At 46.3% G+C, this 144,179-nt stretch overlaps 2 protein-coding genes, 1 long non-coding RNA gene and 1 pseudogene across 8 annotated transcripts; 3 read left to right on the forward strand and 1 right to left on the reverse strand.

Moving 5' to 3' along the window:
* Positions 1-5,700: 5,700 nt before the first annotated feature.
* Positions 5,701-37,579, forward strand: URGCP (upregulator of cell proliferation). 3 transcript variants are annotated; one of them, XM_055414838.2, is made up of 5 exons: positions 5,701-5,999; positions 20,806-20,876; positions 27,168-27,218; positions 27,435-27,473; positions 32,061-37,579. In XM_055414838.2, the coding sequence occupies exons 1-5, from the start codon at positions 5,986-5,988 to the stop codon at positions 34,652-34,654; spliced, it is 2,769 nt and encodes a 922-aa protein (XP_055270813.1). In that variant the 5' UTR covers positions 5,701-5,985; the 3' UTR covers positions 34,655-37,579. The 3 variants fall into 3 exon arrangements, with proteins under 3 accessions (XP_055270813.1, XP_088687739.1, XP_055270815.1); XM_088831613.1 differs by lacking the exon at positions 27,435-27,473 and having other exon boundaries at positions 5,765-5,999; XM_055414840.2 differs by lacking the exons at positions 5,701-5,999; positions 20,806-20,876 and adding an exon at positions 30,111-31,168 and having other exon boundaries at positions 27,195-27,218.
* Positions 15,448-42,836, reverse strand: LOC129548217 (uncharacterized). Of its 4 annotated transcripts, none has more exons than XR_016036143.1 (3): positions 42,639-42,836; positions 32,114-39,919; positions 15,448-28,198 (listed from the first exon to the last, which is right to left on the reverse strand). It is a non-coding gene; the product is annotated as an uncharacterized LOC129548217 (long non-coding RNA). The 4 variants fall into 4 exon arrangements; XR_016036142.1 differs by having other exon boundaries at positions 32,114-41,236; XR_016036141.1 differs by having other exon boundaries at positions 32,114-41,267.
* A 110-nt stretch (positions 42,837-42,946) lies between these two features.
* Positions 42,947-70,430, forward strand: MRPS24 (mitochondrial ribosomal protein S24). The gene is made up of 4 exons (XM_055414841.2): positions 42,947-43,095; positions 43,173-43,241; positions 43,359-43,470; positions 69,995-70,430. Exons 1-4 carry the CDS (start codon positions 43,057-43,059, stop codon positions 70,276-70,278), a joined length of 504 nt encoding a protein of 167 aa, XP_055270816.1. The 5' UTR covers positions 42,947-43,056; the 3' UTR covers positions 70,279-70,430.
* A 25,481-nt stretch (positions 70,431-95,911) lies between these two features.
* Positions 95,912-98,957, forward strand: LOC148774078 (ubiquitin-like protein ATG12 pseudogene; annotated as a pseudogene).
* Positions 98,958-144,179: the final 45,222 nt, after the last annotated feature.

Genomic DNA, 144,179 nt, shown 5'->3' on the forward strand with positions numbered 1-144,179 from the left:
TTTGCATTTCTTTTCCATGGGGATGGTCTTGGTCCCTGTCTCCTATACAATGTCACGAACCTCCATCCAGAGTTCATCAGGCACTCTATCTATCAGATCTAGACCCTTAATTCTATTTCTTACTTCCACTGTATAATCATAAGGGATTTGATTTAGGTCATATCTAAAGGGTCTAGTGGTTTTCCCTAGACCCTTTCTTCAATTTAAGTCTGAATTTGGCAATAAGGAGTTCACGATCTGAGCCACAGTCAGCTCCTGGTCTTGTTTTTGCTAACTGTATAGCACTTCTCCATCTTTGGCTGCAAAGAATATAATCAATCTGATTTCGGTGTTGACCATCTGGTGATGTCCATGTGTAGAGTCTTCTCTTGTGTTGTTGGAAGAGGGTGTTTGCTATGACCAGTGCGTTCTCTTGGCAAAACTCTATTAGCCTTTGCCCTGCTTCATTCCGTGGTCCAAGGCCAAATTTGCCTGTTACTCCAGGTGCTTCTTGACTTCCTATTTTTGAATTCCAGTCCCCTATAATGAAAAGGACATCTTTTTTGGGTGTTAGTTCTAAAAGGTCTTGTAGGTCTTCATATAACTGTTCAACTTCGGCTTCTTCAGCATTACTGGTTGGGGCATAGACTTGGATTACTGTAATATTGAATGGTTTGCCTTGGAAATGAACAGAAATCGTTCTGTCTTTTTAAAGATTGCATCCAAGTACTGCATTTCGGACTCTTGTTGACCATGATGGCTACTTCATTTCCTCTAAGGGATTCCTGCCCACAATAGTAGATATAATGGTCACCTGAGTTAAATTCACCCATTCCAGTCCATTAAGTCGATTGTGATGTACCCATGAATCAATTCCTGGCACTTTGACAGCTGTGGGAGAAGAAAGAATAACCTGATAAGGGCTTTCCCAGAGGGGCTCAAGGGATGGGCCCCAAGACCCCAATGTTTTTATGAGGACCTCGGTTCCTGGCTCAAATAGAGGCTTGCTTGACTCAGAGACTGGGTCAGAAGTTGTCTCCCGAAGTTCCCCTAATGCCTGTTGAAAAGCTGAGAGCTGAGTTACATAGTTAATTCCAAGGCTTCAGGGTCTATAACAATGTCTGTGCCTAAGAAAGGCCTTCCATAAATACATTCAAAGGGAGACAGTCCCTCCTTTTTTGGGGTACTTTGAGCCCTCATTAAAGCTATGGGTAGGACTTTAATCCAATTATCCTGCGTCTCTTGAGTTAATTTGCGCAGATGTCTTTTGATAATGTCATTAGCGTTTTCAACCTTTCCTGAGGATTGGGGTCTCCAGGAACAGTGTAATTGATACTCTATTCCTAGAGCTTTAGATACCCACTGTATGCTGCAGTCCATGGGGTCGCAAAGTCGGACACGACTGAGCGACTGAACTGAAATGAGTTATAGCAGCTTTAAAGGTGGAGCCATTATCACTTGGGACCGCCTGATTACCAGTGGGGAGGGCAGCTATCTCGACCTCCCTCTTCCCTACTGATTCATTACTAAGTCATTCATCTCGATAAGCAACCACTTTTCCCAAAACTCGACTTTTTGAGTCGAGAATCAGCGTTTGTCCCAAGCTATACATCACATCCTTCCAAGTAAGGTCATACAAGCAGAGTAACATCTTTAAAAGCTTTATTTTCTGGGTCCTCTAAATATTCTCCCAGATCCTCCTTGATTCTTTGTATTTCTTGATAAGAAAAAGGCTTATTAACTCTCATAGACTGATTATTTCTCCTGGTGGGTGCTTCATGAAGAGGCAACAGCTTGTGTGGCTGTTCCTCAGTTTCTCTGGCTGCTCTGCACATATGATCCCAGGGATAGATTGGAGAAACCTGCCTTTCTTTATCTCTTTGTCTCCTGTCCTCCTAGCAAAGTAGGAGGACAGGAGGGAGCTAAAGGAGTCACATCCAAATCTATACGCTTAGGATATAAGTCTGGCATATTTCGCAGAGAGAAAAAGGGCAATGCTACTTGTACCCAATTCCCTTGTTTTCTACAGAACCGGTCTAATTATAAAATAGTATTATACTTAAGAGACCCTCCAAGCAGCCACCGTTCTCCATCCTCCAATGGATACCATGGCCATGCAGTATCACATAGGAAGACCAGGTGTGTCTTCTTTAAGCCCTAGGGATCAAATCTCTCTCTTGGGCCGGACTGGTATTCTAACAGTGCCTCCCACTCTAATAAACTTTATCCTCCTCTCATTCTGCCTCACATATGAAAATTCTTTTCCAATCCATGCATGGACCACAATAGGGGTTGGTTAAAACATATGATGGTCCACCATGCAGTGAAATGCTACATACCTAGTATAACTCATATTGAAGAAGAATATTTACTTTCACTGAACTAACACTACTCATAATTTCAAAACATATTTTAAAACCAACAGCTTTTTTTTTTTTTTTTAATTGGACCTCCTCCGCTCCAATGGTAACCACCACTGCCTGGAATCAGGCCACTTTATCAGTTGCCCATTCCCCAAACTCTTACCTAACCCTTTAAGATTCACACCTACTTTGGGTCTCACAAACCCCTGTAGCTTTACTTTTCAGCTCACACTTACAGAGCATTATCTTCTGAACTCAAGGCATCAATTATGACTTTCCATTTTACTGAAGGAAAGAAGGGTTCTCAAAACATTGAATGGGTTCTCTAGAGGTTAATAGGCTGAGAAATGGAATATTTTCTCCCATATCATTAAACAAGGATGTCACAGTCACCAGTGATTACAGCTATCATGGATGGTAAGCTTGTGAGCCACAACGGAACTCACGAAGGAAAGAATACCTGCCATCCCAATGTTCACAGCAGTACTATTTATAATAGTTAGGACATGGAAGCAGCCTAGATGTCCATCAACAGAAGAATGGATAAAGAAGCTGTGGTACATATGTATAATGGAATATTACTCAGTCATAGAAACGAATGCATTTGAGTCTGTTCTAATGAGGTGGATGAACTTAGAGCCATAATAGAGTGAAGTGAGTCAGAAAGAGAAAAACAAATATTGTATATTAACGCATATATATGGAATCTAGAAAGATGGTGCTGATGGACCTACTCGCAGGGCAGCAATGGAGACATGGACAGAGAAAACAGACTAATGGACATGGTGCAGGGGGTGGGGGGAGGGAGAGAATGGGACAAATGGAGAGAGTAACATGGAAACATGTACTTGTTATTCAGTCACCAAGTTGTATCCAACTCTTTGTGATCCCATGGGCTGTAGCACGCCAGGCTTCCCTGTCCCTCATCATCTCCCAGAGTTTGCCCAAGTTCATGTCCATTGAATTGGTGATGCCATCCAACCATCTCATCCTCTGTACACTACTGTATGTAACATAGACGCCAATGGGAATTTGCTGCATGGCTCAGGGAACTCAAATGGGGACCCTGTAACAACCTAGAGGGGTGGGATGGGGTGGGAGGTGGGAGAGAGGTTCATGAGGGAGGGGATGTAGGTATACCTATGGCTGATTCACGATGATGTGTGGCAGAAACCAACAATATCATAAAGCAATTATCCTTCAATTAAAAATAAAATTTTTAAAAAGAGAGAGAATATATGCCATCTAGCAGCTGTCAGACTGCAGTCACTATCTACAGTGAGCCCCCAGGAAGTTTAGGATGTAAAAACAGAATACTGGCCCCAGAAAGCTGGAGTACATATCAAAGGAATGGTTTCAGGAAGCCCAGCCTCTTACATCTCTCCATACATTAGAAAAGTGCTAAATTCCTTAACTTGGGTTATCTAGTTTTCTTTAATGATAACCTTTTGATACTCAGACTACCTGTCCTTTGTTACAAAACTTCTATATAAGTTGGCTCCTCCCTTCACCTTCTCCAAGCAGTTCTCTCAGGGTCACTTGAGATTCTGTCTCCAGGCTTAAAGTCCTAAAAATTCCCACTGAATAAAACATAACTCTCAGCTTTTAGGTTGTTAATCTTTAAGTCAACAAGGCCATCTACCAGGAAACGTATTAATCACTTTACAAATATTAACTCATTCAATCCTCATAGAGAGGAGTGAGTGAGTGAAGTGAAGTCGCTCAGTCGTGTCTGACTCTTTGCGACCCTGTGGACTGTAGCCCACTAGGCTCCTCCGTCCATGGGATTCTCCAGGCAAGAATACTGGAGTGGGTTGCCATTTTCTTCTCCCGGGGAACTTCCCGACCCAGGGATCAAACCCAGGTCTCCCGCATTGCAGGCAGACGCTTTAACTTCTAAGCCACAGGGAATCCAGGGACCTATTATTATCCTCGTTTTTCAACTGAAAAAAACTGTGGCCCTGGGAAGGTTCTGTCTTAAGGTTCCACAGATGGTAATTAGTAGAGGTGAGATTTCAATCCAGGTATTTTGGCTCCAGAGCCAAGGCACAACTTTATTGTCTCTTAACTCTTATTATTAGTAAAAATAATGATAATAATATTTAATATAACACAGAAGTGTAATCAACGATGATTTTCATTGTCCAGAGCTTTTTACTAAGTGTTCTTCCTTACAAGAGCTCATTTACCTCTGAAAACTCATTTTGCTGAGACAAGAACTGAGGTTCAAGTACCCATCATTGATGCTGTGAAACCCACTGCAGGAATTCCAGAGCCATTTACTATTTACAAATAGTGGAGAAGGCAATGGCAAGCCACTTGCCTAGAAAATCCCATGGATGGAGGAGCCTGGTAGGCTGCAGTCCGTGGGGTCGCTAAGGGTTGGACACGACTGAGCGACTTCACTTTCACTTTTCACTTTCACACACTGGAGAAGGAAATGGCAATCCACTCCAGTGTTCTTGCCTGGAGAATCCCAGGGAAGGGGGAGCCTGGTGGGCTTCCGTCTATGGGGTCACACAGAGTCGGACACGACTGAAGTGACTTAGCAGCAGCAGCAGCATGAATAAATAGTATAATGTAAAGAATAATTGATGCTTTTGAACCGTGGTGCTGGAGAAGACTCTTGAGAGTCCCTGGGACTGCAAGGAGATCCAACCAGTCATTCTAAAGGAGATCAATCCTGGGTGTTCATTGGAAGGACTGATGCTAAAGCTGAAACTCCAATACTTTGGCCACCTCATGCGAAGAGTTGACTCACTGGAAAAGATCCTGATGCTGGGAGGGACTGGGGGCAGGAGGAAAAGGGGACGGCAGAAAATGAGATGGCTGGATGGCATCACCGACTCGATGGACATGAGTTTGAGTGAACTCCGGGAGTTGGTGATGGACAGGGAGGCCTGGCGTGCTGTGATTCATGGGGTCGCAAAGAGTCGGACACTACTGAGCGACTGAACTGAAAGAATAATAAAAAGTGCCCCCACAGTCCTCAAGCCTTCACAATGTGATTTTACACATCTTTTTACAATGGGTAACTGACTCCGAGGCCAACATTTGTGCAACACGGTATACCAGGTAAGAAATAGCAAAGTTACTGTTTTGCTTAATAACAAAACACATCTTCACACACCAGCGCTAAAGAAAGTATTTTCTTAAGGAAATCAAACTCAAATCTGGGAGGTTCTGACTTCACCTGGGTCCTGCAGCTGTTCAGCAGCCCCAGGGCAGGTTCTCCCGCTGGTTTGGCACCGCAGGCGTCTTCCAGCGGCCGCTGACCTCTATGTAGCGGAGCACCTGAGCAGGTGGGAGGATCAGGCCTGCGGGTCGCGCACCGCCCTCGTCCTCGGTGCCACCCAGCGCTGTCCGCGCGCCCACTGCCGCCCGCCCCCAACTCTGGGCCGCTCGGAGCGGGCCCTGGACCCCCTCCCGAGGCCGCAGCGCCCTAGACGCTCAGGACCGATGCCCGGCTTCAGCCTCATCTGGCCGCCGGCGCACCCACACCCTTCGCCGGCTGACCCCGGGCCCTCCCAGCCTTCCCCGCCGCCTGCTGGCGGAGTCGGGCCGGCGAGAGGCCCCTCCCCGGCGGAGCGGCTCAGCGCGGAGGAAGCACAGGCGGCGACAGCGCCGAGGCCTCGTCGCCCTCATGGCGTCGTCCGGGTGAGTGCGGCGCTGGCGGCCACGCCGCTGCGGGCTGCGCGGTGGGCGCTCCGGCCCCCCGCCGGCGGCCTGCCCCTGCCCGCGGCTCCGGACCCCCGCCCGCCCGGCCCTCGGCCGTCTGCTGCCGACCTTGGCCGCGGGCGGCCCAGGCGGGGGCAGGGGCGGGCTGGGGGCGCGGGCGGAGGCTCTGAGCTTGGGGGGCGGGATCGGGGTCCGGGGCCGCGGAGGCGGGTAGCGCGGGGGACGAGGGCTTGGGGCGCGGGCGCGACGACTCCCCACCCCCACTGGCGCCCGGGGCCTGGAGCCGCAGCGCCCGGAGCTCGGCTGGGCTCTGCCACCCTGCCTTCCGCATCTGTTTTCTCCGCTTGTTCTCGTTAGAGTTGATGCTGGGCTCTCATCACAGTCAGGACGCAGCCTGAATGTCCCCGAATGTCAGGGGTAAGGGCAGGGTCAGCCCTCCACTTGGCCAGGTCGGGGCCTCCTTCCTGGTCTGGGCCGTGGGCCTGGTTACAGTGGCTACCGCGATTCCGACTTCACCTTCATTCTACCGTCTTGGTGTTGAAATGTTCTTTTAGGAAGTGATGGTGACACACAGAGTTTGTAATTTAAAAACATTTTTTATTGCAAAGTAAAACCTCAGCAATTCATTATGATCATGAAAGCTAGGATTGACAGAATTAATCAAACAGCTATGCTTAACAGAGGAGGAAAATCAGTCTCAAGGTCATTGCTTTAGTTGTTACTAGTATTCATTTGACTGTTGTCCACTGTTGAAGAGTGTTGTAGACCTAGTGGCTCTGATAGCAATTCAAATTGTACATCCTTTCACATCTCACAGGGCTTTTACCGGTTCGTGGTGTGGGGGTGGGGTTGCTGCGAGGTAGAAATAATGGATATTACGACGCTTACAGGTGATGGGAGTTCACTCATGCCATGGCTTAGCGAACTGACTCAGTGCAGTGGGCCTTAATGGAGCAAGCTGGATTTGACTCCACCAAGTCATAGGCATTTTCCATCTACTGCCCTCTTTCTAGGTTTGGGGAGGAGCAGTCAGAAGTACCCAGTACTTTGAGGTTGTAAATATAATAAAGAGTCATTCCTCAGAAGGCCATGTTGATTCACCCAGAGGTTCAAGGTCCCACTGTGTTGCTGGCCCTCTTGTCAGGAAAGGGTGAGGCAGGGCAGACTGGAAGCAGCAAGGGCTGGCTGAGGCTGTGTGGGACTTCCGTGAGGCCTTTTAGCAAGTGATGGTGCATTTGGTGTCCACTACTTTGTAGTCATGGGTCAGAGGTGGACTTAATGCTTGGCTGGCATGCCCTTCTGTGAGCCAGTAGTCCCTAAACTGTGTCCCTGTGGTGGATTATGTAAGTGCAGATTTGATATTTGCGGTTGGAAGTATTTTTGAGTGATCTCATAAGTCTGCAGTTGGTACTTATTTCTTAGAGGTACCCATTTGAAAACTGAGGTCACATTTTTAGTATACTTTATTTTCATTTCATGGAAAGAACTATGTATGTACAAATTTGGGAACAGTCTGCATCTCCAGATGTCTGAGGGCTTTGCTGATAGACCAGTGTCTAGCCAGGGAGACCTGGTTTCCTAAGATCCTTTGGCCTTTCCAAGTCAGTCTACTAGACGGGGCGCTACAGCAGTAAGTCCAGAGATTCAGGGCAGGGATGGGATTGGAGCCATGATTTCTGCTGGGCTGTTTATGGAACAGCCTCCAAATCTAGTGTTCTTTTCTAAGTGACAATTTCCATAAGAGAGTTTGTAAGGAAAGAAGAAATTCTGACAGTTTTTGAGGACCTTACCAATGTGCTAGACATTATAGAAAAGAAAATGGCAAAATGAAATCATGAAAGGGAAAAGATATATTTGAGATGCCTCACAGCTCAGTGTGTTTGGAACTATGTAGAGATAAGGCCGGAGATGGAGGCAGGGTCAAACTGCAGGACCTAGCCTCCTTTTGTGGGTTTACTACCCACTGTTCATGGAAGGATGTTTGTCATTCAGCTCTTGGGCAGTGCATGTGACAGCAGTTTGGAGATGGCAGAGGGGACAGGAGAGATGGAGCTCATTAGCCTGCTACCGTCTGCCCTCTTTTGCAGGCCTTCCTCCGTTCCTTACAGCCTGCATCTCTTCTTTACTCTGTCTGCTCCTTCATTGTTGGGGGTTCTTTGGGTTCTACAGTCTGTCTCTGTTAATTCCTACGTAGCATATGTTCTTTGCATGATTGCATCCATTTCTGCAACTTTAAATGTTCAAATCAAAGGTTCTTAACCTGGGGTTCATAACTTATGGGTGGGCTTCCAAGGTCCTGCATTCCTTGAAATTGTGTAAAGTATTTGGATATACTTGAATTTGTATAAAACGCTAAAAGAATAATAAAGAATTAATATTGTTTATTATATAAAGAAGTTGTACAAAATGTGTATTTTCCTGGGACCAAAGTCTGTGGCCTTCATCATCTGCAGCCTATCTTGAAGGGACTCCTACCCAGAGCAACTTTACAACCATCCATCCATACCCATCTAGAGGGATAGCAAACCTAGTTAACTGTATAATATATGTATATGTATGTATACATATATATCCTTTCCGTTCCGTCGCTCAGTCGTGTCCGACTCTTTGCGACCCTGTGGACTGTAGCCTACCAGGCTTCTCCGTCCATGGGATTCTCCAGGCAAGAATACTGGAGTGGGTTACCGTTTCCTTCTCCAGGGGATCTTCCCGACCCAGGGATCGAACCTGGGTCTCCCGCATTGGAGGCAGACGCTTTAAACCTCTGAGCCACCAGGGAAGCCCATACGTATATATATAACATTGTTAATGGTAGATAATTTAAAAAACAAAAGTAAAAAATTTTAAAACAAAAAAGTATAAAACAGAAAATAAAAATCAAGTGTAGTCTGAGTTTCTGTAGACCATCAGTTTAAAAATTTTGGTACTTTTTAAATCAGGCCATTATTTTATCAGAGAGACATGCTCCGCTCCCCCGCCAACCTCCGCCCCGCCACCATCTTAGTTAGGCAGGTATCCTGACAGACATTTGCTATTGCATTTACATGTTATATCCTCCCCCCCATTTTTTGATTTATTATTTTACACATAACATAAAATTGCTGTCTTAAACATTTGCTCTCTCTTTTATGTAAGTGGTCTCATACTGTTCTACAGCTTGCTTTATTCACCCAGCAGTATGCTTTGAAATACTTTCCATGTGAAAACAAAGAACAGATCTACCTAAAATTTGACATTTATATAATATTCTGTCATGCTTATATTATCTAGTTAAGAATGCTTTCAGTTTTCTTTGTAAGATAATGCTGTACAATTGGTGTCTCCCTAAGGACATGCACAAGTGTTTTTCTAAAATAGATACAATGAATTGTGGTCAGAGGACCTGTCTGATTTTTAGCTGATGCTACCAAATATCCTTATAAATGGTTGTACCGCATTCCCCTTCCACCACCACATTGTAAGGGTCCTGTACACCTTCCAACATGTGATGACATCAAACTTTAAAAGTTTTGCCTGTCTGATGGAATTTTTGAATCAAGAAATAGTAAACTAATGGCATCTTCATTCACCATGTCTTCAGAATAGAAACTTCATCCCTGACTCCTTATATCCCCTTGGTGCTTAGTAGCTCAGTTATGTCCAGCTGTTTGTGACCCCATGGACTGTAGCCCCCCAGGTGCCTCTGTCCATGAGGATTCTCCAGGCAAGAATACTGGAGTGGGTTACCATGCCGTCCTCCAGGGGATCTTCTCAACCTAGGGGTCATACCCAGGTCTCCCACATTGCAGATGGATTCTTTACCATCTGAGCCACCAGGAAAGCCCTTGGAAATAGTCCTAATTTCTTTGATCTGGTTGATAACATTGAACTCTAACCACCCATAATATCCTGTAAGTAAACTTATACCCTCAGGTTTTTGTTTTAGAAAATGTGGTCATTGTAACACTTAAGTAGTCTTTATGCAGGGCCTGGAGTAATGACGAGACCTGTCCTGGACTGAAAGTAGGGGAAGCAAGGAGAGCCACCAAACACCTCACCTGCCCTCCTGGTCACTCCCCCAGGAGTCATATCCCTTGGCAGCTGAAAGCAGCTCCCATTAACATCGATTGGACGTTTAAAAGTACCCCAGACTTAACTGCAACCTTTTGTCTTTCCTGTCCAGGAAGATTCTCTCCAACACCAACATTTTGTGGGAAAGGAAAGGATCCTGGTCTTCCCCTCCTGGGAAGGACTCAGCTTTCCCACTGAAGCCTGTTCTGGTCCAAATGACCACAAGAGCTTCAAGCTCTTCACACTGGGTGGAGGATGGGTCTTCTGGCCTGGCCATGGGGAAGAAGGAAAGGGCCCATAGATCACACCATGGGGATGAGACACTGAGGAACTCATGTGAGGTATTTCCGTCTGCTCCTGGGTGAAGTCCAAAACAGCCCTGAGCCTCTGCTCAGGAGCTGCTGTGGCTTCCAAAGAATGCATGCATGTGGCTTTGGCAGCAGCATGCAGACTTCGCTCTTCCTCTGTAGATCTGGGGTTGCCCAGTGAACCAGCAGCCACCCCAGTGGGTCCCCACTGGAGAAAACTAGAGAACTGGGAGGGTTGTTATAGCTGATGCATCCCTGGCTCTGCAAGTGCTCTCACCAGTCTCCACTTACTTGCTCATGGGTGTCAGATGTGCCAGTGCTTCGTCAGATGGAATGCCATGTGGTGACTTCTCTCTCAACTTAAAGGAGAGCCTCTTCTTACCCATAACCATGAGTGGCAGGAGTTTTCCAGCCCAAGGGAATGTTCTTTTAAATTTAGATCCGGCCTGCTTCTAAGGAGTGTGTTGTTAGGCCCTCTTGAAGTGTTTTTGTATATATTATGTTATTTTATCTTCATAGCAACCCTATAGTAAGTACTATTATTACCTGTATTGGAAGGATAAGGAAATTGAGGCCCAGTTAAGCAGTTTAAGTTAAAACTTTATGCCTAACAGCCCCATTATGGATAACTGGTTTAAATTTATTTACTGAGGCACAACAAACATGTTCGATTTAGTATTTTGTTCTGATCACAAAGCACATGCAGCATCTCTGGCATGCTCGGAATGAAAATGAAGTGAGGATGTGTTCACTTGGTTTACTGGAGCAAGAAGCTGTTTTATCAGAGTGGTTATACCCTCAATTTTGCTTGTATGAAATATGGCTGAATGTAGAATAACTTAGACACAGCTCTTTCTTTTAAAGAAGAATTTCCTCTAGGAGGGAATTCTCCTTACATTCCTAGTGAGATGACCTGCATGTCAGGAAGGCCTTTTTTCTGTTGCAGTTCAGACGTGGTTCTGTCTTAGATTTTCTGCATTGTAACTTTTTATAAAACTGTTAGTTGTTTAATAACAATGCACATGGTAAAATTTTCAAAATGAACATAAATGAAAACTCAGGCACCTTGCCTTCTGCTCCTGTCTGAGAAGCTGGCATCCTCATTAGAGAAGCATCTCCCTGGGAGGCAGGGCACAGTTGTTCTGTTTTAAACCCAGAATGCCTTTTGGAGATATCTTTGTTACTTTGTTTCTATTTAGCTTGGTTCTTTCTCATGGATTTGTAGATCTTTGTACATTGAGAAAACTAACTTTCATCCTTTGTGTTACACGTGCTTTTCCACTGTCTGGCCTTTTGACTTTATGAAACCTTTCCTACTCTTTTAAAGTCTTAAATACTTATTTCAGTGCATTTTTGTTTCATTTTCTAATTTAACTCTTTGATCCAGGTTGTTTTCATTTTGGTGAAAGGAGTAGTAAGAATTTACCTTTATTTTTTTCCAAGTTGTTATAATTGAATAATCACCAGATACTTAGAGCTACCTGGATCAGGGACAATATTCCCAACCATATTTGGGCCTACTCTGGGCTCCTCTTTTACTGAACTCTTCGTCTATTTGTGAACTGGTGCTACAGCTTTAATTTATTGTGGCTTATACTATGTTTTACTGTCTGGCAGGTTTTGTCCTACTTCATTACTGTTCTTTTTCAGAATTTCCCTGATTATTATTGTACAGATATTCCTGAATAGAGTCAGCTTATCTGTTTTTGAACCTAAATTCACTTATAGGTCAGTTTAGGGAGAATTGACTTTAAAATTATGGTAAGCCTTTCTTTCTCCAAAAAGGATGACTTTTCATTTGTTCAAGTTTTTTATATTCTTTAGTATTTAGAAATTCTTTTCATTTAAAGGTTGCACATTTTTATGTATATTTAAATTTTTTTTTATTTTTGATACTCTACATGGGAGTCCTCCTTTCATATTGTTAAACTTGTTTGTATATAGGAAGGCAGTTGGGTTATTACAATTTTTTTTGTATGTCCCCAGCTTACTGAGTTCTCTCATTGCTCACAGCAATTTTTCAGTTATCTCTTCTATTTTCTTTCTGTTATCACGGATAAATAACAAGTTGATTCTTCTTTTGCTATGGGCAGACTGTGTGTCTTTTGGGTCCATGGTGGAATGTTGCTTTCCCTAGGTGCCCCTAGCCCCTGTGCTGCTCCGCATCTCCAAGGAGGTTGTTTGTGGGTCCTGGGCAAGAACATAAGCGTTGGCTTGCTCATGGTACCCTCCAGCCAGGCTCATCTGTAGCATTCCCCTTTGAGACAGTAGCTGCTCTACGGAGTCTTAACCAGACTCTTCCTCACATGCTTTCCAGTCCTTCACAGAGTTCAGAGCCCAACCCTGTGTTGTTGCCTCCGGTGCTGCCACCCAGATCTGAGCTTCCTCATCTCTAGTCTGTTCTCAACATAACACAGGCTTAGTGACTTGCACTCAGACCGTCCTCCAGAGTAACAGCCGGAGTCTTTTCTACGGCCGGGAAAGTTTGGTCCTACCTGACCTCTGCCATGCCTTCCACCTACTCACTCCGCACCAGTTGCACCGTCTTCCCACTGGATGCTGAGCACCTTCTGGCCTGTGTGGTGCCTGGAACTCTCTCCTCATGGAGCCAGCCATATGCCCCCACTTGCCAAGCTTGCACTTGATGTCCCCTTCTCCAGGAGGCCCACCCTGACCTAATTACTGCAGTCTGTGCTGCCCTTTCACCACATGTCTGGTACCCTGATCCTAGTCTACACTTTGTTTCTTTCTTCCACAGCCTTTTAACACCTCCCAGTGTATCTTCTATTTAAACTTTCCCAAATAGTTTATTGTCAGTTTCCCCTACCTCCTTGAATGTAAGCTAGGAGCAGAGGTATTTATGTCCTTCACAGATATATCCTGAACTCCTAGAAAAGTTCCTAGCAGTAAATAAATATGTGGATAAATGCAAGAGAACACTGCCTTATATAAACTTGCTTCACGTATGTAAATCTCTGAATCCTTATCTGTTCCGTTCCGTTCCGTCGCTCAGTCGTGTCCGACTCTTTGCGACCCCGTGGACTGTAGCCTACCAGGCTTCTCCGTCCATGGGATTCTCCAGGCAAGAATACTGGAGTGGGTTACCGTTTCCCTCTCCAGGGGATCTTCCCGACCTGAATCCTTATAGCAACCTCATTAGGTGTGCAGGGCAGAGATGGCCAGCTTTGTTTTAAAGATTAACATACATGTATTCTGTAGGGTTTATATAATGAGTGTTCATAGTATCTCTCCAACCCAACCCTAGTAGAAGCTCCTGGAGGACTGGGGCAGAATGTTAGAGCTATTTCCTCGTGTATGGTGATCCTACATGGCATGAACCTGGGACGAAGACCTGTTGCTCATTACACCATTCTCTCCTTGGGAGCCTCTTAGGTTGGGCTGTTGCGGTGATTTTTGCCCTAGGGCTCTGCTGGAAGGGCATCGGCGGAAGTCAGGACACATTTGCCTGACACATGACAGGCATGCTCTTTCTCAGTGCTGCCTCTGCTGCCCTCAGGAAAGTCTAGGTGTATAATAGCAGGACAGCAGCGGGCTCCTCTGCCATGATCCCTGAACATTCTAGTGTGTTTCAGGGACTAAACTGCCAGGCTGCAGAGTGCTTTACATTACCCGTTTTATAATAACTTGTCCTCGTGCGCTGTTTGATGGAACTTTCACGTATGTTTTCTCAGCCAGTCCTCACAGCTGCACAATGAGTTTTAAACTTTTCAGTGTCTGGTCACCTTGCAAAGGTGGGATGACCCCTAGTTTTGGCTGAATATTGTGGATCAGTTGTGTCCCCTCTGAAACATATGTTGAAGTCCTAACCCCTAGTACTTGTGAATGTGATCATTTTTGAAAATAGGCTCTTTTCAGACAAATGTGATTAGTTAATCTGAGGTTGCACTGAGTTAGGGTGGGCCCTAATATAGTGACTGGTGCCCTTATAAGAAGCGGAGAAGAGACACAGACACATACAGGGGAGAACCTATGTCAAGGCACAGGCAGAAGATGATACAGCTGTCAGGAGCTATGTGTATATTGTCTTAGTTTGGTAGTGATGCTGTAACAAAGTACCACAAACTGGTTTAAAGAAAACAGAATATTTTTTCCACAGTTCTGGATGTCTAAAACTTAGGTGTCAGCAGGGTTGGTACCTTCTGGAGACTCTTTCTGTCCCAAGCTTCTCTCCTACCCTTTGGTGGCTGCTGGCAGTCCTAGGTGTTTCTTGGATTGTAGACACGTCACTCCAATCTCCACTTCTGTCGTCAAATGTTTTTCCCGCTGTGTATTCAAATTTTCCTCTTATAAGGATACTAGTTTATTGCCGCTAGGGGCTCACCGTACTCCAGTATGACACTGTCTTAATTTAACTAATTAGATCAGCTAAGACTCTATTTCCAAATAAGGTCAAATTCATAGTAGGGAGTTAGGATCAGAACATAGGTATGGGAGACACAGTTCAATCCACCAAGAGGGTTTCAAAAGTTATTACTAATTTAGTGATGCTTTCTGGGTAGAGCACAACTGGCCTCAGGTTAGGTTTTGTTTTGGGGGCTGTAATGGAGTGAGGGTCCCCAGCCAGCACCAAAGGAGGGAGACCTCAGACTCTCTTGTTTGCTGGCCCAGATGTTGGGCAGGGAGGAAAGTGGAAGATCTCGAAAGCTATTAGCATCAAACAGCAAAAAAAAAAAAAAAAACAGGGTCAAACTCTTTATTATCCAAAGTTATCAATAATATACTGTTAACTGCATTATGGTAAGCAACACCTTTTATTGGAACCACTCAGTGAAGGAGTCAGGTTTGTTGCTAGTAATTAGCCCTGCTCACAAGGTTTGGACAGTTTACTTTTGGCATTAAGGGACACTGTCCAAGGAATGCTTGACTCTGAGGTGGTAGCAGGCATCTCCATTTCAGAGGTGGGTCTGCTGAATCAGAATCTTTAGGTGTATATAGAAAAGTTCCTCAAGTAATTTTGCTGTCCAATGTAAAATGAGAGAATGAAGGACAAGCAAGTGTACCTTGTCCTATTTCCTAGGACAAACAGCCAGTGAGGCAGACAGCTTGGGGTTGTCAGAGTCTTGATTCTGCCTGCCAGACTTGAAGGGAGCCCGGTGTACAGACCAGAATGTCTGCTTCCTAAACTTAGAATTGTTGGACACACTTGGTCCTCAGGATGGCATTCAGAGCTCCTCTTGTCCCGGAGAGTAGCTTGTATGGGAGGTGCCCCCAGAAGGGAAGTTGATTCATGGTGCCATGGTCCCGAGGACACCGGCCTGGGATGCACAGACCAGGAGCCAGGGTCTGAGCTGAGTTCCTCTCATGGTGCTATGCTCTGGGGTCCTGAAAGGACCAGTGTGGGTCTCAGGAGAAGACCAAAACCTAAATAACCCTTAAAGGAAGCCAAACAGGACACATAGAATGTATCCCTATATATTCATTAATGCAATAAACTGCAGCAGCATGAATAGGTCAAAAGTGAGAGGCAGGTGTAGGGAGAATTGGTTAATTAATATATTGAGTAATTTTTCAAAAGAGCAAAGACATTTTCTTGGTATTTTTCTGTATTATATGTTTGTCTTATTTTTGGAGTCAGAGAGATTTAGTACTTTTCAAAAATTGCTTTGTAGAAAGCCCCCTTGCCCATGTCTGAGACCAGTGGAAAAACTGTTTTTACCCTCTTGGTCTGATCTACCTGTGCACACGCAGCAGTAGGCTTGGCAAGAACTGGAATTGGCAGATGGGCTGGTTTTTATAATTTTTATAATTGCTAGCTGTAATTATTAGTTACCTAAAACCTATCTGAGCCTTAAAAATTAATGAGCCAAAAGGGAACCGGAAGATGCATGTTTGGGTTCTGGCTTTGTGCTCCCTAGCTTGGTGATGTTAGTCAGCTTAGGCTGCCACAACAATGTACCACAGGTTGGGTGACTTAACATTTGTTAATATGTATTCCTTGCAATTCTGGAGGTTGAAAGTCCCAGAGTACAGTAAAGGCAGATTCAGTTTCTCCTAAGGCATCTCTTCCTGGCCTGTGGATAACACTGTCTTACTTCCCTACTTGGCCTTTTTCTGCACACCTTCAGAGAAAGAACAAGCTCTTGGGGGTATCCTCCTCTCATAGGACACCAATCCCGTCAGATCAGTGCCTTACCCTGGTGACTTCATTCAACAGTAATTACTCCTCTAAAGGTCATATATCCAAATATAGTCTCGTTGGGGGTTAGGGTTTCACTATAGAAATTTGGGGGAATATAATTCAGGCCGTGCAAGTATTGAAAGCAGAGTTGTAAATTAAAATGCATGGCACAAAGGTGAGATTCTGCTGCTGCTCTCTCTTTCAGGACTTGGCTCTGCTTCCAGTTGACAACACAGACTCAATTAGATGTGAAGTTCTTTGATGAGAAAAAAGAAGAGATTTATATGTATTTTTTAGAAATGAGCACAAATTCAGGGCTGTCTCTGAATTTTCAGGGAAACACTCTTGTTTTCTACCTCTTGCATGGAAAAGAAAGGGCTGAAGTTAAGTTCCTGTCCTGGGAGCTTCTGACGAGTGTGTCCTGAGAGCCTGTGTGCAGGGGGAAGAGGCCAGGGGACACCCTGGGTGGAACTACCTGCCCTCTGCCCTTGTCCTTCCTGCACAGGGCTCCATGTCACCGCCAGGACAGGCCTGCTTCTTCCCCTCTAGAAAATTATTTTTAACCAGTCATGGTTAATTTTTTATTCTTTTTACAAAAGCAGTATATGTTCTTTTCAGAAAAATGAAGAGAAGACAATGAAAGCTTCCATTTTTATCAACAACAGGATCAGATTTAGTCAGAGAGTTGCCTGCTGCTGCTGCTAAGTCACTTCAGTCGTGTCCGACTCTGTGACTCCATAGACGGCAGCCCACCAGGCTCCCCCATCCCTGGGATTCTCCAGGCAAGAACACTGGAGTGGGTTGCCATTTCCTTCTTCAAGGCATGAAAGTGAAAAGGGAAAGTGAAGTTGCTCAGTCTTGTCCGACTCTTCGCAACCCCATGGACTGCAGCCCACCGGGCTCCTCTGTCCATGGGATTTTCCAGGCAAGAGTATGGGGGTGGGTTGCTATTGCCTTCTTGGCAGAGAGTTGCCTAGTACTCTGCAATTATAATCTGGAGTAGGAAATGGCAACCACTCCAGTATTCTTGCCTGAAAATTCCATCGACAGAAGAGCCTGGTGGACTATATAGTCCATGGGGTCGCAAACAGCTGGACACACCTGAGCACACACACACTGCACTGTTAAAATGGCTAAAACAGCTGTGAACACAGTAACCACTGAGGTTACTGGAACTCTTTTCAGAGAGGGCTGAGGATGAGACCTTCAAGGAACATGCTGGAATAATAACCAATGGTCCTGAAATCCTTCTTTCCTCTAGGAGGATGAATTTTATTAACACAAAACATTTGTTTTGCTGATGAATTAAATGGAGCTAGATTGCTTGTCTCTAAGGGGGCCTGCCACAATGTTTTACACTCTCGGAAAACCATTGGTTTGAAGGGGCAGCAGATTACAAGTTTTCTTGGGGCAGACACACGTCCAGTTCTCACCCTGACCCTGACTAATAGCATTACTTTAATAGCTCATTTAGCTTTATTATATCAATATATGCCTCTTCTATTTAAAAAATTCAAATAAGACAAAATAAACTGATATCATACTACCCAGAAATAACTAACACTATTAACTTTAAAGCATTTTGTTTGGGAATAACTTCTGCTTAGAGATAAGTTACAAAATTAAAAAGGCACCTCATACAGAGTATCCTATTCTTAACCTTTTAGCTCATTTACCATTCCCATTTATCATTCTATGGGTATGCATATGTTTACACACACACATAAATACATACATATATACTTTTTTTCTTAACTAGAGGTTAAGAAAAAGTTAGAAACTAACTTGCATACATCATTACCCTTTATCCCTAAATTCTTCAGTACTTTATTTCCTAAGAGTAGAGGTATTCTCTTACATAACCACAGTACCAGTTATCAACATCAGTAAATGTGACATGGATAGCACCTATGTTTCAATTTAGTCAGTAGATCACAAAATGTCTCCTTCTGATTTAAGATCCAGTCTAGGGGTAGTTAGTACATTTTTTCCTTGTCTCTTTAGCACCCTTAATCTGGAAAGTTCCTCAATCTTTTTTTTTTTTTTTTCTTTTGAGACATTCATTGTTGTTGTTTAGTCACTAGGTCATGTCCAACTCTTTGTGACCCTATGGACTGGAGAGGAGCCCCATTCTCCAGGGTCCTCTGTCCATGGAATTCTCTGGGCAAGAATACTGGAGTGGGTTGCTATTCCCTTCTGCAGGGGCTCTTCCCAACCCAGGGATCAAACCCGGGTCTCCTGCATCACAGGCGGGTTCTTTACTGCTGAGCCACCAGGGAAGCACAAGACATTCATACTTTGTGATAATACTGTTTTCCCCTGTCACATTTCATCTTGGGTTTGTCCTTATGATTACATCAAGGTTCTACAGTCTCAGCCAGAGTGCTGCATAGGTGATGATGTGTACTTCCTCAAGGTACCACAGCTGGAGGCACATACAGCTCTCTGTCCCCATGTTCACTGGCTTTGCTAACCTAGCCAAGTATAATTGCAAGTTTTTTTCTGTTTTCCTCCTGGTACCCAATAAGCAATCTGTGAGGAAACATTTTGGGCCTGGGCAAATATCTTGCTCCCTGTCAACATTCTCTTGCCAGAACTGGCATTCATTGGTGTTTCTAGCTTGAACCATTCTTTATTAGGATAATTCTAAAAGTGATGCTGTGCTACCTGCAGCACCCTCCACATTAGCATTCTGTTATAAGCAAGAGCCCTCATTTCCTCCCCCTGCCATTTGTTTATCTGTTTGTTATCTATACGGATTCACTAATACCTGTTTTTCAAAGGTTTTAAATTGATTACTGTATTTAATTATATTCATGCTCAAACTGACTAACACTTGGTAGTGGGAGCCCCTTCAAGGTGGCTTCTGTGTCCTGTGACGTACCCCAGCATTTTGTTTTTTCGAGTACTTCCTAGTTTTCAGAGGGATTCCCTGGTAGCTCAGCTGGTAAAGAATTAGCCTGCAATGCAGGAGACCCTGGTTCAATTCCTGGGTGGGGAAGATCCGCTGGAGAAGGGAATGGCTACCCACTCCAGTATTCTGACCTAGAGAACTCCATAGTACATGGGGTCACAAAGAGTCAGACATGACTCAGTGACTTTCACTTTCACTCTTCAGAAATAAAATGCTCAGGCTCATCTTGTTCTTTGGCTGCTCCAGCCCTGGACTCTGTAATTTCTCCAAGGAGACCTGATACCTTTTAGTGTGGTGTGATATTGAAGGGTACTTGCTATGCTCACTGATACTATAGTGTGTTTGCTTCGGGCCTTTTCAATGGACAGAGCTAGGAAATGTGTGCACGTGTGCACAGATACATAAACATGCGTGTAGAAATCACGAGTCCATGCCAGTACCCCCAGTCCCAGCATGCCTCTGTGAATTCTGTTTCTGACGTCCTCCGCTGCTTATTTGTGTGCCTTTTCTTCAACAGTGGAATCCTGACTTCTGACAAAATGAACACATTTAATCATTCCTATGAAAGTGAAAAGTGAAGTCACTCAGTCGTCTCCAACTATTTGTGATCCCATGGCCATGGGATTCTCCAGGCAGGAATACTGGAGTGGGTTCCAATCATTCCTATAATATACCTTAAATAGTTTATTCTTAAATAGATTATACTTATCAAGGCTACTTAGATTAATTCAGGATCATCCCTCCCTGCCTACACTATTAACTTTTGATGAACAGCCTTCTAGATCTCCCTGTATACACCTTTAGATAAAAAGACATAGTTTTATTAAATAGTAATCACACTCTACATACTCTTCTGTAACCTGGCTTTTCCCCCACCAATGAAAACATCATTAACATCATTCCATATCATTCAACATCTTTTTTTTCCCACAAAATGAGATCCATAGAATATTTTTTAATGATTGCACAATAAGACTGTACTATAATTCCAATTATTGGACTTTGATTTAAAAGATGTCCAATTTTTCACATAATAGTGTAAAACAATGAAAATCTATCTTTTATCCACTTGGCATCAACATATTTGTAACTAAATTTTGTTTCAGTAGGATAGAAGTGGAATTACTGGTCAAAGGATATATATTGTTTTATGCTTTTCTGGATGGCTGTTTGCTCTGTTCCACAGTTTTTGAGTGCTGGTTTTTCTAGACACGTGTGGGCCTGGCTTTGAGATTCTAGTTTTGAGGATCTGGAGTGTGACCAGGATTTGTAGTTTTTAAAGGCTTCTTAAGAGATTTTGATATGCATCCAATTTGATAGGTGAAAGTGGTATTTCATTAATTAAATAATAATTTTCTTCTGAAATTGTTTCAGACACTCAGATTTGGGAGAAGTGACTTCAGAAATAAAAGCTTCTGAGAGACGAACAGCTGTGGCCATTGCAGGTAAAGTTGGGCTTGGGCCCACCCTGGAGCAAATCCATTTCTTCTGTCCCATTGGGATTCTGGATTCCAGCACCATACTGGGCTGACATTTTGAGGTCCTCAAAATTAAATAAGCGTAAGGTTTTTTATTTTTCCTTTTACAAGAAGATACATTTAAGGGTCTTTTAAGTTTCCCTCATGTATTTAAAATAGGGTTCACTTTTAAAAAGGTATTTACCACAGTTTTACCAGGAACACTGGTAAATCACTCCAATTTGAGCATATTGTTATTCCTGCATCCTGAGCTATGTTGAGGGTGACTGTCTAGTTTCTAAACTGGGCACACATGAGAGTGAAAGGTGTGTTTTTTTGGGACAAGAGGAATAGGTTGGGACTGTCTTAGTAGACTGGGGCTTATAGTCTTTCTGAATATGGTCCATATTAGCTAGTTTTTATTTCTCTGGGAATTTGGGGTATGGGGTGGGGCTGTAGCTGCCCCTCATGACTTCAACCAAAGTCTAGACATCTTAACTTCTTTTAATAACTTCATTTTGGATCTGAAAGTAAAGTGAAAGTGTTAGTCGCTCAGTCATGTCCGAGTTTTTGTGACCCCATGGATTGTAGCCTGCTAGGCTCCTCTGTTCATGGAATTCTCCAGGCAAGAATATTGGAGTGGGTAGCTATTCCCTTTTCCAGGAGGTTTCCCCAACTCAGGGAAGCAAGCACCTCCTTCTCCAGCTGAAGGGCCTTACAGGGGGAATCAAAAGATCAACACCTTCCCATATATCATTATTTGCTTATTTCTATTTTGTAAGCCACACATTAAAGAGTAGAACATTCAAAAACAACTGCATATATGGGAAAAATTAGAAAATAACTGTGCATTCCCAGGAAAATGCTCAAAAAAGATCAGAGAAGACTTTAAGTTTATATCTTAAGCTGAATCTCAGCATAGCAACAGCCAACAGCAATAAAAAACAAACAATAAAAAAAATAACAGTAGCAAACCCTGAGTAAGGGGAAATAATCTGACTTCCATAGTTAGCACGTTATTGGATTCAAAGGTGTTCAACAAAAACATCACAAAGCATAGAAAGAAACAGAAATATGTGGTCCATTCAAAAGGAAAAATATATCAACAAAATCTGTCCCTCAAAAGACTTTGTGGCAGATATATTAGACAGACTTTAAAACAACAATCCTAAAGATGCTAGAAGAACTAAGGGAGGATATGGAGAAAGTCAAGAGAATGGTGAATGAACAAAAGGTGAATATCAATAAAGAAATAGAAAACCTAAAAATAAGCCAAAACAAATTCAGAGCTGAAGAGTACAACAACTGAAATGAAAAATTCACTAGCAGGATTCAAAGGCAGACTTGGTAGGCAGAAGAATGAGTTAGTGAACTTGTACACAGTACAGTGGAAATTATCAAAGCTGAGGAACAGAAAGAGAAAAGATTGAAGAAAAGCAGATAAAGCCTGTTGGACACCATCAAAGGACCAAGATACTCATTGTAGGAGACCCAGAAGGAGAAGAGAACGAAGCAGAGAGAATATTTGAAGAAATAATGGCTGAAAACTTCCTGAATCTAAAGAAAGATGTTTATGTAATCATCCAAAAAGCTCAATGAACTCCAAGTAAAACGAATTCAGAGAGACCTACACCAAGACACATACTACAAAGGAAAAGAAGAAATCTTGAAAGCAGCAAGTGATAAGTCACTGCAAGTGATTTTCAAAGAGATAATCTGCAGATTTCTCATTAGAAACTTTGGAGGCCAGAAGATGTAGTCAAAGTGGTTTACAAAATTGTCAACCAGGATTCAAATATATCCCGCAAAACTGTGCTTCAGAAATGAGGGAGAAATCAAGACATTCCCAGATGAACAAAAGCTGAGGGAGTTTGTGACCACTAGTTATCCCTAGGAGTGCTTAAGGGAGTGCTGCAAAGAGAAAGGACATTAGACAGTAACCTTATGCTGTATGAGAAATAAAGATCTCAGTAAGGTGGATACATGGGCAGTTATATAGCTAGTATTATTGTAACAGTTGTTTGTACTTTTTGTAATGACATTTATGTAATGTCAGACCATCAAAATATAAAAAGCAAAACCCAAGAGAACTGAAGGAGAAAATAGACGGTTCTATATTCTGAAAGAGATGGGAATCCCAGACCACCTGACCTGCCTCTTGAGAAACCTGTATGCAGGTCAGGAAGCAACAGTCAGAACTGTACATGGAACAACAGACTGGTTCCAAATAGGAAAATGAGTACGTCAAGGCTGTATACTGTCACCTTGCTTATTTAACTTATATGCAGAGTACATCATGAGGAACGCTGGGCTGGAAGAAGCACAAGCTGGAATCAAGATTGCTGGGAGAAATGTCAATAACCTCAGATATGCAGATGACACTACCCTTATGGCAGAAAGTGAAGAGGAACTCAAAAGCCTCTTGATGAAAGTGAAAGAGGAGAGTGAAAAGGTTGGCTTGAAGCTCAACATTCAGAAAACAAAGATCATGTCATCTGGTCCCATCACTTCATGGGAAATAGATGGAAAAACAGTGGAAACAGTGTCAGACTTTATTTTTTTGGGCTCCAAAATCACTGCAGATGCTGATTGCAGCCATGAAATTAAAAGACACTTACTCCTTGGAAGGAAAGTTATGACCAACCTTGATAGTATGTTAAAAAGCAGAGACATTACTTTGCCAACCAAGGTCCGTCTAGTCAAGGCTATGGTTTTTCCTATGGTCATGTATGGATGTGAGAGTTGGACTGTGAAGAAAGCTGATCGCCAAAGAATTGATTCTTTTGAACTGTGGTGTTGGAGAAGACTCTTGAGAGTCCCTTGGACTGCAAGGAGATCCAACCAGTCCATTCTAAAGGAGATCAATCCTGGGTGTTCATTGGAAGGACTGATGCTAAAGCTGAAACTGCAATACTTTGGCCACCTCATGCGACGAGTTGACTCACTGGAAAAGACTCTGATGCTGGGAAAGTTTGGGGGTGGGAGGAGAAGGGGACAACCGAGAATGAGATGGCTGGATGGCATCACCGACTCTATGGACATGAGTTTGAGTGAACTCCTGGAGTTGGTGATGGACAGGGAGGCCTGGTGTGCTGTGATTTATGGGGTCGCGGAGAGTTGGACACGACTGAGCGACTGAACTGAACTGAACTGAACCGAACTGAACTGAACAGTAATAGTTGTGGATTCCAATACCCCATTCAGAATAATGGATGGAAAAACCAGACAGAAGATAAGTGAGGAAATAGAGGCCTTCAACAACACGATAAACCTACTAGATCTAAGACACATATGCAGAACACCTCCCCTCCCCCGGCCAGCAACAGCAACAACATACACATTCTTCTCAACTGGACATAGGATATTTTCCTGAGTAGACCATATATAGGGCCACAAAGTAAGTGTCAGTGGTTTCTAAAAGATAGATATCATACAAAGTATCTTCTTTGACCATGGTGAGATAAAGTTAGAAATCAAAAACATAACCTGGAGAATTCACAAAATTTTGGAGACCTAACAATGTCCTTTCAAACAACCAATGGATCAAAGACAAAATCACAAAGAAATTTAAAAAATAGTTAAGAAGACATGAATGAAAATATAAACACATCATATTAACACTTATGGACTGCATCCAAAGTGGTACTAAGGGGAAATTTATAAATGCTCATGTTAAAAACAAGAAACATCCCATATAAACAGACTTAACTTTACAACTTTAAGTTGTAACAGGAAAAGAAAAACAAGCTAAATGCAAAGCTCACATAAAGAAAGAAATAATAAAAGATTAGAGCAGAGAATAATGAAATAGAGAATAGAAAATTAAAGGTTCCAGTTCAAGATGGTGGAGTGGAAGGATGTGCATGTATCTCCTCCCATGAGAGCACCAAAATTGCAATTAGCTGTTGAACAACCATCAACAGAAGGATGCTGGAAACCACCAAAAAAAGATACCGCATGTCCAAAGACAAACAAGAAGCTGCAGTGAGACAGTAAGAGGGGCACGAAGAGAAAGAGAAAGGACCTGGGAAAATATGTGAAGAGATAATAGCTGAAAACGTCCCAGACATGGGAAAGGAAATAGTCAACCAAGTCCAGGAAGCACAGAATCCTAGGAAGTAAAAACCCAAGGAGGAACACACCAAGACACAGACTAATCAAACTGACAAAAATTAAAGACAAGACAAAATATTAAAAGCAACAAGGGAAAACCAACAAATAACATACAGGGAACTCACATCAGGCTATCAGCTGATTTCTAAACAGAAACTCTATGAGCCAGAAGGGAATGGCATGATTTATTTAAACTGATGAAAGGGAAGTACCTACAACCAAGAATACGCTACCCAGAAAGACTCTCCTTCAGATTTGATGGAGAAATCAAAAGCTTTCCAGACAAGCAAAAGTTAAGAGAATTCAGCATCACCAAACCAGCTTGACAACAAATGCTAAAGGCACTTCTCTAGGCAGGAAACACAAGAGTAGGAAAAGACCTACAGAAAACAAACCCCAAACAATTAAGATAACAGTAATAGGATTATACATATCTATCAGTTCAGTTCACTCAGTCCTGTCCAACTATTTGCGACCCCATGAACCGCAGCACACCAGGCCTCCCTGTCCATCACCAGCTCCCGGAGTTCACCCAAACCCATGTGCATTGAGTCGGTAATGCCATCCAACCATCTCATTCTCTGTTATCCCCTTCTCCTCCTGCCCTCAATTTTTCCCAGCATCAGGGTCTTTTCAAATGAGTCAGCTCTTCGCATCAGGTGGCCAAAGTATTGGAGTTTCAGCTTCAACATCAGTCCTACCAATGAACACCTAGGACTGATCTCCTTTAGGATGGACTGGTTGGATCTCCTTGTGGTTCAAGGGGCCCTCAAGAGTCCCCGGTGGTCCAGTGGTTAGGACTTTGCGCTTTCACTCCCAGGGCCTGGGTTCACTCCATGGTCCGGAAACTAAGATCCTGTAAGCTGTGTGGTATGGCCCCCCTCAAAAAAGATAGTAAACTTTATGTTATGTGTATTTTAACACAATTTTTACAAACAGAAAAATACTGAAGGAAAAATGTATTTTATGGTGAGCAATTCTATGACATTTAGTACATCATAAACTTATGAAATCACCACTTCTTATCTATTGATTTCCAAAACATTTCCATAACTTGAAAGTAAAACTCTCTACCATTTAAGCAGTTTCTCCCATCTCTCCTCCCAATTTCCAGACTGGACGACCAATTTGTGTTGTCTTTGTTTATATTTAAGTATTTTCCTATAAATGAAGTCATATAATATGTGCCCTTTTGTGTTTCTTTTTTTTCACCTAGCATAGTGTTTTGGAGTTCCTCCATGTTGTTCCTTTTTAGGGTTGAGTTATATTCTATTGTATGGATAGACCACATTTTGTTTATCTATTCATCTGTCAGTGGACATTTGGCTATTTGATTTCCACCTTTTGGCTATTGTGAATAATCATGCTATGAACGTGCATTTACATATACTTGTTTGAGTCCCTGTTTTAAGTTCTTCTAGGCATATACCTCAGAGTGGAATTACTGAGTCAAATGGTAATTCTGTGTTTAACTGTTTGAGGAACAGCCAAATTGTTTTCCCAACAGCTGCACTGCTTAAAGTCCTACCAGAAATGTACAGGGGTTCCGACTTCCCCCCATCCTGTCAATGCTTGCTATTTTCCATCCTTTTTTAAAATCACCATCCTAACAGGTGTGCAGTGCTATCTCACTGGTTTTGATTTGATTTCCCTAGTGACTGATGATGTTGAGCATCATTTTATGTGCTTGTGACCATTTGTATATATTTTTTGAGAAATGTCTATTCAAGTTCTTTGTATATTCCACTTTTCAATTGAGATTTTTGGTCTTTTTTGTTGTGAAGTTGTACTTGTTTACATATTCCAGATACTAGATCCAATCACATATGGTTTGCACATATTTTCCATGTTCATAAGTTGTCTTTCACTTTCTTGAGTATGTTCTTTGATGCATACAGAATTTTACATTGATGAAGTCCAGTTTATGTATTTTTTTGTGGCCTGTGCTTTTGAACTGATATTCCTAGAGCAAATCATTATCTTGTGTGTGTGGTTATTACTACTTTGTGTCATATTTGGGGTTATAAGCAAATGAAATTTACATAGAAAAAACTGAAACCAATAATAGTACTCAAAATAAACACTGTATCTTCACTTGAATTTTCTGGTAGAGAGGTCCTAACTTGCTGATGAAACTAAATGTGTATATATGTTTTTTTCTTCCAGATTTGGAATGGAGAGAAATGGAAGGAGATGACTGCGAGTTTCATTATGGAGGTAGAAATTATAGGATTTGGCAACAGATTGGATTAGGGAAAGAGATAAGGAATGGGCAAAGTGAAAAAAATAACTGGGATTTTAGATTTTGAACAAGTGGGAGAAGTTACTACCTTAGTAAGAAAGAATGGGGGTTCTGAGTCTAGCCTAAATTAATTTGTGTCAATTCAAGCCCCCTGATTTGATTGATATTTTATTTTCCTTTGCTTTTTTTAGAGGGTCCGAATGAGGCTCAGGATAGTGACTTCCCAATAGGTATGTTTCTTCTCTCTGCTCTGTCTGTCTTATTGATGGAAAACGTCATCTGGGCTGGTAGTTTCAACCCCTGACTGCATCAAAAGCACTGCTAGTCCATTAATCCTTTATGTGCCATTAATAATACTGCCGGGAAAACAACCCCTGGGGAGCTGTTACCATATAGAGTAACATAATGAATTTGCATATTTGGACATAAAGCTCAAAAATCTTATTTTTAACAAGTTCCCAAAGTAATTCTAAAGCTTATCCAAGTTTGGGAGCCATTCATCTGATCCAGTGGTTTCATTTATAGATCTGCCAAGGGTCATGGGCTGGGCATGGCTGTACACATTAATAGGTTTGTTTGCTCTGGCTTTCACATTTAAAAGTTATTCTATTTCTAGTTAAGAAAAACAATGTCCCTGGTTTCATTCAGGCAACAATCAGAAAACTAAGTTACTTATATGATGGGTCTCTACTAAGGTGTCTCTCCCCATGTGGTTCTTTTGTTTCTGCAAGTTTGCCAGCTCTTGATTCTCTGGGATGGTAGCATTGCCAGTTAGCCTCTGTGGAGGGCTGAGCTTCTGAAGAGAGACATTAGGCAGCAAGTGGATCCCTACAGGGGAATGAGTGCGTTGAGTCCTGCTCTTCACCCAGGCATGGTCCTGATCCCATCATATAACTTACTGGGAACAAGAAGAAGGCTGATCACCTGCACTTCCTCCTGTGGTTTCTGTCAGCACCTAAGGTAGAATCATAGGCATCAGTTCAGTTCGGTTCAGTCGCTCAGTCGTGTCCGACTCTTTGTGACCCCATGAATCATAGCACACCAGGCCTCCCTGTCCATCACCAACTCCAGGAGTTCACTCAAACTCATGTCCATCGAGTCGGTGATGCCATCCAGCCATCTCGTTCTCTGTCGTCCCCTTCTCCTGCCCCAATCCCTCCCAGCATCAGAGTCTTTTCCAGTGAATCAACTTGTCGCATGAGGTGGCCAAAGTATTGGAATTTCAGCTTTAGCATTGGTCCTTCCAATGAACACCCAGGATTGATCTCCTTTAGAATGGACTGGTTGGATCTCCTTGCAGTCCAAGGGACTCTCAAGAGTCTTCTCCAACACCACAGTTCAAAAGAATCAATTCTTCGGCACTCCGCTTTCTTCCCAGTCCAACGCTCACATCCATACATGACCACTGGAAAAACCATAGCCTTGACTAAGATGGACCTTTGTTGACAAAGTAATGTCTCTGCTTTTGAATATGCTATCTAGGTTGGTCATAACTTTCCTTCCAAGGAGTAAGCATTTTTTAATTTCATGGTTGCAGTCAGCATCCGCAGTGATTTTGGAGCCCAAAAAAATAAAGTCTGACACTGTTTCCACTGTTTTTCCATCTATTTCCCATGAAGTGATGGGACCAGATGCCATGATCTTAGTTTTCTGAATGTTGAGCTTTAAGGAAACTTTTTCCACTCTCCTCTTTCACTTTCATCAAGAGGCTTTTTAGTTCCTCCTCACTTTCTACCATAAGGGTGGTGTCATCTGCATATCTAAGGTTATTGATATTTCTCCCGGCAATCTTGATTCCAGGTTGTGCTTCTTCCAGCCCAGCATTCCTCATGATGTACTCTGCATATAAGTTAAATAAGCAGGGCAACAATATACAGCCTTAAGGTACTCCTTTTCCTATTTGTAACCAGTCTGTTGTTCCATGTCCAGTTCTAACTGTTGCTTCCTGACCTGCATACAGGTTTTTCAAGAGGCAGGTCAGGTTGTCTGGTACTCCCATCTCTTTCAGAATTTTCCACAGTTTATTGTGATCTACAGAGTCAAAGGCTTTGGCATAGTCAATAAAGCATAAATATATGTTTTTCTGGAACTCTCTTGCTTTTTTGATGATCCAGTGGATGTTGGCAATTTGATCTCTGGTTCCTCTGCCTTTTCTAAAACCAGCTTGAACATCTGGAAGTTCACGGTTCACTTCACGTATTATTGAAGCCTGGCTTGCTTCCTCTTTTAAGAAAAGAATGGAGAGACTCCTAGAGCTCAGCAGGATTTGTGTTTATTTGTTTTGTTAATATAATTAACATTTAAAGTTTTCTAATTATATGCAGTGCTATCAAAGTGCTGCACTCAATATGTCAGCAAATTTGGAAAACCCAGCAATGGCCATAGTACTGGAAAAGGGAAATCCTCATCCCAATCCCCAAGAAGGCAATACTAAAGAATGTTCAAGCCACTGGACAATTGCACTCATGTCCCCTGCTAGTAAGGTTATGTTCCAAATCTTGCATGCTAGACTTCAGCATTACATGAACAGAGAACTTCTAGATGTCCAAGCTGGGTTTAGAAAAGGCAGGAACCAGAGATCAAATTGCCAACATTCACTGGATCATAGAGAAAGCAAGGGAATTTCCAGAAAAACATCTACCTCTGTTTCACTGACTATGCCAAAGCTTTGACTGTGTAGATCATAACAAACTCTGGAAAACTCTTAAAGAGATGGGAATACCAGACCATCTTACCTGTCTCCTGAGAAACCTGTATGTGTCAAGAAGCAACAGTTAGAACCAGACGTGGAACAACTGACTGGTTCAAGATTGAGAAAGGAGTACAAGGCTGTTTATTGTCACCTTGTTTATTTAACTTATACACAGGGCACATCATGTGAAATGCTGGGCTGGATGAATTACAAGTGGGAACCAAGATTGCCAGGAGACACATGAACAACCTCAGATATGCAGATAACAATGGCAGAAAGTGCTGCTGCTGCTGCTAAGTCACTTCAGTCGTGTTCGACTCTGTGTGACCCCATAGACGGAGGCCCACCAGGCTCCCCTGTCCCTGGGATTCTCCAGGCAAGAACACTGGAGTGGGTTGCCATTTCCTTCTCCAATGTGTGAAAGTGAAAAATGAAAGTGAAGTCGCTCAGTCATGTCTGACCCTTAGCGACCGCATAGACTGCAGCCTACCAGGCTCCTCCATCCATGGGATTTTCCAGGCAAGAGTACTGGAGTGGCTTGCGATTGCCTTCTCTGGCAGAAAGTGAAGAGGTATTAAATAGCCTCTTGATGAGGGTGAAGGAGGAGAGTAAAACATTTAGCTTAAAACTCAATGTTAAAGAAACTAAGATCCTGACACTGGCCCCATAACTTCATGGCAAATAGAAGGGGAAAAGGTGGAAGCAGTGACAGATTTCCTCTTCTTGGCTCTAAAATCACTGCGGATGGTGACTGCAGCCATAAAATTAGAAGACGACTGCTTCTTGGCAGGAAAGCTATGACAAACCTAGGCAGTGTGTTAAAAAGCAAAAACGTCACTTTGCCAACAAAGGTCCGTATAGTCAAGGCTGTGGTCTTTCCAGTCGTCATGAATGGTTGTGAGAGCTGGACCATAAAGAAGGCAGAACACCGAAGAATTGATGCTTTTGAACTGTGGTGCTGGAGAAGACTCTTGAGAGTCCCCTGGACTCTCAAGCAAAGAGATCAAACCAGTCAATCTTATAGGAAATCAACCACGAATACTCATTGGAAGGACTGATGTTGAAGCTGAAGCTCCAGTACTTTGGCCACCGATGCAGACAGCCAACTCATTAGAAAAGACCCTGATCCTGGGAAAGATTGAGGGCAGGAGGAGAAGAGGGTGACAGAGGATGAGATGGTTGTATGACATCATTGATGCAATGGACATGAAGTTTGGCAAACTGTAGGAGATGGTGAGTGACATGTAAGCCTGGTGTGTTACAGTCCATGGGGTTGCGAAGGGTTGGACATGACTTGGAAACTGAACAAATTATATGCAATGAAAATTGGTAAGATGCTGTGGCCAAGAACAGAGATGGTGGAGGAAACCTTTGCAGGTGGCATTACTGTTCTGAGCATCTAGTGCTTGTAAGAATTCATACTCTATTGGATGTTATGGCTGAAAATCTGAACAAATAAGTACAGATTTATGATCTCTACCAAATATTTTAATACGGTGAAAATTTAGAACCATACTATTGGCTTCAGGTTTGGAGAAATGTTATTTAAAAGTGATTGCTATTACTCTGTACCAAGAGTAACTCCCTGTTTCCTTTACAAAATTTCCAACTTGTTTGTAGACAGAAAAGAACATCAACCAGAAACCCACAGTGAATTAGTGATTGTGTTCACTGTGGAAAATTCCTGGTAACAGTGTGAGGGAACCCACTGCTGGGCCAGAAGCACAGGAGTATGTTGAAGGGATGGGGGTGTGGCCAGAGAATGAGGCCCGTGTTCCACATCTAAAGTGCATAGCTGCTCACTCTAGCCAATTAAATTTGGGCTTGGCATTGCTAAATCTTGGAGGCTTCAAGAGAAACAAGACATTTTTTACATAAAATTTCCCAATTCTTAAATGTAGCCCGTGGATGTCCCTTTCTTTTTCATCTCTAATGTCACATGTATCTGGCCACACTTGGGTCTGGGGTGAGTGATGTTACCTTTTTCTTGTTCTCAGGTGGCCTAGGGGTGCCTGCATTTTGCTCTGAAGGAGGCCATCTCCTACCTGCTGAGTTGGGCTCTCCCTCCCCACCTGGGTCCCCTGACATGCAGAGTAAGCAATTATATCTTCATTTCTCTCCACAGAGGAGAGGAGCAGACTACAAGAAATGCTGTTCCTTTTGGGACTAGAAGCATACCAAACACAGAAACTCAGCCTCCAGGACGCCTTACAGATCAGCAGTGACAGCATGAAGAACTGGGCTCCTCAGACTCCCAAAGACTTGCCCTGGAATTTCCTCAGGAAGCTGCAGGCCCTCAATGCTGAAGCCAGGAATACCACCATGGTCCTGGACCTTCCCCTGGACACCAGGCCTGTGGAGAAGGAGAGCCAAATGGAAGAGGAGATCATCTACTGGGACACGGCTGAGGACATCTCAGCAGACATCTATTCCTTCTCCGAGCTGCCAACACCCGACACACCTGTGAATCCCTTGGACCTTCTCTGTGCCCTTCTGCTTTCCTCTGATAGTTTCCTGCAACAAGAAATTGTGTCAAAAATGTCTCTCTGCCAGTTTGCACTCCCTCTCATTTTGCCTGACCCAGAAAACCACTACCACACATTTCTGCTGTGGGCCATGAGGGGGGCTGTGCGGACATGGGGGTCACAGCCCCCAAGGGTGGTGGGCAGCTTCAGAGAAGACAGCATGGTCCTGTCCCGAGCACCTGCCTTCGCCTTTGTGCGCATGGAGGTCAGCAGCAATTCCAAATCCCAGCTTCTCAACGACGTGCTCAGCCCCGGCCACAGGCAGCAGGACTGTTTCTGGCATCGGGATCTGAACTTGGGCACCAACCCTCGGGAGATAGCAGACGGGCTGGTAGAAATTTCCTGGTTTCTTCCCAGTGGCAGGGAGGACTTGGACATTTTCCCAGAGCCCATGGCTTTCCTAAACTTGAGAGGTGACATTGGGTCTCACTGGCTGCAGTTCAAGCTCTTGACAGAAATCTCCTCGGCTATATTCATCTTGACTGACAACATCAGTAAGAAGGAATACAAATTGCTATCTTCCATGAAGGGGTCAGCCACAAAATACTACTTCATCTTGAGTCCCTACCGTGGGAAACGAAACACAAACTTGAGATTTCTGAACAGGTTAATTCCTGTGTTGAAGATGGACCACTCACACGTCCTCGTGAAGGTCAGCAGCACAGACAGTGTGGGCTTCGTGCGTAGGGTCCGTGCCATCGTCGCACATGTGACCCGGTCCCCCTGCAGGAGGGTATCCGTGGAGGACATGGCGAATGCGGCCCGCAAGCTGGGGGTAAAGGTCGATGAGGACTGCGAGGAGTGTCAGTGGGCAAAGGACCGGATGGAGCGGATCACCAGGAAAATCAAGGACTTGGATGCCTACCGCAGGGATGAGCTGAGGCTACAGGGGGAACCTTGGAGAAAGGTGGCCCAGGTGGAGAAGGAGCTCTGCCAGATCCAGTGGGCCAGCGACCCTCCTGAGAAGTACAGGGCTGAGCTGAGGCATCGGTTACTGGAACTTCGAATGCAGCAGAATGACCATGACCCTTCCTGGGGGGTCCAGGAGTTCATCTCGGGCATCAGCAGTCCCTCCCTGGGGGAGAAGCAGTACTTCCTGAAGTGGATGGAGTGGGGACTGGGTCGGGTGGCCCAGCCAAGGCCAAGACCATCTCCAGAGATGATTTTTACCCTGAGACCAAAGCACTGTGGGGCCGTGGACTTCAGTGAACCATTCTGGCCTGAGCCCCTGGGGGTGGAGCATTTCCTGCGGGAAATGGGACAGTTTTACGAGGCCGAAAGCTGCCTTGTGGAGGCAGGGAAGCTGCCAGCAGGGCAGAGGCGGTTTGCCCACTTCCCAGGCTTGGCCTTGGAGCTGCTGCTGAAGGGGTTCCCCCTGGAGCTGATCGATGGGAACACCCTGAGCCCTGCCTCACGCTGGGTCACAGGGCTACTGAAGGAGCTACATGCCCGCTTGGAGAGGAGGTCGCGCCTGGTAGTCCTGTCAGCACTTGGTATGCCAGGCACGGGCAAGTCCACCCTTCTCAATACCATGTTCGGGCTGCGGTTTGTCCCAGGAAGGGGCCGTGGTCCTCGAGGGGCCTTCATGCAGCTCATTAAGGTGGCTGAGAGCTTTAGCCAGGACCTGGGCTGTGATCACATCCTGGTAATAGACTCTGGGGGCTTGATAGCTGGAGTCCGGACCGAGGCAGGGGAGAGGTTTGAGCGGGAGGCTTCCCTGGCCACTCTGATTATGGGGCTGAGCAATGTCACTGTGGTCAGTTTAGCTGAAACAAGGAACATTCCACCAGCTATTCTGCATGCATTTCTGAGGCTGGAAAAAACAGGGCACATGCCCAACTATCAGTTTGTATACCAGAACCTTCATGATGTGTCTGCCCTTGGCTCCAAGCCAAGAGAGCGGAGGCACCTCCTGGACCAGCCCAGTGATGTGGGCAGAGCCACAGTGCAGATGGAGAAGCAGGGTGACGGGATCCAGACGCTGGCTGACCTGGCCTTTTGGGACCCTGAGAAGCAGCACATTTGGCACATCCCTGGTCTATGGCATGGAGTGCCTCCCATGGCCGCTGTGAACTTGGCGTACAGTGAAGCCATTTTTGAACTGAAGAGATGCCTGCTAGAAAACATCAGGAATGGCCTGTCCAACCAAAATAAAAACATTCAGCAGCTCATTGAGCTGGTAAGACGGCTGTGAGTCATCAAAAGAAAAGTTCAGCTGCCAGAGGCCTCCTCTGGGCAATCTGTTCTGATGGGCGTGTCCATGTGGGGCTGTGCCCAGCTTCTGAGGGGAGAAAAGTGAAAATGGGGCTAGGTCTGGAGTTGCCTGCACAGTGTTAAGAAAGGAAGTTACCTCACAGACCAGCTCAGAGAGGCTTTCAGGAGTGTTAACAACCTGGGGCAGGAGCTATTGACACAAGCAGTAAAATATTCTTCCTCTCTGAACTTTGAAGTCCTGGTGGTTTGCCTTTTGTACAGCTACTCTGTATCATTAGCCTCTGAAGCAAAGAGTGGCTCCTGACAACTGCAGCCCAGGCAGACAGTCATCAGGATAGGGCTGGGAAGGTGCCCTGAGGAAGCAGGTAGGCCTTGCCACTAGCAAACTTCAGCATCAGTATGGGTGACCCTGTCCTGCCCGCTGTGGGCACGCGAGGTATGGACTGCCCCTGCCTCAGGAGGGCTCCTGCTGGTTCTGTTGCACCCACAGCACTTTGTTTACACCTCTGCCACAACACTCAACATGTGCAGTGTCTTACCTGTGCATATGTTTGCCTCTCGCCCAGACCTGTGAGCTCCCTGAGAGCACATGACCCACATTTGTACCCCCAGAGCCTGACACACTGTAGGCACTTAATAAATGTGTGTTGAATGAATGAAATTAGTGACTGCACAAACGGTAAGTAATGGGCAGGTTACTCTGTGCCTTGATTTTTCTTTTTCTTCAAAGAGGATCAAAGTGTCTGTCTTAGGGGGATGCTTACTAGAACATCTGAAATAGTAGACTCCTGGGGAAATATCTTTAAAAATGCCATCATGTCCCCTTCTTTAAGCAGAGATACAGTCTTCAGGCTATTAATAGAAAACTGAACTAAATATCTTCATGGGAACTCTGTGATGGTGATGATAGCTCCATCATTACCCATTTTAGGAAAGGAGTCCTGGAGCAGTTCAGTAGCTCATCCAGCCCGCAAACCTGCATTGGTGGTGAGGAGCTGATGAGGAAGCGGGTGCCCTCCGCCCTGCGCCTCTGCTTGTGACCACTTATTGTCCCCAAACTTCCACAGCTTCTAGGCTGAACCCCAGCCTGGCCCCTGGGTGTCCCCTTCATCTCAGTTTCATGACTCCAGGGCCAGACCACTGACATCATCCAAGGCCCACTTGACACCATGAGCCAGAACATGGAGTTTCTCCTCTGGTGAGTCTCCAGCCAGAATCTGTCTGTGCTGGAACAGCTTGAATCAATTTTTAAAGGAACTGGTTGATATTCAACAGTTGTAAGAGATTTCTAGTGCTTGAATTTCGGACCCAGGAATATCCTGGGTGAAATTTCTATAGTGCTAGAGAGACAACTGGGTAGTTTTCATGACTCTAAGAGGGAAAAAGGAAGGACAGGTTTTGGTATTTCCAGGTAAACCAACATCTTACTATTTATGTATATAATGATCCAGGAGGAAATGATTTTTTAGTGCCTGAGCACTAGAAACTCTTGAGTCTCAGAAGTGATATGTGAAAGTCGTCTCTGACTCTTTGTGACCCCACCTACTGTAGAGTTCATGTAATTCTCCAGGCCAGAATACTGGAGTGGGTAGCCTATCCCTTCTCCAGGGGATCTTCCCAACCCAGGGATTGAACCCTGGTCTCCCATATTGCAGGTGGATTCTTTACCGTCTGAGCCACCAGAGAAGCCCTCAGAAGTGATAAGGTTTTCCTAAATTTGTTAGCAAAAGACTAGGTTCCCCGAGTTCCAGCACTTCCTCCAACCTGTTTCACATATCCAGAGCCAGGCTCCCAGAGCAGAGGGACCACATTCTGAACATCAGCGGCAGCAGGCGGAGCATCCTGGGACTCTGGAACAGGGGCTGAGGAGCCTGCTATTAAAGAAAGGGTTCCAGTCTGGAGGGCTCCCTTTCCAAGTCTGGTAGAAGGAGTTCAGGGAACAGACAGGAGTCCCTGGTCACCACCTAGAGGTCTCATTTTCCTGAAATTGCAAAGTACAGAGGAGAGGAGGCCCTAGGGCCCAAGCAAGAGATTTCCAGAACTAGTGACACAGCTGGGGTTGGGGTCTGCGGCTCAGACAGGTGACCCTGGCCCTGGAGCTCAGAACACTAAGCATCAGCCTACTGCAGCCATTCATGGGTTCACCACAGTCAGAAGGCCTCCCTACTTCAGACCTGAAGACATCTTTAGGGTCTGAGAGGTCAGGAACTTGCTGTGGGGCTACTGGGCAGTACTGGAGCCCAGCTTGGTGATGTGAGAGCCTCTCAGAGGAATGGGTAGGTGGACAGCTCACAGGGTATCAGGTGCTTTGGTGAAAGCATAAACCACGTCAATGATCTTGGAGTAAATGGGCCTAGGAGTCTTAAGACTGGGCACAAGAGTGCCTGCCCCATTTCCTGGAGACAGAACGTAGGATATGGAACTCAAGGCCTGGTTTTAACTTGGCCTTGCATTCTTCTAATTACATGGCCCTTGAACAGAGTCATTCAACGTCTCTCAGCCATATCTGTCACTACTAGCACCTCCTCTGTGGTGAGTGCACAAAAGCTGGTTTTGGAGGAGCCAGTTTGTGTGCACAAACAAGTAAGGCACCAGAAGATGTGTCTACACCAGTCTGCCTACCTGTGAGGCTCACGCAAAGGAAGCTGCCTGCCTTTTCCATCAACTTCATTTTAACAGGCCAAAAACGATTTATCTTGTAATTGACCAGTGATATCTTAATTTGCAGCCTTTTCTCCTCCTAAATGGTAATGTCTTCTAAACGATGTGATCTTAGATTTACTGAAACATATTGTCCAGCAGGGCTACTGTTGAGAAATCTGTACCAGTGTAAACCTGATCTGGTAGCTTTCCCCAGCTCCTCAGATGTGAATTAGCCCAATAAAGAGAAATCCTTTCTTTTGGAGTCAGTAGTAAAAAAATGATTTTCACTACAAACCTATCCTGAGTTCCTAAAATTTCAACAAAATTACATCAGAATGCAGCCTTACAAGCACCAGTAAGTCAGAGCCATAGAAGGGAGCTCCACGGTGGTCTTGCTCTGGCTTCTCTGACTTTACAGCCCGCATCCACAGCACCCACACTCTGGGCTCCATGGCTGCATCTACGCTGTCTGCCTGGAGCCTCTGTCCACCTGTCCTTGGTCCTGGCTGGCCCTTCTTCAGGATGGCTTTGACGGTAGCCCCACCTCCACTCTACCACCTAAGGGGGTCACGGTCCTTATATAAACCCCTTCTACTTGTCTCCTTCTCTGCCCTCCCCATCAGAAGAAAGGATATCAAGCCCATTTTTTGTGTCCAGGTCTAGCACAGTACCTAAGAACCAGAGAGTGATATCTCAATGCCTTTCATACATGAGGCCCACTCCTATCCATCTACGTCAAGGGGTCTTGAAGCAGGACCCCTTTTAGCTTAGGCTACCAGTGTAGCAAAGGGTGTTTCTAGTTGGTTCCACCATCAGGAGACTGGACTTCCTCAGCTTGCCAATGCTGGTCAGTAATGATAGTTTTGGATGTAACCCCTCTTCCTGTGCCTCAACAAAAGGAGAGTTGAGGGGTAGGAGTAGGAGTTCATGGGGAAACATGGGATTAGGGCCCTGTTAGCTTCCTATGCAAGAGAGAAGACAATTCAAGACTCTGCTTTAATTTGGTTTCAGTGGTTGTTTGGCTTAGTTCACAGAAGAGAGGTCGTGAGAACCTCTGGGATTCTCTTAAGTGAATGGGTTGGTTATTAGCAGAAAATGAATTACCAAGAGTGACACAAAAATTATAGGGTTACAAAATTTAAAGTATCAGCAGTTCTGAATTAGAACAAGTCCACCTTGTGAGGAGAACCAACATGAGTGGAGCTGTCTCCATGAACCCACAGCCAACAGGATTGCAGACGTCTCTGCCTGAGACACCTCTACCAGAGGCTGCATTCTTGTGAGTTCTAGGAAACAAACACTGTTCTAGGCTGGGCTGTGCTATGCAGAGTCTCCTCACACAGTGCCACCCCACAGCCTAGCCACTTCTCTATCCTTTGATACAAGTCAGCCTTTGGGATACGCTGGACCAGACCATCTTCAAAAAAACGTCCAGACCACACAGCAGCCCCCTCCTTTTTCTAGTCCCCTCAGAATAAGAGCTGTGATGGTCTCACAAGACTGGTGGTAGGAAAGGGCTGTAAGGATCACCTAATATTCTTCTCCTGCAAAGGCATCTCTACAGATCAGGTTCTGAGGGTCTTTCACATAAACCTGGAGTTGAGAATGCTGCTTCCCAACCTTGGCTGTAAATTGGGATTATCTAAGGAGCGCTGCAGGAGGACAGGTGCCACTCCTCTGCCCAGTACTGTCCTTATGGTTTGGGGTCCAATGGACTCTAATATGCAGTCAGGGTGGAGAATCGCTGCTCTGAGAGTAAAAAGGGGAATCTGGATTCTCCTGGCTACCATGAGGAGAGCAAAGGAGCTCACCTGTGAGAATAAACAGCTGGACAGCCTTGTCTCCCCAGGGTTTTGGTCTGGACTCCCAGCAAGGGAGTCCCCCAGGGCTAGTCCTGAGCACTCTGTGCCCAACCACAGACACATGGGCCATCCGTCCCTCACGGTTCTGAACACTTACCCCGACTCAGTGCACAGTGGAGCCTCAGATACGGGATGAGCACACGCTTTGGAACAAGAAGACTGCTGCCCTCTGCTAGTTCTGTAATCTCAGGGGAGTCTCCAAGCTTCCACCTTCTGATCTGCAAAACCTGGACAATACTGCCTTCTTTCTAGGATTGATGGGGGAAGCAAAGTACATAAAAACACCGTTAGTGTTTTGTTAAATGGAAATTACAGAAAAATAAATAGTCTACTAAATTTTTTCTCTTGGTAATCTAAAACAATGTAAGTTCATGCTGATGTATTAAAATGTACTTTTAAGTTGTTTAAATCATGCAAACACATTTATGTGATCCCCCCTCCCCCACCACCCCCTTTCAAGGAACCAGCTGAATCCTTTTTTGCAACAAGCCATAGTATAAAATAAAGATAATAAACAAAAGGTGATCTGGATCAGTTTGGAATTCCTGGGAAACTCTCAGGCATAAGGAAGAGGGGCAAAACTTGAACCCCAAGCACAACAGCTCCTCCTCGGCTGGACAGCACTGCTTTCTGCTGTGAAGTCCAGGTCACTGTCACCTTGATGGAAAACCAGGCCTTTCCTCGGGTGAAGGTGGTATTCCAGTGAATTCTCATGAACCCTCAATGGCTGGTTCATTTCTCTAAGGGGATACAGATATCAGGGACTTTATTATTTAAACAACAACAACAAAAGATTTATTAGCTGCTCACTCCATCAGGCATTTTACAATGTGAGTTTCACAACAACCATCATTGTCCTCATTTTATAGATAAGAGAAACTGAGACTCAGGAAGGTCAAGTCACTTGCCTAAATTGACAAGCCAAGAAGTTGTAGTTCTACCTGATCTGTATCTACCAGAAACCACGTTCCTCACCACTTTGGAGATTTAAAAATGCTTCTCTTGTAGCTCATCTGGTAAATAATCCGCCTACAATGCGGGAGACCCGGGTTTGATCCCTGGGTTGGGAAGGTCTCCTGGAGAAGGGAAAGTCTACCCACTCCAGTATTATGGCCTGGAGAATTCCATGGACTGCAGTTCATGGGGTTGCAAAGAGTCAGACAACACTGAGCAACTTTCACTTTTCAAAAATTTACCAAAATATAAATGACCAAACTTTATGGAAACTTTTAAAAGAAAAAAATATTATCAGCTTAAAAAAGTCCTTCAGTTAAAGTTGAAAGTTCTTATATTTGAAAAATATTGTGATTGAAGAACATCTCAGTCCTATTCTGTCCCCGTATTCAATATGCAGAACAGCTGGAGGCCACAGTTAAAAATTTTAGAAATAAAACGTTCCTAGTAAAGTGGGCATGAAAGACACTGTCCCTTTTTGGAGAAGCCAGCTCTCAATGGTCAGAGGAAATGTGATCATGGAAAATGTACTGCCCTGAAGCCAAAAGTCCCTTCCAAACCTCCCCGTGTCATTTGAGGCAGCTCACTGTTTGCCCTTGCCTCTGTTTCCCTTCCACACACATGATAATCTAGTCCTCCCTCCCATGAGAAACCACAGCAGTTGTAAGCAGCATTCAGTTCAGTTCAGTCACTCAGTCGTGTCCGACTCTTTGTGACCCCATGAATCACAGCACGCCAGGCCTCCCTGTCCATCACCAACTCCCAGAGTTCACTCAAATTCATGTCCATCGAGTCGGTGATGCCATCCAGCCATCTCATTCTCTGTAGTCCCCTTCTCCTCCTGCCCCCAATCCCTCCCAGCATCAGACTCTTTGCCAGTGAGTCAACTCATCGCATGAGGTGGCCAAAGTATTGGAGTTTCAGCTTTAGCTTCAGTCCTTCCAATGAACACCCAGGGCTGATCTCCTTTAGAATGGACTGGTTGGATCTCCTTGCAGTCCAAGGGACTCTCAAGAGTCTTCTCCAACACCACAGTTCAAAAGCATCAATTCTTCGGCGCTCAGCTTTCTTCACAGTCCAACTCTCACATCTGCACATGACCACTGGAAAAACCATATCCTTGACTAGATGGACCTTTGTTGGCAAAGTGAGCAGCATTAGGGATTTAAGTCAAAATGGTCAAATGGTGGCAACTTCACATGATTCAACCTAACACTACCAATAACACTACCTCATAATATGAGGTGGTATTATTAACAAAATCAATTATATAGATTATAGAACTGAGGCTCAATTGTACAAAGATTATTATACCTGAATCCAGAGTCTGTGTTTTTTCCATTACTATGTTGAATTCTGAACTAAGATATCCAGTGTTGATATTTTCCCCTCTGACAACAATTTCTGGATACAATTACAGTGGCAATGCTTTGGTTTGACTACAGCAGGTTCTATAACACCTGCAAGAATTTTCTGACCATCAGCCCTTTCTCCCTTAAAACTTCCCTTCTCAAGGACCAGATCCTAGGGTATGGTCAGATGTGAAAACCTACCCTCTGCATAAACCATCCTTGAAGACTTGGATGATTTTTAAGTTACAGCTAATTTATTAATACTAGTGTACAATATTATATTAGGAGTACAACAATATTATTAATTCAATACTTTTTTAGATTATACTTCATTTAAAGTTATAAAATTTAAAAAAATTTTATATTCCCTGTATTGAACAATATTTCTTTTACCCTATTCATTTTTACATTGCAATCTTTGTCCCTTAACCCTGTCAACTAAAAAATATTAGTTACAACCTGAAAATACAGTTATTTTATTTGGTTGGAATGTTTAGGATCCTGAGCCTGGGAGATAGCAGCTCAGTAGCTCTGAGAACACTGCTCCAAGGAGGCGAGAAAAGGAGCCAGGTGTGCAGTCAAGTTTGCAACAAAGGCAGAGGTGGGGGCAGGCAATCTAAACATCGAAGATTATTGTTAAGTAAACAAACCCAGCTATCAAGTTTTGGAATTTAGTATCCTTTTATGTATGGGAAGAGACTGGGATTATTGAAGTCATTCCTTTCATAAGCTTCTCAGCTTGGGGCCACCATCCCGCATATTTACAGAGATAATTTCTCTTTCCTGAGTTCCCTTAGGGCCTTCTGGCTCACAGTGGAGGCTGTAACTGTGGCTTTGGTCAATCACTGGTGACTGTGACATCTTTAAGCTCCTTATGTAGGGAGTGGTGCCGAGTGTCAGCATGGCTCAGGAATTCACATTTGGAAGGCTGGAATCACGCAGAAAGCTGTGACATCGCTTTCCCACTAATATGGCAGGAAATATTTCATTTCACAGTTTCGTACCCCTATCGTGCCCCTCCCAAGAACTGTATAAAGTTTTAACTAAAAGATATTTCTTCTTGTGGAGAAGTCAGTCCCTACACCACCCCCCCACCCCGCCTTTTAAAAAGGATGTTATTTGAAGACAGAGCTAGCAGCCTAATCTCTCAGACCTGGTAAAACGCTGTTTCCTTAGAGACCCTGGCCAGACGGTAGGGTTAGCACCAACCCTCCAAAACTCTCGTCACCCGGCCTGCGAGAACTCCCAGACAGCGAATCCTCGCGTTCAGCATCCTTCAGTTTCCGGATCGATGACGCAAACCATGACTGTGGCACGGCGGAGGGGTGAGGGACGTGCACAGGGCTGCGGGGGAGGCGCAGAGTCAGCTCCCCGCACCTCCCGGCCCCACACAGCCCGGCTGCTGAGCCCGGAGCCCGGGCCTCCACCGCCCACAGCAGGTCGGGGCCGATGGCGCGCAGCCCCGCCAGGCCGAGAGACTCGCGCTCCCGCGCCGGCCAGCCGGTGGTCTCGCCCTGCTGGAAGCCTCGCGAGGTTTGCTTTACCCGGCCCGCCCCGCCCCCTCGCCCAAGATGGTGGCGCTCCACTGCGGGCGGGGGCTCAGGCCCGTGGTGAGTGGGCCGTGCGGCGGACGGCCGGGTGGAGGTGAGGGCCCCTGTCTGCGTCTCACGCCTCACTGTCCCTACAGATACTGTCCTGGAGCCGGGATCTGCCGTGCATCTGGCGCGCCCTGCATACCTCCGCCGTCTGCTCCAAGGTGAGCGCAGCATGGGGACTCGCGGCCTTGGGGTCAGGGACCTGGGGGTTGGGGCATGACCTAGGACTCGCCCTTGGTTAGTGGTCGCGGAAAATCACGGCCTCTCTTTCTTTTCAGAACCGGGCGGCCCGAGTCCGAGTGGGCAAGGGGGACAAGCCAGTGACCTACGAGGAGGCGCATGCGCCTCACTACATCGCCCACCGCAAGGGCTGGCTGTCACTGCACACAGGTGAGGGGACGGTGCGGGACCGGAGACGACGTGCTGTGTCGTGACTGTCACATAAAACACGAATTGAACACGTGTCAGAGGTTTTATTTCATTCAGTAATAAATGGGTGGATCAGAAATCAGTTAAAGTAAAGGAGAATTAACATAAATGGGAGGTACGTGATAGGGAATGTCCAAATGTATTTAAAGGGATGCAGAATTGTTTTTTTCCATGGGGGGCGGGCAAGGACTTTGTTGAACTTACACAGAAATAACTTGCATGACTAAAGATAATTGTTTTGCATTGCTGTCAGTTATTTGGGGCTTCCTGCATGGTTCAGCAGTGAAGAATCTGTCTGCAGTGCAGGAAACCTGGAGACACTGGTTTGATCCCTGGGATGGGATGGCAACCCACTCCATTAGTCTTGCCTGGAAAATCCCATGGACAGAGGAGCCTGGCGGATGACACAGCTCATGGGGTTGCAAAAAAAGTCAGACATGACTAAATGACTGAAACAATAAAAACCTGTTATAATTTAGAGATATAAAATAGCTCACAGGCAGTGAAAAAAGTGAAACGAAAGTGAAAGTGAAAAAGAATTTGAACGACCCAGGAAACTGTTCTAAATACTGCAGTTTTCCACCGTAGCACAAATCTCCATACAGTTTACACCATTATTTGCAGATTCCATGTTTGTGAATTTGCCTGCTCTAGTGCTTTTTGATTTCGGATTTGTGTAACAGTAGGCAGTAGCTTGCAGAAAGTAGCAGAAAGTGGTAGCTGAAAAGAGGGCCTTAGTTTCCTAGACAGGGAGTCCTCACCACTGTACCACGGGAGCCAGCAGTTACGGCCATGTTCCCTAATTTTGCCTGCCTAGTCAAGAACAAATTCAGATAGGAGGCAGAAGAAGAAAAAGAATAAAGTAGAAAGTTTGTTGAAAGGAAAAATACATGCAGAAAGGCACATAGGCAAGCTCAGAGAGAGCCGCCCCTTTGGGAAGTTTAAATCCTTTGTAAAGGGGCAAGTTTTCCAAGTCTGTGTCTTCCATCAGGCCAGTCACCTTGCTTTGTTTCCTTTGGTTAATTTGTCTCAGAACCCTTCCCTAGGGTGCCCAGGCACACCCTAGCCAAGATGGATCTTGAAATGAAGGCTTCTGGGAGGAACAAGACTCATTGTGGCCTGGAATTGTCCTCTGACTTGACTCCAAGGAGCCCTTCTGTGCATGTGTAGTGTTCCCCTTATCAGATAGGGTTTTTTCCTTTCTTTGTCCTTGCCATGATTATTCCCTTGAAGTGTTAGCAAGAGACAAAGACTGGCTATATGCCCTGTTTTTGTTGGCTGTAAATTCCTCAACTGAAGCCCACCTATTTCTTTTCTCAGGAAATGCAAGGAGAAGAGTGGCTGATTATAAATGTCCAACCTAATTCCATCTATCTCCTACCTCACTTTAACGTTCATCCTCAAATGTGGGCAGAGCAACAACTCCACATGTACCTTCCCAGCCAAGGTTGAATAAGGCTCTCTGTCTTCTTCTTTCATCTTTCATGCTGTAAACGAGTACTCTTTTTGAGATCTGTTAGAAGGCAATGGCAACCCACTCCAATACTCTTGCCTGGAAAATCCCATGGAAGGAGAAGCCTGGTAGGCCGCGGTCCATGGGGTCGCTAAGAGTCGGACACGACTGAGCATCTTCACTTTCATTTTCACTTTCATGCATTGGAGAAGGAAATGGCAACCCACTCTAGTGTTCTTGCCTGGAGAATCCCAGGGACAGGGGAGCCTGGTGTGCTGCCATCTATGGGATCGCATGGAGTCGGACACGACTAAGCGACTTAGCAGCAGCAGTGCCATGTTTTCAAGTTTTGTGCTTTTTGTTGTTGATTCCCCTGACATGCTCTTGTTACCAGAAAAATCTTGCCTTTTTCTGCCCACTGATGCTGAATAAAAAAATACAGGCAGAGTTTCGAGGGAATAGAAAGATGGCTTTAATCTTCAGCCAGCTGAGGGGAGAACACAGCAGGCTAGTGTCTGAAGAGCTGTGCCACACTTCTAGGCGAAACGAGACTTTATATAGCCTGGGTCTTGTGCTCTTAGGGTAAATGATAATGCTTAAAGTAATGAAGATCTTGAATTTTTCTTGAATTCTTTCAAAACAGTCATAATTGGCATCAGGTAGCCTGGTAATCCTGGATGTTCATTGGAGGGACTGATGCTAAAGCTGAAACTGCAATACTTTGGCCACCTCATGCGACGAGTTGACTCACTGGAAAAGACTCTGATGCTGGGAAAGGTTGGGGGCGGGAGGAGAAGGGGACGACGGAGAATGAGATGGCTGGATGGCATCACCGAGTCTGTGGACATGAGTTTGAGTGTACTCCGGGAGTTGGTGATGGACAGGGAGGCCTGGCGTGCTGTGATTCATGGGGTCGCGGAGAGTCGGACACGACTGAGCGACTGAACTGAACTGAACTGAACTGAGCCTGGTAATTGGGTCTTGCAATCTGGCAGCCCAGTAACTGGGTCCATTTGTCTCTGGTTTATTGTACTGTGGCCTTCTTTTTGAAATGCCAAAAGCTACAAGGGTGGTCTGCAAAGGGAGTGCAATGAGGGTAAGTAAGCACTGGTCCAGGATGTAATTAGCATAGAGTTAAAGGGTAGCAGGTGCAGGATGTAACTCATGCAGAGTTAGGGGGCAATAGGTGCAGGATGTAGTCTACCTAAAGTCAGGTTAGTTTTGGGAAAAGCAACCCTAGTTGCAGACTAAGATTAGGAATAGGTAAGGTAAAACTAGGTAAGAAACTAGTAAAACTAAAATTAGCTCTTTCAGGCCCATTTATATTTCTTCTCCAGCCTGTTCAGTGTTCTCTTTATTTTCTTTATTCTCAGAAAAGGGAAAGGAAAATAGAAACTCATTCCTCTTTTTTCCTTTTCACTGCAGCAAATTCCCCAGTGTTAATTTATTTACTTCATATCTTTGGAAGAAGGGAAATAAGTGTCATTCTTGTCTGCTGCTGCTGCTAAGTCGCTTCAGTCGTGTCTGACTCTGTGCCACCCCTTAGATGGCAGCCCACCAGGCTCCCCTGTCCTTGGGATTCTCTAGGCAAGAATACTGCTGGCTGAGGAGAAAACCTCAGTTTTGTTACAGTTGACAGTCAACAGCTGTCCAACCCAGGGGCTCATTTATGTCCTATTTCAAATCCCCTTTGAGAGACGTGAACCCCAAGAAATCTTTATTGGGAAGATGAGGGACTATGGTCTGTCTTCTGTAGCTTGTTCAGGCTGACAAGGGACTCGTCGACCCTACTTGATTGGGGTCGTGGAGTTCTTGCTCTGTTTCATTATGTTTTATTAAGGGGCCCTCGGGTGACTTCTCTTGTTATTCCTCTAGGATCTGTTCTCAAGAGTGCTGTAATCTCTGTATCATCATTACCTTGATGTGAATCTGTTGTAATCTGGAGGAGGCAAAATTTAACAAGTAGTTTTTTGTTTTTCTTAAAAAAGCAGAGGCCAAAGATCAGTGAAAGAATTACTGTAACTGGGAGTCAAAGCAGAAATAAGAACCAAGGTACATTTGATAACAAATTTGAATGTGGTCCAGATAATGGTCAGTGCTTGGGTTATCCTGTCCAAAGAAATGGAGCCATTTGCACTCAGTTAGAACTGAAATCAAGATTGCCGGGAGAAATATCAGTAACCTCAGATATGCAAATGACACTACCCTTAGGGCAGAAACTGAAAAACTAAAGAGCCTCTTGATGAAAGTGAAAGGAGGAGAGTGAAAAAGTTGGCTTAAAGCTCAACATTCAGAAAACTAAGACCATGGCATCCGGTCCCATCACTTCATGGGAAATAGATGGACAAACAGTGGAAACAGTGACTGACTTTATTTTTTGGGGGCTCCAAAATCATTGCGGATGCTGATTGTAGCCATGAAATTAAAAAGACGCTTACTCCTTGGAAGGAAAGTTATGACCAGCCTAGATAGCATATTCAAAAGCAGAGACATTACTTTGTCAACCAAGGTCCGTCTAGTCAAGGCTATGGTTTTTCCAATGGTCATGTATGGGTGTGAGAGTTGGACTGTGAAGAAAGCTGAGTGCCGAAGAATTGATTCTTTTGAACTGTGGTATTGGAGAAGACTCTTGGGGGTCCCTTGGACTGCAAGGAGATCCAACCAGTCCATTCTAAAGGAGATCAGTCCTGGGTGTTCATTGGAAGGACTGATGCTAAAGCTGAAATTCCAATACTTTGGCCACCTCATGTGAAGAGTTGACTCACTGGAAAAGGCTCTGATGCTGGGAGGGATTAGGGGCAGGAGGAGAAGTGGACGACAGAGAATGAGATGGCTGGATGGCATCACTGACTCGATGGAGGTGAGTTTGAGTGAACTCCGGGAGTTGGTGATGGACAGGGAGGCCTGGCGTGCTGCGATTCATGGGGTCGAGGAGAGTCGGACACGACTGAGAGACTGAACTGATAGGTCTTTTAACTGCCGAACAAGGAGGAACATGTGCCATCCTGAATGAGACTTGCTTTTTTGGGTAAACACCTCAAACCAAGTTGAAGAAAGTCTTTCCGTTCTCAAAAAGAACATACAGGTTATCTAAGATCTCAAACCTCTTGTAGAGGTAGATGGCAAGTGCCAGTATCTAGTTGGTAGATTCCCTTCAGGGTCATAAATCTGACCATGGTTTGGGGGCATTTCATGGCCATTTTGTCCCATTGTGCTGTTTGGTTGGTGAAAAAGTAATTGAGGTTCAAAAGTAATTGTGGCTGATGCAAAAGTAAGAGTAATTACAGTTGGTGCAAAATTCAACTGCAGTTACTTTTGAACCTCAATTACTTTTGCCCCAACTGCAATTACTTTGCACAATCCAAACAGGAATGCTTATTCCCAGGTCTGGTGAAGATTTCATTGACTGGCCTCTCAATGTGCTGTTACTGGGCTAGGCCATAAAACAATATCCAGAATTCTCTGATTTACGTGCCTTTACTAGTCTCTTGTGGAACCAGGAAGATATCCTCTCCTGTTGCTTTTTCACATATCTAGAGTTGCACTGTTAGAATCAGTGCTCTCATATGGAACTACATATCATCATTTTATCAGAGGCTTAATCACACATTTGGTAATGTAAGAAACAATTTTCTGAAGCAGGCAGTACAGAAAAATAACTAACAGTATTAGTAGGGTTATGTTAGAATTTAAGTCAAGAACTTCCATTAGGTGTAACCTAGTATATCCCCAGGTTATCTTAGTCTGTTCTGTTACAATCCCTATCACTGAGAGAAATTACATATTGTCACCGTTTATAAGACACCCAGCTTAATTTCCTAATGTTACTAGACTGATTATCCTTAAGTTCAGTTCAGTTCAGTTGCTCAGTCATGTCTGACTCCTTGCGACCCCATGAATCGCAGCACGCCAGGACTCCCTGTCCATCACCAACTCCCGGAGTTCACTCAAACTCAGTCCATCGAGTCGGTGATGCCATCCAGCCATCTCATTCTCTGTTGTCCTCTTCTCCTCCTGCTCCCAATCCCTCCCAGCATCAGAGTCTTTTCCAATGAGTCAACTCTTAGCAGGAAGTGGCCAAAGTATTGGAGTTTCAGCTTTAGTATCAGTCCTTCCAATGAACACCCAGGACTGATCTCTTTTAGGATGGACTGGTTGGACCTCCTTGCAGTCCAAGGGACTCTCAAGAGTCTTCTCCAGCACCACAGTTCAAACGCATCAGTTCTTTGGCGTTCAGCTTTCTTCACAGTCCACCTCTCACATCCATACATGACCACTGGAAAAACCATAGCCTTGACTAGACGAACCTTTGTTGGCAAAGTAATATCTCTGCTTTTTAATATACTATCTAGGTTGGTCATAACTTTCCTTCCAAGGAGTAAGCGACTTTTAATTTCATGGCTGCAATCACCATCTGCAGTGATTTTAGAGCCCAAAAAAATAAAGTCTGACACTGTTCCCACTGTTGTCCATCTATTTCCCATGAAGTGATGGGACCAGATGCCATGATCTTAGTTTTCTGAATGTTGAGCTTTAAGCCAGCTTTTTCACTCTCCTCTTTCACTTTCATCAAGAGGCTTTTTAGTTCCTCTTCACTTTCTGCCATAAGAGTGGTGTCATCTGCATATCTGAGGTTATTTATATTTCTCCCGGCAATCTTGATTCCAACTTGTGCTTCCTCCAGCCCAGCGTTTCTCATGATGTACTCTGCATATAAGTTAAATAAGCAGGGTGACAATATACAGCCTTGACGTACTCCTTTTCCTGTTGGAACCAGTCTGTTGTTCCATGTCCAGTTCTAACTGTTGCTTTCTGACCTGCATACAGGTTTCTCAAGAGGCAGGTCAGGTGGTCTGGTATTCCCATCTCTTTCAGAATTTTCCACAGTTTATTGTGATCCACAGAGTCAAAGGTTTTGGCATAGTCAATAAAGCAGAAATAGATGTTTTTCTGGAACTCTCTTGCTTTTTTGATGACCCAACGGATGTTGGCAATTTGATCTCTGGTTTCTCTGCCTTTGCTAAAACCAGCTTGAACATCTGGAAGTTCACGGTTCACATATTGCTGAAGCCTGGCTTGGAGAATTTTGAGCATTACTTTACTAGCATGTGAGATGAATGCCATTATGCGGTAGTTTGAGCATTCTTTGGCATTGCCTTTCTTTGGATTAGAATGAAGACTGACCTTTTCCAGTCCTGTGGCCACTGCTGAGTTTTCCAAATTTGCTGGCATATTGAGGGCAGCACTTTCACAGCACCATCTTTCAGGATTTGTAATAGCTCAACTGGAATTCCATCACCTCCACTAGCTTTGTTCGTAGTGATGCTTTCTAAGGCCCACTTGACTTCACATTCCAGGATATCTGGCTCTAGGTGAGTGATCACACCATTGTGATCATCTGGGTCGTGAAGCTCTTTTTTGTACAATTCTCCTTTGTATTCTTGCCACCTCTTCTTAATATCTTCTGCTTCTGTTAGCTCCGTACCATTTCTGTCCTTTATTGAGCCCATCTTTGCATGAAATGTTCCCTTGGTATCTCTAATTTTCTTGAAGAGATCTCTTGTCTTTTCTATTCTGTTTTGCTCTGTTTCTTTGCGTTGATCCCTGAGGAAGGCTTTCTTATCTCTCCTTGCTATTCTTTGCAGCTCTGCATTCAGATGCTTATATCTTTCCTTTCCTCCTTTGCTTTTCGCTTCTCTTCTTTTCACAGCTATTTGTAAGGCCTCCTCAGACAGGCATTTTGCTTTTTTGCATTTCTTTTCCATGGGATTGGTCTTGATCCCTGTCTCCTGTACAGTGTCATGAACCTCCGTCTATAGTTCATCAGGCGCTCTATCCATCAGATCTAGTCCCTTAAATCTATTTCTCACTTCCACTGTATAATCATAAGAGATTTGATTTAGGTCATACCTGAATAGTCTAGTGGTTTTTTCCACTTTCTTCAATTTAAGTCTGAATTTGGCAATAAGGAGTTCATGATCTGAGCCACAGTCAGCTCCCGGTCTTGTTTTTTTTTTTGACTGTATAGAGCTTCTCCATCTTTGGCTGCAAAGAATATAATCAATCTGATTTCAGTGTTGACCATCTGGTGATGTCCATGTGTAGAGTCTCCTCTTGTGTTGTTGGAAGAGGGTGTTTGCTATGACCAGTGCATTTTCTTAGGAAAACTGTTAGCCTTTGCCCTGCTTCTTTCCATACTCCAAGGCCAAATTTGCCTGTTACTCCAGGTGTTTCTTGACTTCCTACGTTTGCCTTCCAGTCCGCTATAATGAAAAGGACATCTTTTTTAGGTGTTAGTTCTTAAAGGTCTTGTAGGTCTTCATAGAACCATTCAACTTCCGCTTCTTTAACGTTACTGGTTGGGGCATAGGCTTGGATTACCGTGATATTGAATGGTTTGCCTTGGAAACAGAGATCATTCTGTCGTTTTTGAGATTGCATCCAAGTACTGCATTTCAGACTCTTTTGTTGACCGTGATGGCTACTCCATTTCTTCTAAGGGATTCCTGCCCACGGTAGTAGATATAATGGTCATCTGAGTTAAATTCACCCATTCCAGTCCATTTTAGTTCACTGATTCCTAGAATGTTGACGTTCACTCTTGCCATCTCCCGTTTGACCACTTCCAATTTGCCTTGTTGATGGACCTAACATTCCAGGTTCCTATGCAATATTGCTCTTTACAGCATCAGACCTTGCTTCTATCACCAGTCACATCCACAACTGGGTGTTATTTTTGCTTTGGCTCCATACTTTCTTTCTTTCTCGAGTTATTTCTCCACTGATCTCCAGTAGCATATTGGGCACCTACTGACCCGGGGAGTTTCTCTTTCAGTATCCTATCATTTTGCTTTTTCATACTGTTCATACAATTGTTTCTAACATAGAGGATCATTAAAACTTAATTTACTGAAGCCTGGTGTTAACTGCATAAATCTCATACTTGTGAGAAACTTTTAATCCTTTGCTGAAATTTTGCTTGTTGCTGTGACTGAACTTGAGTGATAAGGAAATTTTATGTTTATGGCCAAATTCAGAGCAGGTATTATTAATTGATCAGTTGAGGGGATATCATCTATTAATATCAGTAGTGGCCTGGACATGACTGTAATTTTTCTTTAAAATAAATTCCCTAACAGTTAGCCAGTTATATTCTTGGAGTGGAGAAATCCACCAAAGTAACCCAGAAGTACTAGACAGTTAATCGGCCACAAACCCAACAATTGGATTGATGTTTAAAACTAGCATAGGATCATATCTATGATAGAAAAACATTTGATTCATATGCAGAGGTCCAAGAAGTCAAGAAAATAAAGAATCATAAGTCAGGTCTAGGATCTTGAGCAAGCTGTCTACTTCTGATGTCTTCTTCTTTTCCTGCTATGAATGTAGTTTCTCCTCTGAGCATTGTTTTAAGGTAATTTTGAGATCAGCAGTCTTCACTGTAAGCCAGTCCAATGCAGAGACCCTTTGTGAGTGAAAATTAATCCAAGATATAATTCCTGTCATTTTCACTGTGCTTGAGCTAGTTAAGAGTACCTGATCCTTCCATCTAGGTTTGTGATTATCCTTTGAATTAGATCTTTTCCAGTATGCACAATACCCTGGTTTCAGGTCATCTGATCTCCATTCAAAGATAGATTACTGAGATAAGCTTCAGAAATGAACTTAAAAGTACTCCTTAATTAAACTTTTTAGCATTATAACGTAACAGCAAGAAACTGGGAAATGTGTCTTGGTAAATGAAGACCTTAGTTAACAAAAAAAAGCTAGGTGGCCATCTTGGGTTTTCCATAGTGCTGAGGCTGATGTACAGCTATTGTTTACCCATTTCAGTCCCCTGATGTAGAAGTAGATTGTTGCCATGTCTTAAGGACATCAAGATAACAATTTTTGTAGAAGCAGAATGAGCTTTATCTACACGTGCTATAACCTTTGTAGATAGATCATTGTGAGATAATACTTGTTTATCTTACCAAAATAACAGAAGATTTTAACAACAAATATGTCACTTAAAGGCAAATAAGTTTACAGAGACTAATTAAAAGCACCCTGTCAAGAAAACTTTGTTCTCTTAACAGAAAGAACCAATTTCAGTCTAGTTTCAATGAACTTGGCCTGATGATTTATATAATTACAGTTGATCATAGAGGCTTTTTGCTTGCTGAAACTTTTTAAAGAGTCTCAGACTGAACTTTTAAAAAACTTCTCAGGGCTAAGAAAATCACACCAAGGGCTTGTCACAGATTTTACTTATCAGATCTAGTAACTTCCTTCCTTTATAGAGTCCCCAAAATCTTGAGATTTTTGTACCTGTTAGTGATGTAGGCTTCCTGATTTACCTAATAAACTTCTGGAAATCTAAGAGTTTCTAATGTCTAGAAAGCAGTCAAAGGGGAAAAGATAAATGTTTCCATTCTGCTTACAAAGAAAATTTACCAAATTACTTTAGGTCATAATCAGTTTGAGAGGAAGGTTTTCTTTACACCGGAAAACACAAATTCAAATCTGTTATTTTTCATATAGATATCCTAAAATTAAAACTGTATCTTTCATTCATTTAATCCTTTTGTTAGCGTTTTATGAAGCCTTCAGGTACTTATTAGGATTCTTTGATTTCTTAGCCAGTTCAGCATTATGGTGTGAAAGTCAGAAACTTGTATTTATCTAAAAATCCTTCTATAAATCTTCTTGAAGCTGAAGCATTTTTCAAAGGCATCAGAGTGAACCCGTAGGTGTATATAATGACAAAAGACTTAAGTCATGTTTAAAATCTGATTACAGTGCAATTGACAGAGTAACTTGGTTACTGCTGTGACATAAAACACTTTCAGATAATAACTAGGGTTATGGTTGATGACATTTTACCAGATCCACCTGCCATGCAGGAGATACAGGAGACGCAGGTTTGACCCCTGAGTCAGGAAGGTCCCCTGGAGGAGGACATTGGCAACCCACTCCCATATTCTTGACTAGAGAATCTCATGGACAGAGTGTTACTGAACATTGTTAAGTCTGTGTGCTTGATGCACAGTAAGGCCAAACAATACTAAAACATTGGAGTTTGGGACAGAGAAAAGTTTTTTTTTTTCAGTGCCATGTAAGGAGACAGGTGGATCCCAGTTTTCAGTAAAGTCTTTGTAAAAGCAAAAGGTGACGGAGGGACATGGTTAGTTGTTGCAAACTTCCTGATGTTAGATCCTTTGTTCTTGAAGTCAGGTCATTTTCAGGTAATGATTTTCCTGTAAATCTGTACCAAAACGAATGTTATTCTTTGTCTTGACAAGAAAGGACAAGGTCCCAAGGAACAGCTTTTACCCTCCAGGGTCCTGGACCTGGCTAAGAGGAGGTAGAGCTCAGTTGACAGTTCCCTCAGGGCCAGGTCTCCAGATTTTGCCCAACCCAACCAGTCCTCAGTCCTCCAATGAAGGGAGACCAGGTCCCACAGACTGTGTCCCAGTCAAACTGCCACTGTTACTGAGCCCAAGCTCATTCTGCTCACTGCATAACAGGCCAATGAATTTGGAAGTGTTGGAGCAAGGAATAATGACTTTAACTTGAAGGTCAGCAAACAGAGAAGATGGCAGACTAGCCTCTCAAAAACCGTTAGAATTCAGGGTCTATACAGTAGAGGGAGGGGCTTTCAGTAGCATCGACCAACGGCAGAGCAGGGCTGTTAATGGTCAGTTCTCTATGGTTGCTCAGTTGCTTCAGGGGAGGGGCCCACTGAGCAGAACCATTATAGTTGGTGTCTGTCTCGGTGGAGCATGCAGGCCAGCACCAGGGAGGGAAAGGCCCCTTATGCCTTGGGTCCCATCTGGGACCACCACTCCACCATGGCTGTTAGGTCGCAGAAATCAGGATGGGGGCAGGTTCACCACTGCCTCAAGGCCTGGACCAAAACTAGTGAGTGGCCTTGGTGAGGGCTCTGAAAAGCCCTACAGAACACAGCCCCAAGCCTGTTCTTTGGGCCCCCCGTCTCTCCCACTGGCCCAAGGCTGGGTGAGCTGGAGGGCCTTGGGAAGATGGCCGGGATCCGCCTCTTACCTCACTCCACCTCGTGACCAGCACTCAGCTATTGTCTGAATCCTCTCACCAACTGTTGCTCATTGACAGTTTGTTGCCAGTGGGCAAGGCCCACTGAGGCACTAACCAGGGGCTGAGTAGGACCGATCTCCTGATAACAGGGTACAGAGTAATGGTGCACAGCAGTGGCTGTATGCTAAAGGCTGAGCTCACTGTGCTTTGTTACAAGAGGAGCCTGGCAGGCTGTAACAGGACAGGAGGAGCATCGCCCTTAGCAGGCAGCCATTGTTGTGCCTCCTCACTCTGCACCCTGTTACTAGGCAACAGGTTTTGCTCAGCCATTGCTCGGTGCCTCAGTGGACCCTGCTCATAAGCAACCAGATGTCAATGAGCAACCGTTAGTGGTCCTGCTCAGTTATTGGTCAGTGCCACAGTTGGCCCTGTCCACTGGTAACTGTCAATGAAGGACTACTGGGGAAGTGATTCAGTCAAGGGTCATGAGGTGGACAGTGAGGTAAGAGGCAGATTCAGGCCTTCTCCTGGAGGCCTTCCAGCTTACCCAGCTTTGGGCCAGCAGGTGAGCTGGAGGGCCCAGGGAATAGACTGAAGACCATGTCCTGCAGGGCTCCATAGCCCTTACTGAGGCCCTCCACTAGCCTTGGCCCAGGCCTTGCGGCAGCAGTGAACCTCTTTCCCCATCCCTGTCTCTGCAACCTGATAGCAGTTGCCTTCTGCCTGGCCAGTCTGGGGGACCTGGTCTCCCCTTTTGGGTGGCCTGAGGAGACTGGCGACCAGTGGTTGGGTGCCTGGCTCCCTCAGGGATGACAGCTGGGCAGGCTGTGGAAGGAGCTGCCAACTGAGATCTGCCTCCTCTTAGCCAGACTGGGACCTTGGAGGGTGAAAGTTGTTGTGCCTTGGGACTTTGTCCTTTCTTGTCAGGACAGAGAATAACATTCAGCTGGTAGAGATTTACAGGAACATTGTTACCTAACCGTGACCTGACCTCTAGAACAAAGGATCTGACACGGAGAAGTCTGCAGCAAGCAACTATGCCCATCCCTTACCCTTTTCTTTTAAAGGGCTTGCTGAAATCATTTTAGTAACTTTGGGGCTCTTAGGGCATGAGCCACCATCTCTTTGTGTGAATCTATAATAAACCTTTCTCTGTTCTAAACTGTAATGTTGTGGTGTTGATGGACCTCACCGTGCATCTGGCACACAGACTTGCGATTTCGGTAACAATTTAGGGATACAGTCCATGTGTTCACAGAGAGTCAGACGTGACCGAGCATGCACACACGTACCATACAGCAATCTTTGTTGCTGTTCAGTCACTAAGTCATGTCTGACTCTTTGCAACACCACGGACTGCAGCATGCCAAGCTCCTCTGTCCTCTGCTGTTCCCTGGAGATGCTCAGATTCATGTCCATCGAGTGAATCAGTGATGCCATCTAACCATCTCATCCTCTGTTGTCCCCTTCTCCTGCCCTCAATCTTTCCCAGCATCAGGGTCTTTTCCAGTGAGTTGGCTCTTTGCATCAGGGGCCAAAGTATTGGAGTTTCAGCATTAGCCCTTCCAATGAATATCCAGGGTTGATTTCCTTTAGGGATGACTGGTTTGATCTCTTGGCAGTCCAAGGGGCTCTCAAGAGCCTTCTCCAGCACCACAATATGAAAGCATCAATTCTTCGGCTCTCAACCTTCTTTGTGGTCCAACTCTCACATCCATATATGACTATTGGAAAAACCATAGCTTTGACTGTATAGACCTTTGTGGACAAGGTGATGTCTCTGCTTTTTAATATGCTATCAAGGTTTGTGATAGCTTTCCTTCCAATGAGCAAGCATCTTTTAATTTTAGGGCTGCCGTCACTGTCAGAAGTGATTTTACAGCTGAAGAAAATAAAAATCTGTCACTGCTTCCATTTTTTCACTTTTTATTTGTCATGAGTAATGGAACTGGATGCCATGAGCATAGTTTTTTTAATGTTGAGTTTAATTGGAGGATAATTGCTTTACCGTATTGTATTGGTTTCTGCCGTACATAAACATGAATCAGCCATAGGTATGCTTATGTCCCCTCCCTCATGAACCTCCCTCCCATCTCTCACCCCATCCCACCCCTGTAGGTTTTCAGAGAACACCGAGTTTGAGCTTCCTGAGTCATAACGCAAATTCCCACTATTTTACATATGGCAGTGTGTATGTTTCCATGCTACTCTCATCTCATCAGGTTCTTCCCCTACTGTGTCCACACATTTGTTTACTATGTCTGTCTGCATTGCTGCCCTGCATATAGGTTCATCAGTACCATCTTTCTAGATTCCATATACATGCGTTGCAGGCATGCTCAGTTGCTCAGTTGTGTCTGACTCTTTGTGACCTCATGGACTGTAGCCTGCTAGGCTCCTCTGTCCATGGAATTTTCCAGACAAGAATATTGGAGTGGGTCGCCATTTCCTACTCCAGGGAGCTTCCTTACCCAGGGATTTAACCCACATCTCTTGCATCTCCTGCATTTGCAGGTGGATTCTTTTACCACTGCATCAGTATGTGTTAATGTAGCATATTTGTTTTTCTTTTTATTAACTCTGTATAATAGGCTCTAGGTTTATTACAGCCTTATTAAAACTGACTCAAATGTGTTCTTTTTTGTGACCGAATAATATTCCATTGCATATATGTATTACAAGTTCTTTGTCCATTCATATGTCTGTAAACATCTAGGTTGCTTCCATGTCCTAGCTATTGTAAATAGTGCTGCAGTGACCATTGGGGTACATGTGTCTTTTTCAGTTATGGTTTCTTCAGGGTATATGTTCAGTAGTGGGATTGCTGGGTCACATGGTAGTTTTATTCTTTATATTCTAAGGAATCTCCACACTGTTCTCCATAGTGGATATATCAGTTTACATTCCTACCAACAGTGCAAGAGGGTTACCTTTACTCCACACCCTCTCTAACATTTATTGTTTATAGAGTTTTTGGTGATGGTCATTCTGACCGGTGTGAGGTGATACCTCATTATAGTTTGTTTTGTTTTTTTTTAACTTTAAACTTTTTATTTTGTACTGGAGTATAGCCAGCTAACAATGTAGTAGTTTCAGGTGAACAGTGAAGGGACTCAGCCGTACATTTACAAGTATCCATTTTCTCCCACGCCCCCTCCCATCCACCCTCTCACCACTCTGACACTGAGCAGAGTTCCTTTCCATTTTGAGTACATCAGTGTATACGTTACCTTCCCAAACAGCCTAACTATCCCTTCATGCCAACAACCTTAAGTTTGTTTTCTGAGTCTCTGTTTTGTACGTAAGTTCCTTTATATTATTTCTTTTTAGATTCCACATTCACGGGATGTCATATGATGTTTCTTCTTCTCTGATTTATTTGTCAGTTTGACACTGTCTAGGTCCACCATGTTGCAAGTGGCATTATTTCATTCTTTTAAACGGCTGAGTAATATTCCATTGTATATATGTAGCATCTTATTTATCCATTCCGCTGCCTATGGACATTTAGGTTGCTTCCATGTCTTGGCTATTGTAAATAGTGCTGCTGTGAACATTGAGGTGCATGTATCTTTTCGGATCATGTTTTTCTCCAGATATATGCCTAGGAGTGGGATTGCAGTGTCATATGCTAGCTTAGTTTTTTAAGGAACCTCTGTACTGTTCTCTGTAGTGGCTGTACCAGTTTACATTGCCACCAACAGTGTAGAAGGGTCCCCTCCTCCCCATACCCTCACCAGTGTTTATTGTTTGTGCGTTTTTGGTGGTGACACTCGGACCAGTGTGAGGTAGTGTCTGAAGGGTCCCCTCCTCCCCACACCCTCACTAGTGTTTATTGTTTGTGCGTTTTTGTTGGGGGCACTCTGACCGGTGTGAGGTGGAGTCTGATTGTACACCCTCACCAGCGTTTGTTGTCTGCGTTTTTGGTGGGGGCACTCTGGCCCATGTGAGGTGGAGTCCCGCTGTGGCTCTGACCGCGTCTCTCTGGTGATAGCAGTGGTGAGCGGCTTCTCATCCGCCGTCCCTATGTCCTCTGGAGACGTGTCTGCTCAGCGCTTCTGCCTGAGTGCGCTCTTCCTTCTGATGCTGTCGAGGATTATAAACCGTTCATCAAAGTCACATATGTGCAAATATTTTAATATTTTCTCCCAATCTGTTGTTTGCTTTGCTGTGTAAAAGCTTTTGAGTTTAAGTAGGTCCTTTTTTTTTTTTTTAATTTACATTTTTCTGGGAGATGGATTGAAAAAGATGCTGCTGGAATTTATGTCAGAGACCATTCTGCTGATGTTTTCCTCTAGGAATTTTATAGTGTCCTGTCTCACATTTGGGTTTTTAATCCATTTTGAGCTTATTTTTGTGTGTAACGTTAAAGAATGGTCTATTTATCTATTTTTGTACCAGTACCATGTCTTGATGACTATAGTTCATAGTGTAGTCTGAAGTCAGGAAAGTTGATTCCTCCAGCTCCATTTTTCTTTCTAAACATTACGTTGGTTGTTCAAGGTCTCTTGTGTTTCCATACAAATAGTGAAATTTTCTATTCTGGTTCTGTGAAAAATACCATCAGTGGTTTAATAGACACTGCATTGAATTTGTAGATTTCTTTGGGTAGTTTCGTCATTTTCACAGTGTTGATTCTTCCAGTCCAAGAATGTGGTGTATCTCTCCATCTCATTGCCATCTTTGACTTCTTTCATCAGTGTCTTAACGCTTTTCTGCATACAGCTCTTTTGTCTCTTTAGGTAGGTTTATTCCTAGGTATTTTATTCTTTTGGTTGCAATGGTGAATGAGATTGTTTGCTTAGTTTCTCTTTTTGATTTTTCATTGTTAATGTATAGGAATACAAGGACTTTCTGTGTATTAATTTTATATCCTACAACTTTATGATGTTCATTTATTAGGTCTAGCAATTTTCTAGTGGTATCTTTAGCGTTTTCTATGTGTAGTATCATGTCATATGCAAACATTGAGAATTTTCCTTCTTTTCTGATCTGGGTTCCTTTTATTTCTTTTTCTTCTCTGATTACCATAGCTAGGACTTCCAAAACTATGTTGACAAATACTGGCAGGAATGGGCAGGCACCTTTGTCTTGTTCCTGATCTTAGAGGAAATGCTTTCAGTGTTTCACTGTTGAGTATAATGTTTGCTGTCATTTTTCGTATCTGGTTTTTATTATGTTGAGGTAGACCTACTACCTGTGCCTACTTTCTGGGGAATTTTTATCATAAATGGGTGTTGCATTTTGACAAAAGCTTTCTCTGCATCTATTGAGATAATCATATGTTTTTTACTTTCAATTTGTTGATATGGTGTATCACATTGATTGATTTACTTGAAGAAACATCCCTGGGATAAATCCCACTTGATCATGGTGTATGATCCTTTTAATGTGTTGTTGAATTCCGTTTGCTAGAATTTTGTTGAGGATTTTTGCATCAGTGTTCATCAGTGATATTGACTGGTAATTTTCTTTTTTGTGTGTGATATTTTTGTCTGGTTTTGGTATCAGGGTGATGATGTCCTTACAGAATGAGTTTTGATTTTTCCTTCCTCTGCAATTTCCTGAAAGAGTTGAGCAGGTAGGTGTTAGCTCTTTTCTAAACTTTTGGTAGAATTTACTTATGAACCTATCTGGCCCTGGGCTTTTGTTTGTTGAAAGATTTTTGATCACAGTTTTGATTTCGGTGCTTGTGATTGATCTGTTGATGCTTTCTATTTTTTCCTGGTTCAGTTTTTCTCCAAGAACAAGCTTTTAGTTTTGTAGATCTTTGCTATTGTTTCCTTCATTTCTTTTTCATTTATTTCAGCTCTAATCTTTATGGTTTCTTTCCTTACACTAACTTTGAAGGGTTTTTTTGTTCTTTTTCTAGTTGCTTTAGGTGTAAGGTTAGGTTGTTGATTTGATACTTTTCTTGTTTCTTGAGGTAGGCTTGTATTGCTATAAACTTCTCTCAACGTCTTTTTCTGCATCCCATAGGTTTTGGGTCATATTTTCATTGCCATTTGTGTCCATGTATTTTTAAATTTCCCTTTTGATTTCTTCAGTGACCTATTGCTTATTTAGAAGTGTGATGGTTAGCCTTCATGTGTTTTTTTGTTTGTTTGTTTTTTTCCTTGTAGGTGATATCTAGTCTCATAGTGTTGAGCTTGGAAAAGATGTTTGATATGATTTCAATTTTCTTAAATTTACCACGGCTTGATTTGTGACCCAAGATGTGATCTGTCATGGAGAATGTTCTATGCACACTTGAGGAAAAAGTATATTGTGCTGTTCTGGGATGGAATGTTCTGAAGATATCAGCTAGGACCATCTGGTCTAACGTGTGATTTAAAGCTTGCGTTTGCTTATTAGTTTTCTGTCCAGATGATCTGTCCGTCAGTGTAAGTGGGGTGTCACAGTCCCCTGTTATGATTGTTTACTGTTGATTTTCCCTTTTATCATAAAGGTTTTTAGTATTTGCTTTATGTATGAGATTCTCCTATGTTGTGTGCCTAAACATTTATAATTGTTATATGTATCTTCTTCTTGGGATGATCCCTTGATCATTATGCAGTGTCTTCCTTATCTCTTGTAACAGTTTTCAGTCTATTTTGCCTGATGTGAGATATGAGTTTTGCTACTCCTGCTTTCTTTTGATTCCCATTTGCATTGAATATCTTTTTCTGTCCCCTAACTTTCAGTCTGTTTTTGTCCTTAGGGCTGAAGTGGATCTCTTGTAGGCAGTTTATAGGCAGGTCTTGGTTTCTGTATCCATTCTGCCACTATGTGTCTTTTGGTTGTAGCATTTAATCCATTTATACTTAAGGTAGTTATTGATATGTATGTTCCCACTGCCATTTTGTTAATCATTTAGGTTTTGTTTTTGTGTGTTTTTCTTCTCTGGTTTTCTGCTGGAGAAGTTCCTTTAGCATTTGTTTAAGGTTGGTTTGGTGGTGCTGAATTCTCTTTAGCTTTTGTTTGATTTCACTGTCAAATCTGAATGAGATCCTTGCTAGGTAGATTAATCTTGTAGGTTTTTGTTTGTTTGTTTCATCACTTTAAATGTATCCTGCCACTCCCGTATCTTTTTGCATTTTCATCCTATTCATGGGGTTCTCAAGGCAAAAATACTGAAGTAGTTTGCCATTTTCTTCTCCACTTTAGAACACACTGTCACATAGGATCATAGGTCACTGTGAGACACTAGTGATTCACTTAGTCAAAGTAACAAAAGATTTCAAAGGCAAATACAGAACAGATAACTTAAACGGTAAAGAACTTAAAATCTGTTATCAAAGGCAGTTTAGGATTTTAATAAAACTTGTCCTCCTGTCAGAGAAAAAAACCAAATTCAAGAGTTGCACCAGCTTTTTTTTTTTTAATTTACTTTCTCAGTTATTTATTTTGAACTTTGTTAATCCTAACCACAAAACTCTTTTCTTGGGTTTTGGCTTTCCATAGACCTTTTTTATCACTTTTTGTATCATCCTTTTTTTTTTCTCATCCCCCAAAACCAGCCACTTATAAGTCAGACTTGCTTCCTCCTCCTTTAATAAACAAGCAATTCCATTTCTTGTGTCTTGTTTACTGAAAACAAAAACACACATCCTTCTTCCTTAAGCAGTCATGAACTGTTCTTTATCAACACTCTGTAGATTGATGAACATAAATCCAAATAATATTTTCTTGAATAGTATGCTTCTTACTGAAAATATCTCAGTGTGGCACCAGACACACTTATTAATATATGTGTTAATGTATTATTACTTAATGTTGATATATGCTATTAATGTATTCTAAACCTTTTGCTTCTTTATTAAAGGAAGCCAGTGTTCAGTAATTAATGTTTCAGTGTTGTATATTGTTTGGAAATTGTCTGGTTATTCAGTATACTTTCATCATCTGACTTCATTTAGCACAACTCTATATTTTAAGTAAGACATTGCTAAAACATAAATATTCCTAATTGACCTAAAGCTCTTATCTGAGACTTGTTTTCTTTCCTTAAAAGTTTCTTCAGATTGAGTTACTTTCCTTGATGACAAATTTGTACCAAGTGTAATAGGATTTTATTTAGCTTTTATTAAATCTGGGCACAATAAGACGTATTATACTTAAGGAAGATAACTCTAATGTATTTCTATGCTAATTAGATCAACAAACTAACACATTAATACTTGGTATTAATATAATTCTTGCCTGGAGAATTCTGTGGATAGAAGAGCCTGGTGGGCTGCTGTCCATGGGGTCACACAGAGTCGGACACAACTGAAGCGACTTAGCATGCATGTATGCATTGGAGAAAGAAATGGCAACCCACTCCAGTATTGTTGCCTAGAGAATTCCGTGGACAGAGGAGCCTGGTGGGCTGCTGTCCATGGGGTCGCACAGAGTCAGACATGACTGAAGCGACTTAGCATGCATGCATGCAAGCATTAATATAATACTGAGTATTTTCCTGTTCACATGAATCTGAGCTTTAGCTTAATTTCTCTTATGTTCAGGATTGGTTGATTTGTAAGCACCTACTTTAAGCCAATTAATTAGAGCTCATTTACAAATTAACCTCAATAATATTATCCAAATCAAAGGTGCATACTGAGACATACACATATATTCAGACAGAGATCTCATAGTTTTTCTTGAGATATAAGTATCTCTTGTCCCCGTCCCACTTTTTTTGCTCTTTGAATCATATCTGTCAGTTCTGTTCAGTTCAGTCGCTCAGTTGTGTCCGACTCTTTGCGACCCCATGGAGTACAGTACGCCAGGCCTCCCTATCCATCACCAACTCCTGGAGTTTACTCAACCTCCAGTCCATTGAATCAGTGATGCCATCCAAACATCTCATCCTGTGTCTTCTCTTTCTCCTCCTGCCTTCAATCTTTCTCAGCATCAGGATCTTTTCAAATAAATCAGCTCTTCACATCAGGTGGCCAAAGTATTGGAGTTTCAGCTTCAGCATCAGTCCTTCCAGTGAATATTCAGGACTGATTTCCTTTCGGATTGACTGGTTTGATCTCCTTGCAGTCCAAAGGACTCTCAAGAGTGTTCTCCAAGTCCATAGTTCAAAAGCATCAGTTATTCGGCGATCAGCTTTCTTTGTACTTGTAACTCTCACATCCATACATGACTACTGGAAAAAAACAGAGCCTTGACTAGACGGACCTTTGTTAGCAAAGTAATATCTCTGCTTTTTAATATGCTATCTAGATTCGTCATGTAACTTTTCTTCCAAGGAGTAAGGGTCTTTTAATTTCATGGCTTCAGTCACCGTCTGCATTGATTTTGGAGCCCCAAAAAATAAAGTCAGCCACTGTTTGCACTGTTTCCCCATCTATCTGCCATGAAGTGATGGGACTGGATGTCATGATCTTTGTTTTTGAATGTTGAGCTTTAAGCCAACTTTTTCACTCTCCTCTTTCACTTTCATCAAGAGGCTCTTTAGTTCCTCTTCACTTTCTGCCATAAGGGTGGTGTCATCTGCCTATCTGAGGTTATTGATATTTCTCCCACCAATCTTGATTCTAGCTTGTGCTTCATCCAGCCCAGTGTTTCTCATGATGTACTCTGCATCGAAGTTAAATAAGCACAGTGACAGTATACAGCCTTGATGTACTCCTTTTCCTATTTGGAACCAGTCTGTTTTTCCATGTTCATTTTTAACTGTTGTTTCCTGACCTGCATACAGGTTTCTCAAGAGGCAGGCCAGGTGGTCTGGTATTCCCACCTCTTTAAGAATTTTCAACAGTTTATTGTGATCCACATTGTCAAAGGCTTTGGCATAGTCAATGAAGCAGAAATAGATGTTTTTCTGGAACTCCCTTGCTTTTTTGATGATCCAAAGGTTGTTGGCAATTTGACCTCTGGTTCTTCTGCCTTTACAAAATCCAGCTTCAACATCTGGAAGTTCACAGTTCACGTATTTTTGAAGCCTGGCTTGGAGAATTTTGAGTATTACTTTACTAGCATGTGAGATGAGTGTCACTGTGCGGTAGTTTGAGGATTGTTTAGCATTGCCTTAGGGATCGGAATGAAAGATGACCTTTTCCAGTCCTGTGGCCACTGCTGTTTTTCCAAATTTGCTGGCATATTGAGTGCAGCACCTTCACAGCATCATCTTTCAGGATTTGAAATAGCTCAACTGGAATTCCATCGCCTCCACTAGCTTTGTTCGTAGTGATACTTCCTAAGCCCCACTTGACTTCACATTCCAGGATGTCTGGCTCTAGGTGAGTGATCACACAATTATCATTATGTGGGTCATGAAGATTTTTTTTGTACAGTTCTGTGTATTCTTGCCACCTCTTAATATCTTCTGCTTCTGTTAGGTCCCTACCATTTCTGTCCTTCATTGTGCCCATCTTTGTGTGAAATGTTCCCTTGATATCTCTGATTTTCTTGAAGACATCTCTAGTCTTTCCCATTCTGTTGTTTTCCTCTATTTCTTTTCACTGATCAATGAGGAAGGCTTTCTTATCTCTCTTTGCTATTCTTTGGAACTCTGCATTCAAATGGGTATATCTTTCCTTTTCTCCTTTGCTTCTTTTCACAGCTATTTGTAAGGCCTTCTCAGACAGCCATTTTGCTTTTTTGCATTTCTTTTCCTTGGGGTGATCTTGATTCCTGTCTCCTGTACAGTGTCAGGAACCTCCATCCATAGTTCTTCAGGCACTCTGTCTGTCAGATCTAGTCCCTTAATCTATTTCTCACTTCCACTGTATAATCATTAGGTATTTGATTTAGGTCATACCTGAATGGTCTAGTGATTTTCCCTGCTTTGTTCAATTTAAGTCTGAATTTGGCAATAAGGACTTCATGATCTGAGCCACAGTCAGCTCCCAGTCTTGTTATCTATAGGTCGACAGTAACTTAGAATTTTTCCTAGGGGACTCTGTGATGGAACCTTAGAGGAAGTGCTTCCTATTCTAGCTTGAACAGTTAGTACTGGATGTTTGCATGCTCATATTAATATAAACAAACCAAACTGCAGGAGCAGAAAATCAATAAAAATAAAGAAAATGGCAAAGACATGCCCAGAAATCAAAAGCAAGGGGGCAGAAAAATGCCCGAAAGGGATGGCATGGAGATGTCTGAAAATCAAAAAGCCAAATGGCAAGAATGCCTCAAATGTGACTTGAAAGTCCTGCTAAACCTGTGACAATTGTCCAAAGTGGCACCTTGTGAAAGCAGTTTCTCTTCATAGAATTTTCCAAACTGGGACTGAAGCGATTCCCCAAACAGGAAACATCAACGGTCTCTAGGGGGCTTACCAAACATAGCAGTTTGGTACATACTAAACTCCCTCTTTTTTATCCTCCAAGAGTTAATGTCTTCTCGGAGTAGAAATCTGCCAGAGGGGACAGTGGAAGAGAAGGCGTCCTCAAGGCAGCAATAAAGCTTCTGCAGCAGCTGTAGGGCATCTTCTCCTCTGTTTACCACCATAACCTCGGAATTCTGCAGCCAAGTTGGCAGGTTGGGTGGTTTTAGGGTATAGCCCTACAAAAGGGAGTCCCAGGCCATCTGGCCTCAGAGAAATCCCCCAACGAGCCACTATTCCTGAAAGAGCCTGCTGTGGAGAGAGATCCCTAAACTTCTAATCAAGCCAAGGGGCCCTGTGGGGTCACTTGCCCACAAGCAGATTCTGCATGAGCTCCCATTTATTGCTGCCAAAATCTTGGCTTTCTCTGCCCACCCATGCCAAATAAAAATTATGGAGACAGAGTTTAGAGGAAGAATCAGCTGAGGGGAGAACACAGCATGCTAGTGCCTTAGGAACTGTGAACCAAGAGACTTCATTTTTTTTTTTTTCTTTAGAATTTATATGGCCTAGGTCTCCTGGTCTTAGGGTAAATGATAAGGCTCAAAGTAATGAAGGTCTTGCATTCTTGCATTGTTTCAAAACAGTCATAGCAGGCATCAGGTAACCCAGTAACTGGGTTCATTTGTCTCTGGTTTATTGAATGTGGCCTCATTTCTGAAATGAAAAAGGTACAAGGAGTGGTCTACAAAGGGAGTGTGATGAGGGTATGCACCAGGTACTGGATGTAATTAATTAGCAAAGAGTTAAAGGGTAATAGGCTTCACTAATGGCTCAGACAGTAAAGCGTCTGCCCACAAAGCAGGAGACCTGGGCTTGATCCCTGGGTCGGGTAGATCCCCTGGAGAAGGAAATGGCAACCCACTCCAGTACTCTTGCCTAGAAAATTCTATGGATGGAGGAGCCTGGTAGGCTACAGTCCATGGGGTCACACAGAGTTGGACATGGCTGAGCAACTTCACTTCAGTTCATTTCAGTTCAGTTCAGTCGCTCAGTCGTGTCCGACTCTTTGTGACCCCATGAATCACAGCACGCCAGGCCTCCCTGTCCATCACCAACTCCCGGAGTCCACTCAAACTCATGTCCATCGAGTCGGTGATGCCATCCAGCCATCTCATTCTCTGTCATCCCCTTCTCCTCCCACCACCAATCCTTCCCAGCATCAGAGTCTTTTCCAGTGAGTCACCTTGTCGCATGAGGTGGCCAAAGTATTGGAGTTAGGAAAGGGTAATAGGTTCTGGATGTAACTCATGCAGTTAGGGGGCGATAGGTGCCGGATGTAATCTACATAGTGCCAGATTAGTTTGGGGAAAAGTAAACCTAGATACAGACTACAGATTGGGAATTAAGTAAAATTAGGAGTGATTGTCTCAGTTTTCATTTCAATCCCAAAGAAAGGTAATGCCAAAGAATGTTCAAACTACTGCACAATTGCACTCATCTCACATGCTAGTAAAGTGATTCTCAAAATTCTCCAAGCCAGGCTTCAGCAATACATGAACCGTGAACTTCCAGATGTTCAAGCTGGTTGTAGAAAAGGCAGAGGAACCAGAGATCAAATTGCCAACATCTGCTGGATCATCTAAAAAGCAAGAGAGTTCCAGAAAAACATCTATTTCTGCATTATTGACTATGCCAAAGCCTGTGACTGTGTGGCTCACAATAAGCTGTGGAAAATTTTGAAAGAGATGGGAATACCAGACCACTTGACCTGCCTCTTGAGAAACCTGTATGCAGGTCAGGAAGCAACAGTTAGAACTGGACATGGAACAACAGACTGGTTCCAAATAGGGAAAGGAGTACGTCAAAGGTGCATATTGTCACCCAGCTTATTTAACTTCTATACAGAGTACATCATGAGAAACGCTGGGCTGGAAGAAGCACAAGCTGGAATCTAGATTGCTGGGAGAAATATCAGTAACCTCAGATATGCAAATAACACCACCCTTATGACAGAAAGTGAAGAACTAAAGAGCTCTTGATGAAAGTGAAAGAAAAGAGTGGAAAAGTTGGCTTGAAAGCTCAACATTCAGAAAACAAAGATCATGGCATCCGGTCCCATCACTTCATGGGAAATAGATGGACAAACAGTGGAAACAGTGGCTGACTTTATTTTTTGGGGCTCCAAAATCACTGCAGATGGTGATTGCAGCCATGAAATTAAAAGTCGCTTACTCCTTGGAAGGAAAGTTATGACCAACCTAGATAGTATTTTAAAAAGCAGAGATATTACTTTATCAACAAAGGTCCATCTCGTCAAGGCTATGGTTTTTCCAGTGGTCATGTATGGATGTGAGAGTTGGACTGTAAGGAAAGCTGAGTGCCGAAGAATTGATGCTTTCGAACTGTGGTGTTGGAGAAGACTCTTGAAAGTCCCTTGGACTGCAGTGAGATCCAACCAGTCTGTCCGAAAGCTGATCATTCTTGGGTGTTCATTGGAAGGACTGATGCTGAGGCTGAAACTCCAATACTTTGGCCACCTCCTGCTAAGAGTTGACTCATTGGAAAAGACCCTGATGCTGGGAGGGATTGGGGGCAGGAGGAGAAGGGGATGACAGAGGATGAGATGGCTGGATGGCATAACCGACTCGAGTTTGGGTGAACTACAGGAGTTGGTGATTGACAGGGAGGTCTGGGGTGCTGTGATTCATGGGGTCGCAAAGACACGACTGAGCGACTGAACTGAACTGATCTCTTTCAGGCCTGTTTATGTTTGCCCTCCAGCCTGTTTACTGTTCTCATTATTAAAAAAAGAGAAACTCACTGCTTTTTTTTTTTTCCTTTTCACTGCAACACCATCTAGTGTTCCTAAGCAGAAGATGACTCTGTCTACCTTACAGGGCACGATTGTTAGAAATACTTCCTTCAGGCATGTGTTAGAGCTGTTGGGAGAGAGTTCCGTGTTAATCAGCCATTTGTAGGTGTCTTTAACAGAGAAATGAAATAAGGCTTCTTAATATCAATCTGTTGATAAAAATATTGTAACCAGAGACTTGCAGATTTTTCCACCAGGAGCAGTGGTTTAGTTTAGTATTTACTAATTTGTCATTCATTTTGATTATATAGAATATAACTCTTAACTTTACAAAGCATAATACTATGAATTAATGAGAATCAACAATATTTTGTTCATTATAAGGGTTCTCAACTTGAATGTTTGAGATGCACCTGTCTAAAGAACCTACTTAAAGTATGCATTTCTGTCCCAAACTCTTTTCAAGTTCTTGTTCTGAGGTCTAGGAGGTGGGTGTGGAGACTCTTAACAAATATTGTAAGAGGTGCAAAGGTTTGTGGTCTGCAGTGAGAATTTACTTGTTGAGGCCATCGCTTTAGTTAGTGAGAGAGCTCACATCTCAGAAGTAGCTGATCGCCTCATCTCTCTGGCCCATGGAATGACCAGTGTTTCTGTATGGCAGTGAGGAAGGAGTGGGTAAGGGGTACTCGGTGTCTACATAAAGGAATCATCTCAGTTTTGTGCCCTTCTCTTTTGAGAGACAAGATAATGATAATACATACTTCACAGGATTTGTTTGGGGATTATTGAAACAATGTTCTTGAAGCTTTGGAGTATTATTCTTTTTCCACTATAGAAGAAAAGAGAAGAGGCTAAGGTGGAGAATTGAATGCCCACTGCTCTTGAAAGTTACCTCTAGAGTTTTGGCCAACTCACCATGGTACCCTTCTCTCTTCAGGTAACCTGGATGGGGAGGACCATGCTGCCGAGCGAACAGTGGAAGATGTTTTCCTTCGCAAATTTATGCTGGGCACCTTCCCAGGCTGCCTGGCTGACCAGCTTATTCTAAAGCGCTGGGCTAACCAGGTGGAGATCTGTGCCCTGGTCCTGAGGCAGCTACCTGCACACAAGTTCTACTTCCTTGTGGGCTACAGTGAGACCCTGCTGTCACACTTTTACAAGTGTCCTGTTCGTCTGCACCTCCAAACTGTTCCCTCAAAGGTTGTGTATAAGTATATCTAGGACATACATCAAGCTTTTTACATCAAATTGTAGCTTGCTAAGGACAGAAACTTGTGAAAATGGCCTGAAGTAGAAATAGGGGAAATACCTCCTTTCAGATTTCTGAGACTTTGTCTTCAGAGTTGCTATTGAATAAATAGACTCTCCATGTTTTCTTGCTTCTTGGTCTGTCTAGAGAACTAGAATAGGGCCTTTGAGGATGCTCCAGGGTTCCCAAGAAGGCTGCCAGTTACATGAGGTTTAGGTAATAGCTACGGTTCAGTGCACATCCTTTGCCAATCACTGTGTCAGGAACTTTACCTGAAGTTCTTTGTTTTCTCTTAAAATGGAAAGATCCATTTTTGGAGATTATAAAGCAGTTATTTTTTTAAAACCCTATTTCAATTTAAGTCTGAATTTTGTAATAAGGAGTTCATGATCTGAGCCACAGTCAGCTCCTGGTCGTGTTTTTGCTGACTGTATAGAGCTTCTTCATCAGCTGCAAAGAATATTTTGGAATTGACCATCTGGTGATGTCCATGTGTAGTCATCTCTTGTGTTTTTGGGAAATTGTGTTTGCTGTGACCAGTGCATTCTCTTGGCAAAACTTTGTTAGCCTTTGCCCTGCTTCATTTTGTACTCCAAGGCTAAACAGGCAAGTTTAGCCAGGTATCTCTTCCTGCTTTTGCATTCCACTTCTCTATGATATAAGGACATCCCTTTTTTGCTTAGTTTTTTGGTTAGTTCTAGAAGGTCTTATAGGGTCTTCAAAGAACTGGTCAACTTCAGCTCCTTTGGCATCAGTGGTTGGGGCATAGCCTTGGAGTGGTTTGCCCTGGAAATAAACCAAGATCATTCTGTTGTTTTTGAGATTGCACCAAAGTACTGCATTTTGGACTCTTGTTGACTGTGAGAGCTACTCCATTTCTTCTAAGGGATTCTTGCCCACACAATAGTAGATATAATGGTCATTTGAATTAAATTCTCCCATTCCCATCCTTTTTAGTTCACTAATTACTAAGATGTTGATGTTCACTTTCGCCATCTCCTGCTTGATCACTTGTAACTTAACTTGATTCATGGATCTAACATTCCAGGTTCCTATGCAATATTGCTGTTTACAACATCAGACTTTGACCACCAGACACATCCACAGCTGAGCATTGTTTCTGCTTTGGCCTAGCAGCTTCATTCTTTCTAGAGCTATTTGTAATTGCCCTATGCTCTTCCCCAGTAGAATACTGGTAACCTTCTATCCTGGAGAGCTCATCTGGTTTCATTTCTTTTTGCCTTTTCATACTGCTCATGGGGTTCTTGTTGCAAAAATAATGGAGTGGTGTGCCATTTCCTCCTCCCATGGGCCTTGTTTTTCAGACTTCTTCACTAAGACCTGTCTTTCTTAGGTGGATCTGCAAGATATGGCTGATAGCTTCATTAAGTTTTGCAAGCCTCCTCATGATGACAAGGCTGGTTTGTCATATATGGTATTATTATGTTAGGTATGTCATTTCTATACCCAGTCTGTTGAGAGTGTTTTTTTTTTTTTTCTCTTTAATCTTGAAATCTCTGCAGACAGTGATGACAGCCACAAAATTGTAAGGTGCTTGCCCCTTGGAAGAAAAGCTATGACAAACCTAGACATTGTATGAAAAATCAGAGACATCGCTGCTGACAAAGATTCGTATACACCAAGCTATGGTTTTTCCAGTAGCCATGTATGGATGTGAGAGTTGGACCATAAAGAAGGTTGAGCACTAGTGCCTTTGAATTACAGTACTGGAGAAGACTTTTGAGAGTTCCTTGGACTGCAGAGAGATCAATCCAGTCAATCCTAAAGGAAATCAACCCTGAATATTCATTAGAAGGACTGATGCTGAAGCTTCAGTTTGGCCACCTGATGGGAATAGGTGGAAAACTCATTGGAAAAGACCCTGATGCTGGGAAAGATTGATGGCAAGAGGAGAACAGGATGATAGAGGATGAGATGGTTGGATGGCATCACTGACTCATTGAATATTAAGTTTGAGCAAGCTCTGGCAGATGGGCAAGGACAGGGAAGCCTGGCATGCTGCAGTCCACAGGGTCACAAAGAGTTGGACGTGACTGAGCAACTGCACAACCACAACTTCCTCATCCAATCAATGCCCATGAGCATCTAGGTTGCTTCCGTGTCCTGGCCATTGTAAATAGTGCTGCGGTGAACATGTATCTTTGTCAATTCTGGTTTCCTCAGGGTATATGCCCAGTAGTGGGATTGCTGGTTGTATGATAGTTTTATTCCTAGTTTTTTAAGGACTCTCCATCCTGTTCTCCATAGTGGTTGTATCAGTTTACATTCCCACCAACATGGTAAGAGGGTTCCCTTTTCTCCGTACTCTCGCTACCATTTATTTGTAGATTTTTTTATTATGGCCATTTTGACTGGTGTGAGATGATACCTCATTTTGGTTTTGATTTGCATTTCTCTAATAATGAGCAATACTGAGCATCTTTTCATGTGTTTATTAGCCATCTGTATATATTCTCTGGAGAAATGTCTTTTTAAAATTTTTTTTTTCCTGTTATTTCAGGAGCTGCTTGTATATTTTTAAAGTTAATCTTTTGTCAGTTGTATTATTTGCTATTATTTTCTCCCATTCTGAGGGTTGTCTTTCACCATGTTTGCAGTTTCCTTCGTTGTATAACAGCTTTTAAGTTTAATTAGGTCCCATTTGTTTATTCTTATTTTTATTTCCATTACTCTAGGAGGAGAGTCATACAGAATCTTGGCTGTGATATATATCAGAGTGTTCTGCCTTTGTTTTCCTCTTAAGAGTTTTATAGTTTCTGGTCTTACATTTAGGTCTTTAATCCATTTTGAGTTTATTTTTATGTATAGTGTTAGGAAGCATTCTAACTTCATTCTTTTACATTTAGTTGACCAGTTTTTCCAGCACCACTTATTGAAAAGACTATCTTGTTTCCTTCTTCCTTTGTCAAAAATAAGGTGGTCTTAGGTGTGTAGATTTTTCTCTGGGCTTTCTGTTTTGTTCCATTGATCTATATTTTTTATTACAGTTTCAATTTCCATGTGTGTGCTTGGTCTGTTCATATTTTCTATTTCTTCCTGGTGCAGTTTTGGAAAGTTGTACTTTTCCAAGAATTTGTCAATTTCTTCCAAGTTGTCCATTTTATTGGCATATAGTTGCTCGTAGTTGTCTCTTACGATCCTTTGTTTTTTTGTGTTGTCTTTTGTAACTTCTTTTTCATTTCTAGTTTTATTGATTTGAGTCTTTTTCCCTTGATGAATCTTGCTAACGTTTTGTCAATTTTATCTTCTCAAAGATGCAGCTTTTATTTTTATTGATGTTTGCTATCTTTCATTTCTTTTTCATTTATTTCTGCTGTGATCTTTATGATTTCTTCCCTTCTACTAACTTTGGGATTTTTGTTCTTTTTCTAGTTGCTTTAGGTGTAAAGTTAGGTTGTTGATTTGATGTCTTTTGTTTCTTGAGGTAGGCTTGTATTGTTACGAACTTCCCTCTTAGCACTGCTTTTACTACATCACATTGGTCTTGGGTTGTCTTGTTTTCATTGTCATTTTCTTCTAAGCTTGTTTTGATTTCCTTTTATATTTCAGTGATCTATTGGTTATTCAGAAGTGCATTGTTTAGCCTCCATGTTTCTTGTTATTTATAGTTATTTATCATGTTGTTGTTCAGTCACCAAGCTGTGCCCGACTTGGTCATCTTGTGGATTACAGCACACCAGGCCTCCCTGTCCCTCACTATCTTCTGGAGTTTGCCCAAGTTCATGTCCATTGAATTGGTGATGCCATTCAACTGTCTCATCCTCTGTCATTCTCTTCTCCTTTTGCCTAAAATCTTTCCCAGCATCAGGATCTTTTCCAGTGAGTCGGCTTTTGCGTCATGTGGCCAAAGTATTGAAGCTTCAGATTCTGCATCAGTCCTTCCAGTGAATGTTCCGGGTTAATTTCCTTTCGGATTGATTGATTTGATCTCCTTGCTGTCCAGGGGACTCTCAGAGTGTTTTCCAACACCACAGTTCAAAAGCATCAATTCTTTGGCACTCTGTCTTTATGGTTCAACTCTCACAGTCATAGATGACTACTGGAAAGATCATAGTTTTGACTGTACGGGTGTTTGTTGACAAAGTGATGTCTTTGCTGTTTAATACACCATCTGTAGTTAATATTTAAGCTTACAGCATTGTGATCAGAAAAGATGCTTGAAATGATTTCATTTTTAAATTTTTTCAAGGCTTGATTTGTGGTCCAGGATTTGATCTGTTCTGGAGAATGTTCCATGTGCAATTAAGAAAAAAGTGAAATCTATTGTTTTGAAAAGACCCTGATGCTGGGAAAGATTGAGGGCAGGTGGAGAAGGGGACGACAGAGGATGAGATGGTTGGATGACATCACCGACTCAGTGGACATGGATTTGGGTAGACTCGGGGTGTTGGTGATGGACAGGGAGGCCTGGCGTGCTGTGATTCATGGGGTTACAAAGAGTCGGATACGACTGAGCGACTGAACTGAACTGAACTGATTGTTTTTGGATCAGATGTACTGAAGATACTAATTAGGTCCAACCGGTCCAGTGTATTATTTAAAGCTTGTGTTTCCTGTTAATTTTCTGTCTGGATGATCTATCCATCCATGAGTGGATGGATTAAAGTCCCCCACTATTACTGTGTTGCTGTCGATTTCCCCTTTAATAGTTATTTCCATTTGCCTTACATCTTGAGGTGCTCCTTTGTTGGGTTCATGGATGTTAATAATTATGTCTTAGATTGATCCCTTGAGCATTATGTGGTGTCCTTTGTCTCTTATAACCATCTTTATTTTAAAGTCTATTTTACCTGATACAAGCATTGCTACTTCTACTTTCTTTTGGTCTCCATTTGCATGGAATATCTGTTTTCACCCCCCACTTTCAGTCTGTATGTATCCCTAAGTTTGAGGTGGGTCTCTTGTAGACAGCATACATAGGGGACTTGTTTTGTATCCATTCAGTTAGTCTGTCTTTTTGGTTGGATCATTTAACCCATTTATGTTTAAGGTAATTATTGATAAGTATGTTCCTGTTACCATTTACTTTATTGTTTTCTGTTTGTTTTTATAATCCTTTTTTGTATTTCCTGTCTAGAGCCGTTCCTTTAGCATTTGTTGAAGAGCTGGTTTGGTGGTGCCGAATTCTCTTAGCTTTTGCTTATCTGTGAAGCTTTTTATTTCTCCTTTGTATCTGAATGAAATCCTTGCTGAATAATCTTGGTTGTAGGTTTTTCCCTTTCATCACTTTAAGTATATCCTGCCATTCCCTTCTGACCTGCAGTTTCTGTTGAAAGATCAGCTTTTAGCCTTATGAGAATTTCCTTGTATGTAATTTTTGCTGAAGAATTGGTGCTTTTGAACTGTGGTGCTGGAGAAGACTCTTGAGAGTCCCTTGGACTGCAAGGAGATCCAACCAGTCCATTCTAAAGGAGATCAATCCTGGGTGTTCATTGGAAGGACTGATGCTGAAGCTGAAACTGCAGTACTTTGGCCACCTAATGAAACAAGTTGATTCACTGGAAGAGACTCTGATGCTGGGAAGGATTGGGAGCAGGAGGAGAAGGGGACGACAGATAATGAGATGGCTGGATGGCATCACTGACTCAATGGACATGAGTTTGCGTGAGCTCTGGGAGTTGGTGATGGACAGGGAGGCTTGGTGTGCTGTGATTCTTGGGGTCGCAGAGAGTTGGATACGACTGAGTGACTGAACTGAGCTGTTCTGAATTTTTGCTTTTCCCTTGCTACTTTTAAGATTTTTTTCTTTGTGAATAATTTTTGTTAGTTTGATTAATATATGTCTTGGCATGTTTCTCCTTTGGTTTATCCTCTGTGGGACTCTCTGGACTTTGTGGACGTCGTGGCTATTTCCTTCTCCATTTTAGGGATGTTTTCAACTATTAACTCCTCAAATATTCTCTCACGCCCTTTACTTTTGTTGTCTTCTCTTGGAACACCTGTGATTCTAATGTGGGGTGCTTACCACTGTCCCATAGGGCTCTAAGGCTGCCCTCATTTACTTTCATTCTTTTTCTGCTCACTCATCTGTAACTGCCTCAGTTCCTGTACTGGTGGCTCCCTCCAGAGTATTTTTAATCTCAGTTATTGTGTTGTTCGTTGCTGATTGACTAGTCTGTATTTCTACTAGATCCTTGTTAAATATTTCTTACCGCTTTTCAATCTGTTCCTCCAGTGTATTTATCCATGTTTCTATTTTGTTTTCAAGATGTTGGATCATCTTTACTATCATTCTGAATTCTTTTTCAGATAGGTTTCCTATCTCCTCTTTTGTTTGGTCTGATGCCTTTTTACCACGTTCCTTCACCTGCTAGGTATTTCTCTGTTTTTTCATTTTGTTTAGTTTGCTATGTTTGGGGTCTCCTTTCTGAAGGTTTTAGAGGCATAGTTCCTCTTAGTTGCGTAGTCTGCTCCCTGTGGGTGTGGTTGCACCAGTGCCTTGTGAAGGTTTCCTGGTTGGGGGGATTTGTGCCTGTGTTCTGGTGGATGGAGCTCCATCTCATCTTTCTGGATGGCAGTGCAGTATGCAGTGTGAGTTTGGGAGTGTCTATGGGTTTGATGTAGTTTTGTGCCTCCTGTCTGTTAATGTGCAGGGTTGTGTTCTTGCTGGAGGATTGGCATGTGGTGTCCTGTGCTGGAGCTTGCTGGCTCTTGAGTGAAGCTAGGTCTTCGTGTAGGTATGGAGCTTTTTGGGTGGGATCTCGTCTATTAATGTTCCATGGATTTGGGAGTTCTCTGATGTTCCAAAGTCCTGGAGTTGAGTCTCCTGCCTTGGGTTTAGTTCCAACCTCTTAACAGGAGCACCAAAATTTCTCAGGCCACACAGCACAGGAGACAAAACCCCTAGGTTAATAGTAAAACAACTCAACAGCCAGTAACACCCAAAGAGATTGACAGAGTTATGTAGAGAACAGAAGAGGGTGAAAAGGAGAAAAGGGAGAGTCAGAAGAGAGCAACCAAGCCAACAATCAAATCCCTAAGTGACAATGGATACTAAAAGTTAGTTTCTCAAAGATAAAAATTAAAAAAGGAAAAAAAACAAAAAAAAGTTAACAAAAGATCATAAAGCAAAAATTAAAAACCGAGAATAAAAATTAGCCTTTCAAAAGTACAATGTAGAAAAACAAAATATCAAACACAAAAGTAAAGTATGGAATTTATTTTAAAAATAAGGTTTTTTGGTTTTTTTTTAGAAAGGTGAAAGGGATATAAAAATAAAAAAGGAGTAATAAAGAATTTTATTAGGACAGTATAAGGGGAAAAAAGGGGGCTGAAAAGGGGGAAAAGCATAAAATAACAAATTTAGAAATAATAAATTTATAGGAGGTAGATAGTATGTATATGGTGGTAGTGAGAGGAATGTTTATGTGATTCCTCCATTTTTCTGCTCCAGTCACTTTGCCTACTCAGAAGGTTCTCCAATATATCTTGGAAGGTCTCTAGACTTGTTTGCAGTGTGGTCAGTTCAGTCTCAAGATCTTCCGTTGTTCTGGCTTTTACTTGCTCTGAAAGCCTACTGCTGCTGCTGCTAAGTTGCTTCAGTCGTGTCTGACTCTGTGCGAACCCATAGACAGCAGCCCACCAGGCTCCACCGTCCCTGGGATTCTCCAGGCAAGAACACTGGAGTGGGTCGCCATTTCATTCTTCAGTGCATGAAAATGAAAAGGGAAAGTGAAGTCGCTCAGTCATGTCTGACTCTTTGCGATCCCATGGACTGAAGCCTACCAGGCTCCTCCGTCCATGGGATTTTCCAGGCAAAAGTACTGGATTGGGGTGCCATTGCCTTCTCCCTGAAAGCCTACAGTTTCCACTAAAGCACACAGTCTCAAGTTAACTGCAGGATTTTAATCTGTTGCACCTGCCATTTCTGGTGTGATTCCTCCTTCTTTGCTTTGCTCACACTTCTGCTTTTTTTTTTGACCTGCCTCTGCTTGCAAGTCTCTCTTCAAAGTCTGAAGTGAGGGAGTGAAAGGGGCCACCTATTTGGGCCCACTTGCTCAGTTATGCTGAGAAAAGGGAGAGACACTGTAAACGCTGCTGTGTATGTGGTTCAGTTGCTAAGGCTGGACCGCACGGGCGGTTGCCACTTCTGTAGGTGGGCATGCACGTCCCAGGAGAGTCGGACTCAGTCTGTGGGACCCTTGGCCAAGCTGCTTGGGCTCTTGGCTAGTCCATGAGGTCACAGTCCCAGGTGGGTTGTGCACTTTCCCAGGGAAGCTGGTCTCGAGCTGTAACACTGCTGGCGGATCCCAGCCAGCCAGGATCATAGGAGGAAGTGGGTGACAACAGGCGGCTGCTCACAGCTTGGCAGCTGATGTGGTATCTGGGGCTGAAATTGCAGCAGGCCCTTGCCTTCTGATTCTGGCAGTCATGTGCTTGCCTGTCTTACTCTGGAGGTATAAACTATAGGCAGCCCACCCCACTTTAGTATTTGCTAAGGTGCAGTCCCTTATTCTGTGACTGTACTGAGTTAGAGTGCTGCATTAGAGCCTTCCTGTGGGAGGGCTGAGAGGAGAAGGAGGAGAAAGTCAGGAGGCAGGAGAAGACCAAGAAGGCAGAGGCTGCATGAAGCAACACGGGGGGGATGGATTATGAGGGGCTCTTCTCTCACTCTGAACAGGTCCCATTGAATTGGAAAGAAACGAACCAACCACACCACTCCCATCGTTAGCAATGTATTCTTGGGCCACCCAGGTTTCTCAACCCAACCACGGGGGTTCACATGAGAATGGTCCGGGGTTTGTCTGTACTTCAAAACCACTGGGTCTCTGAATTGAACTCAGGAACAGGTTTGCAAGGAGATAATGTCTGTATTATTAGTGACGCCTAGAAGTCTCCCACTTCGTTGAGGTCACCAGCAAACCCCACCACCTCCCACGAGCACTGTGGCCACTCTCCAATGACCCAAGGGTCGGTGAGTGAGTGGGTGCCCCTCTGAAGCTGCAGCCACGTGCCCCTCTTCTCTTTCATGGTTCAGACACATGGTTCCTTTGAGCTCTTCCAGGCTGCCTTGAGATGCTGAGAGGCGATGGGAGGAAGGAAGGGAAGGATGGCTGAGCACTTCATCGGGGAGGGGCCGCTGGCAAAGAAGAGCCCTCCTGTACCTGCCCCCGCTGGAGATGCTCCGTGGAGTCTGAGTTCCAGCCCCTGGGAGATCTGCCTGTGTTCTGATCTGTCAGTCCCAGTACCACTTCTGCAGGTCCATTTTCTGCAAATGAATCCCTTGGCCATGGGAAGTGAGGGGAGCCTGCATAGCCACCAGTGGCCCAAAACTAACCACTCAGCCCACCAAATTTAGGCCCCCTCCCCCCAAGCCCATGCTCCAGCCCAAGCCTACGTGGATCCAGCTCCAAATGCTTGGCAGGGCTCAATGCTTCTTTCTCCTGGGCCACGTCCTGAGCCCATGCGCTGGCTGGAGAACTTACCTGTATTCTAGGTTCTGGGATTCCCGTCTGACGAGCCAGTTCTTCCCTGGTGGCAATGCCTGGAAAGCGATCCCTCGTGAAGGCTTGCACAGGATCCTTGTTTGAGAAGGAGAGATGACTGTGCTCTTTACCGAGAGGAGAGGACTTTAAGGCCCATGGAATGTTCCCAGCACAGATACCCTAGGGTGTGGAGGGGATGCAGAGTTCCACACACCTGAATCACTTCAGGTGGCTCTGCAGCCGGTGCAGGGTTCTAAGGAATACACCCACAGATGGAGGGCGTGCCTGGACCCATCGTGGATGCACGTGTGCACTCCGCATACAGGCATGTCCCCGTGTGTCTCTTTCCTGCTCCGGTCTTGCCGCAGAGTGCCCTGAAGCATGCTCCTCAGGGCAAGGTTTCCTGGGCAGCCGGAGGCGAAAGTTCCTGAGGGGGGCTGGGGAGGGGGTGCAAAGGGGGAACAGCGGTACCCGTCCGTGCAGACTGGGGGCGTGGTGCCACTGATGGGGGAATGGGCCATCCCTCCTTGGTGTTTCTGGGCCTCCAGTGGTCATTCACCAGCAGAGAGGATTCTCTGTCAAGAGGGGGAGGTTTAGGGACCCCCTCTGGGGGACTTGCCTTTGCAGAACACTGGGTAAATTACCTTGAGAGGAAGACAGGTAGAGGAGGTGCCGATGGTGGTGTGGGCGTGGACCTTGGCACCACTTCCCTGTCTTGGTGCACATTTCCAGAAAGCAATCGGCTCTGCTTTGACCGTTTTCTTTGGTTTCGAAACCAGACCTAGGGGCAAACGGTGAGAATTGGTTCTGAAGGGAAAGGCCGCCACATGCTTTCCGCTGACGTGGATTGGCACGGGGAGCCTGAGAGGGATAACGGGTGGAGAGAGGGGCGCCTACCTGAACTGTGCTTTTGGCAATGCCAAGCTCTCGGCCCAGTCGTTCTCTGGTCGCTATGCCAGGGTAGGGGTTGTGTTGAAAGAGTGCTTGCGGGGCGTCCTTCTGGCTCAGCTTCAGAATGAGTCTCCTCCTTCAAGATCCTGTGGCGATGGGGCCTGTGGAAGAGAAGAAAGGAAAGAGTCAGAGGACGTGGGGGTGGGGGAGGACTCCACGGAGGTGCCGAAGCATGCTCCCCACCCAGGGGAGTTGTCCCTGTGCCTGAGCAAAGCCGCGAGCCTGGGGACAGGTCTGCATTTGGAAGTCACTTGGCTACACCCCCAGAGCCGGGCTGAGAGTCAAGGGCCTGGGGGAAGGCCCCTAACACCCACGCACGCCAGAATCCCAAGATACAGGAGCAAGTAGAAAGGAGACCAAACCCACCCCCTCAACAAAGCCGGCAAGAATTCCCACCCACCAAAGGCCACAACACTCCCGCCTGTCTGCAGAGACGTTTTTCCACCTGTCTGGGCAGATGCCTGGGAAACGTCTCGATGGGGCTTCTCCCAGAATTCCCTTCTTCACGATGCCCACGGGAGGGAACCTGGCTTCTCGGGGCTAACACGAGCCCGGGCGATATTTGCCGTCACTAGCGGGAAAGGAAAGGGAAGGGAAGGAAGGCGAAGCGAAGCCCGACAGGCAACGCCTGATGGAAGACGGAAGGCAGTAGGGGACTGTGGCGAGAAAGCCACTGCAGGTGGCAAAGCCGCAGAGCGGCCCGACTTCCATTTCCACAGGAAGATGAAGAAAAAGGGCCCCCTCCCAGCCGCCCTCCCCGCCCGGCCCCTCAATCAACACCATCATCACAGAAAAGAGAAAGGAGAAGCCATGGGTGTGCCAAAGGTGAAAACTACCAAACGGTGCCTCTTTGGGCACACCCGATGCCTGGAAACCAGGGGCCCAGTGGATCGGTCCCTGTCATTCTCGGTGGTCAGTTGACACGTTTGCCGTGAGCCCGCAGCAGGGCGATCCACAAAGCCCTGAGATGTCATCCAACCCCAGGGAGCGAGGGCAAACGTACCTGTGGAAGTGCTGGAGGAGCCGGACGAAGCCATGGTGGGAGAGCCACAAGGACGCTGCAGACTGCTGTCTCAGCGGGCCAGGACCCAGCAGCTCAGGACTTATGATAGTGTGAGGCGGCTCCGCCCCTATTGACGTCAATAGCGGTGGGTGCTGAGTCAGAGGGGATGCGCCTGGCCTCCAAGCAGAGACCGTGGAAAGAATCCCACGGAGACAATGGGCTTTCACGGGCATGGCTCGTGCCCCCCAACCCAAGTGCCCTGGAGAGACCCAGGAAAGGGACAGTGTACCGCCCATTGTTAGGAAGGAGGTTGCACTTAGCCAACGAAGGTAGCATGCACGTTCTGGACAGAACGAAGCCTTGACCTGTGCCCACAACGGGAGTTGCAAAGAGTGTGTGCTTTCTTAAAGAAACGGACGGATGGCGGAGAGGAGAAGGAGAAGGAAATCAGGAGGAAGGAGCAGAAAAGAAGGAAGCATGCTGCCTGACGCAACGCGGGAGATGGACGACTAGAGGCACTTCTCTTTCCGCGCTGAACAGGTCCCAATGAGTTGGAAGAAATGGAGGCACCCCACCACCACACCCACAGCCATCTTTAGCAATGTATCCTTTGGCCACCCAGGTCTCTAAAGCAAACACGGGGGTTGACATGAAAACAGTCAAGGGATTGTATGTACTTCGAAACGACTTGATCTACGAATTCAGGTAAGGTTTTTTCAAGTAGATAATGTCTCCCTCCTGGCCAGCGACAAGCAAAGAAGGCTCAAGTCATCCACCACAACAACCCCAAGCAGGGGAATTCCGGACAACCCAGATGGTTAATAGCTTAGGGTGCGAGGACAATGACCTTGTCCCCCAGAGAATGTGGGCCGGGGCAGTCCTACTAGAGAAAGGCTAGTCTTGTTTGCCTGGGGATATATAGCAAGAACTTCCTTCCAACTTCCACCGCACCATGCCGCCACCGCGTCCTGCTAACTAAACTCAGTAAGAGCACCCTATGGCCAATGGCATGGTTTTCGGAAAAGAAAAGCTCGTCTCCCTGGCCCGCCCCTCTGCACCCCACCCCACAAAGCACCCGGCAGGGGGACCATCCTTGGGTCAGGGGGGCAGGATTGAGAAGGGCGACGGGAGGCAAGAGGAATCTGGCAGTGAGCGGTGGTCCTGCCAGAGGCATATTGCGATGCCGCCCTGGACCTGCAGCTGCAGCCGTGGAGTGGAAGGCTTTGCCTCGGGATCAAGCAGCTCGCGCCGGGCTCACCGCACTACCCCTGCCGCCCGACAGGAGAAGAGTTGAAATGGGGGAAGGCCCCTGGCAGAGATGGGAGCTGCGCCCTGGTCATCGGCACCAGGCTTCCGAAGCATGAAGACTTTTGTTAAGCACCCGGACTTTCCAGGGAAAAGGGAAGGTGGTGCGTGGACGCCGATGAGCTGCTGTGTCCGTCCAAATACGTTTTCTTCTCCCATCCCACCTCTCGAAAAGAAGAGGCTTTGGTTTGAGGCCCTGCCACGCAGCAGGCAGGATGAAACCTGGGCTCCGGGCCGTCAGCAGCGCACAGAGGCCTAACTGCCCGGGAATTCCCCTAGGTCCCTTTGACGTGGCCGCCCACACCCCTTTCCCAGCCTGCCTTGCCTGCCCAAACTCTCTGGGTTTTTCCGCCTTTTCACATTCCACGCCTACTTGGTCTCAGTGTACCCTGCCCGCTCCTCCCAGGCATTCCCAGACACTGGAGGCTCTCTCCAGTGCCTCCAGCTAGATCCCTGGCTTTCCTTGGCTCCGTTTCCCACACCCCTCCCCAACTCCTCCGGGCCCTCCTGGCCTCCGACCCGACTGCAGTACTAGTCCACCGCCCCCAGGCCTTTGAGATGCCGGGAGCTCAAGTCTACTGCCAGAGACGTGATGGGCCAGCGAATCCAACGGCAGCTCACACCAGATGGGGCTTTTTCAGGTGGAGCCTGAGGCCCGTCCCTCCCCACCCCAACCCCAACCCAAGTGCCCCAGAGAGACCCGGGAAAGGAGACAGTGTACCCCCTACTCTTAGGAAGGAGGTTCCACTCAACCGAGGAAGGAAGCAAGCACCTTCTGAACAGAACGAAGCCCTGACCTGTGCCAGCCACGGGACATGGAAAGAGTGTGTGCTTTCTCAAAGAGCTGGAGGGCGGAGAGGAGAAGGAGGAGGAAGTCAGGAAGCAGGAGAAGACCAAGAAGGAAGAGGCTGCGTGAAGCAACGAGGGGGGATGGACGATGAGGGGCTCTTCTCCTCTCACTCTGAACAGGTCCCGTTGAACTGGAAAGAAACGAAACAACCACCCCGCTGCCATCGTTAGCATGTATTCTTGGGCCACGCAGGTTTCTCAACCTAAGCACGGGGGTTCACATGAGAAAGGTCCGGGGTTTGTCTGTACTTCGAAACCATTGGGTCTACGAATTGAACTGAGGAACGGGTTTGCAAGGAGAGAACGTCCGTATTATTAGCTCCTGGTGGACGCCTAGAAGTCTCCCGCTTCGTTGAGGTCCCCGGCGTCCCCCCACCCCCTACCACGAGCACCGTGGCCATTCTCTGACGACCCAAGGGTCGGCTAGTGAGTGGGTGCGCCTCCGAAGCTGCAGCCACGTGCCCCTCTTCTCTTTCTGCTCGGACACATGGTTCCTTTGAGCTCTTCCAGGCTGGCTTGAGATGCTGAGAGGCGACCGGAGGGAGGGAGGGAGGGGAGGGAAGGACGGCTGAGCGCTTCATCGGGGAGAGGGCGCTGGCAGCGAAGAGCCCTCCTGTCCCCGCCCCGGCCGGAGGTGCGCTAGGAGCTGGGGGGCTGCCGCCAGGCCACCAGCGACGGGGAGCCCATGCGCCTGGAGGTGGGAGGTGGGAGGCGGCAGAAGGCGGGAGGGACCCGGGGAGGTCGGCATCCTCCGCAGCGTCGCCCGCCAGCGCGCCGGGGGCTCCTGCTTCGAGGGCCCCAGGCGCAGGAGGACCGCTCGGCCCGGCGGAACGGCGCAGGGCAGCTGACGTCGGGTGAGAGAGGGTTCCCTCCTGCACGCCAGGGCCTGACAGTAGCAAGCAGAAGGGCAAGGGAGGGTGTGAGCGGCGAGGCGGCGTCGCAGGAGGGCCTCTGTGGCGGGGACGTGTGTGACACTGACCGGCGCCCTGAAGAAACCAGCAAGACCCAGGCTCCGGTGGGCCCGACCCTCGGCCAGGGTGTGGCGGGAAGAAAGCGTCAGGGGGAGCGGCGGGGACACCCTGGCTCCATCCCATTGGGAAGCCAGGTGAGTGCGGGAGCGCGGGCAAAGAGGCCAGAGGACCTGCTGGGAAAAAGGCAAAGGGAAGGGAGTCAAGCCATGAGGTCTGGGCCAGAACGGGCCTTTCCAGGCTGGAACCGGCCCAGGGCTGCGGACGGGTGGAGGCGTTGGGAGACGCGGGCGGAGCCAAGGGAGAGCCCCAGATCCTTGCGGGTGAGCCCAGAGGAGACACCGCCCAAGAGGCGCTGGAGGTCTGCCAGGACCCCGGCGGCAGCGAGCTGAGATCTGCCTGCAGCAGGGGCCTAGGAGGAGTGCAGGGCGCCCCGAGGGTCTCCTAGGTGCCTGCGCCCCAGCTCTGAGGAGACTCTGCCAAAGAGTCGGAGAAGATGTGCCGGGGCCCCAGGGCATCCGGCGGACTCCCCTCAGCATCCCGTTGGCCCCACCGAAAGGTGCATGGCGGCCGGGAGCTGGGGGCCTCTCGGGGCTCGCTGGGTTCAGTGCCCCAGTCCAGTGAATCCTCTGCCGAAGAGACGGGGGAGGTCTCCCAGGGCTTCCTCTGCAGAGGGGCTGCCCTCTGCGTCCCTCCGGCCCGTCCCGAGAGGTGCAGGGCGGCCAGGAGCAAGGGGCCTAGGGGCAGTCCCAGGCACCCACACAGTGGGGGTGCCCAAAGGAGCGGCCGAGGGTGGCATGCCCTCCTGTGGCTGAGAGAGGCGAAGTGGAGGAGAGGTGACCTGGACAGCAGTGGGGCCCTTCGGTCCTCTGGAGCAGGAGTAGTTGTGGCCGATGTGCCACCTGGGCCTTGGGCCCGGCCATTGCCAGGCCCCTCTGTGCTCTGCTGGGGGTGACAAGCTCTTCGGTTTTGAAACCATATCTAGGGAAACAAAAGGCAGAAAGGCACATCAGAAGTCATGACCGTCCAGATCAACACGCTGGCACATTCACGGCGCCCGTTGGAAACCATGCCTGACTGCCCGTCTTCTGATCCATCAGGCCCAGGGCGACTTCTGCAGGGCCATTTTCTGCAGATGAAACCCTTGGCCCTGGGAAGTGAGGGGTGCCTGCATGGCCACGAATGGCCCAAAACCAACCACTCAGCCCACCCACCCTTGGCCCCCTCCTCCCAAGCCCAAGCCCCAGCCCCAGCCCAAGCCTACGTGGGTCCAGCTCCAAACGCTTGGCAGAGCTCAACGCTCCTTTCTCCTGGGCCACGTCCTGAGCCCTTGCGCTGGCTGGAGAACTTACCTGTATTCAAGGTTCTGGGATTCACGTCTGACGAGCCAGTTCTTCCCTGGCGGCAATCCCTGGAAAGCGATCCCTCGTGAAGGCTTGCACAAGGATCCTTGTTTGAGGAGAGATGACTCCTCTTTCTCCTGGCCTCTCTGGCCGAGTCTTCTGCCAAAGAAAGAACACACCGAGAGGAGAGGACTTTAAGGCCCATGGAATGTTCCCAGCACAGACATCCTAGACGGCGAGGAGGGAATGCAGAGTCCCACACACCTGAATCACTTCAGGTGGCTCTGCAGCCGGGGCAGGCTTCTAAGGAATACACCCACAGATGGAGGGTGTGCCTGGACCCATCATGGATGCACGCATGCACACACGCACACTGCACACACATGCATGTGCCTGTGTGTCTCTTTCCTGTTCTGGTCTTGCCGCGGAGTGCCCTGAAGCATGCTCCTCGGGCCAGGGTTGCCTGGGCAGCCGGAGGCCAAAGTTCCCAATGGGGGCTGGGAACGGGGTGCAAAGGGGGAACAGCGCTGCCCGTCCACCCCGACTGGAGCCTTGGTGCCCCTACCTGGGTCACTGATGGGGGAAGCAACCAGATGGCCCTGTTCCCTCCCTCCTTGGTGTTTCTGGGCCTCCGGTGGTCATCCACCAGCAGAGAGAATTCTCTGTCAAGAGGGGGAGGGGGCGGGATCCCCTCTGGGGGACTTGCCTTTGCAGAACGCTGGGTAAATTACCTTGCGAGGAAGACTGAGGTCGAGTAGGTGCCAATGGTGTTGTGGCCGTGGACCTTGGCGCCCCTTCCCTGTCTTGTTGCATATTTTCAGAAGGCGATCGGCTCTGCTTTGACTGTCTTCTTCGTTGGTTTTGAAACCAGACCTAGGGGCAAACGGTGAGAATTGGTTCTCAGGAGAAAGGCCACCACATGCTTTCCGCTGACGCGGATCGATCGGCACGGAGAGCCTGAGAGGGAGAACGGGTAGAGACAGGGGCGCCTACCTGAACTCTGCTTTCGGCTAAGCCAAGCTCTCGGGCCAGTTGTTCCCTGGTCACTATGCCAGGGTAGGGGTTGTGTTGAAAGAGCACTTGCAGGGCGTCCTTCTGACTCTCCTGCAGAACGAGCCTCCTCTTTCGAGATCCTGTGGCGATGGGACCTGTAGACGAGAAGAAAGGGAAGAGTGTCAGAGGACGTGGGGGTGGGGAGGACTCCACAGAGGTGCCAAAGCATGTTCCCCGCCCTGGGCAGTTGCCTGTGTGCCTGAGCAAAGCCGCGAGCCTGGGCACGGGTCTGCATTTGGAAGTCACTTGGCTACACCCAGAGAGCCCTGCTGAGAGGCAAGGGCGGGGGAGAAGGCCCCTAACCTCCATGCAAGCTGGAATCCTAGAAACCCGAGCAAGCTGAAAGGAGACCAAACCCACCCCTCAACAAAGCCGGCAAGAATTCCCACCCACCAAAGGCCACAACACTCTCCCGCCCTGTGTGCAGAGACATTTTTCCACCTGTCTGGGCAGATGCCTGGGAAACGTCTCGATGGGGCTTCTCGCAGATTTCCTTCCGACACGATGCCCATGGGAGGGAACCTGGCTTCTCGGAGCTAACACGAGCCCGGGCCATATTTGCCATCACTCGTGGAAAAGGAAAGGCAAGGGAAGGAAGCCGAAGCGAAGCCCACCAGTCAATGCCTGATGGAAGACAGAAGGCAATAGGCCACTGTGGAGAGAAAGCCAGTGAGGTGGCAGAGCCACAGAGCTGTCCGACATCCATTTCCACAGGAAGATGAGGGAAAAGGGCCCCATCCCAGGCACCCTCCCCACCCGGGCCGTCAACCAATGCCATCATCACAAAAAAGAGAAAGGTGAAGCCATGGGTGTGTCAAAGGTGCAAAATGACCAAACGGTGCCTCTTTGGGCACACCTGATGCCTGGAAACCGCGGGCCCAGTGGATTGGTCCCTTCCATTCTTGGTGGTCAGTCGACATGTTTCCCGGGAGCCCTTGGCAGGGCGATCCACAAAGCCCTTAGATGTCATCCAACCCCATAGAGCGAGGGCAGACATACCTGTAGAAGTGCTGGAGGAGCCGGATGAAGCCATTCTGGGAGAGCCCCAAGGACGCTGCAGACTGCTGTCTCAGTGGGCCAGGACCCAGCAGCTCAGGACTTATGATAGTATGAGGCGGCTCCGCCCCTATTGCCATCAATACTGGTGGGTGCTGAGTCAGAGGGTCCGCCCCTGGCTGCCAAGCAGAGACCCTGCAAAGAATCCCGTGGAGACAGTGGGCTTTCACAGGCATGGCCCGTGCCACAGACCCCCAAGTTCCACGTTGAGCTCGGTGGGCCGTTCAAGGCGCCTAAAACTGTCAGGAATTTTTTCGGCTGATACGCAGAAGCACTCTGGGTGCAATCCCGCATATCCTGCCTGCAGGGCCATGGTTCCTATTTCTCTCTGTGCGCTACTTAAACAGTGCGGCCAACGAACAACTTCACTATCTACCCAACTACTCTTCCTTTACATCTGACAGAGTTCTCAGTGTTGTACTCTAGACATAGGAAGTTTGGAGACAACAGGGCCAATCCTCCTCTCTAAGTATTCCAGGGGGCTAGTTTGAATTGAAAGACAAAACCACAGATAAGCACAGGAGGGTGCTGAGTCATGTCTGACACACTCTCTCAGCCTTCTCCTTCATGGATAGCAACACTGTGAGTTAGGAAATCCTTTACAAGCTCAGAATGTGTAAGAGAGATGCAGGCCTCCGACCTGGTAATATCCCTGCTTTGAACAGATCTCAGGCTCTCCCAGTGTCAAAGCAAACTCCTCTCTGCTAAATACAGTTTTGTAAAAGCAAGCCAGTAGCCTGCCTCTACTTCCTCGAAGAAAGCTCAGTTATCCCGTTTCCTGCGAAATCTGCTTCTCAGGCTTCATGTAAAGCAGTTGGAGAGCAGTTCTGCTGTGCCTGAGGCTGAGGGAAGGGCACCACACTCACAGGGAAAGGCCAAACACACTCCACATGTCTCTGCTCTTCTTGAGAGCTACAGGGCCCCTAAAATTGTCAGGAAGCTTCTTGTCTGTTACGCAAATCACTCTGGTTGGGATCCTGCATACACCGCCTGTAAGTCCCATGGTGTCTGTTTCTCTCTGAGCGTTGTTTCAACAGTGCAATCAAGCAACAACTTCACCATCTACCCAACTGCTTTTCCTTTACATCTGACAGAGTTCTCAGTGCTCTAATCTATACCTAGGAAGTTTGGAGACAACCCGGCCCATCCTCCTCGCCAGGTAGTCCTGGAGCCTAGTTTGGAGTGTAAGGCAAAACCAAAGGTAAGCCCAGGACGCTGCTGAGTCTTTTCTGACACACTCCTTCACCCTGTTCCTTCATGGGTAGCAACGCTGTGAGCTAGGAAAGACTTTGCAAGCTCAGAAAGTTTAAGAGAGATGAAGGCACCAAACCCAGAAAAATCGGTGCTTTGAGCAGATCTCAGAGTCTCCCAGTGTCAAAGCGTCCTCCTCTTTGCCAAATACTTCTTTGCAAAGGCAGGGATGTAGGCTTCCTCTGCTTCTGCGAAAGAGGATCACTTATCCCACATCCTGCGAAATCTGCTTCTCAGCCTGAGTGAAAAGCGGTTGGAGAGGTCTTTCCTTAGGGGCAGTTTCTCCTGTGCCTGGGGCTGAGGGAAGGGCACCACACTCAAAGGGAAAGGCCAAACACACTTCCCATGTCTTTGCTCTCCTTGAGAGCTACAGGGAGCCTAAAATTGTCAGTGAGCTCTTGTCTGATAGGCAGAAGCACTCTGGGTGGGATCCTGCCTACTCTGCCTGTAGGCCTATGGTGCCTGTTTCTCTCTGTGTGCTACTTAAACAGTGTGGCCAAGTAATAACTTCACCTTCTACACAACTGCTCTTCCCTTACATCTGACAGAGTTCTCAGTGCTCTACTCTTGACCTAGGAACTTTGGAGACAGCAGGCCCATCCTCCTTTCCAAGTAGTCCTGTGGCCTAGTTTGAATTGAAATGCAATACCGCAGGTAAGCCCAGTAAGGCGCTGAGTCATGTCTGAAACATTCCCTCAGCCAGCTCCTTCATGGGTAGCCAGGCTAAAAGCTAGCAAAGAATTTCAAGGTCAGAAAGTGTAGGACAAATGCAGGCCCCGGACCCGGAAAATTTCGGTCCTTTTAGCAGATCTCAGAGTCTCACAGTGTCAAAATGTACTCCTCTGCCAAATACAGCTTTGCAAACGCAGGCCGGTAGGCTGCCTGTACTTCCAAGAAGGACGCTCACTTATCGCGCATCCTGGGAAATCTGCTTCTCAGCCTGAGACAAAAGTAATTTGAGAGGTCTTTCCTCAGGGCCAGTTTCTCCTGTGCCCGGGGCTAACGGTAGGTCACCACAAAAACAGGGATAGGCCAAACACACTTCACAATTCTTTGCCCTTCTTCAGAGCTGCAGGGAACCTAAAACTGTCAAGAAGCTTCTCAGCTGATACACAGCAGAACTCTGGGTGTGATGCTGCATACGCTGCCTGTAGGCCCATGGTGCCTGTTTCTTTCTATGCATTGATTAAACAGTGTGGCGAAGCAACAACTTTACCATCTACCCAATTGTTTTTCCCTTACATCTGACAGAGTTCTCAGTGCTCTACTCTAGACTTAGGAACTTTGGAGACATCCGGGACCAACCTACTCTCTACGTACTCCAGGGGCTAGACCGAATTGAAAGACAAAACCACAGGTAAGCCCAGGACAGTGCTGAGTCTTGTTTGACACACTCCCTCAACCTGCTCCTTTATGGGAAGCAACACTGTGTTCTAGGAAAGCCTTTTCAATCTCAGAAAGTGTAAGAATGATGCAGGTCCCGGACCCAGAAATATCGGTGCTTTGAGCAAATCTCAGAGTATCCCAGTGTCAAAGCGAACTCTTCTCTGCCAAATACAGGTTCACAAACGCAGGTCGGTAGGGTGCTTGTACATCCGTGAAGGATGCTCTGTATCCCGCTTCCTGCGAAATCTGCTTCTCGGCCTGAGTTGCAGATCTCAAGAGGAGCAAAGACATGTGGGGTGTGTTTGGCCTTTCCCTGAGAGTGTGGTGCCCTTCCCGCAGCTCCAGGAAGAGGAGAAACTGCCCCATAGGAAAGACCTCTCCAAATTCTGAGATTTCCAACTCAGCTAGGAATGTCTTTTCAAGCTCAGACTGTGCTGGGGAGATGCAGGCCCCAGACCCAGAATTATCGGTGCTTGGAGCAGAACACAGAGTCTCTCAGTGTGAAAGCGGACTCCTCTCTGCCAAAACAGTTTTGCAAACGCAAGCCAGTAGGCTGCGTCTACTTCCCCGAAGGAAGCTCACTTATCCCGCTTTCTGTGAAATATGCTTCTCAGCCAGAATGAAAAGCAGGAGGAGAGGTGTTTCCTCAAGGGCAGTTTCTCCTGTGCCTGCGACTGAGGGAAGGGCAGCACACTCACAGGGAAAGGCCAAACACACCTCACGTGTCTCTGCTCTTCTTGAGAGCTGCAGGGAGCCTAAAACTGTCAGGAAGCTTTTCGGTTGAAACGCAGAAACACTCTGGGTGCGATCCTGCATACCCTGCTTGTAGGCCCATGGTGCCTGTTTCTTTCTATGCGTTGCTTAAACAGTGTGGCTAAGCAACAACTTCACCATCTACCCAACTGCTTTTCCCTTACATATGACGGAGTTCTCAGTGCTCTACTCTAGACCTAGGAAGTTTGGAGACAAGAGGGCACATCCTCCTCGCCAAGTAGTCTTACGGCCTAGATTGAATTGAAAGGCAATAGTGTAGGTAAACCCAGGAAGGTGCTGAGTCATGTCTGACAGTCTCCCTCAGCCTGCTCCTTCATGGGTATCAACGCTGTGAGCTAGGAAAGCGTTTGCAAGCTCAGAAAGTGTAAGAGAGATGCAGACCCTAACCTGGAAATAGCGGTGCTTTGAGCAGATCTCAGAGTTTCCCAGTGTCAAAGAATACTCCTCTCTGTGAAATAAAACTTTGCAAAGGCAGGGAGGTAGGCTGCCTCTACTTCCGCAAAGGAGGCTCACTTATCGCGCTCTGCGAAATCTGCTTCTCAGTCTGACTGAAAAGCAGTTGGAGATGTCTTTCCTCTGGGGCAGTTTCTCCTTTGCCTGGGGCTGAGGAAAGGGGACCACACTCACAGGGAAAGGCCAAACACACCCCACATGTCTCTGCTCATCTTGAGAGCTGAAGGGAGCCTAAAACTGCTAGGAAGCCTCTCAGCTGATACGCAGAAGCACTCTGGGTGTGATGCTGCATACCCTGCCTATAGGCCCATGGTGCCTGTTTCTCTCCGTGCGTTGCTTAAACAGTGTGGCCAAGCAACAAATACACCATCTATCCAACTGTTATTCCCTTACATCCGACCTTGTTCTCAGTGCTCAGTTTGGAGACAAGTGGTCCCATCCTCGTCTCCAAGTAGTCCTGGGGCCTAGTCTGAATTGAAAGGCAAAACCACTCGTAAGCCCAGGAAGGTGCTGTGTCGTCTGACACACTGCCTCAGCCAGCTCATTCATGGGTAGCAAAGCTGTGAGCTAAGAAAGCCTTTGCAAGATCAGAAAGTATAAGAGAGTTGCAGGCCCAGGACCTGGAAATATCGGTGCTTTGAGCAGATCTCAGAGTCTCCCAGTGTCAAAGATAATCCTCTGCCAAATACAGCTTTGCAAACGCAGGCCGGTAGGCTGCCTCTTTTTCCGCGAAGGAAGCTCACTTGTCCCGCTTCCTGCGAACTTTGCTTTTCAGTCTGAGTGAAAAGCAGTTGGAAATGTCTTTCCTCAAGGGCAGTTTCTCCTGTGCCTGCAGCCGAGGGAAGGGCACCACACTCACAGGGAAAGGGCAAACACACTCCACATGTCTCTGTTCTCCTTGAGAGCTGCAAGGAGCTTAAACCTGTCAGGAAGCTTCTCGGCTGATACGCAGAAGCACTTGGGTGAGATCCCACCTACAGTGCTTGAGGGACCATGGTGTCTGCTTCTCTCTGTGCACTGCTTACACAGTGTGGCCAAGCAACAACTTCACCATCTACCCAACTGCTCTTCCTTTACATCTGACAGAGTTCTCAATGCTGTACTCTAGACTTAGGAACTTTGGAGACATCCGGGCCCATCCTCCTCTCTAAGTAGTCCAGGGGCTAGACCGAATCGAAAGACAAAACCACAGGTAAGCCCAGGACAGTGCTGAGTCTTGTTCAAACAACTTTGAACGGGAAGCAACGCTGTGAGCTAGGAAAGCCTTTTCAATCTCGGAAAGTGTAAGAGTGATGCAAGCCCCGCACCCGGAAATATCGGTGCTTTGAGCAAATCTCAGAGTATCCCAGTGTCAAAGCGAACTCTTCTCTGCCAAATACAGCTTTGCAAATGCAGGTCGGTAGGGTTCGTGTACATCCGCGAAGGATGCTCTCAATCCCGCTTCCTGCGAAATCTGCTTCTCGGCCTGAGTTGCAGATCTCAAGAGGAGCAAAATATGTGGTGTGTGTTTGACCCTTCCCTGTGAGTGTGGTGCCCTTCCCGTAGCTCCAGGCAGAGGAGAAAGTGCCCCATAGGAAAGACCTCTCCAACTTCTGAGATCTCCAATTCAGCTAGGAATATCTTTTCAATCTCAGACGGTGCAGGGGAGATGCAGGCCCCAGACACAGAATTATCTGTGCTTGGAGCAGAACACAGAGTCTCTCAGTGTGAAAGCGGACTCTTCTCTGTCAAACAAAGTTTTGCAAACACAAGCCGGTAGGATGCGTCTCCTTCCCCGAAGGAAGCTCACTTATCCCGCTTCCTGCAAAATATGCTTCTCAGCCTGAGTGAAAAGCAATGACATATGACATGGAAGGCAGTGTCCCATGCCAGGAATGTATTAGCACGTGACTGGGAAGGCAGTGACACTTTACTGCAAGGCACTGACTGGACTATGAAGGCACTGACACGTGTCTGGAAGGCACTGAATCATGACTCAGATGGCACTAATAAGTGATATTGAAGGCGGTTTCTCGTGACTTGAAAGCAATGACACCTGATTTGGAATGCAGTGACATATGACTTGAAGGCACTGAAACGTAACAGGGAAGGCAGAGACATGTGAATGCAAGGCACTGACATGTATCCGGAAGGCAGTGTTACGTGACTAGAAGGCATTGACGGATGACTGGAAGGCACTTTCATGGCACTGGGAAAGCAGTGACACGTAACTGGTAAAGCAGTGATACATCATTGGAAGGCACTAACCCGTGACTGGGAAGAATGTCATACGTGACTTGAAGACACTGACACGACGATGGGAATACACTGACGTGAATTGAAGGCCCTGACACTTGATTGGATGGCACTGACATGTGACTGGGAAGGCAGTGTATGAGACTAGAAGGCACTGACACGTGACTGGGAAGACAGTGACACGTGACTGGAATGCACTGACACGTTACTTGAAGGCACGGACATATGACTGGCATACCCTGACACGTGACATGTGAGGCAGTGACATGTGAATAGAAGGCAGTGACACATGACCTGAAGGCAATGACACGTGACTGGCTAGGTGCTGACAAGTGACTGGAAGGTACTGACACCTGACTTGAGATGAAGTGACACGTGACTTGACGCAGTGATGCGTCATTTGGAAGGTAGTGACTCGTGACTAGAAGACACTGACACGTTACTTGAAGGCACGGACACATGACTGTCGGGCACTGACACATGACATGGGAGGCAGTGACATGTGAATAGAAGGCAGTGACACATGATGTGAAGGCAATGACACGTGACTTGGGAGGCAGTGTCATGTGATAGGAAGGCACTTACTCGTGATTGGGAAGGTAGTGACACGTGACTGGAAGGCACTGACAAATGACACGGAATGCAGTGACCCGTGACTGGAAGGCAATGACTCATGACTTGGGTAACACTGACATGTGACTGGAAGGCAACGACACATAACTTGGAAGGCAGTGACACGTAACAAGAAGACACTGACACGTGATTCAAAGGCACTGAAATATCACCGAAAGGCACTGACACGTGACTTTGGAGGGAATGACAGGTGAATAGAAGGCTGTGACATATGAATTGAATGCAATAACACGTGACCTGGAAATCATTGTTATGTGCCTCGAAAACCTTGACACGTGGCTTGCAAGGCAGTGAAACGTGACTGCAAGTCATTGGCACATGACTGGGAAGGCAATGAGGCATGACTGCAAGGTAGTGACACGAAACAGTGAAACCAGTGATACGTGATTGCAAGGCACTGTCACGTGTCTCAGATGGCACTGACACGTGATTGAAGGAAATGACACATGACTTGGAAGGCAGTAACATGTGAGTTCAAGGAAGTGACACGTGACTGTGAAGGCACTGACAGGTGACTAAAAGGCACTGACACGTGATTTCAAGGCACTGACACATGAATGGGAAGGCGGTGACACATGACCGGAAGGAATGTCTTGTGCCTGGAAGGCACTGACAAGTGACAAATATCTTGCTGACAAGTGACAGGGAAGGCAGTGACACGTGACAAGTAGGCACGGACACAAAACTCTGATGGCTCTGATACATGATGTGAAGGCAACGACTCATGACTTGGAAAGCAGTGACGTGTGAGTTCAAGGAAATGACACGTGACTGTGAAGGCAGTGACACATGACTGGAAGGCACTGACACGTGACTCAGAAGGAACTGATACATGACAGGGAAGGCAGTGACACATGACAAGTAGGCAGTGACACGAAACTGATGGCACTGATACATGACTTGAAGGCAATGACTCGTGACTCAGAAAGCAGTGACACGTGAGTTCAAGGAAATGACATGTGACTGTGAAGACAGTGACACGTGACTAGAAGGCACTGACTCGTGCCTGGAAGGCACTGACTAGTCACAAATATATTGCTGACACGTGACAGGGAAGGCAGTGACATGTGACAAGTAGGCACTGACACAACACTCTGATGGCACTGATACATGACGTGAAGGCAATGACTCGTGACTTGGAAAGCATTGACATGTGAGTTCAAGGAAATGCCACTTGACTGTGAACGCAGTGAAACGTGACTGGAAGGCACTTCCTCGTGACTCAGAAGGATCTGACACGTGACAGGGGAGGCAGTGGCACATGACACGAAGGCTCTGAGAGATGAATAGGAAGGCAGCGAACCGTGACTGGAAGTTACTGACACGTGAGAGGGTAAGCCTTGACACGTGTCTGGGAAGGCAGTGCACGTGACTTGAAGACACTGACACACGAACTGGAAGGCAGCGACCCGTGACTGGAGGGCACTGACACGTGGCAATTTAAGCCTTGACACTGACTGGGAAAGCTGTTCACGTGACTAGAAGGCACTTAGATGTGTCTGGAAGGCACTGACACGTGACTTTAAGGCACTGACACATGACTTGAAAGGCAATGACACATGGCCTGAAGGCACTGACATGCTACTGAGAAGGCAGTGACATATAACTGGAAGGCACTATCATTTGACTCAGATGGCACTGATCATGGCAGGGAAGGCAGTGACTGGAAGTCAATGACACGTGACTTTGAAGGCACTTTGAAGGCAGTGACAAGTGATCTGAAGGCACTGTCACGTGACTTGGTAGGTGGTGATACGTGACTGGAAGGCACTGACAGGTGACTTGAGATGAAGTGATATGTGAATTAATGGCTCTGACCTGTGACTGGGAAAGTAGTGACACGTGCCTAGACGGCACTGACATGTTAGTTGAAGGCATGGACACATGACTGGAGTGCACTGACACGTGGCATGGGAGGCAGTGATATGTGACTAGAAGGCAGAGGCACATGACTTGCAGGCAATGACATGTAACATGGAAGGCAGTGTCACGTGACCTGAAGGCACTGACACATGAGTTGATAGGGAGTGAAATGTGAGAGGAAGGCACTGACATGTGATTGGGAAAATAGTGACATGTGACTGGGAGGCACTGACACGTGACAGGGAAAGCAGTGACACGTGACTGGAAGGCACTGAAATGTGACTCAGATGGCACAGACATGTGACAGGGAAGGTACGTTCATGAGAATTGAAGGCAATGTCACCTGACTGGGAAGGCAGTGCCACGTTACTGGGAAGGAAGTGAACGTGGCTAGAAGGCACTGACACGTGCCGGAAGGCACTGACACATGACATGCTAGGCACTGACACATGACTCAGAAGGAACTGACATGTCACAGGGAAGGCAGTGGCACGTGATAAGAATGCACTGACAGGTGGAAGGCCCGCCCACTGTGCGCGCTGAGCCGCCGCTTCCGCCCCACCTGCCCTCCAAGCAAGATGGCCGAGGGGCCGGAGTCTGCGCTGCAGCTCCCTCCCTCAGCTGCTCCCGAAGCTGAAGTGCCTGCGGAGGTCTCCCCAGAAACAGCCACTCCGGAGCCCCCTTCTTCGGCTGCAGTCTCTCCGGGAACAGAGGAACCTGTCGGTGACACCAAGAAAAAAATTGACATTCTGCTAAAGGCTGTGGGAGACACTCCTATAATGAAAACAAAGAAATGGGCTGTAGAGCGAACCCGAACCATGCAAGGACTCATTGACTTCATCAAAAAGTTCCTTAAACTTGTGGCTTCAGAACAGTTGTTTATTTACGTGAATCAGTCCTTTGCCCCCTCCCCAGACCAGGAAGTTGGGACCCTCTATGAGTGTTTTGGCAGTGATGGTAAACTGGTCCTGCATTACTGCAAATCTCAAGCATGGGGATGAACTACAGAGGAAAAGATCTTCCTAACTTAAAAGGAAGCTGCTTTGAAAACTTTTCATCTTGTGGCAAGAGACTTGTGGATGTAATCTGTTCAGCATGTATCTACTATGACCCATGTTTATTCTTTAAAATATCCACAGAGTAGATGGACTTACAAAAATGTGATTTGTATTAATGCACAAATCGTCATAAAAGATTGACATTAGTATATACCCATTACTACCGTTATTCCTTCAGAGGTATCTTCAAGGTATTGAAAAGGAGACTAAGATGATATAAAGCTGCTTTTGTACTACTTCTCAAAACAACTGAAATTGTTTACTTGAAGAATTATCACTCTGCTGATTCCCCCCCCCCCACTCTAAAAGTCAATTTACTAGAAGATTCTTTGGGCGCATATTCAGGGGAGTTCAATTTGTTTGTGGCAGTGATAGGCCTTTTCTCATTTACATTTCTGTCAGCAGTGTTATCTTGTGAAATAGATATGCATTGACCTGCGGGCTTTCTTACCTTAGTCAGTCAGTAGAGGGCAACCCAGCATCCAGAAAGAGTTAAGCAGCTTGGTTCTACATCTTTACCAAAAGATAATAGCTATTCCTGCTAATTTCTAGCAAACATCTAGCCAAGAGAGCACACATGTTGACACACTGGAAAACTGCTTTAGAGAAGAGTCGTGGTTTTGGGTTGTTTTATTGTGAAACAGAAATAATTTTACAAATTCTAGACAAATGAGTCATTGAACTCTCTCAATTCTATCATTTAATGATTCTAGAGCCCCAGTGGTTATAACTGTGGTATTAATCTCTCTTTTATTCCTATAGTGTCAAAAACAGTTAGTGAGTAAGCTTGGCAGCCTCTTTCAGTTTTTTATAATGTATTTTCCAACTTGAAAATGCTCAGAAGATAATTGGAAAATAGCTAGATTTTGTGCCATGAGTAAAAGTACTATTTTTTTTTAACTGATGCTATTAAACTGATAATTACTTTAATAAGATTTAACTTTTTTCTTCATTCTGTATTATATTTGTGATGCAGCATTTTTATAAAACATTCTAATAAATTGAATGGAATGTTGAAACAGGATCTAAGGTGTGTACAAGAAATCTAAGTGTTTATTTTCAAAGGTAATGAGAATGATATGATTTTGTCAAAGAAATTTTGAGCTACACTTATGTCCTTTTAGTCCCAGGATGTACTTTATGGTTAATGATCTGCCATACATTATCATTAGGGAATGCCAAGGAACAGTTCAGTTTAAGGTGATGAAATCATGTTCAGTTCTCATTTTCTACTTGAGAACAAATTTCTAAGCCCCCTTATAATGATGTCCCTGTTTAATAATGCAACTAGTATTTAGCCCTGAAATAATATAGGTTGAATTGTGTAAATTTATTTTGTAAGGTGAGTTAAGAAATCAGTATATGTGTTGAAAGTTGGAAAGTATAGTATTTTCAGATCAAATAAGTTGAATGTGGTGAAGATCTGTGTCTAGTTTTGTGCTCTTACAGTTTACTGAAGGATGTAAATATATTTATCTATATGCATTTATATTTAACAGCAAGAATGTGTTTAACCTGTGTGTGTATTAGGTTTGCTGCTACGGTTTCAAAATGATAGACTGTTTACTTAACAGTCAAAACTACTTGAGTTTGAATTGTGTCATCAACTTATTCTTTTTTGATCTGAATAATTGATTAATTTATTAAATCTGAGGTTAGCTAAAAAAAAAAAGAATGCACTGACACATGAATTGGAAGGCACCGACACATGACTGTAAAGCACTGAAACGTGACAGAGAAAGCAGTTTCACGTGACTTGGAAGTCAGTGGATGTTCCTAGAAGGCAGTGGCATGTGAATGAAAGGCAATTGCACGTGACTTCAAGGCACTGGCACATGATATGAAAGGCAGTGACATATGGCCTGAAGGCACTGACTTTGACTGGGAAGGTGGTGACAAGTGACTGGAAGGCACTGACATGTGACTCAGATGGCACACACACGTGAAAGGGAAGGTAGTTTCACGTGACTTGAAGGCAATGATACGTGACAGGGAAAGCAGTGACATGTGACAGGGAAGGCAGTTCACATGACTGGGAAGACAATGACATTGATTGGAAGGCACTGACAAGTGACTAACATGGAACTGACTTGTGGCAGGGAAGGCAGTGACAAGTGACAAGTAGGCACTTACACGAAACTCTGATGGCACTGATACATCATTTCAAGGCAAAGACCCGTGACTTGAAAAGCAGTGACACGTGAGTTCAAGGAACTGACATGTGATTGTGAAAGCAGTGACCCATGACTGGAAGGCTCTGACACATGACTGGAAGGGAATGACAGGTGACAGGGAAGGTAGTGATATGTGACTTCAAGACACTGACACGTGACCAGGAAGGCAGTGACACGTGACTGGAAGGAACTGGTATATGACTTTGAGGGCAGTGACACGTGACTACAAGGCACCGACCTGCGCCCTGGAAGGCAGTGTCACGTGACTAGAAGGCACTAACATGTGACTCAGATTGCACAGACACATGACAGTGAAGGCTGTGACACGTGACTTGAAGGCAATGACACATGATTTGGAAGGCAGTGACACGTGCCTGCAAGGGAATGACATGTGATTGGGAAGGTAGTGACATGTGACTTCAAGGCACTAACACGTGACTCAGATCGCACAGACAAGTGAAAGGGAAGGTAGTTTCACATGACTTGAAGACAATGACACCTGACTTGGAAGGCAATGACACGCGACTTGGAAGGCAGTGTCCCATGCCAGGAATGTATTAGCAAGTGACTGGGAAGGCAGTGACACGTTACTGCAAGGCACTGACACTGGACTATGAAGGCACTGACACGTGTCTGGAAGGCACTGAATCATGACTCAGGTGGCACTGACACGTGATATTGAAGGCAGTTTCTCATGACTTGAAAGCAATGACACCTGACTTGGAATGTAGTGACATATGACTAGAAGGCACTGAAATGTAACAGAGAACACAGAGACATGTGAATGCAAGGTACTCACATGTCACGTGACTAGAAGGCACTGATATTTGAATCCGGTGGCATTTACATGTGACCGGGAAGGATGTGAAATGTGACTTGAAGGCAACGACACATGATTTGATAGGCAGTGACACATGAGAGGAAGGCGCTGACACATGATTGGGAAGGTAGTGACACGTGAAAGGAAGGTACTGACACGTGACTGATAAAGCAGTGACCCGTGACTGGAAGGTTATGACTTGTGACCTGGATGGCACTGACATGTGATTTCAGGCAATAACACGTTACTAGGAAGGCACTGGCAAGTAACAAGAAGGCACTGACACGAAACTCTGATGGCACTGCAACGTGATTTGAATACAATGACTTGTGACTTGAAAAGCAGTGAAACGTGAGTTCAAGGAACTGACACGTGACTGTGAAGGCAGTCACACGTGACCGGAAGGGAATGACTTGTGATTGGGAAGGTAGGGACATGTGACTGTAAGGCACTGACACGTGACTGTAAGGGAATGACATGTGACTGGGAAGGTAATTACATGTGACTTCAAGGCACTGACACGTGACTGCAAGGGAATGACATGTGACTGGGAAAGTAGTGACACGTGACTTCAAGGCACTCACACTTGACTGGAAGGCACTAACATGTGACTCAGAAGGAACCAACACGTGACAGGGAAGGAAAGGCAGTGTCACATGACTTGGAAGGCAGTGCACATTCCTAGAAGTCACTGACCCGTAACTGGAAGGCACTGACAAGTGACAGGGAAAGCAATGACACGTGACTGGGAAGGCAGTGCACGTGACTAGAAGGCACTGACACGTCTAGAAGGCAATGATACATGACTTCAAGGCACTGACACATGACTGGAGAGGCAGTGACCCACGACCTGAAGGCACTGACACACGATTTGATAGGCAGTGACTCGTGAGAGGAAGGCACTGACCCATGATTGGGAAGGAAGTTACACATGACTGGAAAGCACTGAAATGTGACATGGAAAGCAATGGCACGTGACCTGAAGGCATTGACACATGAATTGGAAGGCAGCAGCACGTGACTGGAAGGCACTGACACGCGACAGGGAAAGCAGCGCCACGTAACCAGGTAGGCAGTGCATGTGACTAGAAGGCACTGACAAGTACTGGAAGGCACTGATGCATGACTTGGTAGGCACTGACACGTGAACTCAGAAGGAACTGACACATGACAGAAAAGGCCTTTGCGCGTGACAGCAAGGCACTGACACATGACAGAAAACGCAGTGACATGTGCCTTTAAGGCACTGACACGTGACAGGGTAAGCAGTGACATGTGACTGGGAAGGTAGTGCACGTGACTAGAAGGCAATGACATGTACGGGAAGGCACAGATACGTGACTGGAAAGCACTGACTTGTGACTTCAAGGCACTCACATATGACTGGAAAGACATAGACAGGTGCCTGGAAGGCACTGACTCGTGCCAGCAATGCACAGACACGTGAATGGGAAGGCAATGACATGTGACTGGAATGCACTGACAAGTGACAAAGATGGAATTGACACGTGACAGGGAAGCAAGTGACACGTGACAAGTAGGCACTGACACGAAAATCTGATGGCACTGATACATGACCAGAAGGTAATTACTCATGACTTGGAAAGCAGTGACACGTGAGTTCAAGGAACTGACATATAACTCTGAAGGCATGACACGTGACTGGAAGGCACTGACACGTGACTGGAAGGGAATGATATATGACTGGGAAGGTAGTGACACATGACTTCAACGCCCTGACACGTGACTTGATGGAAGTGACATGTGACTGGAAGGAACTGACATGAGACTCAGAAGGCAGGGACATGTGACTGGGAAGGTGGTGACACACGACTGTAAGTCCCTGACACATGACTTGAAATCACTGGCTCGTGACTGGATGTCACTTTCATGCGTATGGGAAGCCAGTGACACATGACAGGAAGGCACTGCCCCATGACTCAACGGCACTGACAGAAGACTGGAAGGCATTTTCATGTGATTTGGAAAGCAGAGACACATAATTGGGAAAGCAGTAATACGTGACTGGAAGGCACTAACCCGTGACTGGGAAGGCAGTCACACATGACTGGAAGACACTGACACGAGGATGGGAATACACTGACACGTGACTGGAGGCTCTGACACTTGATTGGATGTCACTGACACGTGACTGGGATGACAAGGTATGAGACTAGAAGGCACTGACATGTGACTGGGAAGACACAGATAGGTGACTGAAAGGCACTGACACGTGACTGGGAAGGCAGTGACACATGACTAGAAGGCACTGACACATGATTGGAAGGCACTGACACATGACTCAAGTGGTAGGGACACATGTCAGGGAAAGCAGTTTCACGTGACTTGATGGCAATGACACTTGACTTGGAAGGCACTGTCACGTGACTGTAAGGCACTGACATGTGACTTGAAAGCAACAACACGTGACTCAGAAGGAACTAACACGTGACAAGAAATGCAGTGGCATGTGACCAGAAGGCACTGACTCATGAATTGGAAAGCAGTGACAAGTGACTGGAAGGCACTGACACATGATTTCAAGGCACTGACACATGACTGGAAAGGTAGTGAAACCTGACCTGAAGGCACTGACACTTGACTGGAACGCAGTGACATGTGACTGGTATGCACTGTCATGATACTCAGATGGCAATGACACGTGACGTGGAAGGCAGTGATACGTGACTGGAAGGCAATGACACATGACTTGGAGGCAGTGACACGTGACCTGAAGGCACGGACCCGTGACTGGGTAGGTGGTGACACGTGACTGGAAGGCACTGACACGTGACTTGAGATGAAGTGACACGTGACTTGACGGCACTGACACATGAATGGGAAGGTAGTGACCCGTGAAAAGAAGACACTGATACATTATTTGAATGCACGGACACATGACTGGTGTGCACTGACATGTGAAATGGGAGGCAGTGACATGGGAATAGAAGGCAGAGACCCATGACCTGAAGGCAATGACAAATGACTTGGAAGGCAGTGTCACATGACAGGAATTTATTAATATGTGACTTGGAAGGCAGTGTCAAATGCCAGGAATTTATTAACACTTGACCTGAAGGTACTGACACGTGATTTGATAGCCAGGGACACGTGAGAGGAAAGCACTGACTGGTGATTGTGAAGGTCGTGACAAATGACTGGAAGGCCCTGACACGTGACAGGGAAAGCAGTGACATGTGACTGGAAGGCAATGACTCCTGACCTGGGTGGCACTACATGTGACTTGAAGGCAATGACACGTGACTTGGAGGGCTGCTGCTACTGCTGCTGCTGCTGCTACGTCACTTCAGTTGTGTCCGACTCTGTGTGACCCCATAGACGGAAGCCCACCAGGCTCCCCCATCTCTGGGATTCTCCAGGCAAGAACACTGGAGTGGGTTACCATTTCCTTCTCCAATGTGTGAAAGTGAAAAGTGAAAGTGAAATCACTCAGTCATGTCCGAACATTAGCGACCCCACGGGCTGCAGCCTACCATGCTCCTCCATCCATGGGATTTTCTAGGCAAGAGTACTGGAGTGGCTTGCCATTGTGACATGTAAAAAGAAGGCATAGACACTTGACTTGAAGGCACTGAAATATCACCGGCAGGCAATGACCCGTGACTTGGGAGGCAGTGAAAGGTGACTTCAAGGAAATGACACGTGACTATGAAGAAACTGACAGGTGTCTGGAAAGCACTGACATGTCACTCAGATCGCACAGACACATGACGGGGAAGGTAGTTTCACGTGACTTGAAGGCAATGACACATGACTTGGAAGGCAGTGACATGTGACTGGGAAGGCAGTGCACCTGGTTTGAACGCACTGACACGTACTGAAAGGCACTGACACGGGACTTGAAAGGCACTGCCACGTGACTCAGAAGGAACTGACACGTGACAGGGAAGGCAGTGGCACGTGACTGAAAGACACTGACACATGAATGGGAAAGCAGCAACACGTGACTGGAAGGCACTCACACGTCACAGGGAAATCAGTGACACGTGAGTGGGAAGGCAGTGCATGTAACTAGAAGGCAATTACACGTACTGGAAGGCACTGACACATGACTTGGTATACACTGATACATGACTCAGAAGGAACTGACACATGACAGGGAAGGCAGTCGCAAGTGACCGCAAGGTACTGACATATGAATGCAAAGGCAGTGACATGTGCCTTTAAGGCACTGGCGTGTAAAACGGTAAGCAGGGACATGTGACTTGGAAGGCAGTACACGTGACTAGAAGGCACTGACACATACGGGAAAGCACTGATACATGACTGGAATGCACTGACACGTGACTTCAAGGCACTCACACATGACTGGAAAGACATATACACATACCTGGAAAGCACTGACTCATGTCTGGAAAACACTGACACGTGACTGGGAAGGCAATGACATGTGACTAAGATGGAACTGACCCGTGTCAGGGAAGGCAATGACATGTAACAAGTAGGCACTGACACGAAAATCTGATGGAACTGATACATGACTAGAAGGCAATTACTCATGACTTGGAAAGCAGTGACACGTGAGTTCAAGGAACTGACATGTGACTGTGAAGGCACTGACATGTGTCTGGAAAGCATTGACTCATGACTTAGGTGGCACTGACACATGATATGAAGGCAGTTTCTCATGAATGGAAAGCAATGACACCTGACTTGGTAGGCAGTGACATATGACTATAAGGCACTGAAATGAGACTGGGAAGGCAGAGACACATGAATGCAAGGCACTGACATGTGCCCTGGAAGGCAGTGTCACATGACTAGAAGGCATTGACACGTGACTCCGATGGCACTGACACGTGACAGGGAAGGAGGTGAAATGGATTTGAAGGCACTGACACGTGACAGGGAAGGCAGTGGCACGTGACCGGAAGGCACTTACACGAATGGGAAGGCAGTGACACATGACTGGAAGACACTGACACGTGACAGGGAAAGCAGTGACATGTGACTGGGAAGGCAGTCACATGACTAGAAGGAACTGACACGTGACTGGAAGGCTCTGACACATGACTTCAAGGCACTGTCACATGACTTGAATGGCAGTGACACTTGACCTGAAGGCACTGATACTTGACTGGGAAGATAGTGACATGTAACTGGAAGGAACTATCATCTGACTCAGATGGCAATGACACATGACAAGGAAGGCAGTGTTACATGACTGGAAGGCAATGACACGTGAATTGGAAGTCACTGACACATGAACTGAAGGCAGTGACACGTGACTGGGTAGGTGGTGACACGTGACTGGAAGGCAGTGACATGTGACTTGAGATGAAGTGACACGTGAATTAACGGCACTTACCCTTGACTGGGAATGTAGTGATCTGTGACTAGAAGGCACTGACATGTTACTTGAAGGCAGGGACACATCACTGGCATGCACTGACACATAACATGGGAGGCCGTGACATGTGAATAGAAGGCAGTGACACACGACTTGAGGGCAATGACACGTGACTTGTAAGGCAGTGTCACGTGACTTTAAGGCACTGACACATGATTTGATAAGCAGTGACTTGTGAGAGGAAGGCACTGACCGGTGATTGGGAAGGAAGTTACAAGTGACTGGAAAACACTGACATGTGACTGAGATAGCCGTGGCACGTGACTGGAAGGCAATGACTCGTGACCCGGATGGCACTGACATGTGACTTGAAGGCAAAGACACATAAACGTGACTTGAAGGCACTGGCTCGTGACTTGGAAAGCAGTGACACGTGAGTTCAAGGAACTGGCACGTGACTGTGAAGGCAGTGACCCAAGACTGGAAGGCTCTGACACATGACTGGAAGGGAGTGACATGTGACTGGGAAGGGAGTGACACGTGACTTCAAGACACTGACACGTGAATAGGAAGGCAGTGATACGTGACTGGAAGGAACTGACATGTGACTCAGAAGGCAGGGACACATGACCACAAGGCACTGAAATGTGCCCTGGAGGGCAGTGTCACATGACTAGAATGCACTGACATTTTACCTAGGTGGCACATTCACGTGACAGGGAAGGCTGTGACACATGACTTGAAGGCAATGACACATGATTTGGAAGGCAGTGACACGTTCCCGGAAGGGAATGGCATGTGACTGGGAAAGTAGTGACACACGACTTCAAGACACTGACACGTGACTCAGATGACACAGACACCGACAGAGAATGTAGTTTCACGTGACTTGAAGGCAATGACACCTTACTAGAAGGCACTGACACGTGAATCAGATGGCACTGACACGTGACAGGGAAGGCTGTGAAATGTGACTTGAAGGCAATGACACATTATTTGATAGGCAGTGACACGTGAGAAGAAGTCACTGACACATGATCAGGAAAGTAGTGACATGTGACTGGAAGGAACTGACAAGAAACTCTGATGGCACTGAAACCTAACTTGAAGGCAATGAATTGTGACTTGGAAAGCAGTGACATGTGAGTTCAAGGAACTGACACGAGATTGTGAAGAAACTGACAGGTGTTTGCAAAGCAATGACACGTGACTCAGATCGCACAGACACGTGACGGGGAAGGTAGTTTCATGTGACTTGAAGGCAATGACACCTGACTTGGAAGGCAGTGACACGTGACTGGGAAGGCAGTGCACCTGGCTTGAAGGCACTGACATGTACTGAAAGGCACCAACACGGTACTTGGAAGGCACTTCCACGTGACTCAGAAGGAACTGATACGTGACAGGGAAGGCAGTGGCACATGACTGGAAGACACTGACATATGAATTGGAAAGCAGCAGGGCATGACTTGAAGGCACTGACACGTGACAGGGAAAGCAGTGACACGTGAATGAGTAGGCAGTGCACGTGTCTAGAAGGCACTGATACATACTGGACGGCACTGACACATGACTTGGTAAGCACTGATACGTGACTCAGAAGGAACCGACACGTGACAGTGAAGGCAGTCACGTGTGACTACAAGGCACTGACACATGAATGGGAAGGCAGTGACATGTGACTTTAAGGCACTGACACTTGACAGGGTAAGCAGTGACATGTGAGAGGGAAGGCAGTGAACATGACTAAAAGGCAATGAGACGAACGTGAAGGCACTGATACATGACTGGAATGCACTGACACGTGACTTCAAGGCACTGAAAAGTGACAAAGACGGAATTGACACGTGACAGGGTAGGCAGTGACACGTGACAAGTAGGCACTGACACAGATATCTGATGGCACTGATACACGACTAGAAGGCAATTACTCATGACTTGAAAGCAGTGACACGTGAGTTCAAGGAACTGACATGTGACTGTGAAGGCAGTGACACGTGTCTGGAAGGCACTGACACGTGCCTGGAAGGGAATGACATGTGACTGGGAAGGTAGTGACACGTGACTTCAATGCCCTGACACGTGACTTGGAGGGCACTGACACATTAAAAAAAGGCACAGACACTTGATTCGAAGGCACTGAAATATCACCGGCAGGCCCTGACATGTGACTTGGGAGGCAGTGACAGGTGACTTTCCCACATGAATGGGAAAGCAGCAACACGTGACTGGAAGGCAATTACACGTGACAGGGAAAGCAGTGACACGAGACTGTGTAGGCAGTGCATGTGAGAAAAAGGCACTGACACGTACTGGAAGTCACTGACACATGAATCAAATAGCATGGAGACATCTCAGGGAAAGCAGTTTCACATGACTTGAAGGCAATGACACCTGACTTGCAGGGCAATGACACGTGAGTGGGAAGGTAGTGACACGTGACTTCAACGCACTGACATGTGACTTGAAGACAGTGACATGTGACTGGAAGAACTGACATGTGACTCAGAAGGCAGGGCCACCTGACTCAGAAGGAGCTGACACATGACTGGGAGGGTGGTGACACGTGAATAGTTGGCCTTGACTCGTGACTCGAAGGCACTGGCTCGTGACATTGAAAGCAGTGACACGTGAGTTTAAGGAACTGTCACGTAACTGTGAAGGCAGTGACCCATGACTGGAAGGCTCTGACACATGACTGGAAGTGAGTGACATGTGACTGGGAAGGTAGGGACATGTGACTTCAAGACACTGACACGTCACTCAGATGGCATAGACACGTGACAGTAAAGGTAGTTTCATGTGACGTGAAAGCAATGACACCTGATTTGGAAGGCAAAGACACGTTACTTGCAAGGCGGTGTCCAGTGCCAGGAATGTATTAACATGTGACTCGAAAGGCAGTGCCATATTACTGCAAGGCACTGACACTTAACTCCGATGGCACTGACACGTGTCTGGAAGCCATTGACTCATAACGCAGAATGCAATGACACATGATATTGAAGGCAGTCTCTCATGATTTGAAAGCAATGACACCTGACTTGGAAGGCAGCGACATATGACTAAAAGGCACTGAAACCTAACTGAGAAGGCAGAGACACGTGAATCCACGGCACTGACATGTCTTCAGAAGGCAGTGTCACGTGCCTAGAAGGCACTGACACGTGACTCCTATGGCACTGACACATGACAGGGAAGGCTGTGAAATATGTATTGAAGGCAATGACACTTGATTTGATAAGCAGGGACATGTGAGAGTAAGGCACCGACACGTGATTGGGAAGGTAGTGACATGTGCCAGGAAGGCACTGATAAGAGACAGGTAAATCAGTACCACGTGACTGGAAGGAACTGACACATGATTCAGATTGCACAGACATGTGACAGGGAAGGTAGTTTCACGTGACTTTAAGGCAATGTCAGCTGACTTGGAAGGCAGTCACAAGTGACTGGAAAGGCAGTGCACGTGACTAGATGCACTGACACAGACTGGAATGCACTAACACCTGACTGGTAAGGCAGTGACATGGGACTCTAAGGCAATTCTCCATGATTGGAAAGCACTGACACATGACTCATATGGCACAGACACGTGAAAGGGAAAGTGGTGACACATGACTAGAAGGCAAAGACACGTGACTAGGAAGGCAGTGACATGTGACCAGAAGGAACTGACATGTGATTGGAAGTCACTGACACGTGACTATGAAGCGATGACAGGTAACTCAGATGGCACAGAAACGTGACACGGAAAGTAGTTCCACGTGACTTGAAGGCAATGTCAACTGACTTGGAAGGCAGTGACATATGACTGGGAAGCAGTGCACGTGGCAAGAAGGCACTGACAAGTACTGGAATGCACTGACACGGGAGGTGGAAGACACTGCCACGTGACTCAGAGGGAACTGACGTGACAGTGCAGGCATTGACTCCTGATTGGAAGGCACTGACACATAAATGGGAAGGCAGTGTCACGTGACTAGAAGGCACTGACACATGACTGGAAGGCACTGGCACATGACTGGCAAGACATTGACATGTGACTTGAAGGCACTGATTCATGCCAGGAAGGCACTGACATGTGACTGAGAAGGCACTGACATGTGACTGGAAGGCACTAACCAGTGACTAAGATGGAACTGCCACATGACATGGAAGGCAGTGACATGTGACAAGAAGGAACTGACATGAAACTCTGATGTCACTGAAACGTGACTTGAAGGCAGTGACTCGTGACTTCGAAAACAGTGACACGTGAGTTCAACGAACTGACACGTGACTGGGAATGCAGTGATACATAACAAAAAGGTACTGATATGAAACGCTGATGGCACTGAAACGTGACTTGAAGGCAATGACTCGTGACTTGGAAAACAGTGACATGTGAGTTCAAGGAACTGACACGTGACTGTAAAGACAGTGACAAGTGACTGGAAGGGACAGACAGGTGACTGGAAAGCACCCATAGGTGACTTGAAGGTACTTACACGTGACTGGAAGGCACTGACAAGTGACTCATATGGCACAGACACGTGAAAGGGAAGGCAGTGACACCTGATTTGAAGTCAAAGACACATGACTTGTAAGCCAGTGACATGTGACAGGAAGGCACTGACAATTGACTGGAAGGCACTGACATGTGATGCATATAGCACAGACACGTGACTGGGAAGGTAGTTTCAGGTAACTTGAAGGCAGTGACACCTGTCTTGAACGGCAATGACACGTGGCTAGGAAGGCAGTGCACGTGGTTATAAGGCACTGACCCATACTGGATAGCACTGACACGAGGCTTGGAAGGCACTGACACATGACTCAGAATGAACTGACACATTACAGGGAAGGCAGTGGCACATGACCTGAAGGCAATGACACACGAATGGGAAGGCAGTGACACGTGACAGGGAAAGCAGTGATACGTGAATGGGAAGGAAGTGCCCGTGACTAGAAGGCACTGACACGTGATTTTGAAGGCAGTGACCCATGACTGGAAGGCACTAACATGTGTCCATAAGGCAGTGGCATGTGACTAGAAGGCACTGACAATTGACTCCGATGGCACTGACACATGACAGGAAAGACTGATAAATGTGTATTGAAGGCAATGACACTTATGTGAAACGAATCACTAGTTCAGGGTCAATGCATGTTATAGGATGCTCGGGGCTGGCATGCGGGGATGACCCAGAGGGAGGATAAAGGGAGGAGGGAGGTGGGAGGGCGGTTCAGGAGGGGGAACTTATGTAAACCCGGGGCAAATTCATATCAATGTATGGCAAAACCAACCAATATAATATTGTAAAATAATTTGCCTCCAATAAAAAATAAATTAATTACCTAAAAAAAAAGAAGGTATTAAGAAGAGGTGGCAAGAATACACAGAAGAACTGTACAGAAAGGATCTTCATGACCCAGGTAACCACGATGATGTGATCACTCACCTAGAGCCAGACATCCTGGAATGCGAAGTCAAGTGGGCCTTAGGAAGCATCATTATGAACAAAGCTAGTGGAGGTGATGGAATTCCAGTTGAGCTATTTCAAATCCTGAAAGATGATGCTGTGAAAGTGCTGCACTCAGTATGCCAGCGAATCTGGAAAATTCAGCATTGGCCACAGAATTGCTCGTAGGTAACTCAGTACTCTGACCCTATTTTTCCATAAAGTTCTGAAAGATATCTTAAATGTCACTTCTATTGTGAAATGGATTTTCATGAATAAACTTCAGGGTTGGTAAAGGAAAAAAAAAATGAAGGCAATGACACTTGATTTGATAAGCAGGGATATGTGAGAAGAAGGCACTGACACGTGATTGGGAAGGTAGTGACATGTGCCAGGAAGGCACTGACATGTGACAGGTAAATCAGTGACACGTGACTGGAAGGCACTGACTCATGACTCCGATTGCACAGACATGTCACAGGGAAGGTAGTTTCACATGACTTTAAGGCAATGTCACCTGATTTGGAAGGCAGTCACACGTGACTGGAAAGGCAGTGCACGTGGCTAGAAGGCACTGACACGTACTGGATGGCACTGACACGTGAATTGGTATGCACTGACATGTGACTCAGAAGGAACTGACACGTGACAGGGAAGGCATTGGCACGTGACTACAAGGCACTGCCACGTGACTGGAAGGCACTGACCCGAGACTCATATGCACGGACACATGATAGGGAAGGCACTGACACGTGACTGCAAGGCACTGACACATGACTCCTATAGCACAGATACGTGATATGGAAGGCAGCGACACGTGACTTGAAAGAAATGACATGTGACATGTAAAGCAGTGACACGTGACAGGAAAGCACTGACATGCCACTGGGAAGCCATTAACACTTGACTAGAAGGTGCTGACATGTGAAAAGAAGGCACTGACCCGTGACTCACATGGCACCGACACGTGACAGGAAATGTAGATTCACATGACTTGAAGGCAATGACACCTGACTTGGAAGGCAGTGACATGTTACTGGGAAAGCAGTGCACATGGCTAGAAGGCACTGACACATACAGGAAGGCCCTGATACATGACATGGAAGGCACAGACACGTGACTCAGAAGGAAGAGCCATGTGAAAGGGAAGACAATGGCACATGAACGAAAGGCACTGAAACATGAATGGGAAGGTAGTGACACCTGACTGGAAGGCACTGACACGTGAGAGGAAAGGCTGTGACACCTGACTTAAAGGCAAAGACACATGAGTTGGAAGGCACTGTCATGTGACTGGAAGGCAGTGACACGTGACTGGAAAAGCAGTGCACGTGACTATAATGCACTGACACATGACTGGAATGCACTAACACCTGACTGGTAAGGCAGTGACAAGTGACTGTAAAGCACTTCCCCGTGATTGGAAGGCACTGACACGTGACTCATATGGCACAGACACGTGAAAGGGAAGGCAGTGACATGTGACTTTTAGGCAAAGACAGGTGACTTGGAAGCCATTGACACGTGACTAGGAGGCGATGACAGGTGACTGGAAGGCACTGTCACGTGACTCAGATGGCACAGACACGTGACAGGGAACGTAGTTTCAGGTGACTTGAAGGCAATGTCAACTGACAGGGAAGGCAGTGATATGTGACTGTGAAGGCAGTGCATGTGGCTAGGACGCTCTGACAAGTACTGGAATACACTGACATGGGACGTGGAAGGCACTGCCACGAGACTCAGAAGGAACTGACTCGTGACAGGGCAGGCAGTGTCTCATGACTGGAAGGCACTGACACATGAATGGGAAGGTAGTGCCACGTGATTAGAAGGCACTGATACATGACTGGAAGGCACTGACACGTGACTTCAAGGCACTGACATGTGACTTGAAGGCACTGACTCGTGCCCAGCAGGCACTGACATGTGACTGAGAAGGCACTGACTTGTGACTGGAAGGCATTAACCAGTGACTAAGATGGAACTGCCAAATGACATGGAATGCAGTGACATGTGACAAGAAGGAACTGACCTGAAACTCTGATGGCACTGAAACGTGACTTGAAGGCAATGACTCGTGACTTGGAAAACAGTGACACATGAGTTCAACGAACTGACACGTAACTGGGAAGGCAGTGATACATAACAAAAAGACACTGATATGAAACGCAGATGGTACAGAAACGTAACTTGAAGGCAATGACTCGTGACTTGGAAAATAGTGACATGTGAGTTCAAGGAACTGACACATGACTGTAAAGACACTGCCAATTGACTGGAAGGGACTGACACGTGACTGGAACGCACTGACAGGTGAATTGAAGGTACTTACACGTGACTGGAAGGGACTGACGTGTGACTGGGAAGACAGAGACATGACTGTAAGGAAACAAACTTGACTGGAAGGCACTGACACGTGACTGGGAAGGCACTGAGTTGTGACTGCAAGGCACTAACGTGTGATTAGGAAGACAGTGACATGTGACTAAAAGGCACCTCCATGTACTGGAAGGCACTGACACGTGACTCAAACGGCATGGACACATGACAGGGAAGGCAGTGACACATGACTGGGAAGACAGTGCAAGTGGCTAGAAGGCACTGACACTTACCGGAAGGCACTGACACGGGGCTTGGAAGTCACTGACACATGACTCAGAAGGAACTGACACTTGGCAGGAAAGGCATTGTCATGTGACTGGAAGGCACTGACACACGAATAAGAAGGCAGTGACTGGAAGGAACTGACATATGACTCAGAAGGCAGGCAGGGACACTTGACCACAGGACACTGACATGTGCCCTGGAAGGCAGTGTTACATGACTAGAAGCCAGTGGCATGTGACTCAGATAGCACAGTCATGTGACACGGAAGGCTGTGACACGTGACTTGAAGGCAATGACATATGATTTGGAAGGCAGTGACACGTGCCAGGAAGTGAATGGCATGTGACTGGGAAAGTAGTGAAATGTGATTTCAAGGCACTGACACGTGACTCAGATGGCACAGACACTTGAAAGGAAAATAGTTTCACTTGATGTGAAAGCAATGACAATTGACTTGGAAGGCAATGACACGTTACTTGCAATGCAGGGTCCCATGCCAGGAATGTATTAGCATGTGACTTGGAAGGCAGTGGAACATTACTGCAAGGCAGTGACACTTATCTCCGAAGGCACTGACAAGTGTCTGGAAGCCACTGACTCTTGACTCAGATGGGAAAGACACGTGATATTGAAGTCAGTTTCTCTTGACTTGAAAGCAATGACAACTGACTTGGAAGGCAGTGACATATGACTAGAAGGCAGTGAAATGTAAATGAGAAGGCAGAGACACGTCAATGCAAGGCACTGACATGTGTTCGGAAGGCAGGGTCACGTGACTAGAAGGCACTGACACGTGGCTCCGATGGCACTGACACATGACAGGGAAGGCTGTGAAATATGTATTGAAGGCAATGACACTTGATTTCATAAGCAGGGACATTTGAGAGGAAGGCACCGACGCATGATTAGGAAGGTAGTGACATGTGCCAATAAGGCACTGACATGTGACAGGTAAAGCAGTGACACTTGATTGGAAGGCACTGACACATGATTCAGATTGCACAGACATGTGACAGGGAAGGTAGTTTCACGTGACTTTAAGGCAATGTCAGCTGACTTGGAAGGCAGTCACACGTGACTGGAAAGGCAGTGCACGTGGAAAGAAGGCACTGACACGTACTGGAAGGCACTGACACGTGACTTGGTAGGCACTGACACGTGACTCAGAAGGAACTGACACGTGACAGGGAAGGTAGTGGCATGTGACTACAAAGAAATGCCACGTGACTGGAAGTCTCTGACCCTTGGCTCATATGGCATGGATACATGACAGTGAAGGCACTGACATGTGACTGTATGGCACTGATATATGACTCCTGTAGCACGGATACGTAATAGGGAAGGCAGTGACACGTGACTTGAAAGAAATGACATGTGAATTGTAAGGCAGTGACACGTGACAGGAAAGCACTGATACACCACTGGGAAGCCATTGACACGTGACTAGAAGGTGCAGACCCGTGACAAGAAGGCACCTGCACGTGACTTTGATGGCATTGATACGTGACAAAGAATGTAGATTCACGTGATTTGAAGGCAATGACACCTGACTTGGAAAGCAGTGACATATTACTGGGAAAGCAGTGCACATGTTCAGAAGGCACTGACACATACTGGAAGATTCTGAGACCTGACCTGGAAGGCAATGACACATGACTCAGAAGGAAGAGACACTTGATAGGGAAGACAATGGCACTTGAACAAAAGGCAGTGAAACATGAATGGGAAGGAAGTGACACCTGATTGGAAGGCACTGACACGTGAGGGGAAAGGCTGTGACACATGATTTAAAGTCAATGACACATGAGTTGGAAGGCACTGTCACGTGACTTGAAAAGCAGTGCACATGACTAGAATGAACTGATACGTGACTGGAATGCAATAACACCTGACTGGTAAGGCAGTGACATGTGACTTTATGGCACTTCCCCGTGAGTGAAAGGCACTGACACGTGACTCATATGGCACAGACACATGAAAGGGAAAGCAGAGACACGTGACTAGAAGGAAAAGACACATGACTTGGAAGCCAGTGACATGTCAGAGGAAGGCACTGACATGTGACTGGAAGGCACTGACACGTGACTGGGAAGCCATTGACACGTGACTAGGAGGCGGTGACAGGTGACTCAGATGGCACAGACACGTGACAGGGAAAGTAGTTTCACGTGACTTGAAGGCAATGTCAACTGACTTGGAAGGCAGTGATACGTGACTAGGAAGGCAGTGTACGTGGCTAGAACGCACTGACAAGTACTGGAATATACTGACACGGGACGTGGAAGGCACTGCCACGAGACTCAGAAGGAACTGACTTGTGACAGGGCAGGCAGTGGCTCATGAGCGGAAGGCACTGACACATGAATGGGAAGGCAGTGCCACGTGATTAGAAGGCATTGACACGTGACTGGAAGGCACTGACACGTGACTTCAAGGCATTGACACACGACTGGCAAGACACTGACATGTGACTTGAAGGCACTGGCTCATGCCTGGAAGTCACTGACATGTGACTGAGAAGGCACTGACATGTGACTGGAAGGCACTAAGCAGTGACTAAGATGGAACTGCCACATGACATGGAATGCAGTGACATGTGACAAGAAGGAACTGACCTGAAACTCTGATGGCACTGAAACGTGACTTGAAGGCAATGACTCGTGACTTGGAAAACAGTGACACGTGAGTTCAAGGAACTGACACGTGACTGTAAAGACAGTGACAAGTGACTGGAAGGGACAGACATGTGACTGGAAAGCACTGACAGGTGACTTGAAGGTACTTAAACGTGACTGGAAGGCACTGACAAGTGACTCATATGACACAGACATGTGAAAGGGAAGGCAGTGACATTGAATTGAAGGCAAAGACACGTGACTTGGAATCCAGTGACATGTGACAGGAAGGCACTGACAAGTGACTGGAAGGCACTGACATGTGATGCATATGGCACAGACACGTGACAGGGAAGGTAGTTTCACATAACTTGTAGGCAATGCCACCTGACTTGTACGGCAATGACACGTGACTAGGAAGGCAGCGCACGTGGCTAGAAGGCACTGATCCATACTGGCAGGCACTGACACGGGGCTTGGAAGGCACTGACACATGACTCAGATTGCACAGACATGTGACAGGGAAGGTAGTTTCACGTGACTTTAAGGCAATGTCACCTGACTTGGAAGGCAATCACACGTGACTGGAAAGGCAGTGCATGTGGCTAGAAGGCACTGACAAGTATTGGAAGGCACTGACACGTGACCTAGAAGGAACTGACACGTGACAGGGAAGGCAGTGGCACCTGATTACAAGACACTGCCACGTGACTGGAAGGCACTGACCCGTGACTCAAATGGCACGGACACATGACAGAGAAGGCAGTGACACATGACTCCTGTAGCACGGATACATGATAGGGAAGGCAGTGACACGTGACTTGAAAGAAATGACACCTGACTTGTAAGGCAGTGGCACGTGACAGGAAAGCACTGACACACCACTGGGAAGACATTGACACATGACTAGAAGGTGCTGACCAGTGACAAGAAGGCACTGACACGTGACACAAATGGCACCGACACGTGACAGGGAATGTAGATTCACGTGACTTGAAGGCAATGTCACCTACCATGGAAGGCAGTCACACGTGACTGGAAAGGCAGTGCGCACGTGGCTAGAAGGCACTGACACATATTAGAAGGCACTGACACGTGACTTACGATGCACTGACACATGACTCAGAAGGAACTGACACGTGACACGGAAGGCACTGGCACATGACTGCAAGGCACTGCCACGTAACTGGAAGGCACTGACCCGTGACTCATATGACACGGACACATGACATGGAAATCACTGACATATGACTGCAAGGCACTGACACATGACTCCGATAGCACGGATACATGATAGGGAAGGCAGTGACACGTGACTTGAAAGAAATGACACGTGAGTTCTAAGGCAGTGACAAGTGACAGGAAAACACTGACGCACCACTGCGAAGCCATTGCAACGTGACTAGAAGGTGCGGACCCGTGACAAGAAGGCACTGACACGTGACTCAGATGGCACCGACACGTGACAGGGAATGTAGATTCACGTGATGTGAAGGCAATCACACCTGACTTGGAAGGCAGTGACATGTTACCTGGAAAGCAGTGCACATGGCTAGAAGGCACTGACACGTACTGGAAGGTTCTGATACCTGACATTTAAGGCACTAACACGTGACTCAGAAGGAAGAGACACGTGACAGGGAAGACAATGGCACATGAACGAAAGGTACTGAAACATGAATGGAAGGCAGTGACTCCTGATTGGAAGGAACTGACACGTGACTGGAATGCATTGACACCTCACTGGTAAGGCAGTGACCTGTGACTATAAGACGCTTCCCAGTGATTGCAAGGCACTGACACATGATTCATGTGGCACAGACACGTGAAAGGGAAAGCGGTGACACGTGAATAGTACCAATGACACGTGATTTGGAAGCCAGTGACATGTGACTGGAAGGAACTAACACATGACTGCAAGGCACTGACGGGTGACTGGGAAGCCATTGACACGTGACTAGGATGCAATGACAGGTGACTGGAAGGCACTGAAACGTGACTCAGATGGCACAGAAACGTGACAGTGAATGTAGTTTCACGTGACTTGAAGGCAATATCAACTGACTTGGAAGGCAGTGACACGATACTGGGAAGGCAGTGCAGGTGGTTAGAACGCACTGACAAGTACTGGAATACACTGACACGGGATGTGGAAGGCACTGCCACATGACTCAGAAGGAACTGACTCGTGACAGGCCAGGCAGTGGCTCGTGACCAGAAGGCACTGACACATGAATGGGAAGGCAGTGACACGTGACTGGAAGGCACTGACATGTGACTGGATGACACTGAAAAGTGAATTCAAGGCACTGACACATGACTGGTAAGACACTGAGATGTGACTTGAAGGCACTGAGTCCTGCCTGGAAGGCACTGACATGTGACTGAGAAGTCACTGGCATATGACTGGAAGGCACTAACGAGTGACGAAGATGGAACTGCCACTTGACATGGAAGGCAGTGACACGTGACAAGAAGGAACAGACATGAAACTCTGATGTCACTGAAACGTGACTTGAAAGCAATGACTCGTGACTTGGAAAACAGTGACACTTGAGTTCAATGAACTGACACATGACTGGGAAGGCAGTGATACATATCAAAAAGGCACTGATATGAAACGCTGATGGCACTGAAACGTGACTTGAAGACAATGACTAGTGACTTGGAAAACAGTGACATGTGACTTCAAGTAACTGACACGTGACTGTAAAGACAGTGCCAAGTGACTGGAAGGGACAAACAGGTGACTGGAAAGCACCCACAGGTGACTTGAAGGTACTTACACATGACTGGAAGGCACTGACAAGTGACTCATATGGCATAGACACATGAAAGGGAATGTAGTTTCATGTAACGTGAAGGAATGACACCTGACTTGTACGCAATGATACATGACTCGGAAGGCAGTACATGTGAATGCAAGGCACTGACATGAGACTCTGATGGCACTGACACATGACAGGGAATGCAGTGACTCTTGAATATGGGAGTGACATGTGACTGGGAAGGTATTGACACGTAACTTCAAGTCACTGATACGTGACTCAGATGGCACAGACATCTGACAGAGAAGGTAGTTTCACGTGACTTGAAGGCAATGACACCTGACTTGGAAGGCAGTGACAACTGACTGGGAAGGCAGTGATGCATGACTGCAAGGTACTGACATGTGAGAGAAAAACCAGTGATACGTGATTGCAAGGCACTGTCAAATGTCTCAGATGGCACTGACACGAGCCTTGAAGGAAAAGACACACGACTTGGAAGGCAGTAACACGTGAGTTCAAGGAACTGACACGTGACTGTGAAGACAGGGACGCGTGACTGGAAGGCACTGACATGTGACTTAGGTGGCAGTGACACATGACTGGGAAGGCAGTGACATGTTACATGACACTTGACTATGAAGGCACTGACACGTGTCTAGAAGAAACTGACTTATGACTCAGCTGGCACTTACACGTGATATTAAAGGCAGTTTCTCATGAATGGAAAGCAATGACAACTGACTTGGAAGGCAGTGACATATGACTACAAGGCACAGAAAGGTGACTGGGGAGGCAGAGACATGTGAATGCAAGGCACTGACATGTGTCCTTGAAGGCAGTGTCACATGACTAGAAGGCACTGACAAGTGACTCCGATGGCAATGACACATGACAGGGAAGCTGTGAAATGTGTACTGAAGGCAATGACACTTGATTTGATAAGCAGGGACATGTGAGAAGAAGGCACCGACACGTGATTGGGAAGTTAGTGACATGTGCCAGGAAGGCACTGACATTACATGTAAAGCAGTGACACGTGATTGGAAGGCACTGACACATGACTCAGATTGCACAGACATGTGACTGGGAAGGTAGTTTCAAGTGAATTTAAGGTAATGTCACCTGACTTGGAAGGCAGTCACATGTGACTGGAACGGCAGTGCACGTGGCTAGAAGGAACTGACACGTACTGGAAGGCACTGACAGGTGACTTGGTAGGCACTGACATGTGACTCAGAAGTAACTGACACATGACAGTGAAGGCAGTGGCACGTGACTACAAAGCACTGCCACGTGACTGAAAGGCACTGACCCGTGACTCATATGGCATGGACACATGACAGGGAAGGCACTGACACGTGATGGCGAGGCACTGACACATGACTCCTATAGCATGGATACATGATAGGGAAGGCAGTGACACGTGACATGAAGGAAGTGACACATGATTTTAAGGCAGTGATGTGACAGAAAAGCAATGACACGCCACTGAGAAGCCATTGACACGTGACTAGAAGGTGCTTATCCGTGACAAGAAGGCACTGACACGTGACACCGATGGCACAGACACGTGACAGGGAATGTAGATTCACGTGACTTGAAGTCAAAGACACCTGATTTGGAAGGCAGTGACATGTTCTTGAAGAAGTGCACATGGCTAGAAGGCACTGACACGTACTGGAAAGTTCTGATACCTGACATGGTAGGCACTGACACGTTACTCAGAAAAAAGAGACACGTGACAGGGAAGACAATGGCACACGAACGAAATGCACTGAAACATGAATGGGAAGGCAGTGACACCTGACTGGAAGGCACTGACATGTGAGAGGAAAGGCTGTGACATGTGACTTAAAGGCAATGACACATGAGTTGGCAGGTACTGTCACGTGACTGGAAGACACTGACACGTGACTTGAAATGCAGTGCATGTGACGAGATGCACTGACACGTGACTGGAATGCACTAACACATGACTGATAAGGCAGTGATGTGTGACTATAAGGCAATTCCCTGTGATTGGAAGGCACTGACATGTGACTCATATGGCACAGACACGTGAAAGGGAAAGCAGTGACACGTGACTAGAAGGCAAAGACACATGACTTGGAAGCCAGTGACATGTGACTGGAAGGCACTGACACGTGAAAGGAAGTCACTGACATATGACAGGGAAGCCACTGACACTTGACTAAGAGGCGATGATGGGTGACTCAGATGGCACAGACATGTGACAGGGAAAGTAGTTTCACGTGACTTGAAGGCAATTTCAACTGATTTGGAAGGCAGTGACACGTGACTGGGAAGGCAGTGCATGTGGCTAGAACGTACTGACAAGTACTGGAATGAACTGACATGGGACGTGGAAGGCACTGCCACGTGACTCAGAAGGAACTGCCACGTGACATGGCAGTCAGTGCCTCGTGACCGGAAGGCACTGACACATGAATGGGAAGGCAGTGCCATGTGACTAGAAGGCACTGACACGTAACTTGAGGGCATTGACACGTGACTTCAAGGCACCGACACACCACTGGCAAGACACTGACATGTGACTTGAAGGCACTGAGTCCTGCCTGAAAGGCACTGACATGTGACTGAGAAGGAACTGACATGTGACAGGAAGGCACTAACCAGTGAGTAAGATGGAACTGCCACATGACATGGAATGCAGTGACATGTGACAAGAAGGAACTGACATGAACCTCTGATGGCACTGATATGTGACTTGAAGGCAATGTCTCATGACTTGGAAAACAGTGACACGTGAGTTCAGCGAACTGACACGTGACTGGGAAGGCAGTGATACATAACATAAAGGCACTGATATGAAAGGCTGATGGAACTGAAACGTGACTTGAAGGCAATGACTCGTGACTTGGAAAACGGTGACATGAGTTCAAGGAACTGACACGTGACTGTAAAGACAGTGACAAGTGACTGGAAGGGACTGACATGTGACTGGAAAGCACTGACAGGTGACTTAAAGGTACTTACACGTGACTGGAAAGCACTGACAAGTGACTCATATGGCAGAGACACGTGAAAGGGTAGGCAATGACACGTGACTTGAAGGCAAAGACACGTTACTTGGAAGCCAGTGACATGTGACAGGAAGGCACTGACAAGTGACTGGAAGGCACTGACAGGTGATGTATATGGCACAGACACGTGACAGGGAAGGTAGTTTCACGTAACTTGAAGGCAATGAAACCTGACTTGTATGGCAATGACACGTGAATAGGAAGGCAGTGCACGTGGCTAGAAGGCACTGACCCATAAAGGAAGGCAGAGACATGGGGCTTGGAAGGCACTGACACATGACTCAGAAGGAACTGACACATTAGAGTGAAGGCAATAGCACGTGACCAGAAGGCACTGACACACGAATGGGAAGGCAGTGATATGTGACTGGAAGGCACTGACAGGTGACAGGACAAGCAGTAATATGTGACTGGGAAGGAAGTGCCCGTGACATGAATGCACTGACACGTGATTTTGAAGGCAGTGACACGTGACTGGAAGGCACTGACAAGAGTCTCAGATAGAACTGATACGTGACTTGAAGTAAATGACACATGACTTGGAAGGTGGTAACACCTGAGTTCAAGGAACTGAAAAGAGACTGTGAAGGCAGAGACACGTGAATGGAAGGCACTGACATGTGTCTGGAAAGCAGTGTCACGTGACTAGAAGGCACGGACACGTGACTCCTATGGCACTGACACATGACAGGGAAGGCTGTGAAATCTGTATTGAAGGCAATGACACTTGATTTGAGAATCAGGGACTTGTGAGAGGAAGGGACCGACATGTGATTGGGAAGGTAGTGACATGTGCCAGGACGGCACTGACATGTAACAGGTAAAGCAGTGATACGTGACTGGAAGGCACTGACAATGTCTCAGATTGCACAGACATGTGACAAGGAAGGTAGTTTCATGTGACTTTAAGGCAATATCACCTGACTTAGAAGTCAGTCACACGTGCCTGGAAAGGCAGTGCATGTGGCTAGAAGGCACTGACATGTACTGGAAGGCACTGACACGTGACTTGGTAGGCACTGACACGTGACTCAGAAGGAACTTACACGTGACAGGGAAGGCATTGGCACGTGACTACTAGGCACTGCCACGTGACTGGAAGGCACTGACCCGTGACTCATATGGCATGGATACATGACAGTGAAGGCACTGACACGTGACTGCATGGCATTGACACCTGACTCCTATAGCATGGATACGTGATAGGAAAGGCAGTGACACATTAGTTGAAGGAAATGACACATGACTTGTAAGGCAGTGACACGTGACAGGAAAGCACTGACACGCCACTGGGAAGCCATTGACACGTGCCTAGAAGGTGCTGACACGTGACAAGAAGGCACTGACACGTGACTCAGATGGCACCGACATGTGACAGGGAATGTAGATTCACGTGACTTGAAGGCAATGACACCTGACTTGGTAGGCAGTGGCATGTTACTGGGAAAGCAGTGCACATGTCGAGAAGGCACTGACACATACTGAAAGGTTCTGATACCTGACATAGAAGGCACTGTCACGTGACTCAGAAGGAAGAGACACGTGACAGGGAAGACAATGGCACATGAACGAAAGGCACTGAAACATGAATGGGAAGGCAGTGACACCTGACTGGAAGGCACTGACACGTGAGAGGAAAGGCTGTGACACGTGACTTAAAGGCAAAGACACATGAGTTGGCAGGTACTGTCACGTGACAGGAAGACACTAACTCGTGACTTGAAAGGCAGTGCACGTGACTAGAATGCACTAACACGTGACTAGAATGCACTAACACCTGACTGGTACGGCAGTGACATGTGAGTATAAGGCATTTCCCCGTGTTTGGAAGGCACTGACACATGACTCATACACCACAGACACGTGAAAGGGAAAGCGGTGACACGTGACTAGAAGGCAAAGTCATGTGACTTGGAAGCCAGTGATATGTGACTGGAAGGCACAGACACGTGCCTGTAAGGCACTGACATGTGACTGGGAAGCCATTGACACTTCACTAGGAGGTGATGACAGGTGACTCATTTGGCACAGACACGTGATAGGGAAGGTAGTTTCACGTAACTTGACGGCAATGACACGTGACTGGGAAGGCAGTGCACATGGCTAGAAGGCATTGACCCATACTGGAAGGCACTGACACAGGGCTTGCAAGGCACTGACACATGATTCAGAAGGAACTGACACGTTACCGTGAAGGCAATCGCACGTGATCAGAAGGCACTGACACACTAATGGGAAGGCAGAGACATGTGACTGGAAGCCACTGACACGTGACAGGACAAGCAGTGATATGTGACTGGGAAGGAAGTGCCCGTGACTAGAACGCACTGACACGTGATTTTGAAGACAGTGACACGTGACTGGAAGGCACTGACATGAGTCTCAGATGGAACTGATACGTGACTTGAAGTAAATGACACATGACTTGGAAGGCGGTAAGACGTGAGTTGAAGGAACTGACAAGAGACTGCAAAGGCAGAGATACATGAATAGAAGGCACTGACATCTGACTGGGAAGACACTGGGACATGACTGGAAGGCACTGAACTTAACTGGAAGTCACTGACATGTGACTGCAAGGCACTGACACATGACTCATATGGCACGGATACATGATAGGGAAGGCAGGGACACGTGACTTGAAAGAAATGACAAGTGATTTGTAAGACAGTGACATGTGACAGGAAAGCACTGACACGCCACTACCAAAACATTGACATATGAGTAGAAGGCGCTGACATGTGACTGGAAGGCACTGACACGTGACTCAGATGGCACCGACCCGTGACAGGGAAGGTTCATTCACATGACTTGAAGACAGTGACACCTGACTTGGAAGGCAGTGACATTTGACTGGGAAGGCAATTCACATGGCTAGAAGGCACTGATACATACTAGAATGCTCTGATACCTGACATGGAAGGCACTGACACATGACTCAGAAGGAAGAGACGCATGACAGGGAAGACAATGGCACGTGACCAAGGGGCACTGACACATGAATGGGAAGGTAGTGACAACTGACTGGAAGGCACTGACACGTGAGAGGGAAAGCAGCGACGCATGAATGGGAAGGAGGTGTACGTGACTAGAAGGCACTGACACGTTATTTGAAGGCACAGAAACATGGCTGGCATGCGGTGACACGTGACATGGGGGACAATGACCTGTGAATAGAAGGCAGTGACACATCACTTGTAGGCAATTACATGTGACTTGGAAGGCAGTGACACGTTACTGCAAGTGATATATTACACTGACACGTGAGTCCGAAGGAACTGACAGATGTCTGGAAGGCACTGACTCATGACTCAGGTGGCACTGACACGTGATATAGAAGGCAGATTTTCAGTAAAGGAAAGCAATGACACCTGACTTGGAAGGCAGTGACATATGACTACAAGGCACAGAAATGAGACTAGGAAGGCAGAGACACCTGAATGCAAGACACTGACATGTGTCCTGGAAGGCAGTGTCACGTGACTAGAAGGCACTGACACGTGACTCTGATGGCACTCACACATGACAGGGAATGCAGTGACACTTGACTAAGGGACTGACATGTGACTGGGAAGGTATTTACACGTGACTGGAAGGCACTGACACGTGACTCTGATGGCACTTACACATGACAGGGAATGCAGTGACACTTGACTAAGGGACTGACATGTGACTGGGAAGGTATTGACACGTGACTGGAAGGCACTGACACGTGACTCAGATGGCACAGACACCTGACAGAGAAGGTAGCTTCACGAGATTTGAAAGCAATGACACCCAACTTGGAAGGCAGTGACAAGTGACTGGGAAGGCAGTGACGCATGACTGCAAGGTACTGACACGTGAGAGCAAAACCAGTGATACGTGATTGCAAGGCACTGGCAAGTGTCTCAGATGGCACTGACACGAGACTTGAAGGAAAACACACATAACTTGGAAGGCAGTAATACGTGATTGTGAAGGCAGGGACACATGACTAGAAGGCACTGACATGTGACTTAGGTGGGAGTGATACGTGACTGGGAAGGCAGTGACACGTTACATGACACTTGACTCTGAAGGCACTGACACATGTCTGGAAGAAACTGGCTTATGATGCAGGTGGCACTTACACGTGACATTGAAGGCAGTTTCTCATGAATGGAAAGCAATGAAAACTGACATGGAAGGCAGTTACATATGACTACAAGGCACAGAAACGTGACTAGCGAGGCAGAGACACGTGAATGTAAGGCACTGACATGTGTTCTGGAGGGCAGTGTCACGTGACTAGAAGGCACTGACATGTGACTCAGATTGCACTGACACATGACAGGGAAGGCAGTGACATGTAACTTTAAGGGATTGATATGTGACTGGGAAGTTAACACGTTACTTCAAGGCACTGACATGTGTCTCAGATGTCACAGACACATGACAGGGAAGGTAGTTTCAAGTGACTTGAAGGCAACGACACCTGACTTGGAAAGAAGTGACACGTGACTAGAAAGGCAGTGCAGGTGGCTAGAAGCCACTGACACGTACTGGAAGGCATTGATACGGGACTTGGAAGGCACAGACATGTGACTCAGTGGGAACTGACACATGACAGGGAAGGCAGTGGCACGTGACCAGAATGCAATGACACATGAGTGGCAAGGCAGTGACACGTGAATGCAAGGCATTGACAGGTGACTGGGAAGGCAATGACTCATGAATGGAAGTTACTGACCAGTGACAGCAGAACAAGTGATATGTGATTGCAAGGCACTGTCAAGTGTCTCAGATGGCACTGACACGTAAATTGAAGGAAAAGACACATGACTTGGAAGGCAGTAACATGTGAGTTCAAGGAACTGACACGTGACTGTGAAGGCAGGGAAACGTGACTGGAAGGCACTGACATGTGAATGGGAAGACACTGAAACGTGACTGAAAGACAATAAACTTGTCTGGAAGGCACTGACATGTGACTGTGAAGGCACTGAGTTGTGACTGGAAGGCAATGAACTTGACTGGAAGGCACTAACGTGTGATTATGAAGACAGTGACATGTGACTACAAGGCACCACCACGTACTTGAAGGCACTGACACGTGACTCAAATGGCACGGACACATGACAGGGAAGGCAGTGACACATGATTGGGAAGGCAGTGCACGTGGCTAGAAGTTACTGACACTTACAGGAAGGCACTGACACGGGACTTGGAAGTCACTGACACATGACTCAGAAAAACCTGACACTTGACAGGAAAGGCATTGGCACGTGACCGGAAGGCACTGACACATGAATGGGAAGGCAGTGACACGTGACTCTAAGGAACTGACATATGACTCAGAAGGCAGGGACATGTGACATCAGGGCACTGACATGTGCCCTGGAAGGCAGTGTCACATGACGAGAAGGCACTGGCATGTGACTCAGATGGCACAGTCATGTAACAGGTAAGGCTGTGACATGTGAGTTGAAGGCAATGACATATGATTTGGAAGGCAGTGACACATGCCCTGAAGGGAATGACATGTGACTTCGAAAGTAGTGACACGTGACTTCAAGGCAATGACACGTGACTCTAATGGCACAGACACATGACAGGAAAGGTAGTTTCACGTGATGTGAAAGCAATGACACCTGACTTGGAAGGCAATGACACGTTACTTGCAAGGTGGTGTCCCGTGCCAGGAATGTATTAACATGTGACTGGAAAGGCAGTGGCACATTACTGCAAGGCACTGACACTTGACTCCGAAGGCACTGACACGTGGCTGTAAGCCACTGACTCATGACTCAGATGGCAATGACACATGATATTGAAGGCAGTTTCTCATGACTTGAAATCAATGACACATGACTTGGAAGGCAGTGACATATGACTAGAAGGCACTGAAACATATCCTAGAAGGCAGAGACACGTGAATGCAAGGAATGACATGTGTCCAGAAGACAGTGTCACGTGACAAGAAGGCAATGACACGTCATTGTGATGGCACTGACACATGACAGGGAAGGCTCTGAAATGTGTATTGAAGGAAATGAAACTTGATTTGATAAGCAGGGACATGTGAGAGAAAGGTACAGTAACGTGATTGGTTAGGTAGGGACATGTGTCAGGAAGGCAGTGACATGTGAAAGGTAAAGCAGTGACACGTGACTGGAAGGCACTGACACCTGACTCAGACATGTGACAGGGAAGGTAGTTTCATGTGACTTTAAGGCAATGTCACCTGACTTGGAAGGCAGTCACACGTGACTGGAAAGGCAGTGCATGTGGCTAGAAGGCACTGACACGTACTGGAAGGCACTGACACGTGACTTGGTAGGCATTGACACGTGATTCAGAAAGCACTGACACGTGACAGGGAAGGCAGTGGCACGTGACTACAAGGCACTGCCATGTGACTGGAAAGCACTGACCCGTGACCCATATGGCACGGACACATGACATGGAAGGCACTGACACATGACTGCAAGGCACTGACCCATGACTCCTATAGCACGGCTATGTGATAGGGAAGGCAGTGACACGTGACTTGAAGGAAATGACACGGGACTTGTAAGGCAGTGACACGACAGGAAAGCACTGACACGCCACTGGGAAGCCATTGACACGTGACTAGAAGGTGCTGATATGTGACTTATATGTCAAGACACGTGAAAGGGAAAGCGGTGACATGTGACTTGAAGGCAAAGACACGTGAATTGGAAGTCAATGACATGTGACCAGAAGGCAATGACACATTACTGGAAGGCACTGACACGTGCCTGGGAAGCCATTGACAGATGACTAGGGGGCGATGACAGGTGCCTGGAAGGCACTGACACCTTACTCAGATGGCACAGACACCTGCCAGGGAAAGTAGTTTCACGTGACTTGAAGGCATTGTCAACTGACTTGGAAGATAGTGACACGTGACTGGGAAGGCAGTGCATGTGGCTAGAACACACTGACAAGTACTGGAATACACTGACACGGGACGTGGAAGGCACTGCCATGTGACTCAGAAGGAACTGACATGTGACAGGGCAGGCAGTGACTCGTGACCAGAAGGCACTGACACATGAATTGGAAGGCACGGCCACGTGACTAGAAGGCACTGACACGTGACTGGAAGACACTGACACGTGACTTCAAGGCACTGACACATGACTGGCAAGACACTGACATGTGACTGGAAGGCACTGACTCGTGCCTGGAAGGCACTGACATGTGACTGAGAAGGCACTGACATGTGACTGGAAGGCACTAAGCAGTGACTAAGATGGAACTTCCACATGACATGGAAGGCAGTGACACGTGACAAGAAAGTACTGACATGAAACTCTGATGGCACTGAAATGTGACTTGAAGGCAATGACTCATGACATGGAAAATAGTGACATGTGAGTTCAACGAACTGACTTAAGGACAGTGACAAGTACTGGAAGGGACTGACACGTAACTAGAAAGCACTGACAGGTGACTTGAAGGTACATACACGTGACTGGAAGGTACTGACAAAAGACTCATATGGCACAGGCACATGAAAGGGAAGACAGTGACACGTGACTTGAGGGCAGAGACATGTGACATAGAAGCCAGTGATATGTGACAAGAAGGCACTGACAAGTGACTGGAAGGCACTGACATTTGATGGATATGGCACAGAAACGTGGCAGGGAAGGTAGTTTCACGTAACTTGAAGGCAATGATACCTGACTTGTATGGGAATGACACGTGACTAGAAAGGCAGTGCACGTGGCTTGAAGGCACTGACCCATACTAGAAGGCACTGACACGGGGTTTGGATGTCACTGACACATGACTCAGAAGGAACTGACACGTTACAGGGAAGGCAGTGGCGCGTGACTACAAGGCACTGACACGTGACTGGAAGGCACTGACCCGTGACTCATATGGCACGGACACATGACAGGGAAGGCACTGACATGTGACTGCAAGGCACTGACACATGACTCCTATAGCACGGATACATGATAGGGAAGGCAGTGACACGTGACTTGAAGGAAATGACGCATGACTTGTAAGGCAGTGACATGACAGGAAAGCACTGACACGCTACTGGGAATCCATTCACACCTGACTAAAAGATGCTGACACGTGACAAGAAGGCACTGTCTTGAGAATCATATGGCAAGACACGTGAAAGGGAAAGAGGTGACATGTGACTTGAAGGCAAAATCACGTGACTTGGAAGCCAGTGACATGTAACAGGAAGGCACTGACACATGACTGGGAAGCCATTGACACATGACAAGGAGGCGATGACAGGTGACTGTGAGGCACTGACACGTGACTCAGATGGCACAGACATCTGCCAGGGAAAATAGTTTCACGTGACTTGAAGGCAATGTCAACTGAATTGGAAGGCAGTGACACGTGACTGTGAAGGCAGTGCATGTGGCTAGAACACACTAACAAGTACTGGAATGCACTGATATGGGATGTGGAACTGAAACGTGACAGGGCAGGCAGTGGCTCTTGACCAGAAGGCACTGACACATGAATGGGAAGTCAAGGCAACGCAACGTGACTAGAAGGCACTGACTCGTGACTGGAAGGCACTGACATGTTACTTCAAGGCACTGACAGATGACTGGCAAGAAACTGACATGTGACTTGAAGGCACTGAGTCCTGCCTGGAAGGCACTGACATGTGACTGAGAAGGCACTGACATGTGACTGGAAGGCACTAACCAGTGACTAAGGCGGATCTGCCACATGACATGGAAGGCAGTGACACGTGACAAGAAGGAACTGACATGAAACTCTGATGTCACTGAAACGTGACTTGAAGGCAATAACTCGTGACTTGGAAAACAGTGACACGTGAGTTCAATGAACTGACACGTGACTGGGAAGGCAGTGATACATAACAAAAAGGCACTGATATGAAACGCTGATGGCACTGAAACGTGACTTGAAGGCAATGACTCGTGACTTGGAAAACAATGACATGTGAGTTCAAGGAACTGACACGTGACTGTAAAGACAGTGACAAGTGACAGAAGGGATTGACGAGTGACTAGAAAGGATTGACAGGTGATTTGAAGGTACGTACACATGACTGGAAGGTACTGACAAGTGACTCATATGGCAGAGACACGTGAAAGGGAAGGCAGTGACACGTGACTCTGATGGCACTGATTCATGACAGGGAATGCAGTGACACTTGACTAAGGGACTGACATGTGACTGGGAAGGTATTGACACGTCAATTCAAGGCACCTACACGTGACTCAGATGGCACAGACACCTGAAAGACATGGTAGTTTCACGTGACTTGAAGGCAATAACACCTGACTTGGAAGGCAGTGACAGGTGACTGGGAAAGCAGTGATGCAGGACTGCAAGGTACTGATACGTAAGAGTGAAAGCAGTGATACGTGATTGTAAGGCACTGTCAAGTGTCTCAGTTGGCACTGACATGAGACTTGAAGGAAAAGACACATGACTTGGAAGGCAGTAACACGTGAGTTCAAGGAACTGACACGTGAATGTGAAGGCAGTGACACGTGACTGGAAGGCACTGACATGTGACTTAGGTGGCAGTGACATGTGACTGGGAAGGCAGTGACACGTTACTGCATGTGATACGTTAGAGTGACACTTGACTCTGAAGGCACTGACACGTGTCCAGAAGAAACTGACTTATGACTCAGGTGGCACTTACACGTGATATTAAGGCAGTTTCTCATGGATGGAAAGCAATGACATCTGACTGGGTAGGCAGTAACATAAGACTACAAGGCACAGAAAGGTGACTGGGGAGACAGAGACATGTGAATGCAAGGCACTGACATGTGTCATGGAGGGCAGTGCCACGTGACTAGAAGGCACTGACATGTGACTCAGATTGCACTGACACATGACAGGGAAGGCAGTGTCACGTGACATTAAGGGACTGATACGTGACTGGGAAGGTATTGACACGTGATTTCAAGGTATTGACACATGACTCAGATGTCACAGATATGAGACAGGGAAGGTAGCTTCACGTGACTTGAAGGCAATGAAACCTGACTTGGAAAGAAGTCACACGTGACTGGAAAGGCAGTGCAGGTGTCTAGAGGGCACTGACACGTACTGGAAGTCATTGATATGGGACTTGGAAGGCACAGACACGTGACTCAGTGGGAACTGACACATGACAGGGAAGGCAGTGGCACGTGACCAGAAGGCCTTGACACATGAATGGGAAGGCAGTGACACGTGAATGCAAGGCATTGACAGGTGACTGGGAAGGCAATGACTCATGAATGGAAGGTACTTACCAGTGACAGTGGAACAAGTGATATGTGATTGCAAGGCACTGTCAAGTGTCTCAGAAGGCATTGACACATGAATTGAAGGAAAAAACACATGAATTGGAAGGCAGTAACATGTGAGTTCAAGGAACTGACACGTGACTGGAAGGCACTGACATGTGACAGGGAAGACACTGAGACTTGACTGGAAGGCAATAAACTTGACTGGAATGCACTGACACGTGACTGGGAAGGCACAGAGTTGTGACTGGAAGGTACTAACTTGTGATTATGAAGACAGTGACATGTGACTACAAGGCACCTCCACATACTGGAAGGAACTGACACGTGACACAAACGGCACGGACACATGACAGGAAAGGCAGTGACACATGACTGGGAAGGTAGTGCACGTGGCTAGAAGGCACGGACACTTACAGGAAGGCACTGACACGGGGCTTGGAAGTCACTGACACATGACTCAGAAGGAACTGACATTTGACAGGAAAGGCTTTGGCACGTGACCGGAAGGCACTGACACACAAATGGGAAGGCAGTGACACGTGACTGGAAGGAACTGACATATGACTCAGAAGACAGGGACACATGAACACAGGGCACTGACATGTGCCTTGGAAGGCAGTTTCACATGATAATAATGCACTGGCACGTGATTCAGTTGGCACAGTCATGTGACAGGGAAGGCTGTGACACGTGAGTTGAGGGCAATGACATATGATTTGGAAGGCAGTGACACGTGCCCGGAAAGGAATGGCATGTGACTGGGAAAGTAGTGACACGTGACTTCAAGGCACTGATACGTGACTCAGATGGCACAGACACGTGACAGGATAGATAGTTTCATGTGACGTGAAAGCAATGACAACTGACTTGGAAGGCAATGACACGTTACTTGCAAGGTGGTGTCCAGTGCCAGGAATGTATTAACATGTGACTGGGAAGGCAGTGACACATTACTGCAAGTTACTGACACTTGACTCCAAAGGCACTGGCACGTATCTGGAAGCCACTGACTCATGACTCAGATGGCAATGACACGTGATATTGAAAGCAGTTTCTCGTGACTTGAAAGCAATGACACCTGACTTGGAAGGTAGTGACATATGACTAGAAGGTACTGAAACGTAACTGAGAAGGCAGAGACACGCGAATGCAAGGCACTGACATGTGTCTGGAAGGCAGTGTCACGTGACTAGAAGGCACTGACTCTAGACTCCGATGGCACAGACACATGACAGGGAAGGCAGTGAAATGTGTATTGAAGACAATGACACTTGATTGTTAAGCAGGGACATCTGAGAGGAAGGCATGGACACGTGATTGTGAAGGTAGTGACATGTGCCAGGAAGGCACTGATATGTGACAGGTAAAGCAGTGACACATTGACTAAGAGGCACTTACACATGACTCAGATTGCACAGACATGTGACAGGGAAGGTAGTTTTACGTGACTTTAAGGCAATGTCACCTGACTTGGAAGGCAGTTACACGTGACTGGAAAGGCAGTGCACCTGGCTAGAAGGCACTGCCACGTGACTGGAAGGCACAGACCCGTGACTCATATGGCACGGAAACATGACAGGGAAGGCACAGAAAAGTGAATACATGGCACTGACACATGACTCCTATAGTACGGATACGTGATAGGGAAGGTAGTGACACGTGAATTGAAGGAAGTGACACTTGACTTGTAAGGCACTGACACGTGACAGGAAAGCACTGACACGCCACTGGGAAGCCATTGACACGTGATTAGAAGGTGCTGACCCGTGACAAGAAGGCACTGACACGTGACTCAGATGGCACCAACACATGACAGGGAATGTAGATTCACGTGACTTGAAGGCAATGACACCTGACTTGGAAGGCAGTGACATGTTACTGGGAAAGTAGTGCACATGGCTAGAAGGCACTGACATGTACTGGAATGTTCTGATACCCGACAAGGAAGACACTGACATGTGACTCAGAAGGAAGAGACACATGACAGGGAAGACAATGACACATGAAAGAAAGGCACTGAAACATGAATGGGAAGGCAGGGACACCTGACTGGAAGGCACTAACACATGAGAGGAAAGGCTGTGACACGTGACTTAAACGCAATGACACCTGAATTGGAAGGCATTGTCACGTGACTGGAAGACACTGACAGTGACTTGAAAGGCAGTGCACATGACTAGATGCACTGACACGAGACTTGAATGCACTAACACGTGACTGGTAAGGCACTGACATGTGACTATAAGGCACTTCCCCGTGATTGAAAGGCACGGACACGTGAATCATATGGCACAGACACGTGAAAAGGAACGCAGAGAAACGTGACTGGAAGGCAAATACACGTGACTTGGAAGCCAATGACGTGAACGGAAGGCACTGACATGTGACTGGGAAGCCATTGGCACATGACTAGGAGGTGATGACAGGTGACTCAGATGGCACAGACATGTGACAGGGAAAGAAGTTTCACGTGACTAGAAGGCAATGTCAACTGACTTGAAAGGCAGTGACACGTGACTGGGAAGGCAGTGCATGTGGCTAGAACGCACTGACAAGTACTGGAATGCACTGACACAGGACGTGGAAGGCACTGCCACTTGACTCAGAAGGAACTGACACGTGACAGGGCAGGCTGTGGCTCCTGACCGGAAAGCACTGACACATAATGGGAAGGCAGTGCCACGTGACTAGAAGGCACTGACACGTGACTGGCAAGACACTTACATGTGACTTGAAGGCACTGACTCGTGCCTGGAAGGAACTGACATGTGACTGGAAGGCACTAACCAGTGATTAAGATGGATCTGCCACATGACATGGAAGGCAGTGACACGTGACAACAAGGAACTGAGATGAAACTCTGATGGCAATGAATCGTGACTTGGAAAACAGTGACACGTGAGTTCAACGAACTGACACTTGACTGCGAAGGCAGTGATACATAACAAAAAGGCCCTGTTATGAAAAGCTGATGGCACTGAAATGTGACTTGAAGGCAATGACTCGTGACTTGGAAAACAGTGACATGTGAGTTCAAGGAACTGACACGTGACTGTAAAGACAGTGACAAGTGACTGGAAGGGACTGACACGTGACTGGAAAGCACCCACAGGTGACTTGAAGGTACTTACACGTGACTGGAAGTCACTGACTAGTGACTCATATGGCACAGACACGTGAATTGAAGGCAAAGACATGTGACTTGGAAGCCAGTGACGTGTGACAAGAAGGCACTGACAAGTGACTGGAAGGCACTGACAGGTGATGCATATGGCACAGACACGTGACAGGGAAGGTAGTTTCACGTAACTTGAAGGCAATGACACCTGACTTGTACGGCAATGACACGTGACTAGGAAGGCAGTGCACGTGGATAGAAGGCACTGACCCATACTGGAAGGCACTGACACGGGGCTTGGAAGGCACTGACATATGACTCAGAAGGAACTCACATGTTACAGGGAAGGCAATGGCACGTGACCTGAAGGCACTGACACACGAATGTGAAGGCAGAGACATGTGACTGGAAGGCATTGACACGTGACAGGACAAGCAGTGATACGTGACAGGGAAGGAAGTGCCCGTGACTAGAAGGCACTGACACGTGATTTTGAAGGCAGTGACACATGACTGGAAGGCACTGACATGACTCTCAGATGGAACTGATACGTGACTTGAAGTAAATGACACATATCTTGGAAGGCAGTAACACGTGAGTTCAAGGAACTGACAAGAGACTGTGAAGGCAGAGACACGTGAATGGAAGGCACTGACATGTGACTGGGAAGACACTGAGACATGACTGGAAGGCACTGAATGTAACTGGAAGTCACTGACATGTGACTGCAAGGCACTGACACATGACTCATATGGCACGGATATGTGAGAGGGAAGGCAGGGACACGTGACTTGAAAGAAATGACATGTGACTTGTAAGGAAGTGACACGTGACAGGAAAACACTGACGCACCACTGCGAAGCCATTGACATGTTACTAGAAGGCTTTGACACATGACTGGAAGGCACTGACACGTGACTCAGATGGCACCGACACGTGACAGGGAAGGTAGATTCACGTGACTTGAAGAGAATGACACCTGACTTGGAGGGCAGTGACATGTGACTTGGAAGGCAGTGACATATGAATAGAAGGCACTGAATCGTAACAGAAGGAAGAGACACATGAATGCAAGGCACTGATATGTGTCTGGAAGGCAGTGTCATGTGACTAGAAGGCACTGACACGTCACTCTGATGACACTGACACATGACAGGGAACACTGTGAAATGTGTATTGAAGTCAATGACACTTTATTTGATAACTGGGACATGTGAGAGGAAGGGACTGACCCGTGATAGGGAAGGTAGTGACATGTGCCAGAAATGCACTGACATGTGACAGGTAAAGCAGTGAGATGTGACTCGAAGGCACTGACACATGACTCAGATTGCACAGACATGTGACAGGGAAGGTAGTTTCATGTGACTTTAAGGCAATGTCACCTGACTTGGAAGGCAGTCACACGTGACTGGAAAGGCAGTGCACGTGGCTTGAAGGCACTGACCCATACTGGAAGGCACAGACACGTGACTTGTTAGGCACTGACATGTGAATCAGAAGGAACTGACACGTGCCAGGGAAGGCAGTGACACGTGATTACAAGGCACTGCCTCATTACTGGAAGGCACTGCCTCATTACTGGAAGGCACTGACCCGTGACTCATATGGCATGGAAATGTGACAGGGAAGGCACTGACACGTGAGTTCAAGGCACTGCCACATGACTCCTATAGCACGGATACATGATAGGGAAGGCAGTGACACGTGATTTGAAAGAAATGACATGTGACTTGTAAGGCAGTGACTCCTGACAGGAAAGCACTGACACACCACTGCCAAGCCATTGACATGTGACTAGAAGGCACTAACACGTGACTGGAAGGCACTGACACGTGACTCAGATGGCACCGACATGTGACCAGGAAGGTAGATTCACGTGACTTGAAGACAATGACACCTTATTTGGAAGGCAGTGACATGTGACTGGGAAGGCAATGCACATGGCTAGCAGGCACTGTCACGTACTGGAAGGCTCTGATATCTGACATGGAAGGCACTGACATGTGACTCACAAGGAAGAGACACATGACAGGGAAGACAATGGCACGTGACCGAGGGGCACTGACACATGAATGGGAAGGCAGTGACAACTGACTGGAAGGCATTGACAGGTGAGAGGGAAAGCAGTGACACATGAATGGGAAGGCAGTCTACGTGACTAGAAGGCACTGACATGTTATTTGAAGGCATGGACACATGACTGGCATGCAGTGACACGTGACATGGGGGAGAGTGACCTGTGAATAGAAGGCAGTGACACATCACTTGAAGGCAATGACACGTGACTTGGAAGGCACTGACATGTTACTGCAAGTGATACATTACACTGGCACATGAGTCCGAAGGCACTGACAGGTGTCTTGAAGGCACTGAACCATGACTCAGGTGGCACTGACACGTGATACAGAAGGCAGATTCTCAGGAAAGGAAACCAATGACACCTGACTTGGAAGGCAGTGACATATGACTACAAGGCACAGAAATGTGACTAGGAAAGCAGAGACATGTCAATGCAAGGCACTGACATGTGTTCTGGAATGCAGTGTCATGTGAATAGAAGGCACTGACACGTGACTCTGATGGCACTAACACATGACAGTGAATGCAGTGACACTTGACTATGGGACTGAAATGTGACTGGGAAGGTATTGACACGTCACTTCAAGGCACGTGACTTGAAGACAATGACACCTGACTTGGGAGGCAGAGACAACTGACTGGGAAGGCAGTGATGCATGACTGCAAGGTACTGACACGTGAGAGCAAAACCAGTGATATGTGATTGCAAGGCCCTGTTAGTGTCTCAGATGGCACTGACATGAGACTTGAAGGAAAAGACACATGACTTGGAAGGCAGTAACACGTGAGGTCAAGGAACTGACACGTGACTGTGAAGGCAGTGACACATGACTGGAAGGCACTGACATGTGACTTAGTTGGCAGTGACACGTGACTGGGAAGACAGTGACATGTTACATGACACTTGACTCTGAAGGCACTGACACGTGTCTTGTAGAAACTGACTTATGACTCAGGTGGCACTTACACATGATATTGAAGGCAGATTCTCATGAATGGAAAACAATGACACCTGACTTGGAAGGCAGTGACATATGACTAGAAGGCACTGAAACATGACTGGGGAGGCAGAGACACGTGAATGTAAGGCACTGACATGTATCCTGGAGGGTATTGTCACGTGACTAGAAGGTACTGACATGTGACTCAGATTGCACTGACACATGACAGGGAAGGCAATGACATGTGACTTTAAGGGACTGATATGTGACTGGGAAGGTAACACGTGACTTCAAGGCACTGAAACGTGACTCAGATGTCACAGACACGTGACAGTGAAGGTAGTTTCAAGTGACTTGAAGGCAACGACACCTGACTTGGAAAGAAGTGACACGTGACTAGAAAGGCAGTGCAGGTGGCTAGAAGGCACTGACACGTACTGGAAGGCACTGATACGGGACTTGGATGGCACAGACAAGTGACTCAGTGGGAACTGACACATGACAGGGAAGGCAGTGGCCCAGGACCAGTAGGCATTAAAACATGAATGGGAAGGCAGTGACACATGAATGTAAGGCTTTGACAGGTGACTGGGAAGGCAATGACACATGAATGGAAGGTACTGACCAGTGAGAGCAGAACAAGTGATATGTGATTGCAAGGCACTGTCAAGTGTCTCAGATGGCAATGGCACGTGAATTGAAAGAAAAGACACATGACTTGGAAGGCAGTAAAACGTGAGTTCAAGGAACTGAGACGTGACTGTGAAGGCAGGGAAATGTGACTGGAAGGCATTGACATGTGACTGGGAAGGCACTGAGTTGTGACTGGAAGGAAATGAACTTGACTGGAAGGCACTAACGTGTGATTAGGAAGACAGTGACATGTGATTACAAGGCACCTCCACGTACTGGAAGACACTGACACGTGACTCAAATAGCACGGACACATGACAGGGCAGTCACTGACAAATGACTGGGAAGGCAGTGCACGTGATAAGAAGGCACTGACTGTTACAGGAAGGCCCTGGCACGGGGCTTGGAAGTCACTGACACATGACTCAGAAATAACTGACACTTGACAAAAAGGCATTGGCATGTGATCGGAAGCCACTGACACACAAATGGGAAGGCAATGACACGTGACTGGAAGGAACTGACATATGACTCAGAATGCAGGGACATGTGACACAAGGGCACTGACATGTGCCCTGGAAGGCAGTGTCACATGACGAGAAGGCACTGGCACGTGACTCAGATTGCACAGTCACATGACAGGGAAGGCTGTGACACTTGAGTTGAAAGCAATGTCATATGGTTTGGAAGGCAGTGACACGTGCCTGGAAGGGAATGGCATGTGACTGGGAAAGTAGTGACACGAGATTTCAAGGCACTGACACGTGACTCTGATGCACAGACACGTGACCGGAAACGTCATTTCACGTGACGTGAAAGCAAAGACACCTGACTTGGAAAGTAATGACACGTTACTTGCAAGGCGGTGTCCCGTGCCAGGAATGTATTAACATGTGACTGGGAAGGCAGTGGCACATTACTGCAAGGTACTGACACTTGACTCCGAAGGCACTGACACGTGTCTGGAAGCCACTGACTCATGACTCAGATGGCAATGACACATGATATTGAAGGCAGTTTCTCGTGACTTGAAAGCAATGACACCTGACTTAGAAGGCAGTGACATATGACTAACGGCACAGAAACATAACTGAGAAGGCAGAGACACATGAATGCAAGGCACTGACATGTGTCCAGAAGGCAGTGTAACGTAACTAGAAGGCACTGACACATCACTGCGATTGCACTGACACATGACAGGGAAGGCTGTGAAATGTGTATTGCAGGCAATGAAACTTGACTTGATAAGCAGGGAAATGTGAGACGAAGGCACCGACACGTGATTGGGAAGGTAGTGACATGTGCCAGGAAGGCACTGATATGTGATACATAAAGAAATGAAACGTGAATGGAAGGCACTGATACATGACTCAGATTGCACAACATGTGGCAGGGAAGGTAGTTTCACGTGACTTTAAGGTAATTTCACCTGACTTGGAAGGCAGACACACGTGACTGGAAAGGCAGTGCATGTGGCTAGAAGGCACTGACACGTACTGGAAGGCACTGACACGTGACTTGGTAGGCACTGACACGTGATGCAGAAGGAACTGACACGTGACTGGGAAGACACTGAGACGTGACTGGAAGGCAATAAACTTCACTGGAAGCCACTGACACGTGACTGGGAAGGCACTGCGTTGTGACTGGAAGGCAATGAACTTGACTGGAAGGCACTAACGTGTGATTAGGAAGACAGTGACATGCGACTACAAGGCACCACCACGTACTTGAAGGCACTGACACGTGACTCAAACGGCACGGACACATGACAGGGAAGGCACTGACACATGACTGGGAAGTCAGTGCATGTGGCTAGAAGGCACTGACACTTACCGGAAGGCACTGACATGGGGCTTGGAAATCATTGACACGTGACTCAGAAGGATCTGACACTTGACAGGAAAGGCATTGGTATGTGAACAGAAGGCACTGACACACGAATGGGGAGGCAGTGACACGTGACTGGAAGGAAGTGACATATAAGGCAGTGGCACGTGACTAAAAGGCACTGCCACGTAACTGTAAGGCAGTGACCCATGGCTCATATGGCACGGACAGATGACAGGGAATGCACTGACTCTAGACTACAATGCACTGACACATGACTCCTATAGCCCAGATACGTGATAGGGAAGGCAGTGACACGTGACTTTAAGGCAGTGACCATGACAGGAAAGCACTGAGAAGCCATTGATACGTGACTAGAAGGTGCTGACAAGTGACTCATATGGCACAGACACGTGAAAGGGAAGACAGAGGTACGTGAATTGAAGACAAAGACACGTGACTTGGAAGCCAGTGACATGTGACAGGAAGGCACTGACAAGTGACTGGAAGGCACTTACAGGTGATGCATATGGCACAGACACGTGACAGGGAAGGTAGTTTCACGTAACTTGAAGGCAATGACACCTGACTTGTATGGCAATGACACGTGACTAGGAAGGCAGTGCAAGCGGCTAGAAGGCACTGACCCATACTGGAAGGCAGTGACACAGGGCGTGGAAGGCACTGACACATAATTCAGAAGGAACTGACACGTTACAGGGAAGGCAGTGGCACGTTACCAGAAGGCACTGACACACAAATGGGAAGGCAGAGATATGTGACTAGAAGGCACTGACACGTGACAGGGCAAGCAGTGATTTGTGACTGGGAAGGAAGTGCCCATGACTAGAAGGCACTGACACGTGATTTTGAAGGCAGTGACACGTGACTGGAAGGAAATCACACATGACTTGGAATGCAGTAACATGTGAGTTCAAGGAACTGACACGTGACTGTGAAGGCAGTGACAAGTGACTGGTAGGCACTGAGATGTGACTGAAAGGCTCTGACACGTGACTGACATGGTACGGACATGTGACACTGAAGGCAGTGACACGTGACTTGTAGGAAATGACATGTGACATGTAAGGCAGTGACATGTGAGAGAAAGACACTGACACGTGAGTGGGAAGCAATTGACACGTGACTAAAAGGCTCTGACACATGACTTGAATGGCAGTGACACTTGACCTGAAAGCACTGACACTTGACTGGGAAGACAGTGACATATAACTGGAAGGCACTATCTGACTCAGATGGCACTAACACATGACCAGGAAGGCAGTGATATGTGACTGGAAGGCAATGAGAAGTGAATTGGAAGTCACTGACACATGACCTGAAGGCAGTGACACGTGACTGGGCAGGTGGTGGCACGTGACTGGAAGGCAGTGACACGTGACTTGAGATGAAGTAACATATGAATTGGCAGCACTTACCCTTGACTGGGAAGGTAGTGACCCATGACTAGAAGGCACTGACACGTTACTTGAAGGCACGGACACATGACTGGCCTGCACTGATGCATCACATGGGAGGCAGTGACATGTGAATAGAAGGCAGTGACACATGACTGGAAGGCACTGACACGTGACAGGGAAAGCAATGACACGTGACTGGGAAGGCAGTGCACGTGACTAGAAGGCACTGACACGTCTGGAAGGCACTGACACATGACTTCAAGGCACTGACACATGACTGGAGAGGCAGTGACCCATGATCTGAAGGCACTGACACACGATTTGATAGGCAGTGACTCGTGAGATGTAGGCACTGACCGTGATTGGGAAGGAAGTTACACATGACTGGAAAGCACTGAAATGTGACATGGAAAGCAGTGGCACGTGACCTGAAGGCATTGACACATGAATTGGAAGGCAGCATTACGTGAATGGAAGGCACTGGCATGTGACAGGGAAAGCAGTGACACGTAACTGGGTAGGCAGTGCACATGACCAAAAGGCACTGACAAGTACTGGAAGGCACTGACACATGACTTGTTAGGCACTGACACATGACTCAGAAGGAACTGACATGTGACAGGGAAGGCAGTCGTGCGTGACAGCAAGGCACTTACACATGAATGAAAATGCAGTGATATGTGCATTTAAGGCACTGACACGTGACAGGGTAAGCAGTGACATGTGACTGGGAAGGTAGTGCACGTGACTAGAAGGCAATGATACATACGGAAAGGCACAGATACGTGACTGGAAAGCACTGACATGTGACTTCAAGGCACTCACACATGACTGGAAAGACATAGACACGTGCCTGGAAGGCAGAGACTCGTGCCTGGAATTCACTGACACGTGACTGGGAAGGCAAAGACATGTGACTGGAATGCACTGACAAGTGACATAGATGGAATTAACACGTGACAGGGAAGCCAGTGTCATGTGACAAGTAGGCACTGACATGAAAATCTGATGGCACTGATACATGACTAGAAGGTAATTACTCATGACTTGGAAAGCAGTGACACGTGAGTTCAAGGAACTGACATGTGACTCTGAAGGCATGACATGTGACTGGAAGGCACTGACACATGACTGGAAAGGAGTGACATGTGACTGGGAAGGTGGTGAAACGTGACTTCAAGA

This window comes from Moschus berezovskii, chromosome 24, assembly GCF_049115385.1.
Source record: "Moschus berezovskii isolate FMDL1 chromosome 24, NW_MosBer_1.0, whole genome shotgun sequence".
Classification (NCBI taxonomy): Eukaryota; Metazoa; Chordata; class Mammalia; order Artiodactyla; family Moschidae; genus Moschus; species Moschus berezovskii.

Excerpts from the sequence above, each read along its gene's own strand:
- URGCP (XM_055414838.2), top strand. Across the intron at positions 20,877-27,167 it reads AACAGCTGTGGCCATTGCAG|ATTTGGAATGGAGAGAAATG; the intron begins GTAAAGTTGGGC and ends TTTTTCTTCCAG. Across the intron at positions 27,219-27,434 it reads CTGCGAGTTTCATTATGGAG|AGGGTCCGAATGAGGCTCAG; the intron begins GTAGAAATTATA and ends TGCTTTTTTTAG.
- MRPS24 (XM_055414841.2), top strand. The coding sequence starts at position 43,057 with ATGGTGGCGCTCCACTGCGGGCGGGGGCTCAGGCCCGTG. Across the intron at positions 43,096-43,172 it reads GGCGGGGGCTCAGGCCCGTG|ATACTGTCCTGGAGCCGGGA; the intron begins GTGAGTGGGCCG and ends CTGTCCCTACAG. Across the intron at positions 43,242-43,358 it reads CCTCCGCCGTCTGCTCCAAG|AACCGGGCGGCCCGAGTCCG; the intron begins GTGAGCGCAGCA and ends CTTTCTTTTCAG.